General features: G+C 43.4%; 8 protein-coding genes and 1 pseudogene across 9 annotated transcripts in view; 7 read left to right on the plus strand and 2 right to left on the minus strand.

Moving 5' to 3' along the window:
- The first annotated feature begins 32,752 nt into the window (after positions 1-32,752).
- Positions 32,753-36,542, plus strand: LOC308161478 (kelch repeat and BTB domain-containing protein 4-like; annotated as a pseudogene). The gene is made up of 5 exons: positions 32,753-33,211; positions 33,455-33,596; positions 33,750-33,856; positions 33,997-34,482; positions 36,167-36,542. The product of its transcript is annotated as a kelch repeat and BTB domain-containing protein 4-like (transcript).
- A 22,783-nt stretch (positions 36,543-59,325) lies between these two features.
- LOC308174977 (protein FAM83H-like) lies at positions 59,326-65,460 on the plus strand (the record flags this gene model as incomplete). The annotated part of the gene is made up of 6 exons (XM_080550089.1): positions 59,326-59,793; positions 60,093-60,257; positions 60,794-60,918; positions 61,225-63,271; positions 65,021-65,320; positions 65,452-65,460. 6 exons carry the CDS (start codon positions 59,326-59,328, stop codon positions 65,458-65,460), a joined length of 3,114 nt encoding a protein of 1,037 aa, XP_080406215.1.
- Positions 65,461-69,423: 3,963 nt separating this feature from the next.
- On the plus strand, positions 69,424-72,705 carry LOC308174987 (androgen-dependent TFPI-regulating protein; the record flags this gene model as incomplete). The annotated part of the gene is made up of 6 exons (XM_080550100.1): positions 69,424-69,576; positions 69,917-70,042; positions 70,132-70,233; positions 70,623-70,738; positions 72,208-72,359; positions 72,620-72,705. The coding sequence occupies 6 exons, from the start codon at positions 69,424-69,426 to the stop codon at positions 72,703-72,705; spliced, it is 735 nt and encodes a 244-aa protein (XP_080406226.1).
- Positions 72,706-74,242: 1,537 nt separating this feature from the next.
- herc4 (HECT and RLD domain containing E3 ubiquitin protein ligase 4) lies at positions 74,243-92,097 on the plus strand. Its single transcript, XM_080546095.1, has 24 exons — positions 74,243-74,375; positions 76,086-76,353; positions 76,482-76,641; positions 78,478-78,554; positions 78,998-79,219; positions 79,323-79,414; positions 79,743-79,873; positions 83,283-83,443; positions 83,557-83,633; positions 83,839-83,963; positions 84,150-84,209; positions 84,468-84,579; positions 84,951-85,140; positions 85,257-85,429; positions 85,954-86,076; positions 86,343-86,441; positions 86,623-86,790; positions 86,913-87,056; positions 87,301-87,467; positions 88,107-88,173; positions 88,323-88,405; positions 89,677-89,860; positions 90,261-90,363; positions 90,852-92,097. Exons 2-24 carry the CDS (start codon positions 76,128-76,130, stop codon positions 91,058-91,060), a joined length of 3,153 nt encoding a protein of 1,050 aa, XP_080402221.1. The 5' UTR covers positions 74,243-74,375; positions 76,086-76,127; the 3' UTR covers positions 91,061-92,097.
- Positions 92,098-92,273: 176 nt separating this feature from the next.
- cox5b2 (cytochrome c oxidase subunit 5B2) lies at positions 92,274-93,921 on the minus strand. The gene is made up of 4 exons (XM_080546207.1): positions 93,789-93,921; positions 92,884-92,954; positions 92,647-92,746; positions 92,274-92,528 (listed from the first exon to the last, which is right to left on the minus strand). Exons 1-4 carry the CDS (start codon positions 93,886-93,888, stop codon positions 92,416-92,418), a joined length of 384 nt encoding a protein of 127 aa, XP_080402333.1. The 5' UTR covers positions 93,889-93,921; the 3' UTR covers positions 92,274-92,415.
- Positions 93,922-94,419: 498 nt separating this feature from the next.
- dnajc12 (DnaJ (Hsp40) homolog, subfamily C, member 12) lies at positions 94,420-96,969 on the minus strand. The gene is made up of 5 exons (XM_080531265.1): positions 96,868-96,969; positions 96,050-96,128; positions 95,500-95,639; positions 95,249-95,393; positions 94,420-94,945 (listed from the first exon to the last, which is right to left on the minus strand). The coding sequence occupies exons 1-5, from the start codon at positions 96,949-96,951 to the stop codon at positions 94,863-94,865; spliced, it is 531 nt and encodes a 176-aa protein (XP_080387391.1). The 5' UTR covers positions 96,952-96,969; the 3' UTR covers positions 94,420-94,862.
- An 8,187-nt stretch (positions 96,970-105,156) lies between these two features.
- On the plus strand, positions 105,157-117,934 carry sirt1 (sirtuin 1; the record flags this gene model as incomplete). Its single annotated transcript, XM_080550110.1, has 9 exons — positions 105,157-105,556; positions 106,500-106,622; positions 115,043-115,281; positions 115,624-115,776; positions 115,908-116,055; positions 116,135-116,214; positions 116,381-116,564; positions 116,661-117,197; positions 117,582-117,934. 9 exons carry the CDS (start codon positions 105,157-105,159, stop codon positions 117,932-117,934), a joined length of 2,217 nt encoding a protein of 738 aa, XP_080406236.1.
- A 2,802-nt stretch (positions 117,935-120,736) lies between these two features.
- Positions 120,737-125,649, plus strand: cacul1 (CDK2 associated cullin domain 1). Its single transcript, XM_080536587.1, has 8 exons — positions 120,737-121,092; positions 121,361-121,487; positions 122,194-122,296; positions 122,402-122,497; positions 123,753-123,855; positions 124,016-124,105; positions 124,445-124,583; positions 124,986-125,649. The coding sequence occupies exons 1-8, from the start codon at positions 120,807-120,809 to the stop codon at positions 125,050-125,052; spliced, it is 1,011 nt and encodes a 336-aa protein (XP_080392713.1). The 5' UTR covers positions 120,737-120,806; the 3' UTR covers positions 125,053-125,649.
- Positions 125,650-133,024: 7,375 nt separating this feature from the next.
- The window catches only part of mypn (myopalladin), a gene marked incomplete at both ends in the record, with an annotated part of 20,191 nt that continues 9,036 nt past the window's right edge, over positions 133,025-144,179 (plus strand). Inside the window, 11 exons of the mRNA XM_080550123.1 lie at positions 133,025-133,351; positions 133,850-134,511; positions 137,307-137,482; positions 137,668-137,719; positions 138,190-138,670; positions 138,899-138,976; positions 139,414-139,555; positions 139,999-140,022; positions 140,625-140,741; positions 140,846-141,710; positions 143,060-144,179. The exon at positions 143,060-144,179 is cut by the window's right edge and continues 119 nt beyond it. Coding sequence (XP_080406249.1) covers positions 133,025-133,351; positions 133,850-134,511; positions 137,307-137,482; positions 137,668-137,719; positions 138,190-138,670; positions 138,899-138,976; positions 139,414-139,555; positions 139,999-140,022; positions 140,625-140,741; positions 140,846-141,710; positions 143,060-144,179 — 4,044 coding nt within the window. The remainder of the gene's footprint in view (positions 133,352-133,849; positions 134,512-137,306; positions 137,483-137,667; positions 137,720-138,189; positions 138,671-138,898; positions 138,977-139,413; positions 139,556-139,998; positions 140,023-140,624; positions 140,742-140,845; positions 141,711-143,059) is intronic.

A 144,179-nucleotide genomic window follows, 5' to 3' on the forward strand; every position in this document is an offset into this window, starting at 1 on the left:
TACCAGTCATTGTTTGTGTTGTGAATCAGTGAATCCAAATGATTACCTTCTTTAAGCTAAACACCAACTAATTCTTCACTCTCTGAATGAACACAGATGACCAAGGCGAAGCTTGACATCACGGGTCGAAAGATTGTCCAACTGGTCGCCGACACGGTCATAGAGGTCCTCCTCCCGACTCTACAGCGGGTCATAGAGCTGAGTGAGGCCAGGGATGCTGCAGTCTCTCAGAGTGGGTCAGAGCTCTCCTCCACCACCTCTCTGGAGGAAGGAGAGGCCCAGTCCCCGTCTGCGAGGTATGCTATAATCACAGCCACGCCTCTACGTAATGACTACTATGATCATAACATGATGATCATTTTTACTTTGTTTTGTTTTAGAACCAAATGTTTGTTGCACAGTCAAAGTGTTGGACTTTATCAATGCTGATAATACAATTATTTTTTGGGTGATGAAATGTTTTGACCATAGACAAAATACCAACAATAATCAGAATAACAAGTAACAACGTACTGTCAAAGGTCAAATCTCTCTCCACTACATCAGAATCTGATGTGAGCCACCAATGTGATAACTCTTATGCTTTTATCCCCCAGGGATTGATAAAGTTGAATTCGATTGAATTTAATGTCATATTTGTCTTTATTTTGAAGTTCCCAGACTTTGCAGCAATGTGTGTCCGGAGGATCACCTCCCCTGGATGATCCACTCCAGGTCCACTTTGGGATCACAGAGGACACCGTCCTCCAATCACTGGGCTCTATCTCCTCTGGCCCATTTGATTTGACCAGACCTGTGGTGAGAGACGTCCTGAAGCAGGTGAACTCGGACGTCTCCTTGATAATCTCCTTATCAAGGTCAGATAAGTCCAACCTGATAGTCTGCGACAGGGACACCACCATGTCCGCGGCTAGGAGGATGTTGCACGTGGTGTGCACCAAGCTCCGGGAGTTGGGGATCACCAAACCAGTGGTGCCAAAGGTCAAGGTCACGGCCTCTAAGACCGACCTGGGGTCAGTGGCGGCAGACGTCATGACTGCCATCGTTGAGACGGTGGAGTCCTGCAGCACTGCTGATCAGGGGGCAGCTGACATGCTCAGACAGTTGGCAGAGAAGATCAGCACGATCAGCTCTGTCTCTGATGAGGACGGATCCTCTGCTGGAGCACCGCATAGACGCGTGTCCTCCTCTTGCAGTGTGGGACACCTCAGGAGTGTGAAGAGTGAGGAGTTTCACTCCGAAGCCACCAAGGCCGTGAGTGCAATTCTGTGCCGGAATAGCATTATATCTATAGATATAACCACGGAGGAGGCCTCAGACATTGTTGATGAGTTTGTGGCAGACATGAGGTCTATCACTCACTCAGCTGGGTCTGGTGCTTCAAAGGAGGAGTCTCTGCCTGTTGCCCTGACCCTAGTTCAGAGGCTTCAGAGAAGGCTGGGAGCGTTCTTCGCACGGCTGTTGTCTTTTAAAGGCACAAGCCAGAAGAGCAAACTGCCCTCAGACCAGGATAGATTCATCCATGGATCTACTCTGGTAAAAGCGGGGTCTTCTCACAGTGAGCCTCTGTTTCCATCCACCTCACTGGTTGGAGTAGAGCTGCATAGATGTCGGAGTGAATGCTCTCTACCGATGCTGGCTCAGCAGAGCCCTACGGTGAGCCAGCTCAAACTCGACCGCACGACCAAAGAGGTTCTGAGCGAGATTCTCCTCTTTTATAAGACAGAAGACGAGAGGACAGCCTCCGCTGGACCAACGGCATCTGATGAATCCCTCGCTGCCTGCGAGTATGTGGAGGACGTGTTAACATGGTTAACGGAGTACTCCTCCTCCTCATCCTCCTCATCAGAGAGGTTGTGCGTGTCTCCAAAGGCAGTCGTGAGCGAACTGTCCAAGGAGGACTTTCAGAGTCAAGCCACTGAGAAAGTGAGGGATGTTCTCTTGAGATCAGAGAGATGCTCCCTCAGTTCTTCCCACCACTCTGGGCTGTCACCTGCCAGTGCTGACTCGTCAGCATTAGACCTCGTCGGCATGGTTGTGAACAGTGTGAAGAGCCTGTTCCAGGACGAGGAGTCCTCAGCTGGTCCCAGTGTGCTGCCCACACACACTGAGGCCTCTGAGGTGTCCGAGGCTAGTGGGCTTAGTGCTAGTGATGGTGTGTCGGAGCTGAGACTGTGGTCTACAGCGCAGACCATCTTCAGAGATCTGAAGAGGAAGCTGAAGGAGTTCTTCACTCGGCGTGAGATGGATGCCTCTGAGCAGAGTGCATCGATGGCTAAGGCTAGAGACAGCATTAGCCAGATCCTGGTCGCCATTCAGGGTGACATGGTGGTAAAGTCAAGGGAAATGGAGACCTCAGTGGAGCTACAGCAATGGCACAGTGCTGTAGGATCTCTACTGGAGAATGTAGAGAGGGTGTGTAGTGAGGGTAGTCTCACATGTCAGCCTCCCACAGAGCTTCCAGCAGAAAGCAGTTTCCCCGTCGTCAGAAGCGCGACCTCTGACGAGTCTGTGCCGGAGGATTCCGTCGTCAGTGACTCCAAACAGCCGATGGCCGACGTGGTGCAAGTCCTGATGGACCACCTGGACCCGACGGCTCTTCAAGAGGTCACCTCTCCCGGAGCTGACCTCACCAGACGGGAGGAGCTTCTGTCCCAGGGGGGGATCCGCACCCTGACCAACGCCCTTGTGGACAGACTCCAGGGGCTGATGATACTCCACAGTAGTCTGCCAGTGGACGTTGGGACCAGTGTGTCGGACAGTGTTCTGTCCAAACGGACACCGGCAGAGACGCGTGCGACGGTGTGCTCTGAGGTGCTCTACGCCTTTGCCGAGGAGTCTGTGAAGCGTTTGCTTCTTCCCGTGATCGTCCCTCCCTCATCATGGAGCATGGAGGTGGGAGGAGCTTCCAACAGCAACGCCCCGACCAGAGTCTCCAGCCACAAGAGCCTGCTGTCTACCAGCTCTTCGGAGATCTACAACGAGACAGTGGATCTGTTCTCCAGTGCCCTGGTCAACCAGGTGATGGCCCTATCAGTGGGATCCGACACCTCCACAGCCTCGGTCACACAGCCTCAGAGGGATGCTAGTGGGAAGAAGAAGAAAGGAAAATTCAGGAAATTCCTTTCAATGGTGATGCGCAAGGTAAAACAGAAATATACAGTGAATTTATAAGAGATAAGTCTTACCAGTTTATCATAAAACAGCAGACAATCTATGCATTGGAATAATGGGGTTTTAAGAGATATGTTCTGTCATTGATTCTTCTTCTGTAATAACTGATATAGTGCAAGAGGACCAACCGGGTAGGTGTCCAGGCTCCAGCCCCAGGACAGGAGGACATCAAGGTAGGTCTCCAGCCTCCAGCTCCAAGACAGGAGGATATGAAGGTAAGTGTCCCGCCTCCAGCCCCAGGACAGGAGGGCATTGAGGTTGCCCACGACGATGGACACAGCAGAGGTAAGTCAACATGTAGAACACATCGACCAAGGACATACTAACCATACTAATGAAGTATTCTATTCTGTAGCTATAGGCCTGGTGAAGCTCATATGAACTCTCTCTCCTCTCTCTAGCGGCCAGCCCAGTGACAGCTGTGACGACGCCTTGTGAGGGGAGCGGAGCTTCAAAGCCCAAGAAGCGTTCCGTCCTCCAGTGGATTCTCAAATCTGTGCGGAGCCTTGGCTGCTGCTGTCCACGCAGACAGTCTCCGTCCAACGAGACCCAGTAACCGTCTTCACGACGATGGACACAGCAGAGGTAAGTCAACATATAGAACACAGAGACCAAGGACATACGAACTAAACTAATGACGTATTCTATTCTGTAGCGATAGGCCTGGTGAAGCTCATATGAACTCTCTCTCCTGTCTCTAGTGCCCGGCACAGTGGCGGCTGTGACGACGCCTCCAGAGGATGCATCAAAACTTAAAAATTAAATAATTTGGATTCCATTCCTTTTGCTTGTGCATTTTTCATATCTTATGAACTTGTTATGCTGAAGATTGTGTAACTAGATAAGTGGTCTTAACAATATCATAGCTAGAAGCAACTGCGATTACAGCAACAAATATAGTAGCTAAGCATGTTTACAGCCATGCCTGAGGCAATATCCCAATAGAAATGTAATCATAATAAGAATCATATACAAGAATCATATACAAGAATCATAACAAGAATCATATACAAGACATATAAGGAATCATTAGAAATATACATGAGCTAGAAATGGTAGGCCTACTGAAGAAAGATGGTCATACATTCTCCCTCCCTCCCTGATACTAAACAACAGGGATGTGCCAGGGATGCTGCGAACAGGGATGTGCCAGGGATGCTGCGAAGCTAAACAAACTGGTGAAGAAGGCCAGCTCTGTGGTGGGGACCGGGCTGGACAGCCTAGAGGTGGTGGCAGAACAGAGGATGGGGAAAAAACTGGCGGCCATGCTGGCCAATCCCTCCCACCCGATGTACTGCGAGCTGGCGGGGATGAGGAGCAAGTTCAGCCACAGATTTGTTCTCCCCCGTCAAAGTACAAAAAGATTTGGACAGTCCTTTGTTCCAGCTGCACTCCGACTCTACAACCAGGCCCTGCAGGGTGGGGGAGACCTGGAGCTGGAACTTTGGAACTTGGAACTTTTTACTTATTGAGCCTGCACTGTTTTATCTATCTATTTATTGAATGTTTTCTGTCTGCCCTAACTAAGCTGTTTGACAACAAAATGTCCCCATTGGGGACAATAAAGGTTTTCATCATCATCAAAGTAATTACTATTAAAGTGATTATTACTATAAATGTATTAACTTTAACTTCATGAAGCAGTTTAATTGGAGTTGTGTTAGCCACATAAAGAAAATACATATCTAAAACTGAATTATGAAGGTTACTATGGGATTAGGTTAGAGAGAGGGAAGGAATGAGGATTGTGTTAGTTACAAGCAATATCCCCCTACCTGGTCGTACCCTTAAATGTCCACTAGATGGCAGGCATGTATCAGCATAAATCAGGGGTCTCCAACCTTTTTTCATCTGAGAGCTACTTTGAAAAAAATATAAGTGGCCGAGAGCTACTCATCTTATTACTTACTGTCATGTCTATGATTGCCACAAGTTCTTTCTATAATAAAGCGTGCTCGAGTGAAGACCTGAAGTTCGATGTGTCGTCCCCAGTTATTAACTATTGATTAGATTCTGCAAGGTCTAGTAGAGATTCAACATTGGCGACGAGGAGAAACATGTATTTGTAATTACAAGAATCAAGTTTAGCTAGTTAGTTTATATAGTTTATCTATATTTCATGTTAGTCAATGTGTATGTAGTTCATTGCACATTTGTTACATTACATGTACAATGTGAAACAAGAGAAGGATACTGTTCCAGGATGCAATTCTAAGCAAAGGAACATCAGAGTATCTGCGTAGGAAGCTTTTGGAAGAGGGTCGTGGATTGACATTAGCAGTCTCAATGGAAATAGCTGCTCGTTGTGAGAGCATCGAGGAGCAAATGGCGGACATGTCATGCACAACGACCAGAGCTACTTCGGAGACTGTTAACCGAGTTGATCACAATGAAAAAAAGGGATGGCAAAACTGGAACGAGAAAGGTAAACCGAACAGAGACAATAGAAGTGATGGAAAGTGTTACAGATGTGGAAATTCTGATCACATTGGCCGAGATCCAAAATGCCCCGCACGCGGTGTGACATGCCACAAGTGTCAGGGTAAAGACCATTTTGCAAAGGTGTGCCGCACTAAAGGCGAGAAAGTGAAACAGAAAGTTAACAATGTAGAAGAAGAGGAAGACTTTGCATTTGCCAAATCACATGTCAGAGAGACTAGATTTCTGTGTGGGGGGAGTGAATATGAAAATGCTCATTGACTCTGGCGCAACAATCAATGTGATGGGAGAAAATGTGTGGGAAAATGTGAAAGCAGAACACATTAAGTGTCATTCCTATGTCCCTAAGACAGAGAGGAAATTGTATTGTTCCAGTGAACCGTTAACTGTCAAGGGTGCATTTACATGTAATGTGTCAATAGGAAACAAAACTGAACATGCAGAATTCATTGTAATCAGGGGGAAAGGTGAACCACTGCTGGGAAAAGACACAGCGATGAGACTGGGCGTCCTGAGAATAGGTGCCGACGTTGCTGCTGTCACAGAGACAAAGCAAACACTCCAACAACAATACCCTGAAGTGTTCAGTGGAGTCGGGAAACTAAAAACAAGACAAGTTAGTCTACACATTAACCCAGACGTTAAACCAGTAGCCCAGCCACTCAGGCGAATTCCATTTCACCTCCGGGGGGCAGTAGAGTCCAGAATAAAAGAATTGGAGAATTTAGACATTATTGAACCAGTGAATGGGCCCACCCCGTGGGTGAATCCGGTCGTAATTGTCCCAAAACCTGGAAACGATGTCCGACTCTGCCTGGATATGAGACGGGCCAACGAAGCCATAGTGAGGGAACGCTTCCCAATCCCCACTGTGGATGAGCTACTCCAAGGGATGAATGGCTCGACCATATTCAGCAAGTTAGACTTGAAATGGGGCTACCACCAACTCGAACTGACTCCTGAATCGCGTGAGATCACCACGTTCGCTGTGCACAACGGCGTGTACAGGTACAAAAGACTGTTGTTCGGTGTGTCATCTGCTAGCGAGCAATACCAGCACGAGATAGCCAATACCTTGGCTGGAATTGAAGGGGTTGAAAACATATCCGATGACGTGATCATACATGCACGTGACCAAGCCATGCACGACAAACGACTGCCACGGATGTCAGATAGTGGCTAGACCTGACCCACCTGAACCGCTGAGACCCACACCGCTACCTGATGGACCCTGGCGGGATGTCGCCATTGACCTACTGGGGCCTCTCCCGTCCAACCACTCCATTTTAGTGGTAGTAGACTATTTCAGCCAGTATTATGAATATGACGTCATGACCGCGTCCACATCAGAAAAGGTCATAGACAGTCTGGAGTCAATATTCAGTCGACATGGACTGCCAGTCACAATCAAGACTGACAATGGACCCCAGTTCAGATCTGAACAATTTAGACTGTACTGTGAGGAAAACGGCATCACACACATCAAAACCACACCGAAATACGCTCAGGCCAACGGAGAAATTGAGCGTCAGAACGCGTCACTGATGAAGAGGATTCGGATTGCTCAATCAGAGGGACTGGATTGGAATTTTTTTTTTTTTTTGACAATCTACAGGAGCATCGTCCATCCATCCACAGGTAAAAGCCCTGCCGAACTGCTTTTCAACCGAAAGATGAGAGGAAAGCTACCGGAACTGATTGAAGTGAACACAGATCAGGAAGTGTGTGACCGTGACGCTGAGCAGAAGGCAAAGAGTAAGCTGTATGCTGATACACGCAGAGGAGCACAGCAGTCAGAGGTCAGTGTCGGTGACACTGTTCTCCTGAAACAGGACAAAACTGACAAGTTCTCTACCACATTCAACGCGACACCACACAAGATCATCAGTAGGGCCGGAAACAAAGTGGTAGTGGAATCGCCAACAGGAGCACGGTATTCGAGGAACACCACCTTTGTTAAGAGATACGAAGGAAAAGGACTGAAACAAGGGACATTCCAAGAAGAGGAGGACACACAGGAAACTGAGGACACAGAAATCAGAGAGGCAACAGAAGAACACACACACGCCACTGATAATCAGAGTCCACAAGCCGAACATAACTATGACACACAAATACAGACAGGCGTGCCAGACAGGCCGCAAAGGATCAAGCGAACACCCAGTAGACTGTCTGACTATGTTTTGAAGTGAAGAGGATTCTCAATGTGTAAAAAAAAAAAAAAAAAGAGAGAGTTGTACAATGTTTTGATTTCTGATTTGAAAATACTGTAATGATACACTGATTTTGAATTTACAGGAAATAATTTGGAAAATACAGTGATTTATAATAATAAGAAAAAAATGTTACCTGATGTTATACCAGCTGACCATTAAGAAGTGTCAAAGGATATTTTGATAATTACTGAAATATGATTTAGAATGCAATTTAGCTACATTAAGGTTAGTATAATCATCAGCTGTGTTTGTTGGTTAGTAAGAGTTTAATGCCAAGAAAAGGGGGGATGTCATGTCTATGATTGCCACGCCCCTGAGGCGAGTTCATTCTATAATAAAGCGTGCTCGAGTGAAGACCTGAAGTTCGACGTGTCGTCCCCAGTTATTAACTATTGATTAGATTCTGCAAGGTCTAGTAGAGATTCAACACTTACCTTCATTCGGGTAATAGACATGCCAATAGTCCCGCCGCTCATGTTGGGCCCCACCCCCACAGCCCAGCAGTCCAATCACAAGGGCCTGCAGTGGTCCAGAGCCACGCCCACCCTCCCACACCAATGGCCTCAACTCAGGGCCAGCAGTTCCAGCGACTGAAGGTTGAAGATGCGCTGTCCTATCTGAACCAGGTGAAGCTCCAGTTTGGGAACCAGCCCCAAGTTTATAACGACTTCCTTGACATCCTGAAGGAGTTCAAGTCTCAGAGCATCGACACTCCTGGAGTGATCAGCCGGGTGTCCCAGCTCTTCAAGGGTCACCCCGACCACATCATGGGCTTCAACACCTTCCTGCCGCCGGGCTACAAGATCGAGGTCCAGACCAACGACCTGGTCAACGTGACCACGCCAGGTCAGATCCATTACATCACCCCCCACGGCATCTCGGTCCAGAACATCCCTCCGACAGGCCCGCCCAGCCAGCCGGTGCCCCACCACCCGGCCGTGCCCGCTGCCCCCCCCGCCACCACGGCGGCCCCCCCTCTGCCCACCCAGCCCACACCAGCCAAGACCAGCAAGAGAGTGGAGGTGGCTCCTCTGGTCCCCGTGTCTCTGCTTCCTACTGAGCCCCTGGAGAAGCAGAAGCTGCCTCTCATCAGGTTTGTGAACTCAGAGCGGGGTAGTTTGAACCCGGTCCATTGGACGGTGACAGATGTGGTGGGGTACTTCACAGCGGCCGGCTTCCCAGAGCAGGCCCTGGCCTTCAGGACCCAGGAGATAGACGGGAAGTCCCTCCTCCTGATGCAGCGTAATGACGTGTTGACTGGCCTGTCAATCAGGCTTGGCCCCGCCCTCAAGATCTACGAGCGCCACATCAAGGTCCTGCAGAGAACCCACTTTGACCACGACGACTGTGTGTGTCAGGCACTAAAATGAGGGACCACATCTCCCCTGTCCTCATCTCCCTTCACTGGCTCCCAGTAAATCAAAATCAAATTCAAATCAAATTTTATTTGTATAGCGCATTTCTTACAAGATGCAACTCAATGCGCTTCACACAATGAAAATGTTCAGTCAATCAGTCAATCAATCAATCAATACTGACAGAGCCGCGAGCAGGCAAAAGTAAAAAACCTGTATACTATGTAGCCAGGAAAAATTCCCTTGCAGCCCTCTACCAATAGAGCGACTACTAGCCAGTTTGCTTACCAGTACCCAGCGGTCCCCCAGGGGAGGCCAGGACCACCGGCACAAAGCAAGCAAGCAAGGGCAAAAACCTGTACACCATGTAAAGAAGAGAGTGAAGTTCAAGATCTGCACCTTTGTCTACAAAGCTCTCAACAGTCTCGCCCCACCCTACATCAAGGACCTCCTGGACCTGTCTTCCACCTCAAGGCCCAGGCTCAGGTCCGACGCCCAACTCAGCCTGAGGGTCCCCCGCACCAACCTCAAGAAGAAGAGAACACGCACAGGAGAGAAACCAAACACATGCGCCCAGTGTGGGAAGAGTTTTAGTGAAGCAAGACACCTGAAGAAGCATCAGAGAACACACACAGGAGACAATCCATACCACTGGTTGTTATTGGAATGATAGTGTTTCTAAGGACATTTTGTCAATGTTGTTTGTTATTTGTTCATATTGTTATAAAACATGTTGTTTTGTACCTGAGTGCATTCACCTTAAGAACAAACTCTTGATTTAATGCTTGTTTGGACAATAACTTGGTTACTTTCTTTATTTTTTTGTTTTGTTATCTTGATTTGGCATAATGTCCACGGTGACATGCTTTTTTGGTTGTCATTTCGGCAACATTTTTGTTTGCACTTTGCAAAGTATTTTACATACATCCAGGAGAACCTTTGTGGTAAAGAACAACAATTATTTTGTTTGTTGTTGTCCCCTAGGAGTCTATTTCCCTGCCGTATAATAAAGCCAATCCTGGCTCTCTTTCTCCATTAGTGTTGAGTGTTGTCTGACTCAAACATTGCTAAATCTCTCTCTGTCTCTTCAGGCTGGTTGGTTGGGTGATGTTGAAGTTGTTTGGGTCTGAGTTCTGCAGTGTTCAGGTTAACCTCAACCACCTGGCTGCCCTGCGCAGAGCCTCACAGCAGGTACGCACACACACGCACACACACACCTCCTCACATGTACATGCCTGCATGCTGTTGACCTTGACAATGATGAGAGTCATTGATTTAATATGCATGCGCATGTCTTTCTTTGTTCCACAGAACACTTCCCTGGTGTATGTGTGTGTACATCAAAGCGTTGTGGACTACGCTCTTATCCCCCTGGCTCTCTTCTGTAACAACCTGAGAGTCCCCTACAGATACGCAACACCTGGCTACGGTATACATACACACACACACGCACACACACCAAGCCCGGATTATCCATATATTGCATCGGGTGAATGCCCTGGGGCACCAGCCAATGGGGGGGCACCACAAAAAAAAAAAAAAAAAAATGTTGGGCACATTTTTAAAATATAGGCTATATTTACTGGAAGACATCCACACAGGTACAAAACTAACGGTTATATTTAGGCTATCATGATAAAAAAGATAAATAATTGCGAGTGCCCCCCCCCAGTCACAGACAAGTGCCCCCCCCCCCCCAATCACAGACAGGTGCGCGAATCAGCGCGATGACGCAGTGACGCCCGGCCAAACTATCACCTAAGAAATCAAAATGGACAGGCGACAACTGAGTGGCTCTGCCAAGCGAAAAATTAAGAAAGGCAAAGACTCCAGACATACGGCCGCTCTTAAAAATGTCCCAACAATTGGGATTTTTTTTATTTCACCTAGGCCTAAAATGAGCACTGAAGTTAACAGTGGGGGGGGGGCAGCAGAGCGAGCGAGGGAGCGAACATAGAGAACAACGACGAGAACAACGACGAGAGCGGTGAAGCTAATGCTAACTGCCCAGCAGACGATTCTACAGCTCAGGCAGACGTGAGCCATGGCGCTGAGAACAGTCAGGTGCATGAGAGCGAGGATGACGGAGACGACGAGGTGGATCCTGGAAATATTGCCGAAGATCAGCAGCCGCTGGTGGATTTTAACATCTCAACAGACCCGGAACTATGGGGAGACATCACGGAGCATGTGAGGGAAATGGCCATTTCTAAAGGCCCGGTGTCCTTCCAGAATAGGGCCCGCAAATACCCAGCATCTGTGCGGGACATTGGTCTTGGAGGACAAACGCGGTCACTCACCAATGATTTATTGCATTGTCGCCTCCCAAACAAGCAGATAAGCAGTAGAGACTGGTTAATTTACTCACCATCAGCAGGTATGGTTTACTGCTTTGCCTGTAAACTGCGATCTGAGTCACAGCATAATGCTTTAACGTCTGGGTTCTGTGACTGGAAACATCCTGAGCGAATTTCGGACCACGAGAAGAGTGCAAACCATAGGCACAACATGCTGGCTTTACTGCGCAGATCGAGGAATGTGGGCACGGTGGATGCTTCGGGGGGGGCACACATCAAGTCTGGTCACCCTAGGGCACCCTAGGGGGTTAATCCGGGCCTGGCGGGAACACATTAGGTCTTTCCCTGTCGTTGAGTCCCATTACTGTCGTGCCCGCACCCAGAAGCAGTATCTTGAGGCAACTCTTAACACTAGGAAAGCCGTGAGGTGTCGTAGAGCACCAGTGAGTACAAAAAAAAATCTACCTTTGCACTCGATCAAATGTCAGGACCCTCCTTTCATGACTTTTCCTAGATATGTGCGTTCTACCACCCAGCATCTTTACATTTTCAAAATCGAGTTAGTATAAAGCGATTTTGCAGTATTTCTGTGTGTGTCTGTGTATTTGCCTTGGGATTCGGCTGCCATCTTTTTCTCCAAGGCTGCAATTCTCTTTTATATCAGCAGAGGTAGCAAGGGGACACACACTGTGCTCAACCTTCAGGCTTCAGTGCTGAATTAGATACAGTATAAGACTGATAAGTATGTAACATAATGTGTTTATATATAGGCTATATATAGCAATAGGGATACATAAGATATGTATATGTACAGACAGTTATGAAAATTATAAACTGTACAGTATGTCTCCCAATCCCTTCAGATTTGTTGGAGCTGAGTTTTTTTTTTCATGCAATAGTGATGAGATATTATGATGTGTAGCCTATGTACAGTTATGAATGATACACTGCACCAGTGGCGCCGGAATCCTGTACGCACTGCGTACAATTTTTTTTAAAGGATTTTTTTTTTCTGTAATAAACGTGCTTAATAATTATATGTATTTTGTGTTGTGTTGAACTGGGTATATTTGCAACAGTGTTGCGGAAAATGAAGATTTCTGCCGAATGCTGCTAACACTGGAACCATGTTATGAAACACCAGTAGCAATCACGAGTTGTTCAACTGGTAGTGCAGCATTGTTTTTGTCCATCTTGATGGGTCTGACGTCTTGGAGCACCGGTAGCTAGGAAGTTGGTTACTAGGGAAGGTACACGCCTACCTAGTCTCCTCGTCCTGATTGGTCAGCTGTCAGAAAGGTCAAGTGTGAACACCCCCTAATAAACTCTTTCACGTTGCGTTCCGCCAATCACTCATTAGTTTGTTGTTTGTAAACATAAAGGCCAATGATTGGTGCTTACGTCACTGTCATTTGATTTGACTTGTCACTCATTTCTGGCGCAAAAAATATTTTCAACTAGCTCAACTAGCTTCCTAATTAGCTGTCTAGTGTCTGATTTGATGTGAAAATGTCCAAAAGACAGTTGAGCCTTCTTCAGGCATTTGGGAGAGGGAAGAAAATAAAAATATGCGAAGAGAACACCAGCGAAGGCGCCAGCAGCAGTCAGCTACATGGTGACGAGCCCCCTACGGTAGCTAGCTGTGTAGCTAGGCCGAGCCCCGAGGACACACAGCAGCAGAGGTATGAGGTTGTATGTGCTGGCTCTGAAGATGACATTGGCTGTGTCATTGGTGAACTGAAAACGACATCAGACTCTGTAAAACTGAAAATGTTACAGACGAGATTCAAGCCTCCCAGAGGTTGGATACCCCCAAGTAGGGTAATATGTGGGAAGCAACGGAAAATACCGGAGGAGTTTTTTGATGAGAGCATTTACCCCACTCTGCATTACAGTAAAAGCGTTGATGGCGTTTTTTGTGTAGCTTGCATGCTTTTCTCATCAGGAGACATGATTCTGAGAACGAAGCCACTTACTGACTGGAGTAATGCAAAGAAAATAGTTTCAAGACACTTGTCAACTCCAGCTCACATTAGTGCCCAACTGCGAGCAGGTGAATTTGTTGATGTTGCTTCGGGAAAGAGCCAGTCTATCTATTCCAAATTAGATCGCTCACACCAACAAGCAGTAGAGCGCAATAAACATGGACTGAAAGATTCATCGATCAGACTGCGGCTGAGAAGAGGACCGAAGTGAAGTCAGAATTCCCATAAACGTGTGTTCATCATCCCCGTGTCAGAAATGAACGGTCAAGCCGATATGGAGGTGGATTACAAGAGGAAATACAAAAACCTTAAACGCAAATTGAAATTTCTGGTTTATGTGAGTATTCTAATGTTGTCTCAATCCCTAGTTAAGGACCGCTACCACAACACAAATAGTTAATAGTATTGAATTTGTGTTCTCTTGTCTGTTCAGGACCAGGAATGTTTTCATGAAGAACTTGGAAGATCTCAGAGAAAGCAGCAGTCTAGTCATCGATCTAATTGCTGTTTGCGGACAGCAAAATATACCCATTCGAGGCCACACTGATGAGCGAAGTAATTTCCAGGCGCTTCTGAAATACCGTGCTGAAGGAGATGAGAATCTGAAAGAATATTTCGAAAATGCACCAAGTAACGCAAAGTACTTTAGTCATCATATCCAGAACGAGTTGATTGAACTATGTGGGAAACAGATTCAAGCCAAAATTCTCAACAAATGCAGGGATGCCAAGTGGTTCACCTTATTGGCTGATGAGACTGCTGATATAAGCAACGTTGAACAAGTAGCTCTCGTAGTAAGATACGTGGACTGTTTTGATTGCAGCTACTCTGTGCGAGAGGATTTTTTGGGATTTTTTTCTACTGCTGACACAACAGGCGAGACCTTGACCCAACTTCTGTTAAACCGATTAAGAGAACTGGATCTGGATCCTGCTCGTATGGTTGGACAGGGGTATGACGGCGCTGGGAATGTCAGTGGGAAGGTGCGAGGCGTTCAGGCGCGCATCAGAGTACAGTACCCTGCTGCCGTCTATGTGCACTGTAGAAATCATGCGCTAAACCTAGCGATTGTGCACTCAACGAAAATCCCTGTGGTCCGCAATACTCTGCAAACAAGTCGAGAGATAGTAACCTTCATCACAGCCTCCCCAAAGCGCTTACAGTGCTTACTGAGCAACAGTAGCAGCAAAAAACGCCTCCAAAAGTTCTCTGATACCCGCTGGTCTCAGCATGATATGTGTCTGTCTACTATAATCGAAAACTACGAGGACGTGTTAACCACACTGGCTGAGCTGAAAACAGACACTGACGCCAAATGCAGCTCCACAGCATCCTCCCTCACTCGGGCCATGGAGACCTTTGAATTCATCGTCTGTCTAATCATTACTCAGGAGCTTCTTCACTGCCTGACACCGCTGAGTAATGGCTTACAGAATCCAAAATGCGAGCTACCTATGGCCGCTCAAATGGCCACGGATCTTGTGAGTGTGCTTGAGCACAAAAGAGATGACTCCACATACAGCGATATATGGGAAAAAAACATGCTCTCTGGCTGCGATTGTTGATGTTGTCCCTTCACTGCCTCGCATCGCCAAAAGACAAGCCCACAGGTCTAACACACCTGCAGAAAACCCACAAGAGTACTGGAAAAGAACCATTTTCTTTCCGTTCATCGACCACCTGACCACAGAGGTGAGAGACAGAGTATGCCTTGCACTGCCACGTCTTTAAGCCCAGTACCTTCTACCCGACAAATTGCCACTGTTGACGGACAGTTTATGGAGGGAGATCAAGGAGGAGTATGGTGCACTGATGCCCAGTGTTGACACTGCAGATATGGAGCTTAATCTGTGGAGGGAGCGCAACAGGCCGCATGATACACCTGTCACCAGTGACATCCTCCAAGTTCTGAGACTAACCGCAGACTTCTACCCCAACCTGCATACTGTCATGAAGGTTCTCCTAACAATGCCCGTGTCCACTGCCAGTGCGGAGCGTTCATTCAGCTGTTTACGTCGCTTGAAGACATATCTCCGGAACAGCATGACAGACAAGAGACTGAGTGGACTTGCCCTTATGAATATACATCATGACATTCCTATTGATGCAGAGGCCATTCTGCTGGAGTTTGATGCAACGGGGAGGCGCAGACTTCACTTCAAATAGGTAGGAACATTTTATGATTTTATTGCCAGCCGGTTTGGTTTGGTCTTGCTTTTATTGTTAAGTGGTGCAGCGGCTTCTGTCTGGGCTAGCCTATATTGTCACATATCTGGTCGTTGAAACGTGTATGCTGCTGTGTGTGTTGTAGGCCTAAAGTGAGTGCAAAACTCTCGTTTCGGTGCTAGCCTATGTATTGGTGCGCTGTCACAGTGTCACCAAATAGGCCCTTTGTTTCCCCCATGTGTTAGGTGCGCATGCGCTGTCACCTGGGCTGTTTTCATCTGTGTTTCGAGGTCGTCACGGCATAATGGGAACGCCCACCTGTAACTGATAACAACAGCCTGAGTCCACCACTGCACACACACACCACCACCAGAGCGCCTATGTGCTCTATCTATTATTTACGTCCATCAGAGAATTGTGCCTTACGTGTCAAAGTCTTTCTGGGCCCCCACCACTAGTAATAATAGTATAATGTATGTTCCATAATGTATTATAGGGGTATGTATTATTATATCTGTTAGAAGAACATCACAGTGATTCATCGGCCGCCCCCTTTGTGATTCAAATGAATAATCCTACGTACATAAAACACAAGAATTCACCCCTCAACCATCTAAGAGGAGGAGGAGGTAGAGGGATTGGGGTATTAATGTGCTAATCCTAGTCTGCTAGTTGTGCTACTACTGTGTTACTACAGTAGTATCAAGATAGATAGTTGAGTTCAGACAAATCCCTACAAAGAGACTAGGTGTTCATTGTTCAATGTTCTATGAATGTTGTTGTCTGAATATAGTTGTAACCTTCTGCACTTGTAACTATGTACTTTTCACTCAAAGCAATAAATGGTTTTCTTTCAAAGAAGGTAGTAGCTGTGTGACAGTGTGATTGATTCTATCAATTCCACCCAGGATACTGTGACTGAAAACAAATCTTTCTTCCGCTGCCTGCCAGTTATTTTATCAGGTTTTTACCAAGTAATTAGTTGTTTGACAAAATGCTGGATAGTTGCTGTGCAATCGGGTGCACTAACCGACGAGGAGACGACACTGGTTTGGGCTTCTACAGAATTCCGTCAGAAAAAGAAAAACTCAGAGGAGAAGATTAAGCTCAAGTAAACACTGATGATTTTAATTATTTACTTAGCCACTTTACTCGATTATACTGAGCCAATTATCACTATTGCACTATTGTCATTGTTCATATTGTATTCCACCCCTGTACATTGTACCGCACATTTCAAATCTTTTATCTAGTATTTGTTGTATATATAGTTATTTTCTAATCTTGTGTCTGTACATATTATATTGGATTGACTGTACATATAATCCATGTCTGTACATATATTGGATTGACAATAAAGTTGACTTTGACTAGCTATTCAATTTTTAGTCATTATCTTTGCATAATCGTTCTGACATGGTTTGTTGTTGTGGACGCTACCAGCTTGGAGTTGGTTGTGTAGGTCCTTTAGCTAGCTAGCTAACATTAGCATTATTGACCCATCCAGATCTAACAGATAACTGTCTGTACTTTTGGACGCTTTCATCCTGGCGGCAGTGTGAGGGGAAGGATTCTCCACAAGATATATGTAGACATCACCGAACTGCAGCTCTGGCAGCGACTTCGCTGTTTTTACTGATTGAAATACTGCGGCGGGTGCTCTATATGGATCGCAAGTGCCCAAAATGTGTAGTTTGTTCACATATCTTTGTTTTTCTTCTTTTGAGAGGTGATCTAAATAATTGTTGCTTGAAACAGGTGGTTAATGACAGGTCAGTGCTGCAGTTCTACGGAGTTTCCACTATGTTTTGGCCGCCAGGGCTCTGTGCCAGTCACGTGACTGAAAACTATGAATAGGTGATACAATCATCCAACCTATGTATATTGTAGGCTAGTCTGCGCTATTTTTACGTTTCTGTGCGTACCATGAAATCGAATCCTGCCCGCGCCACTGCACTGCACAGTATGTACCTATCAAGCTGTGTGGTATTACATAGGTACCGCAGCAAAGTAGTTCATCAAAGAATATTATATAACAAACGGATATTTATAATATTGTATATAATGTCTTTTTTGTATATCACTGTAGACCACGTTGTAGTAGTAGCCAATTGCAGAGTGTATTAATTATTTTGTTTGTTTGAATCCTCACTGTGTTCATGTTGTGCAGTGAACAAACAATTGTTGGGTGAATAAACTGTCTCTTGCCGTGAAATGTGTACATCAAATAAAATGATGTCGGCGATGATTATGCCTGTAATCATCAACGATATAACGAACGGATATTTCTGAGTGGGGCAGTCCCAGATATAGTGAAGACAGACAGGAAAGTAAGGAGAAGAAGGGAGAGAGTATTGACAATTGATAATAAGATATTGATAATGTATTTCGCTGTCGACCAAAATCGTTTGAAATTACGTGCTTGTGCATTGAATGACACTATGTACAGCGCTGTCAATTTTCAAATAATGCTATAGGCTATATATATGAATGTTCAGTTGTGATATGAAGTAGCCAACAATTCTCATGTCGACCTGTGTCGGCAATGATAATAATAGGCTACAACAAGGTTGTACATAGATATAAGCAGATTCATATTTGGATAGTTGATTTTGGCACCATTGTATAGTAGCCAATTGCGGAGTCGCAGTTGCTCATTTCTGTCTGATGATGCATCGGTAACGTTAGCTACCTTAGCTAGCTAGCACCTGGTGGTAACGTTAGCTACCTTAGCTAGCTAGCACCTGGTGGTAACGTTAGCTACCGTAGCTGGCTAGCACCTGGTGGTAACGTTAGCTACCGTAGCTAGCTAGCACCTGGTGGTAATGTTAGCTACCTTAGTTAGCTAGCACCTGGTGGTAACATTAGCTACCGTAGCTAGCTAGCACCTGGTGGTAACGTTAGCTACCTTAGCTAGCTAGCACCTGGTGGTAACGTTAGCTACTGTAGCTAGCACCTGGTGGTAACGTTAGCTACCTTAGCTAGCTAGCACCTGGTGGTAACATTAGCTACCTTAGCTAGCTAGCACCTGGTGGTAACGTTAGCTACCGTAGCTAGCTAGCACCTGGTGGTAACATTAGCTACCGTAGCTAGCTAGCACCGGGTGGTAACATTAGCTACCGTAGCTGGCTAGCACCTGGTGGTAACATTAGCTACCTTAGTTAGCTAGCACCTGGTGGTAACGTTAGCTACCGTAGCTAGCTAGCACCTGGTGGTAACGTCAGCTACCGTAGCTAGCTAGCACCTGGTGGTAACGTTAGCTACCGTAGCTAGCTAGCACCTGGTGGTAACGTTAGCTACCGTAGCTAGCTAGCACCTGGTGGTAACGTTAGCTACCGTAGCTAGCTAGCACCTGGTGGTAACGTTAGTGTAAGAGTCTCTAGGCACAGAGGGAGGTCGACACAAAGGAACAGCTGTACAAACGTGTTTGTTAACGTACAGCACGGCTCAGCACCGTCACTGACGGGCTAACACACACACACACTGCACCGTCACTGACGGGCTAACACACACACACACACACTGCACCGTCACTGACGGGCTAACACACACACACACACACACACACACTGCACCGTCACTGACGGGCTAACACACACACACTGCACCGTCACTGACGGGCTGAGCGAGACGTTCAAAATAATCAAGAATAAATACTAAGTGCAGCGCGCGGCCGTCACTGCCGCTCAAACTTTCCATACAGTGTGTGTGTGTGTGTTGTGGTCGCTCGTATCTGTGGACTGTCTAGCCACCCGCACAGTTGATGTCAGCACCAGCAAGAAGCGACCAAAGGTTTTTGAATGACGACAATGCCGTGTGTACGTTTTATATAGGCGGAGGGTCCCGTCCCTCGTGACACAAGCGTCGCCTTGGCCAGCCAATGGGCTGGCGCAGTGTAATTCAGTTTCTGATGAGGTCACGCAGGGGGCGTTCCCCATAGTGAGATACGAAACGAATACGGTACTATGAAAGAGAACTGAAGGCACTACAACTAGAAATCAGACAGTAACTCGTTTTTTTCTACAATGCTGAATGCTGCTGTTTAAATTGTTTTAACTTGAAACCAGTTGGTCACTGAGTAGTGAGTAACAGTGAGTACTGTTTTTGTTGCTTGAATAAAGGCTGGCAGTCTTTAATAAGTATTAAAAAGTATTATCACGATTTTATGAGGTCTTGAATTTTGTATTTTTCTGAATTAGACTCTGTCCAGAGTTTGAGTCCTAAAAACTTTTAGTAAAAGTTCGTGAATGTATTAGTTTTATTAAAAAACTAAGATGAACGGGAAATTCTGTTGTATGATAGTGGTCTAGTCTATTGCAAACTAAAGCTGTTAAGTTAAAGGTGTCACTGATGTAAACGGTTACAGCTCGAAGTGGCGGTGAGGTCTGGAAAAATATTGACAAGGTCTTTAAAAAGTCTTAGAAAGGTATTGAAATTAACCTCAAGATTCCTGTATATACCCTGACAACCCTTATGTGTCTAAAGTAAGTCCCAAAGCCACTCTGACATGACACTATGACACAGTCGGTTTTATTTTCAAAAACAAATCTGTCAGCTCAAGTGTGGGAAAATGGAAATGAAGAAGAAGTTGTTCCTCTCACCATTCTAAACATAATTCTTGTGGTCGTTTGAGGAAGAAATTGTTTTATGTTAGGGTTAGGGCTATCTAGGATTGGTACATACATTTTTAGGACTTTATATAGCCATTGATTCTGAAAATAATACCTCTAAAGATCAGTGTTGGTTGAAACACTGGGAAACGTATGTCTTCTCTTGTGTCCCTGCTCAGGTGAAGGAGCTGGGAGCCGTGGTGTACAACTGCAGCTGCTTGGCTGAAGACCTGGGGAAGATCTTCGAGGCCTACTGGTATCTGGGCCAGAGTGACGTCATCAGTATCCCCTCCCCCTGGCCCAGCAGCTACTCCACCGCCTACAACAAGGACACGCCCATGCAGCTGCCACTCAACGGCACGGCCTCCAGCGTCTATCTATCTGTAAGACCTGAGGGAATGGATCTATCACGAAGCCACGCACCAGAATAGAAATTGTCCAATCATATCACAGCAAAAGTCACAACAGGCAGAAAACTCGGACAGACAACTCGCTAATATCTTCAAAAAACATGTCTATTACTTGCTGTGGTCAATCAGAAATTTGCCAACTCCCGCCATTGTAAGTCATTGAATGTCATTCAGTCACGGTCGGTCAGTCAGTCAATGCCAGTGAAGCGTTGTTTGTTTGTCCGAGTTTTCAAAGGGGGCGTGGCTTAGCGATAGGTCCATTCTGTGATTTAATATTATGATATTATTAATATAAGTGTATTTACTATAGTATGTCTCCCCAACGCTATGTGTGGGGATAGTTCTTGCAAAGAAATGTTGCTGCTGCTGATAATGTCTGTGTCGTGTAGTGTCGTGAACTATCCCTTTAAAACTACCCACATGCTAACAACAATATCCTGCCTCCCCAGAGCTCCCCACCATCCTTCTGTGCCGCGGGGAGGACCGAAGACCTTCAGTCCATCCTGAGTGTCATGGAGGACGCACCGCAGTTAGTCTTCATTGCTGTCATGAACTATCTCCCCACCACAGAGTTCTCACACCCCAAACGGTCAGTCAGCCTCCTAGGGAACTTCACTGCCACTTTAAGTTCAGGGAGACTGGGGAATTAGCCCTTATGCAGCCATCTAAAGTCAGTTTTGCTTACCGTTTTGCTTACGAAGTTACATTCTAGAGAGCCTCCGCTCTTGAGCCAAAAAGGGAAATAATGCCCCAAAATAATCTCGTTGCTCACCAAGAGGCATTCCTCCCAATGCCCATGAACTCATTAACAGCTTCTTTTTGCAGTAAGTAAGTTTGCAGGCCTCAGAATCAGGAATGTTTAGTCTAATAAAGCCAAAATTAATAGATTGATATAAATATAAAAATGTGTGACAAACAATTGCCTAGTAGTATTGTTCAATGATAAGTGTTCCTGGAGGTAAAGTTGAAGTTTTGGAGAGGCAAAGCTGATGGAGAGTATTATTCTAGCTCATTAGTCTTACTCTAGCTCATTGGTCAGATGGCTCTACCTACCAGCATGTCTTGTAAAAAGGCTCCTAGAGCGTTTGTCTGTTATGGAATGAATAAAGCCCCATCTCTGGGCCCTAACCCTGTGGGTCTGGCGCCCTCTGCAGGTACTGGGCCGACATTGACACTCAGCTGAGGCGAGTGGCATATGAGAAGCGTGTGCGCGTGCGTCTGCTGATCAGCTGCTGGGCCAGCACACAGCCTATCATGTTGCCCTTCCTGCGCTCCCTGGCCTCGGTCCAGGAACCCAAGAGAAGGCTGGACATCCAGGTGGTGAGTAGGCCTAGACTTAAGAGTTGCTTTCTTATTTTGTCACTTTACTGTACGTTAGTTTTTAGACATAATCCTCATGTTGATGATTCATCGACATTGTTTTGTTTATGTTGTTAATAAGCTACGTCCAGAAAGGATGGAGGTGTTTGGGTGTTGAACAGTGTCTTCTTTAGGTTGTAAGCAGAGATGTATGTGTTGGTTGCTTGGTTGAGAGTATGACACGTTTAGGCACAATATGGGCAAGTCATTGGGCACAGGATGTCACATTTAAAAAGAGCTTATGGTACCATTTCTGCTTCTCTATTTTCCAGAAAATCTTCGTTGTGCCAGCCAATCCCAAGCAAAAGGAAATACCCTTCGCCAGAGTTAACCACAACAAGTACATGGTGACAGACAAGGTTGCCTACATAGGTAATACACCTCTCTCCTAGACTCAACAGTAGTGAGATATATCAACATTAGTGAGATCAAAGTCATCCTTAAGTCATCCTTAGGAAGCATTGTGAATCATTGTTAGACCACTGATTCACTCTCTCAAAAACAGGGTTAAGGTCAATGTAATCAAGTGATTTGAGTTCACAATTCCAATATTTGAAAAAACGTCATTTTTTCCAATTTATTGAGAGTTCACTGAAAATGAATGCCCTTTTAGCAATCATTGATTTAAAAAAAAAAAAAAAAAAACTTCCTGAATCAACTGCATTGAAATTCAACTGTCCCCAACCCTATCTGAAATAAAAACCTGTTTGCTCAGATATCATTTGAAGCATCACCCATTGTATCTCTAGGCATAGCTGTTGAGGGTATTTTATGTGTCGACTTTACACAAATAGGACATTTTCATTTCATTTTTCATTTTACGCAGATTCTTTATTGAAATCCAGTGTAACAGATCCCATCTATCAGCTCTAAGGCATCTTGTTTCCTTGTGTTCTCAAGGTACCTCTAACTGGTCTGGTCTTGTGTTCTCAAGGTACCTCTAACTGGTCTGGTCTTGTGTTCTCAAGGTACCTCTAACTGGTCTGGGGACTACTTTGTGACCACTGCCGGGTCGGGGTGTAAAAAACTTTGAAGCTCAATATCTCTGAACTACCCTAAACGGAGATAGAACCTTATAATTCTAAGCTCACGAGATGTCACCTGCAATCTGTACAAGGATAAAATACCTTGTGGGAGAGCTAAGGTAAAATCCTTCAACACAAAAATTTAATAAGGCACTAGAAGTTGGGATGAGATTTTATCCCCCTACTATTTCTGTCCACTCATTGGGAAGGGGGAGGAAAATTCATATGAAAGGGACAGTAAAGAAAATAAAGGAAAGAGTTGGAAAAAACTAAAGAATCAATAATGGTAGTTTAGGAAGTAAAGAAACCAAGGAAATAAAATAACACATAATACATCCAATCACAAGCAGTGTTGCCAACTTGTCGACTTTGTCGCTAGATCTGGCGACTTTCCATACACCCTTAACTAGTCAAAAGCGACCAGCTACTTTTTCTAGTCATTTGGAGAATTACTGTAGTATGAAGTATCTAACATATCCCATCACAATGATTTTTGTACAGTTCAGTATAATATTTGTAGATATGTTTTTGTTTAAATAATATTCACTCAGTCTTTTAGTTTCACACTCAAAAATCCCTCAAATGGTTCACTGTCTCAGTCAGTCTCTCGCACCCTCTCAGTCAGCTTAGCTAGCTATCATAGCTCAGCTCATTAACCACAATGGCTTGTGAATACGTAAATAGTTCGTTTGTAAACCTGGTCAGCCTATTTTTAATTAATTTAGCCTTTCAGAATTGCATATTGTGCAAATTAGTTGATTACATCATCTAGCTCAGTGGTTCTCAACCTTTTTTGGGCCAGCGCCCCCCTGTCCATTATCCAGGTCTCTTACCGCCCCCCATCAAAAAAATACTTCCCTGAATATGAATGTTGACTAATATTCTGTGTTATATCATTTAAAAAGCATGTCACTGAATGCCAAATAATAGATTTGATTTAACTGGGCAGTTGGAATATCATTATCATTAGTTTACCAGAGAGCAGAAAGGCCATGTGAATGTGAATAAAAATGCTGTTTATGAGTGTTAAACAAACTCAGACAACATCAGAGAATACAAACAGACTGTTTTATGATGCTAATATTTATAAATTTTTGATTAGACTTTGTTAACAAAGTTCCAAAGTTCAGAGCACTGCGCTCTGGGACCGCTCAGAGATGGGTGCTTTGTCTGAAAAGACGGTTTGCCCGAGCGAACTGACCGTTCGTGAATTTACGAACGTACCTGTAATAACACTGCTGACAGCTGATCAATCACAAGTAGACAGAGTAGTGGTTTCCTATAGCAACAAAAGACGCTGACAGCTGTTCGGAGTGCTTATGTGTTCGTTTCCAGGGCATCACATGAGGAGCAACATATCACTAAAAAGCGATCGTATATTTTAGTTTGTAAACGTTAAGACGAACACATCGCAATGCTAACCTCAGAATGGCACTAGGGATAACATCCACAACAACACTTAACAGTAATACATTTATGTAATATACTGTGATGAACCTGCGAGGGGAGGGGACATTCGTAGCTGATTTCTCCAGGTTAGATTATTGGTAGGCTAAGCGACAGAGAACTTTCCGGACTGGTTTATTACAATACGATCGCTTTTTTGAGATAGGTTGTTCCTGCTGTGATGTTCTGGTATGGTGGTATGGTATTAGCATTCATTTTAACTAAATTAAATAAGCTGTATTGAAAGGAAGCGAATGAAGCGAACGCATAAGCGCAGAGGGTAGTGTGTACACGCGGGGAGGGAGTATTTGGCATGACAGGCTTACGTCACCGGCAGGGACATGGACTCAGTATCAAAACTAACATAATAAATATTCTCTCTCGCTTATAGCCAACAATTACAATGAGCCTACAAACTGAAACACATGTCACTCAAGCATAGCCTACAAGGAAAACACTCATAGAAATTAAACAAGACCGTAAATTAAACAACACCTTATCGCAGTTAGATGAGCAACACAAATTAAATAGCCTATTCCTCATAAATCTTCGCCAACTGGCTAAATCCAAAGACAATCAACTATTTACAGTTATATAGCCTATTCCACTCCTATCCGTGTTCATTTGCGGGTGCTATGCAAGAAAAGGATGGCAAGGGTTGAAACATGACATTACAGATGGGATGAACCGGGGTTCTTTCTATCGTAGACTAGCATAGTATTGCAATTTCTGCACTGTACATGAACTGTCAAGATTCTTCTACAATGCAGCTTACCCAGACACATTGGAAACTATCAAAAGCTCTGCCTTTGCTAGCTGAGTTTTTAGCTTCATCTTCTTGTTGACACTCTCACTTTTAAAAAAATGTGGGCGCTGCGCTACGTGTGTCTGCATCACAGAGCCCGGCCAAGTTCAGAACACCTCTGGGAGCGCTCAGAGATGGGTGCTCTGACTGAAAAGACGGTTTGTCCGAGCGAAATGACCGTTCGTGCATTTACGAACGTACCCGTAATAACACTGCTGACAGCTGTTTTTCATGAGAAAAATACTTAATGCGCGAACGCCCCCCAAGAACACCTCAACGCCCCCCTTTTTAAAATATCTGTTCCAGCGCCCCCCGATGTTGTCTGGACGCCCCCGTTGAGAAACGATGATCTAGCTACTTTTGGGAGAGCCAACAGCTACTTCCATTACAGAGGAGTTGGCAACGCTGATCACAAGACAAATTGAGGAAGGGGTAAGGGATCTATTCTAATTAGGATAGAAACCCACAAGCTCATGAGGGAAAAAGAGTTGGTAGCAGTCTGACATGGAGCAGTAGCGTAGGCAGAAATTTACTTTAGGGTGGGCCAGCTTTTTTTATTTTTATGTTTCAGTTCATCTTCATGGTCCTACTCTTGTTTGCATCCATCAAACACGTTTCCAATGCGATGTATATCAGAGGACACCCCGCACACATTGATTTACAGTTGATCAAGTACAGTAGCCTACATCAGTGTGCAAGCACACTAATGAAAAGGTGCTGGTGGAGAGAGCGCTGGAGCAGTGTTGCCAACTTGATGAATACATCTTCTAGCTACTTTTGGGAGAGCCAACAGCTACTTCCATCACAGAGGAATTGGCAACTCTGACCTGGAGACTGGAGCCTCTTTTAAGCAATCACCAGGAGGCAGCGCCAGCTGCCCCTAATCTGCCTGATTGGGCTCCAGCTCCGCCCACCAGGTAGCCTACCTGGTGGAAACAAATGTAGGCCTGGTAGAATTAAACAGATCCGGCTCTTTTGTCGACTGCACCAAGAAAGAGGAGAGAAGTTCTCTAATGCACACTTGGTATATTTATTGAAAATTACACATAGAGTACAGAGATCAGCTGGACCTAACTCTCTCAGGAAGCAAGGTTGTTCACTTCAGATTTTACATGATATTATATACGTTTAGGAAGCACAGAGTCCTTCCCCCTTTTGGCCACTATGATGTAATACCTAATGGCCTTGATTATAATGAGCTATAACTATGAATTGAATGTTGTCTTGTGTTTGACGTGAGAGCTAAGAAAGGAGTATTCTGCTGCACCTGGTTTGAAGGCCAAACAGAACAGTCCCAGACAGAAAGTAACTCCCTAATGCCTTCTAATTGGTCTTGTGTAGGGTACCATACTGATAACGTGCCTATTAAAACAGGAAAACTGGTAAGATATCTAACTAACTGGTGCTAGGAGAAATGAACAATAAAACCTTTGAAAAATATGAATGAATGAATGAAAAAACCTTTATTGTCCCCAATGGGGAAATTTTGTTGTCAAACAGCTTAGTTAGGGCAGACAGAAAACATTCAATAAATAAATAGATAAAACAGTGCAGGCTCAATAAGTGCAAGATAAAATGCTCAAGTGCATGTAGTCCAAGTAGCAGTCTTAACGGCCTCTCAGCTCCAGGTCTCCCCCACCCTGCAGGGCCTGGTTGTAGAGTCGGAGTGCAGCTGGAACAAAGGACTGTCCAAATCTTTTTGTACTTTGACGGGGGAGAACAAATATATATATAAATATATATATAACAAAAATATATATCCTAACAGGCCAGACAGGGCCAGAAGGCCGTCACACAAGCATAACAAAAAAATCGCTAGTATGCTACCAAGCTAGCTAACGTTACAACATCATTTCGAGGCTGACTTGTGCATGACAGTCCCACATTTTGACATTATTTCCATGTCGCATTTCCCCCCCTTTGATGGCATATGACACCCGGAATTTAGCTCAAGTCGTTGCACTTGTTACCGCCAGTGTTGCCACCTTGGCGACTTTGTCGCTATATCTGGCGACTTTCCAGACCCCCGTGGCGACTTAATTAGTGTGTGTGTGTGTGGGGGGGGGGGGGGTTGGATTTGAGGTTCGTCCCTACCCAACCTCGAGGCGTTCCGCAGTGCTGTAGCTACACTCGAATCCAGATCTCATAATATTTTCTAGATCATTGGAAGATATGTAGTATTCAAAATACATTGCGGTCTGTCAGTTTATCAAAATCTGTGTCCAAACAATTTGAGTTGTTGATTTTAAAGGTTAATCTATCTAAAAATGTTTATCTCACTGTTGCTGGCTGTTATAGACCACCTTCTGCCCCTGCCTGCTCCCTGACAGCTCTCAGTGAATTAATTGCCCCTCATACTTCCTCTGAGTTTGTGCTGTTAGGTGACCTTAACTGGGATATGCTTAATCCTCCCCATTCTGTACAACTCCAGCTGGACGCTTTAAATCTCTCCCAGATTGTACAGACTCCTACCAGATTCAACACTACATCTATGGGAAACGGCACACTCATTGATGCCATTCTCACCAATACGCCGGCCAAGTATAACCCTGCGGTTTTTTGCCGAGACCTTAGTGACCATTGCTGCATTGCTTGTGTATGCAAAGACTCCACTGCCAAACGGCCACCGTTGGTCTTGTATAAACGGTTGCTTAAAAACTTTAATGAGCAGGCCTTCTTGCATGACCTGGCACTTGTAGACTGGTACAGAATGAATCTCATCCCCACTGTTGAGGATGCATGGTCCCTTTTCAAAAGTACTTTTTCCACCATTTTGAATAGACATGCCCCCTTTAAAAAATTCAGAACTAAGAATCGCTACAGCCCCTGGTTTTGCACCGAACTGTCTGAGCTGATCCGGCAAAAACACCTGCTATGGCGTAAAGCAAAGGCCTCCAAAAACACCTCTGACTGGCAATCCTTCAGGGAGCTAAGGAACAAATGCACCCAGTCGATCAGGAAAACAAAAGTTTTGGAAGACTGTCAAAACCATGGAAAATAAAAACACATCCTCTCAACTACCCACGGCAATCAAATCTGAGGACATTGTCATCTCAGATAAAGCCTCCATGGTGGACTGTTTTAACAAGCACTTTGTTAGGGCTGGTCATGCTTTTGCAACTGCTACACCCACTCCTACTCCCACTGTCAACCATGCTGCCTCAACCCCTAGCACTGGTCCCCCCCCAAGCACTCCGTGCTTCTCCTTCCAGCCAGTAGAGGAGAGTGAGGTGCTTAGGGAGTTGCTTAAACTGGACCCTTATAAATCAGCTGGGCTGGATAATCTGGACCCTTTCTATCTGAAATTAGCAGCTCACATTGTCTCAGCCCCCATCACCTGTCTGTTCAACCTCTCCCTGCAAACCTCAGAATTCCCCATGGACTGGAAATCTGCTGCTGTCATCCCACTCTTCAAGGGAGGTGACAAGTTAGACCTAAACTGTTACAGGCCTATATCCATCCTACCCTGCCTCTCCAAAGTCTTAGAGAAACTGGTCAACAATCAGCTCACCCACCATCTGGAGTCCTATAGTATCTTCAGCACTACACAATCCGGCTTTAGATCTGGCTACGGTTGTGTCTCTGCAACACTTAGGGCCAGTTTCACAGACAAGACTTAAGCCTAATCCTGGACTAAAAAGCATCTTCAATGGAGATTTTACATTGAAAGTGTGATTTAGTCCAGGACTAGGCTTAAGCCTTGTCTGTGAAACCGGCCCTTAAAGTGCTAAACGACATCATATGCGCCTTTGACTCCAAGCACTACTGTGTAGCTGTATTTATTGACCTGGCTAAGGCCTTTGACTCCGTGGACCACTGCATCCTGCTTGACAGACTCAAGGATGTTGGACTCGCAGAGGAATGCCTGGCATGGTTTAACACCTACTTCTCTGGTCGTGTGCAGTCTGTGAGAGCTGAAGGCCTGCTGTCTGACCCAATGTCCCTGTCCATGGGTGTCCCCCAGGGCTCCATTCTGGGTCCAACACTATTTAATATTTTTTATAAATAACATTGCTCACACGGCTGGAAACTCTTACATCCATCTGTACGCTGACAACACCATTCTTTACACGTCTGGCCCCTCTCTGAACACCGCCCTGACCGATCTCCAACACAGCTTTAATAGCATCCAATATGCCTTCTCCAACCTCCATCTTCTCCTAAACACAGATAAAACTAAATGCATGATCTTCAATCGGACCCTACCCCAAGCCTCCTGTCCCCCAAAAATCACCTCACTGGATGGGTCAGTACTAGAATTTGTCAACACGTACAAATATCTAGGTATCTGGCTTGATAGTTCACTCTCCTTCCAAACCCACATCAATAACCTACTCACTAAAGTCAGAACAAGAATTGGTTTCCTGTACCGCAACAAAGCCTCCTTCACCCACTCTGCAAAACACACTCTGGTAAAAATGACCATCACCAGTTTGCACCCCTGGGGGCACAACTTCTACCTCTACTCTACTCTGTGCCACCTAATGTCGGCCATCTTGTTCCGTCTCTCTCTCTCTCTCTCTCTCTCTCTCTCTCTCTCTCTCTCTCTCTCTCTCTCTCTCTCTCTCTCTCTCTCTCTCTCTCTCTCTCTCTCTCTCTCTCTCTCTCTCTCTCTCTCTCTCTCTCTCTCTCTCTCTCTCTCTCTCTCTCTCTCTCTCTCTCTCTCTCTCTCTCTCTCTCTCTCTCTCTCTCTCTCTCTCTCTCTCTCTCTCTCTCTCTCGCCCATGCTGACCCCCTCCGACCAGCTGGTCATCGCCAACATCGACCAGAGCGACTTCGCCGGTTTCTCCTTCATCAACCACCAGTTCATCCACCCCTCCCTCCACAGTGTGGTATGAGGAGATCGTGAAGAGGAGAGAAGGATAGAGAGGGAAAGAGAGGGAGGGAGGGATGGAGAGAGAGAGAGAGACATTTGGACTGGGACACTAACAACCTACCAGAGAGAACATCCTAACCCCAGCGTTCCACTGTCGAAAGAGACTGCTCTACAATATCTTTGTTATGTTCTACGAACTCTATCACGTTCTAAGAACTCTACCACGTTCTACGAACTACCATGTTCTAAGAACTCTACCATCAGCAACATTCTGTAAACTAGTAGTCAACAATCTCTAAACATTCTCTAGAATATGCTTGTGTGACTTGGGGGGGTGGGGAGGTGGGGTGTGTTTGATGTGGGGATCGCAGAATCACAGTTCCTTTGATATGACTAGGAGACCCACTGCTGTACAGTGAGACCAGTACTGAAGTAGGAACTGAATTGCACTGTTCCTTGGGGAGGAGGACCCCTTTTAATCGTAACCCACTGCCTTCTCCTTCTCAACCCTCCATAGAACCCAACAGCCACTTCCTGTCCGTGCCCCCCCCAACCCCCCCAACCCCGACCTTATTTTGCTATCCCATGATTCACCTGGATCACGCTCCAGAAACGAGACAGAACTCCTCCTCCAGTCGCGATGTGATGAGCTGCAATGCATGCTGGGATGAACCACGTCCACCTGTCCACCTGTCCCATGCCCCCCGCCTTCCTCTCCCTGCCTACTGTACTGCCATTTCTAAACTGCTACACACATATATTATATTTATATACTGAAAATAGTTGGTCTACTGTTACAACAGCGCCAAATAAGTGGAACAAAATATTTTATTACATATATGTATCAATAGTATATAGTCAATCATCTACAGGCCTAACACTGTCAGGCTACTTTTCTTTATTAATATCCTAAATTGATACTGCACTTTGACTTCACTTTCTGCTCCATACAGATACTTTATTGTCAGGTTCACATTCAAATAAAATATATTTGTTATATATTTGTTAAGTTTTTATCTGCATAGTCTATTATTGGATGCTACTGAATAAACCAAACAGAATAGGAAACAGAATGGAAATGCATATATATTTTAAAGAATTGGATAGACATAGCTCTCAACTCGGCCAGGGGAAGCGGATGCTACTAGGGGCACCTAAAGTTCGGTCCGGGCCTGTTGAGAGGGTGTCCCACATTGTCCCACACAAACATACTCCTTGTCCCACATTTGGTTTGTTGGGACCTGGTCACCCTAGACTGGTGTCCAGCAAGGGATTGCTGCTATCACAGTAGAAGGCACAGGTGAGCTGTTGTACCAGTATGGGAACAATGAAGCAAACCCATGACATAGCATCCTGTAAATGTAGAGAAGACTGTAGAGAACAGTGAGTCCGCTATTACAGACTAAAATACCAAGGTTGTAATTACATGATTTTAATATACTGTAATCGGTTGTGAACAAAAGTGGGCCGGTCTGAGGCATGAAACTCCAGAGCTGAAAATGAGTCCCACTCCGACCCTGTAAGAGTGTATCCTCTTTATATTTAGGGATCTATTTAGGGATCTTGAAAAACCCATTCTTAGCCAGGTAGAGAAAGTGTATGTATGCAACCACTAGGTGTCACTCGGGTGCAGGCAATTAAATTGTCAGTGTGTCTAAAGAGGATTATCGAAGATGTGACAGCAGACGTGTCGTTTGGACCAATCACGATGCAGAACGCAGTCTCTCCGGCAACCTTTCAGTTGTCTCCTGGTCACGCGCACAGCAGGATGCAAGCATAAATGTTTTGATTTAATTTGGCTCAAGATTAACTCCATATAAGGATGCAAGCTGCCATTAAATTCAACAACAGAAGGTGAGCTTCCCCGCAACTCGACGGTTGGACCTCGCGTTTAGTGTGAATAAAGTGAGTAAAAGGAGCAAACTAATAATATATATATATAATATAAACTAATAAGCCATGAATTCATACTTTGTTTGATGCCCGTCGAAGGGGAGAACCACCCGATGACCCGTGTAGTCGGTGAAAGAAGGATTTGATCACACTGTCTTGACGGGGTCGTGTTTATTTCGATACATAGTGAATACTTCTCTGTCCAGAGCAAAGTGAATACTTCTCTGCCCAGAGCTGAACAGACGAGGATGCTCTCCGTCTAGCGTCCTGTTACTGTAGCCTGTAGGGCTCAGAGCAGAGACAGAGAGCTCATTATTACATTGCTAGCTAACTTCAACACAATGACTTCATGAATTTCATAATGTGCTTTTGTTTTCTGCATGCAACTGTTTGGCCTGTTACAGTGATAGGCTAGCTGTCATCATTCTGGCGATGGCCACCCACTGTGACCACGTATACATTTCAAAACAACTCTATTATTAGCTAGCTAGAGACATGTTTATCTTACTAAAGGCCCTTGCACACCAATGCGTTTTTTTCGGATGACGGATTAAAAAATATGCATGCGAAAATGCACACATTGGTGTGCAAAGACCTTAACACGTTAGCTGCTTGCATCATTCTGAATGATCCTACATTCTGGAAAGTTCTGCTGCTTGCCTTTTTTTCTTCCGTAAACCCTCAATGTTTCAATAACATCTAATCTCTGTCTGTTGTGTTCATGCATTATCCTCAGATCGCTAACCTACAGATGAGATGGAGTCCAGTGAGGATGGGCTCAGTGTGGGGGGCTCAGTGGGAGATGAGAACTACTTCATGGGATATACCTTTACCGATCGCTCCCACTCCAGCCGGGTGGTGAAGAGCATCATGGACCTTTGCCTAGAGGACAGACTGTTTGCTGATGTCAACATCACAGTGGATGGCAAGGAGTTCAACCTGCATCGCCTGGTGCTCTCAGCCCAGAGCAGCGTCTTCCGCTCTATGTTCACCTCCAATCTGAAGGAGGCACACAACCGCTGCATTGTACTCAAGGATGTCAGTGCATCAGTCTTCCAGTTGCTAGTCGACTACATTTATCATGGAACCATCAAACTGAGGGTGGAAGACCTCCAGGACACGTATGAAATGTCAGACATGTACCACTTAACTGCCCTATTTGAGGAATGCTCACGCTTCCTCTCACGCACAGTGGAGGTCAAGAATTGCCTGCAGGTGATTGGCTGGTAGCGATAGTTTACACATCGTGTCATACAACAAATCATTGCATTTGAATGAATGAGTTTACCATTATGCTCTATGCCTTTTCATGTAATTAACATAATTAACCTAGATGTGAAATCTGTCAAAGTGTGTTACCCTATCACCTGTCTGCCGTCTTGTTGTGGTATACATCCATCAGCAGTGCAGCTTGTGGTGTTCAGTTATTCAGTTGATCACTCTTTCCTCCCTCTCCAGGTGATGTGGCTGGCAGACAGACACAGTGACCAGGAGCTGTACACTGCTGCTAAGCATTGTGCTAAAATCCATCTGGTTCAGCTGCATCAGACTGAAGAATTCCTCAACCTGCCCCTCTGCCTGCTCTTGGACATTTTAAAAGGTTTGTGTTCATTCATCCAATAGGCTTCTCCTCCCACCTCAGCTGCATGCATACCAACAGTGTGTTCTATATGTCGACTGCTTGTCTTAATACTTGTGATCCAGCAGAGTCATGCTGTGATGTGTTCAGAAGTATTTACTTTGCTTGTTGCAGATGGCGTCCCGACCTCTCAGAACCCAACCGTGTCCATTCAGTCCTGGATAAATCACAACAGGGTGGAGAGAGAGGAATTCGCTAGTGTTCTTCAGGAGAGCCTAAAGGTAAATTCTATATGTTTTTTAAGTAAACACACAGCTGGCCTTCTTCCTTTGTGGTACCATAGATTAAAGAGATGTTCAGTAGTATTTCCATTTAGTGATTATTTTCTTTTGTCTCTAAATCCTCTCCCCTGGGCCAATAGGAAATTGGTGAAAATGTCCACATCTACCTGATAGGGAAGGAAGAGACACGCACACACTCACTGGCTGTGTCACTCCACTGCGATGAGGATGATGCCATCAGTGTGAGTGGCCAGAACAGCTTGGGTCCTCAGATCACTGCAGCCTGTAAGCATGGAGGGGACCTGTACGTGGTTGGTGGCTCCATCCGCCGTCGCATGTGGAAGTGCAACATGCATACCATGGACTGGGAGCGCTGTGCCTCGCTGCCCAGAGACCGCCTTCATCACACCATGGTGTCAGTGTCCAACCAGGATACCATCTACTCCTTAGGGGGCAAAACCCTGCCGGACACACTGTCCAACGCTGTCACATACTACACTGTCAAGGACAACATGTGGACAGTGACCAGCCAACTGGACACGGCTGTGTCTGGGGCGGCAGGGGTTAACCTGGGAGGGACCATCTATCTGCTGGGAGGGGAGGAAAATGACATGGACTTCTTCACTGTGACGGCTATGAGTAGCCTGGTTGTCTGTGTCTGTGTGTTTGTGTGTATGTCTCTTTAACAGCCATAGGAGATAAGTCCAGTCAAGGGGATCCACCCCCCCCCCCCGTGATAATTGCCAATCAACTCCAGCCGATCAACTCCAGCCGATCAACTCCAGCCGATCAACTCCAGCCGATCAACTCCAAACCAGCCAATCATCAGAGGCCACATCAGTTAAAAGACACTGAAATGAAAGCAGCAGGAGCTGTGCGATTCTCTCACACAGTTCCCACCATTCTTTTGTTGTACTCCATTGTTCGTTTGATACTTTGTTTGTTTGATACTTGTTAGTTGATACTTGTTAGTTTATACCTTGTGTTAGAAACCTTTTAGTAATTATTGTTTAAAGAACCATCCTCGGGATGAGTTTATTGTTTATTTTTGTTTGAAGCATTTGTTGTAACTCCAGTTCTGTTTTATCGATACCAATAAGACTGTTAATTTGTCTTGGCCTGTAATAAATATCCTTATTACATAACACCAGTAATACTTTGTTACTTCTTCTTCTCCCTAGCGAACATAGAACGTAACAAGTGGGGGCTCGTCCGTTCTGGTCAGGAAGTCTGATAAGCACTCGTACACCCGCTTGTAATCGTAGGCAGGCTGGTGGAGGAGCTGGCAGACCCTGCACTCCGAGGGGCTGCTGGCGTTGTGGCAGTGGAAGGAGCAGAGGGAGAGGGGGGCGCCCCTCATAAAGCACTCGTACTCCACCGTTAGGTCCTCCCCCAACTTCAGCAGCAGAGACTCTGCCAGACGGAGGTCAGCGTCTATATCCAGGAGGTCAAAGTTGAAGACCTGCAGGTATCCCAGCACCACCTTGTCTCTGCGGCTGCTCCAGTACACACTCCTCTTGTGGGCGTTACAGTGGCACAGCCCCGCCTTCGTCCACACAGAACACTCCAAAGCTACTTTATCACAGATGTAGCAGAAGCACTGGGAACAGAACATGTGGTTACTGCCCACTGGGCCTCCGGTCTCACTGTCTGTAGCAATTAAGGGGTGTGTGCAGCAGTCATATCGTGCGTGGGGCAGCACCTCGGCTTTCTGACAGTATATGACCACCAGGTCATCTTCATCCGACAGACTCAGATCTGACACCGCTGTGTTAGCTTGGTTCTTTTGTTCTTCCACGATGAAGAGCGAGTCGTTGTTGTCAACCGAGCCGTCTTCGTCGTCACTGCTTAAAATGATCACGATGTCCTGACAGTCCTGCTGCATCGTCCCAGCTACGACCTAACCCTAACCCTAACACGGAGGCGTTCAGTCTAGTAACTTAACTACAACAACTATACAAGTTGTGCTAACAGCTCACATTTATTACGGCAAGAGTCAGAAATGTATGGCTACATAAAACTAGCTCTAAAAGTAGGTACCTCCTACCTGTAAACCACAGCTAGCACAGTCGGCTAGCAACAGCTGTTCTGGAAACTAGCTAGCTAGCAGTTATTGTCAAGCGTGACAGCGTCCTAGTTGTGACCATTATTACTATTATAAACCTCTACAAGTACATTTTATCTGTGTACATAGTTGGTAATGAACAGTTTATTAACCTCTACGAATTACATAACATGTCTTGCTAACCGAACTCACTGCCTCTCGTTTCGCACCCAGTGACTTTTTCGCTGTTTGCTCTACCAAAACTCAAACCCTCCCGCCTCATCCAGTGCTTTGACACAGCCACTCAGAAGTGCCAGATGAAGCCCTACATGCTGCCGTTTGCTGGCTGCATGCACGCTACGGCCCACATGGCCCTGATCTTTGTAGTGGCTGAGGGGGACTCCCTAGTGTGCTTACAACCCTCTGCTGGAAAGCTTCACGCGCCTGCGCTTCCCTGAGGTGTGGAGCTGTGTGCCCTCTCTCTGGAAGGTGGCCAGCTGCAATGGCTGCATATACGTCTTCAGGGACAAGTGCAAAAAGGGCGATGCTAACACGCTAAAGTTCAACCCTGCCACCTCTGTCGTCACTGTCATCAGGGGGATAAAAATTCCCCTCACAAACTGGCAGTTCATATTGGCCTGAACATTTCACTCATTGTTGCTGATTTCCATATTTCCCCAAACAGATATATTTTTTTTTTTTGGGGTTAATATTTTTATTGAGTTTCACAGAGACATGTACACAACAGGACATAACAACAACAACTAGTATCCGTGGGGGAGGTTATTGTCCCATTAATAGTAGAAAACTAGTTTTGCACTTTGTTATGCAGTACATTGTCCATAAACAATAACAGAAAATGTTCTTTCTCTTTTTTTTTTTTTTTAACAAACTAACAAACAAAAAACAAAGACAAACAAAACAAAACAAAAACAAAAAAACAGGGGGGGAGGAGGCCATGTCACATATCAGAAATAAACAGAAAAGAAAATGACACAACAAATGCCATAATATATGGGGGGATCACCCCCATCGGAGACAGCATCCATGTCTTACAGTCCTAAACACAGCGGCAGCACAACACCAGCACAGTAAATCATATTGTGACCCATACATTGTAGATCTGTTACACATTAGTCTTGTGTACTTTCTTGAGTGTAATCCACCAAACCTTTCATTACAATGGCAGCCAGTCTGGTACCAATATAATCTAAGAACGGAGACCAAATCTTATAGAATGTCTTTATCTTACACTTAGACCTATATGTCAGATATTCCATAGGAATCATATCAAAAATGACCTTGTGCCATCCAGCTATTGTAGGCGGTTTGCAGTCTATCCATTTCAGTAATATATTTTTCCTTGCACAAAAAGTGAGGATACACAGAAGTCTTTTGGAATGCATACTTTTAAGTTGTTTGTCTGGCAACCCAAACAATAGACACATGGGGTCCTTATCCAATGTAACATCTAGAATTAGATGAATTTTATCCACTATACCTTTCCAGTAATCATCTATATATCTACAAGTCCAAACGCAATGAACAAAGCTCCCAACCTCGGTAATACACTTTGTACACATTTCCGATTTGTTATGATCCATTTTATGTCTAAGTTGGGGAGTAATCTGCAAACGTTGTACTAGTCTAAATTGCGTTTCCTTCGTCCTATTACAGATTGAGATGTCGTTTGCCGATTGCCATATTAGTGACCAAGTTGCTTCATCAGTATTAATGTTCAGGTCATTATTCCAGTCTTTGGGCGTAAATGCAGGTTTGCCTTTATCATATTTCGAAAGTGCTCTATACCCAACCCCCAGAATGCCTCTCGTCTTTCCAGCAGAGACTATCTCCTCCAGCGGAGAGGGTTGGTGACAGAGGCCAGTGTCTTTTTGGCTATTTAAAAAACTTCGTATCTGAAGGTATCTGAAAAACTCATTTCGTGGTAGGTCATATTTCTTACATAATTGGTCAAATGAAAGTAGTATTTCCGTATCATATAAATGTCCGATAGTAACCATCCCTTTGCTGTCCCACCGCTTGAAACCCCTATCCGTGGCACCAGGGGAGAAGTCTATGTTGCCCCAAACTGGCGAGAGGGAGGATAGTTGACCCTCTAGACCTTCTAGTTTTCTTATGTTCCGCCAAGCTTTAATAGTTGCGTTTATAATCATATTGTCACCAATAAAAGTTTTACTCTTTTTTTGATCTGAAGTAAACAAAAGACCCCTTAATGGCCGATTGACCTGGGAGGATTCCAGGTCAAGCCAAACAGAGTCGCTGTCATTCTGAATCCAATCAGAAATGTAGCGTAACTGTGAGGCCAGTTGGTAAAGCCTGACATCAGGAACCGATAGACCACCTCTTTCCTGTGGCTTCATAAGTCTAGCCAGACTCATACGAGGTTTTTTCCCTCTCCAGATAAAAGTACTAAGCCTACTATTTATTTCTTTAATCACTTTTCTAGAAAATATAATCGGCAACATCTGAAATACATAGAGAAGTTTAGGGAGAATATTCATTTTAATTAGTGAGATCCTACCCAACATAGATAGTGGCAAGGAAATCCATCTTTCAAGATCATCATATATACGCTTCAGCAGGGGTGTAAAATTAGCTTTATATAATTGCTGGATCAGTGGGGTTATCACTATTCCCAGATATGTGAAGCCCTGCACTGCCCATCTAAATGGGCAAGATACTGGGGGGGGAATATCACGGAGATCACCCAAAGGAAGAGCCTCTGATTTAGAGAAATTAATTTTGTAGCCCGAAAATTCACTAAAGCAACTGATCAAATCAACAACTGCAGGTATTGAGACCTCAGGTTTAGTAAGAAACAGTAGTACGTCGTCGGCATACAAGGACATTTTATGAGTCTTGTCCCCAGCTGATATACCTGAAATAGAAGGGGAGTGTCTAATAGCTTCCGCCAAGGGTTCGATGGCAATCGCAAATAATAGGGGGGACAAAGGGCAAATTATTACATGAGTTTCTGCCAGTAATAAATCCTGTTTGGTCCTTATTTATAATGGAGGGCAGGACTGTTTCTAGACGCAAAGCGAGGATCTTGGAAAGCAATTTAAGGTCAGTATTCAGTAAGCTTATAGGCCTGAAGGAGGCGCAGTCGTCATCAGCCTTCCCCTTTTTAAGAATAAGACTGATATTGGCTTCTGTTAGTGACCTGGGAAGGAAGCCATTCTCCATTGAGTGGTGATACATATTAAGCAAGGGTTGTATAAGTAATGATTTGAATTCTTTATAAAATTCACAACCCAGTCCATCAGGGCCTGGTGCTTTGCCTGATTGTAGGGAACCCAGAGCTTCCCTGATCTCCTGTTCTGTTGTTGGTTTATTAAGCGTTTCCTTCTGTAGATCTGTACATTTGGGTCCATTCAAGTTAGAAAAGAAAAGCTCAGAGAACCTCTGACTACACACGGGTTGCTCACTTTTATATAGCTGACTATAACATTTCTCAAACGCCTTGTTGATATTCTCTGCTTCTGTTCTCCTTTTACCATCAGCATCCTTAATGGCCGAAATACATTGGGAATCAGCTTTCTTACTTACCAATCTAGCCAGGTATTTACTTGGTTTGTTGCCAAATTCGTAAAGCTTCTGTCTAGCAAATCTGATGGACTGTTCTGCTTTATGAGTGAGTAAAGAGTTTAGTGAAGCCTTGACAGCCGACATTGTTTTTAAATTAGTCTCAGAAGGGCTTGTAACATAGGATTTGTCTGCTTCTGATAATTGACTCTCCAGCTCCCTTTGACACTCACGAGCTTTACGTCGTTTACTACTCACATATGATATTATTAGGCCTCTACAGTAAGCCTTACTTGTTTCCCAGAGGGTTGATGGAGAAATGTCAGGTGTATTGTTGATTTCATAAAATATCTTAAATTCAGATGTATAATATGAGATACATTTAGGGTCACTAAGCAAGGAAGAGTTAAATCTCCACATCCTGGTAGGGGGAGAACCCCCTTCGTGGAGGAGCTGGAGGAATATGGGACTATGGTCTGAAATTGTGATATTTCCAATAGAACAAGAGGTTATCAGATTTAATTTAGTCTTGGGAATAAAGAAATAGTCTATCCTCGAACTACTCTTATGGACACTTGAAAAAAATGAAAAGTCCTTCTCTCCTGGGTGTGTGACTCTCCATAATGTCAAGGTAACCCAACTCCTCGCATAGCTCTATTATAGCCCTGGCCCTTTTGGTAGGAGGACGTATTTCTGATGGTGATTTATCCATTTGGGGGTCCAACAAACAATTAAAGTCCCCTCCTATTATCGACTGTTCACATTCTATATCAGCAAACTCAGTAAACGCCTTTGTGATTAACTCTGTTGGATGATTGGGAGGGTAGTATATATTCATTATAGAAATACGCTCACCAAATAACAGACCTTTTACCATAACATAGCGTCCACCTTCATCTCTGATACACTTTTCCACCTTAAATGGTAACGATTTATGGATTAAGATACACACGCCTCTGCTATTAGATGTGAAAGATGAAAAAAAGACCTGTCCCACCCATTCACGTTTAAGTTTAATATGTTCTATATCTTTGAGATGAGTTTCTTGTAATAGTGCAATTTGCACTCTGTGATGACGATAAAGTTGAATCTAATCTAATCTAATTGTAAATGCTCTTTACACAGAACTGCCCTAAAACAAACAAAGTACAAGTCAGTGTGGTGAGTGAGGTGTGTGTGTGAGGCTACACAAGAAGTGGAGTAGAGGCTTGTAGGGACACATCAGTAGGGTTAGTTAAAGTCCCACTCATTCTGCATAATGGGTGACATTGTTATAAGATAGGGTTAGCAATGGGGCAATCATATTTTCATATGCAAAACACTGGCATTGATCCTATGACATGTGAATGAAGTGCTCAAAGGAGGATGACATGATTATGATGATCTTTGTCCCATAATGTGATGCTAAGCTACATCATGTGTTTAAGTCTCCTTAGGATGAATGTTATATTACAATGAATGTTATTACAATGAATGTTATTACAATGAATGTTATGTTATTACAATGAATGTTATTCAGAAATGCCAACAATTCACAATGTTTCCTACCAGGTCTCACGTTCATTGTCCCATCTTTGCGGCTGCACCACAGGGCATGGTCGCCCCTCTGGAGGATATAATGATCTTTGGCTTGAAACAGCTCCATGTTGGGATGTAAAGCATGTAAATATGAACCAGTCCAAACCGGGCGGGTCGCTAACTAACTAGGATTTAATGTCTCTAGCTAGACAACTAGCTGTACTCGTTGACGTTGGCCTTGGTTGTTCCACCAAGTCTAATTGTAATATCCAGGCATATTATTATATAGTATAGTAATATGATATAATAGTGGATCCAAAGGACTTTGCAGTCCAGAAGATGTAGCTACTCCATCCCGAAGACATGATGTCGCTGCAGAAGAGGCAGAGGGTGAAACTAGTGAAAATGTCGTTGTTGTTAATTCATCTCCAGTTTGATTAAACTAGTGAAAATGTCGTTGTTAATTCATCTCCAGACAGACTATCAATTTCCTGCAGAAACATTGACACGTGACTTCCACAATTCGTCCATCCAATGAAAATGTAGTGTTTGAAGCAGGGTTGCCAAATGGGATTGACAATTTTCCAGCCTAACCACAGTCTAAAAAACAGCTACGGTAAATCCACCAATAACCAGCGGCCCAAAACCTGGTAACCCGCCCCATCTGGCAACCCTGATTTGAGGGAGCCATATCACCCGGAAGCTTTCCAATCCCGGAAATCTGAAGCCACAACCCTCTATCCCTGTACAAATAGTTTAGAAATCTGTGAAATATGTATTTATGTATTTTTTTAAATGATCCATCTTAGGAGTTTAGTAACCGGCGAAGAGCTCTCATGAACTACATTTCCCTTGAGGCCGAGCCGCTCCAGTGCTGAATCTTGTTTGATTGATTGATTGAAAACTTTATTAGAAGATTTGCAGGAGTAGGTACATGAAAGTACATATTACATACAAGGTCAACTAACAGGATAAAAACCCAAGAAAGCCACTGGCTTATTTCAATTGGAGTCCTTGATTCTCAATTCATCATGGGCCTCTCTCTAAAATGTTTAATCATTGCCAACATATTAAATTGTGATCAGCTGCATATGTCGAGCAATTAGCTGCATACATCTAGCTGTACAGGGGTGAAAGCCCAGGAAACAAGCAGTTATTCTGGATAGACTGATAACTGTGGATATGTAAATATCCACATAACAGCTACACCCTGTGGAGGTGTAAAACAGTGACGCCTAGCGGCAGAAACTGAGGTGACATGTTCAACACTTGAGGTGACATGTTCAAAATTACGAATATAACTCAACACTGGACTCTTTTAATCACGAAATGATTCGATTTGTACTCTTTCTAATTTACTATCAATTTATTACAATCAATTTATTACAACTGCATGGTTATTTTAGACCTAAATCCTATTCATTCATGTTTTTAAAAGTATCACATCAGGATTCAGTGACATGTCTGACAGGAACCCCTGATCCAGGACGTCCAAAGCCTGACCCCAGGACTGTTCCTCGGGCCCAATCCACCAAGTACAGCGGGCTCGGCAGAACAACCGCCAGGCGTCATCTTTTTCTTTGGGGTAATACACCTTGTCGTTTAAAAAAAAAACGGAATGGTTAAAAGTTAAACCCTTAATATGTAATAACCAACGTGATACAAGACAGTCATAAATAAAGTATTTATTTAAAATATATATTTTTAAATATTTTTCATTTAAAAAATAATAATCATTTTCTTCGGCGGGCCACATGAAGATGGTCTACAGGCCTCTGATTGGCCGCCACTGTGTGCAATGTATTATGACGTAATCGCGCGCAATGTATTATGACGTAATAAACGCCACTATAAAACCACGGTGCGGCGTCTTGTCGTCAGTCATGTGGTCGATGTCAACTTGGATGACATCTTACATCGCAGATCGCACGTTGTATTGTTAAAAACAACGAGCAGATTGAGAGTATGGACCAAGAAAAAGTAAGGATACCTATTATAGTATATATAATAAGAATAAGAATAATAAGAATAAGAATAAGAATAACTTTATTTGTATAGCGCTTTTCCTGCAAACGTTGCAGCTCAAAGTGCTCCAATCATTATAATCTTAATTGAATTATTTAGTCATTTAAAGGCAATATTAAAAAGATGGGTTTTTAGTCTTGACTTGAACATATTTGCTGAGGTTGCATGCCTAATGTAAACTGGCAGTAGGCTACATTCATACATGTGGGTGCATAAAATGAGAACGCAGCCACACCAAATCTCTTCTTTTGTACATGTGGTACACAGAGAAAACCAGCGTCAGAAGACCTGAGAGCTCAGTATATAGACTGTGAAGAGCAGTATATTTTTATTATATATTTAGATTTTCAGTCAGACAGTTTTTCATCCTTTCAATCCGTTTTTTATGTGAAGCTACTTTTTGTGTCTGAAGCTACTTTGACTTCACGTAACAAGTTGACCAGAATGTGACGATCTGAACTCTGTTGTGTTGCAGGTGAAGAGTAGGAGCACAAAGAAGAGCGCCAAGACTGATGCAGGTGAGAGTTTTCTGTTGACTTCTCCCTGTAGAGTCCCTATGTTGAAGACTTGGTTTGATGAGAAGAAAAAATGTCTTTCATTCCTATTAAACATCCAATCACAGACAATGATAATGACTTGAACATCATTCCAATATCCACATGCTAACATTCATTATGAATGCATGGCCATACATATCATTTTGAATGCAAGGCTGGGAAATGGCTCCATCATGGTATGCTAGTGTGAATATTGTAAACACAACCATTGATTGTCTTAATGTACTACAGACTATATTTCATAGCTGGCAATAAAACCCCAGAATCCTCTCTGTTTGGTTCTTTTAGCTCCTTCTGTGATGTCCTCTGCTTCCGGAACGAAGTGTGAGGACAGAGGAGCAGTAATCAAGCTGCTGGCGGAGGAAGGCGTGGCTGGTGCCCTGATCAACACAGATCAGGACTCCTTCCCCATCCTGATGAAGTTCATGAAGGGTCTCACTGATGAGTCAGTATTATGCGCTCTACTGTATCTATGCTCCCTATGTTTCTATACACACCCAATATTTTGCACCCTGCGCATAAACAGTACAACAAGTGTGAGCCAAGACCAAAACAACTGAAAATGTTGACTTGTTTCTTCACCAGGCAGTGGACGGTGATCCATGACGGCATGACAGACCCTGTAAGTGTATTTGATGTGTGTGACTTTAGAGTTAGCAGGCATACCATACCAGTCATTGTTTGTGTTGTGAATCAGTGAATCCAAATGATTACCTTCTTTAAGCTAAACACCAACTAATTCTTCACTCTCTGAATGAACACAGATGACCAAGGCGAAGCTTGACATCACGGGTCGAAAGATTGTCCAACTGGTCGCCGACACGGTCATAGAGGTCCTCCTCCCGACTCTACAGCGGGTCATAGAGCTGAGTGAGGCCAGGGATGCTGCAGTCTCTCAGAGTGGGTCAGAGCTCTCCTCCACCACCTCTCTGGAGGAAGGAGAGGCCCAGTCCCCGTCTGCGAGGTATGCTATAATCACAGCCACGCCTCTACGTAATGACTACTATGATCATAACATGATGATCATTTTTACTTTGTTTTGTTTTAGAACCAAATGTTTGTTGCACAGTCAAAGTGTTGGACTTTATCAATGCTGATAATACAATTATTTTTTTGGTGATGAAATGTTTTGACCATAGACAAAATACCAACAATAATCAGAATAACAAGTAACAACGTACTGTCGAAGGTCAAATCTCTCTCCACTACATCAGAATCTGATGTGAGCCACCAATGTGATAACTCTTATGCTTTTATCCCCCAGGGATTGATAAAGTTGAATTCGATTGAATTTAATGTCATATTTGTCTTTATTTTGAAGTTCCCAGACTTTGCAGCAATGTGTGTCCGGAGGATCACCTCCCCTGGATGATCCACTCCAGGTCCACTTTGGGATCACAGAGGACACCGTCCTCCAATCACTGGGCTCTATCTCCTCTGGCCCATTTGATTTGACCAGACCTGTGGTGAGAGACGTCCTGAAGCAGGTGAACTCGGACGTCTCCTTGATAATCTCCTTATCAAGGTCAGATAAGTCCAACCTGATAGTCTGCGACAGGGACACCACCATGTCCGCGGCTAGGAGGATGTTGCACGTGGTGTGCACCAAGCTCCGGGAGTTGGGGATCACCAAACCAGTGGTGCCAAAGGTCAAGGTCACGGCCTCTAAGACCGACCTGGGGTCAGTGGCGGCAGACGTCATGACTGCCATCGTTGAGACGGTGGAGTCCTGCAGCACTGCTGATCAGGGGGCAGCTGACATGCTCAGACAGTTGGCAGAGAAGATCAGCACGATCAGCTCTGTCTCTGATGAGGACGGATCCTCTGCTGGAGCACCGCATAGACGCGTGTCCTCCTCTTGCAGTGTGGGACACCTCAGGAGTGTGAAGAGTGAGGAGTTTCACTCCGAAGCCACCAAGGCCGTGAGTGCAATTCTGTGCCGGAATAGCATTATATCTATAGATATAACCATGGAGGAGGCCTCAGACATTGTTGATGAGTTTGTGGCAGACATGAGGTCTATCACTCACTCAGCTGGGTCTGGTGCTTCAAAGGAGGAGTCTCTGCCTGTTGCCCTGACCCTAGTTCAGAGGCTTCAGAGAAGGCTGGGAGCGTTCTTCGCGCGGCTGTTGTCTTTTAAAGGCACAAGCCAGAAGAGCAAACTGCCCTCAGACCAGGATAGATTCATCCATGGATCTACTCTGGTAAAAGCGGGGTCTTCTCACAGTGAGCCTCTGTTTCCATCCACCTCACTGGTTGGAGTAGAGCTGCATAGATGTCAGAGTGAATGCTCTCTACCGATGCTGGCTCCATCCACCTCAGTGGTTGGAGTAGAGCTGCATAGATGTCAGAGTGAATGCTCTCTACCGATGCTGGCTCCATCCACCTCACTGGTTGGAGTAGAGCTGCATAGATGTCAGAGTGAATGCTCTCTACCGATGCTGGCTCAGCAGAGCCCTCCGGTGAGCCAGCTCAAACTCGTCCGCACGACCAAAGAGGTTCTGAGCGAGATTCTCCTCTTTTATAAGACAGAAGACGAGAGGACAGCCTCCGCTGGACCAACGGCATCTGTTGAATCCCTCGCTGCCTGCGAGTTTGTGGAGGACGTGTTAACATGGTTAACGGAGTACTCCTCCTCCTCCTCCTCCTCCTCATCAGAGAGGTTGTGCGTGTCTCCAAAGGCAGTCGTGAGCGAACTGTCCAAGGAGGACTTTCAGAGTCAAGCCACTGAGAAAGTGAGGGATGTTCTCTTGAGATCAGAGAGATGCTCCCTCAGTTCTTCCCACCACTCTGGGCTGTCACCTGCCAGTGCTGACTCGTCAGCATTAGACCTCGTCGGCATGGTTGTGAACAGTGTGAAGAGCCTGTTCCAGGACGAGGAGTCCTCAGCTGGTCCCAGTGTGCTGCCCACACACACTGAGGCCTCTGAGGTGTCCGAGGCTAGTGGGCTTAGTGCTAGTGATGGTGTGTCGGAGCTGAGACTGTGGTCTACAGCGCAGACCATCTTCAGAGATCTGAAGAGGAAGCTGAAGGAGTTCTTCACTCGGCGTGAGATGGATGCCTCTGAGCAGAGTGCATCGATGGCTAAGGCTAGAGACAGCATTAGCCAGATCCTGGTCGCCATTCAGGGTGACATGGTGGTAAAGTCAGAAATGGAGACCTCAGTGGAGCTACAGCAATGGCACAGTGCTGTAGGATCTCTGCTGGAGAATGTAGAGAGGGTGTGTAGTGAGGGTAGTCTCACATGTCAGCCTCCCACAGAGCTTCCAGCAGAAAGCAGTTTCCCCGTCGTCAGAAGCGCGACCTCTGACGAGTCTGTGCCGGAGGATTCCGTCGTCAGTGACTCCAAACAGCCGATGGCCGACGTGGTGCAAGTCCTGATGGACCACCTGGACCCGACGGCTCTTCAAGAGGTCACCTCTCCCGGAGCTGACCTCACCAGACGGGAGGAGCTTCTGTCCCAGGGGGGGATCCGCACCCTGACCAACGCCCTTGTGGACAGACTCCAGGGGCTGATGTTACTCCACAGTAGTCTGCCAGTGGACGTTGGGACCAGTGTGTCGGACAGTGTTCTGTCCAAACGGACACCGGCAGAGACGCGTGCGACGGTGTGCTCTGAGGTGCTCTACGCCTTTGCCGAGGAGTCGGTGAAGCGTTTGCTTCTTCCCGTGATCGTCCCTCCCTCATCATGGAGCATGGAGGTGGGAGGAGCTTCCAACAGCAACGCCCCGACCAGAGTCTCCAGCCACAAGAGCCTGCTGTCCACCAGCTCTTCGGAGATCTACAACGAGACAGTGGATCTGTTCTCCAGTGCCCTGGTCAACCAGGTGATGGCCCTATCAGTGGGATCCAACACCTCCACAGCCTCGGTCACACAGCCTCAGAGGGATGCTAGTGGGAAGAAGAAGAAAGGAAAATTCAGGAAATTCCTTTCAATGGTGATGCGCAAGGTAAAACAGAAATATACAGTGAATTTATAAGAGATAAGTCTTACCAGTTTATCATAAAACAGCAGACAATCTATGCATTGGAATAATGGGGTTTTAAGAGATATGTTCTGTCATTGATTCTTCTTCTGTAACAACTGATATAGTGCAAGAGGACCAACCGGGTAGGTGTCCAGGCTCCAGCCCCAGGACAGGAGGACATCAAGGTAGGTCTCCAGCCTCCAGCTCCAAGACAGGAGGATATGAAGGTAAGTGTCCCGCCTCCAGCCCCAGGACAGGAGGGCATTGAGGTTGCCCACGACGATGGACACAGCAGAGGTAAGTCAACATGTAGAACACATCGACCAAGGACATACTAACCATACTAATGAAGTATTCTATTCTGTAGCTATAGGCCTGGTGAAGCTCATATGAACTTTCTCTCCTCTCTCTAGCGGCCAGCCCAGTGACAGCTGTGACGACGCCTTGTGAGGGGAGCGGAGCTTCAAAGCCCAAGAAGCGTCCCCTCCTCCAGTGGATTCTCAAATCTGTGAGGAGCCTTGGCTGCTGCTGTCCACGCAGACAGTCTCCGTCCAACGAGACCCAGTAACCGTCTTCACGACGATGGACACAGCAGAGGTAAGTCAACATATAGAACACAGAGACCAAGGACATACGAACTAAACTAATGACGTATTCTATTCTGTAGCGATAGGCCTGGTGAAGCTCATATGAACTCTCTCTCCTGTCTCTAGTGCCCGGCACAGTGGCGGCTGTGACGACGCCTCCAGAGGATGCATCAAAACTTAAAAATTAAATAATTTGGATTCAATTCCTTTTGCTTGTGCATTTTTCATATCTTATGAACTTGTTATGCTGAAGATTGTGTAACTAGATAAGTGGTCTTAACAATATCATAGCTAGAAGCAACTGCGATTACAGCAACAAATATAGTAGCTAAGCATGTTTACAGCCATGCCTGAGGCAATATCCCAATAGAAATGTAATCATAATAAGAATCATATACAAGAATCATATACAAGAATCATAACAAGAATCATATACAAGACATATAAGGAATCATTAGAAATATACATGAGCTAGAAATGGTAGGCCTACTGAAGAAAGATGGTCATACATTCTCCCTCCCTCCCTGATACTAAACAACAAAGTATGAATGAATGAATGGACTTTATTGTCATTGCTACAGTACAGGTACCAAACAACGAAATTTAGGAGGAGTGGCTCCCCTGGTGTTAGGAAAGGGGAAAAAAATAAACTTTTTAAAAAAATCACAAGAAGGGAAGGAGCTGGTTTACATAAATAAAGGCTATGTACACTATCCACTGTACTATACTGTACAGATAGACGACTAGGGTTGTCATATTGCACAATATAATTATTTCACATTTGTTTAAAGTGTCACAGTTTGCAGGCTTGAAATGTACATGTTTGTGCCTCAGCACTACACCTGATTTTTTCAGGCCAGCAGCTGCCATCAATCCGTCCAGACTGTCCAGCGGCCAGAACTTAGGTCTTTGCTGTGTTCAGGGCCTGGACGGCCCTGTGGTAGAAGCTGTTCTTCAGTCTGTTTGTCCTTGCGGCCAGGGTCCTGAACCGCCTTTTCGAGGGCAGCCTGGTAAAGTGTACGTACCCAGGGTGGGTCGGGTCCCTGGAGATCTTGGAGGCCTTCCTGAGACAGCGTGTGTTGTACAGCTCTTCCAGAGAGGGGAGGGGGGCGCCGGTGATCTTCTGTGCTGTTCTCACGACTCTCTGTAGCGCATTTCTCTCCGCTGTTGTGCAGCTGGAGAACCAGTTGCAGATGCCGTAGGTGAGGATGCTCTCCACTGCGCCGCGGTAGAAGGTCACCAGTATCTCCTGCTTGCTGTGTTCCTTCCTGAGGACTCTCAGGGTGTATAGCCGCTGTTGTGCCCTCTTGATGGTGTCTTTTGTGTTGTCCTTCCAGGTCAGGTCATCCCGCATGTGCATCCCCAGGAATCGGAGGGTTGAGACTCTCTCCACGCTCTCTCCGTCGATGAGCAGGGGCTGGATCTCAGACTTTTTCCTCCTGAAGTCTACGATGATTTCCTGGGTCTTTCACTTGTTCAGCAGCAGGTTGTTAACCTTGCACAGCTTGCTCAGTTGCTCTACCTCATCCCTGTACGCCGCCTCGTCCCCCCCCGAGATGCATCCCACCACGGTGGTGTCGTCTGCAAACTTTACGATGGAGCTGCTGGGGTGGACAGGGGTGAAGTCGTAGGTGTAGAGGTTGTAGAGGATGGGGCTTAGCACGCAGCCCTGGGGGGACCCAGTGCTGAGTCTGAGGGCTGTGGAGGTGTGGGGGCCCACCCGCACCCTCTGGGGGCGGTCGGTCAGGAAGTCCTTGATCCACGCACATATAGAGTGTGATAGACCCAGGTCTAGTAGTTTGGTCACTAGCCTGTCTGGAAGGATGGTGTTGAAGGCGGAGCTGAAGTCCACGAAGAGCAGTCTCGCGTAGCTGTTTCCCCTCTCCAGGTGGGATAGAGTGGCGTGGAGAGTCGTCGCGATGGCGTCCTCTGTGGACCTGTGGGCTCTGTAGGCGAACTGGTATGGATCCAGGTTGGGCGGGAGGCGTGTGAGTATGTGGGCCCGGACTAGTTTCTCGAAGCACTTCATGATGATTGGTGTGAGTGCCACCGGGCGGTAGTCGTTTAGGCAGCTCACCGTGCTTTTCTTCGGGACTGGGATGATAGTTGAGGTTTTCAGGCAGGGTGGGATGGTGGCCTGGGACAGGGACTGGTTGAAGATGTTGGTGAAAACCCCGGCCAGCTGGTCGGCGCAGTCCCTCAGCACCCGTCCCAGGACGCCATCCGATCCCGAGGCTTTCCTGGGGTCCACCGCCTTCAGTACGCGTCTCACTTCATGCTCTGTGAGGGTGAGGCTGCTGAGAGCTGGAGAGAGTGGTGTTTGTGTTGTGGTTACCTCCGTTCGCCCCTCGTCGAACCGGGCGTAGAAGGTGTTCAGCTTTCCCGCCAGCAGGGGGTCGTCCTCTGCGGCTGTGAGCCTGTTGGCTCTGAAGTTTGTCATCTGCTGAACCCCCTGCCACATCCGCCTGGAGTCGTTGCTCAGGAGGCATTCCTCAATCTTCTCTCTGTGGTCTGCCTTGGCCGCTTTGATTCCGCGCTTTAGGTTATGGTCATTTGACCCCCAAGGCGGTAGTAGGTAAAAAAGGTAGGTATGTAGGTAAAAAAGGCACGGTTGTTCTAGTGTTAAAAACACACAAAACCAATGTCCAAAAATACAGACACACACACACACACCTGCTCTGGAGTGCCACCATCATCTGCATGGATCCTCGAGTCTGCCCCGAACTGCAGTAGGGTCTGCACTGCCTGAAGATGACCCCCAAACGCAGCTCTGTAGAGCGGTGTCCGTCCAAATGCACCCTGTTTAAAAAACAACAACAACACTGCCTGACACATTTTCACACTTTGGTGGTTGGGGGGCACTCCTTTCCTGACAAAGGGGTTAATATTTCTTGTTGATGGGATGGCAACTTCTCTCACCTGTGTGTTGATGTCAGCCCCTCTCTCCACCAATAGGGTGATGACCTCTGGCTGACCCCCAGCTGCTGCTTCTGACACAGCCGTGTTGCCGTGGGCGTCGGAGATGTTGATCATGCGGAGCTGGTTGAGCAGGCGCTGGCGCTTGCCTGCCTCATCAGACCCGAGGCCACGCTTTGTGTCCCTGTCAGAGACCTGAGTAGAACAATCATCTCTGGAATTCACCACACCCTCAGGTTCACCAAAGGCAGAGTCTATTAGCACTCTATTAGCACTCTAACCCTAACCCTAACCCACTCTGAGATTCTTTTGAATTAAAAGTGCAATACAAATTAAATATATTATTATTATTATTATTATTATTATTCTATCCAAACCACAATCATTTACACAATAGAAAGATATACTGTATATATGTATATATATATATATATATATATATATATATATATATATATATATATCATGGTGATGTACTAATCAATCAGTGGCCATTATTCATAACAAATACATGTGCTTTATGACTTGGTGAATCTGTCAATGAATATCTTCGGCCCCTTTCCACATAGAGGCTGTATTTCAGTCTTACCTCCTTCATAACAGCTAAGACCACCTCTGCCTCTCCATCGAATGCTGCTTCCAGAAGTCGTGTCCGCATAAGCTGCTCCTCCTTCTTCCGTTGTCTCTCTTCCTCTTCCTTCTTCCTTTCGCGCTCCGCCTCTTCCTGTTCTCTGAGCACTAGTGCCACAAAGGCCTACACGCCACAATTCAACAAAGGGCACATGGACATGGATGTTATAGGAAACAATAAAGGCATATTTGGCAATCACTAGCTAGCAGACATGAATATTAACTGACAGATGCACAACAGTTATTCAAGAGCTCTTTTGTTTAAAGTATGTTTCACATGATCCTTTTTTTTATTTATTTTTTTTGGAAGGGAGTTAAGTGGCCTTGCGGTTAGAGTTTACGCCCTGAGATTGGGAGGTTGAGTTTGATCCCCGGCCGAGTCATACCAAAGACAATAAAAATGGTACCCGATGCCTCCTTGCTTAGCACTCAGCATAAAGGGTTGGATTGGGGAACAGACCCTGCGACATGCCAGCATCATGTTCAGGGGTTGTACGGAAACAGGAGATAGGCTCCTGCCCTATGGGCCATTAGGCTCGAGAACCATCGGTTCTCAAGGCTACTTACTTTAAGTTTAAATTAGGACTGTCAACGTTAACGCGTTAACGCATGTGATTAATCTGGAAACGCGATAAAGACAAATTAACGCATTATTAATCACGTGACCAGGGTTGCCAGATGGGATTGACAATCTACAGCCTAACCAGTCTATAACCGTTAAATCCAGTAGCCCATTCGGCAGTAACCCACCCCATAAATACAAATATTGATTCTCGTCTCTTTAGTATTACAGTACATACTGTATCAGCAGCTGACCTCTTTCTCCAAGCGCTCCATCAGATCCTCATAGTTCTGTTTTTCCTTCTGTCTCCTGGCCCGTTCTCGCCTGGCCAGCAGCCATCTCACGGCACGCTGGATGGTCACTGCAGCTCGCTCCTCTTGACTGGGCTCCACATCTACTATAGCAATACAGATACAGTATACTGCTGAACACTTTATTAGGAACACTACACTAGGACTGGGTAGGGCCGCCCTTTGCTCTCAAAACAACCTCAATTCTTTGTGGTATTGTTTCCACAAGATATTGACTTCTGGTCCATGATGACATGATTGCATCACACAATTCTTGCAGACTTTTCAGGTTCTACCACATCCCAAAGGTGTTCTATTGGATTCAAATCCGGTGACTGGGAAGGCCACTGATGAAGAACACTGAAGTCTTGTGACATGGTGCATGTGACATGGTGCATGATCATACTGGAAGTATCCATTAGAAGATGGGTACATTGGGGCCATGAAGGGATACACATGGTCAGCAACAATACTCAAATAGGCTGTAGCATTCAAGCGATGATTGATTGGGCTTCACAAGCCCAAAGTGTGCCAAGAAAACCAGCTTGGACTGTTTTTAGGGCATTTCTGCTTTGTATCGGGATAGAGACCGTAGAGATTGACAGGAAGGATTGGTGAGAGAGAGGAGGGATGACATGCAGAATAGGTCGATGATTAGAATCGAACCAGAGACCCTGTGATTACATGGCATGTGCTATGCCATCCAGGCGCCTCACCAGCTTGGATTGTTGACAGATGAGATGTTCCTAATAAATTGATACATTTATTGAATATAAATAATTTGAACCTGTACACCTTCTCATTCATGCAATTATCTTATCAGCCAATCGTGCGGCAGCAGCACAATGCATCAAATCCTGCAGTTACGGGCCAGCAGCTTCAGGCAATGATTACACCGATCATCAGAATAGGGAAAAAATGTCATTGATTTTGATGGTGGCATGATTGTTGGTGCTATAAGGGCTGGTTTGCGTATTTCTAAAACTGCCGTTTTCTAAAACTGTCTCTAGTAAGTAAGTAAGTAAAATTTATTTCTATAGCACCTATCCCAGACCAGGGGTCACAAAGTGCTTTCCAAAATACAAGAACATAATAAAACAGCAAAAGTCATAGCAGGTTAAAATAGGCAAACGTAAATAAGTAACAAACAACAAGTGTACAACAATGTCAACAGGACACAGAAAGACAGGCTTTTGAGGTTAGCCAAAAGCCTGTCTATACAGGACAGTCTTTAGCTGTTTTTTAAAAGCCTCGAGCCCCGAGACCGCTGATCTAAGATCCAAGGGAAGAGCATTCCAAAGCTTAGGAGCTTTTACTCAGAACGGTACAAGAAAGAAAAAACATCGAGTGAGCGGTAGTTCTGTGGACGGAACCTCCTTGTTGATGAGAGGTCAACAGAGAACGGCCAGACTGGTTCAAGCTGAAAGGCTACGCTAACTATAGCTCCTGTGAAAACTATACACAATCGCCTCAGTGTAAACACATATAAACTTTTCATACTGCCAAATATTTGTTTGCCCAGGGTGACCTCACCTTGACTACAACAGCCCATTCATTGTTACTAAGCCATGTTATCAAATACCGTATCAATTACACACTGCACATGTTTATAATACTGATAACCTGATTTGTTGCATTCATCTTCGTAAAAGTGGATTGAATTAGTTTTAAATTAATTCGCAAAAGCAATACAACTGGGTAGAGCATACTGGCATAATAGTTCATCTGTTAACTAGGGGGAGAGGCAGCAATTGTAAACTGTGAATCCTGCTCTATGGTATGTAGTGAGCCAACTATTATTGTTTAGAGAGACTTACTGCTCCTTGGTATGTTGTCAGCCAACTACTATCACTTAGAGAGACTTACTGCCCCTCTGTGTTCCTTAGGTGGTGCCCAGAGGAAACAATGAGGGATTGTTTTCAAGCCTGAAGCCTAAAGTTGCATCATTCTCCCTCCCGGTTTACCTATTGCTACGAAGAGTAACCGAAAGTTGTGTAATGTGAGCTAAGCAATGTATCCATTCATACAAACTCACAAAAGGCCAGTTACGTAATTTCACTGATCATGGCAGGTATGAGAGCAGGACCGAGCCTTCACAAGCAGAGCTGAACATGTCAGAGGAATGGGTGTGTTTGAAACATTGTGGTTGAAAACATGTTTCTAAAAAGGTAAAACAAATCTGACAAGATAGCCTGATTGACTGATTAGATAAGATGGTAAACTATGTGAGGATGTTTATGTTGTATGCTTATAACAAGATTAGACCATATCTCACCCATACTGTCTCAGACACATATTTACATGCAATCATTCTCTCAACAATATCATACTGGAGGAAAAGGAAATCATACATGCACCAATAGCAAGACTATTATAGAGCCTACACGATTCATGGCAACCTTCCCCCATGGACTCACCACCGCACTGCACTTTCACACCCCCTTTCACAATCCCTTACTTTTCTAAACTGCACGAACAATCTATTCATGAATGAATGAATGAATGAATGAATGAATGAATGGTCTTTATTGTCATTGCTATAGTACAGGTACCAAACAACGAAATTTGGGAGGGGTGGCTCCCCTGGTGCTAGGAAAGAAAAGAAAAAAAACTAAAAAAACAAGAAGGGAAAGGAGCTGGTTTACATAAATAAAGGCTATGTACACTATCCACTATACTATACTGTACAGATTAAATCTCTCTTTCAGATCTCAAACAAAACAATAACTCCCGTCCAACACTTACAGCTCTACTTCCAAGACAAAATACAAGACAAGAAAGCATCACTAGGTCAATTACACTTCTCCCAGTCCCAGCCTACAGAAACAACTATGGTCAGAGATAATTTTTTCACACATACACCAACATCTGGAATGACATCCCATATTACAATAGACAAACAAACTCTATTGCACATTTCAAACAGGCTTACAGTATAAACACCATCTGATAGAAGGATACACCTGCAACCACTAATCCAACTCAACACTGTCTTACTCACTCCCCTTTGTCCTCTCCTTTTAATGCTGTGTAGCTGTTTAACTGTTCTCCCTTTGTCTTCCCTGTGTGATTGTTCTCTATTGTACCTTCTGTATTGTTTCTGTGTTTCTGTCCTGTATGCTGCAGAACAGGAACCTGCTGCAAACCAGTTTGAACTGAGTCAGGCCAGTCTAACTGGAATGAATGAATGAATGGTCTTTATTGTCATTGCTACAGTACAGGTACCAAACAACGACATTTAGGAGGGGTGGCTCCCCTGGTGTTAGGAAAGAAAAAAAAAAAACTTTAAAAAAAAATCACAAGAAGGGAAGGAGCTGGTTTACATAAATAAAGGCTATGTACACAATCCACTATACTATACTGTACAGATAGACGACTAGGGTTGTCATATTGCACAATAGTGTTATTGCACATTTATTTAAAGTGTCGCAGTTTGCAGGCTTGAAATGTACATATTTGTGCCTCAGCACTACACCTGATTTTTTCAGTCCAGCAGCTGCCATCAATCTGTCCAGACTGTCCAGGGCCCAGAACCTAGGTCTTTGCTGTGTTCAGGGCCTGGACGGCCCTGTGGTAGATCTGTACATCTGTAATGTTACAATGTTAAACTTTTTCCTGTATAATAATGAATTAAAAAATTAAAGGATGATGAGTGAGTGACAGAGAGCAAAGGCCCCATTTGGTAATATGTATTTGAATGAAATACTATCATAAAATGTCCACTACTAGTGGATGGGTATGAGTCGTTGATTAATTGATTTGTCTGCAAATTAAGTCGATGACTGGTTATGATATCTTTACTTCACATGCTATTGCAAAGTTGCCACCTCATGTATTTTTTTGAGACGCCTCATCTAATTTACTGTGTCAACTGTAACTGTTATGTTAATGCGCATATAATGTACCTTTTATGGAAGATTAGTTATCCTAACAGATGTCATAATGCTTTGGCTTTACGTTGGCTACTGACATTAACTGTAAAGTCAACATTTCGCTGTTTCCAATGAATGCAAAACGACATTATTGTTACTTGATATTCAGTGATATGTAGATGTTATGACAGTGTCATATGACAGTTATGTTTATAACAATATTATGCTATTAGACATAATGTTAAAATACAAAGAAGAAACTACTTTTCTTTGTTGGTTGGACAGTCTTGGCAGCAGGGGTGTTGCCTCCCTTCTCAGCAGGTTGGCCTTTGCCACCCTGGGCCACACCAGTGCTGATCTGTCTGCGCTGTGGGGATGCTGCACCTGTCCACACCCTGGGCCACACCAGGGCTCTGTCTGCGCTGTGGGGATGCTGCACCTGTCCACAGAGACACACAAGACACACATGCAAACATCTTTAGCAACAGCTGGTAATTTCTAAGCTGTGTGACAACAGTTTTTAAGGTACACAAAACATATAGAGATGTGAGGATTCCTACAATGTGAAGGAGATAGAGCTGTCTGAAGCCGGGCATGCTTTTCTCAAGCGACTCCTGATCTCATGCTACGAACACACACACACACACACACACACACACACACACACACACACACACACACACACACACACAAGTGGGTAGTTTCTAACAAATCCAATGCCAATGGCAGGACACTTAATGTAGCCTACTGGTTAGGGCAGGTGGATGTAATTCCTACGCAGGGACTAACCTGCCTTTGGAGATTGTGCTGTTACCCCCAATGGTGCCTTAGCTCCAGTTCTTCCTTTGCTTTTAGTGTTGCGGGAAGAACTCATATTTATTTTTAAATGTGTATTTGTCAAACAAAGACAGCTAGGCTTAGCAAGAAGACAGTTGGATAATTGACTGTGAGGCTGAAACGTTACTAGCCATTTAACTGACAAGCTTATAACAGTGTGTCGTAAATGTTTCAAACAATGATAGCCACATTAGATACATTCACTCCAGCGAACAGCTGTTGTTGCAAGACACATTCATGTTCCTTGGAAGTAGCAGATTAACTGTTTCAGTCTTGACACTTCCTGGACGCTTGCCTGTAACCATAGTAACACCAGACACAGAGGGCAACATCTGGTAACTAATATAAGGAAAGTTGGCAAGCCCACAATTAGGGGAAACGGTCATCAAATAAAATAAGGTTAATTTATACAGGGTATCCGCGGTGTCTTGAAAAGTATTTTAAAAGTCTTATCACGATTTTATGAGGTCTTGAATTTTGTAGGTATTTTTCTGAATTAGACTCTGTCCAAAGAGTTTGAGTCCTAAAAACTTTTAGTAAAAGTTCGTGAATTTATTAGTTTTATTTAAAAAACAAAGATGAACCGGAGACTGTGTTTTGTATGATAGTGGTCTAGTCTATTGCGAACTAAAACTGTTAAGTTAAAGGTGACGTCACTGATGTAAACGGTTACAGCTCCAAGTGGCGGTGAGGTCTGGAAAAATATTGACAAGGTCTTTAAAAAGTCTTAGAAAGGTATTGAAATTAACCTCAAGATTCCTGTATATAGGCCTACCCTGTTATATCCAAGCAGATGATTGTTGAGACCAAACGTTTATTCAGTAGGCCTAGTAGTCTATCTATCACAAGGTTTCACCTCTGCAAAGACACGGGGGGACAGTGACGTCATACCAGCCCAAACTAGGCTTGGAGTTGGATGCCAAAAACACTGCTGGTGTTTTGCTGTTTGAGGGCTGAGGGAAAGGAACTCGAGGTATTTGTAGTTGCGGTTGTGTTGAGGCGGGTCCAAACCTTTCATGGAAGTTAGTTGTCCTCCTATCTCCGTCCCGCATTCTCCCCACATGACTCAAGCACGAAAATAAAAAAAAATCTGCTTTTTTTTCCTAGCGGGGCGTTCGTAAAATTGCTCCGAGAGAGCCGGAGAGCACACTGCGTTCGACCTCATAAAGCGACCGAGTAATTTGATTGGACAAGAGACGTTCCACGAGTGCTAATCAGATTTCCATAGCGTATTTACGAACGCAACCTTGGTTATGTAGCAATAAAGCCACGCAGTAAGGCTACGTTACTCTGGGTTTGAGGGTCTGTCCAGGAATACCGACAACTTTCAGAAAGAGGTCTGGAAGTAACGATTTACTACAACAAAAAACATGTTAAAAACGGGCCGGATTAAACTTTAAGAAGGTTAACAGTTGACGTAAGGTACGGTTCTCTAACTTTTCTAGGAACATATGGATGGTTGGAACTTTTTTATTTTCTTGTTGGATAATTGTGTTTTTCGACATTTTATTCATTTGTTCATTGTTTTCGTTTCGTTTATTGGTCATATTCGGATATCATGCAACCAAAAATAAATAGCTATACTTTTGTATTTATTTTGCCGAGCTCACTTGGATATTTGTTAGTCTGATCGAAATAGTGTGTTATACTTTGCATTTCTATGTAATTATGGGCTCTTGTGTATTTTCTGTGTGTTTCATATGCAATATATTTAAAGAAATGTATTTTTAATGGTGGATTAGACTGTTTAGACAAGATGACTGTTTAGAGAAGTTCTAGCCACACCCTTTCCTCTTTGCCTGACTCTTTTGGGGGTTTTGGGCAATGGGTGACACATCATGGGCACACGTTATGAAATGTTCATACATAGTTAAAGTATAATACATATCATACATAGTTGCAATATAAGTTGTAATAAGTAGCCTACTCACAATGATTGATACTGTCTGCTGCTACTGTGTAATCTACATATTATTTAGTTTCCATCTCTCCTCATGATCTGTTAAATTCTCCCATTGTATAATAGCCACATCTTGGATACTTTATTATTATCATACAAGAGACATTTATGGTGTTTTTGACTGATTGTTGTATGCCCTCTCTCCTCAGATATCAGTATGGCGCACCGCTCACAGTGCTCTTCAGCCGGGGATAACCCCCTGGACCCCAACTACTTGCCTCACCATTACCGTGAGGAGTACCGGCTGGCCATCGATGCACTTGTCGAGGACGACTCCGGGGGCTACTATGAGTTTCTCCAGAGTGCAGATGTGGTGGATTTCCTATCCGGACAGGAGATCGACTACATAAAACACAAAGTACAGGATCCACTGTCACATCAGAGCACTCAGCCTGAGGTGCAGCAGCAGCAGCAGTGTCTGGGGTCTGGGGATGATGACGTCTGCTCCTCAGACACATACTGGCCCGTCCACTCTGACCTGGACGCACCGGGCCTTGACCTTGGCTGGCCCGAACCGCATTGCTTCATCGGCCCCACGGAGATCACCACGCTGGTCAACCCTCCAGAGCCTGATATGCCCAGTATCAAGGAGCAGGCTCGCCGGCTCATTAAGAACGCTCAACAAGTAAGTCTCTCACATTGTCTCTTAGGAGCTTTTACCGTACTCACACAGTTTCCTAATTATTCTGTTATTAGACAATGTGGTGTAACAACAAAGGATGCAAGTTCTAACTCTGTGATGATTGATGTCAGCCCATTTATTTTATCAGTGAGAGTCTTTGTATTGCACATTATGTGTGTATTAAACGTCTCAAATAATCGTCTATTAAGGCTTTGTAACTTCTGAAAGGGATGTAATAAACATGATGTTAGACAGTATCATGTATTGTGTCTGAGAGTGTACTCTGTGTCCCTCCTCTGCAGTTGATAGCTGTGGTCATGGACATGTTTACAGATGTTGACATATTTGCTGATATCCTGGATGCTGCCATGCGAAATGTTGTGGTCTATATCCTTCTTGATGAACAAAATGTACATCACTTCATCAACATGGTCTCCAACTGCCGCGTCAATCTGGAGAGCATTCAAGTGAGTATATCCTATTGATTAATTATATTGTATTGGGCTTGAATTTTCATGTACACTAATATTTTATAATACTAATAACTAATATTATTATTATTTAAGGGTTAGGGTTAGTGTCATTTTGATGTTATTTCATGTGCACATTTCCTCTGGAAGTTAATGTTCTGAAAGTTCTTATTCTGATTTGTGTGATGTAATAATTACAATTTGGTGCTTTGCTGCCATCTAGAGAAATGGGCTGACAGTTTGAGATGTGGATTTTATTTATTTTATCACTACTCTTTGGTACATTGCTGCCATCTAGAGAAATGTGATGAATACGGTTTGAGGTGTGGAGTTTCAGGAACTTTGGTACACTTTGTGCATAATATGTCTGCAGAGGAATGAATTTCAGTAATTTTCCCTTAGATCTGTAGGTTATGGAAATGTGATATTTGAGATTTGTTTTAATTCAATGAACTCCCCTTTTGTATTTTCCATATTTTCCTAATTCTGTTTTGGAGAACAGGCTAACATCCAGAATTATGATTATCTTGCAGTCAATGCGTGTCAGAACAGTGTCTGGCTTGACCTATTACTGTCGTTCTGGGAAGTCCTTCAAGGGTCAGATGAAGGACCGCTTCTTGTTGACAGACTGCAGGGCAGTGCTGAGTGGAAACTATAGGTGAGGCTTAAATCCAAAAAGGCGGTACAAGCCATTCCAAGAAGTACTTATAAGCCATTTTTCACAGCCTATAATTGTGATTAACTTGATTAAAAATGTTAATCGATTGACAGCACAAACACAAATCACTCAACTCCATGCAATTGCCACATTACTCTGCAATATGTTAATACACTGTTGTTACAGGGGTAATTCCAGCATTACTATACAGGTATAGGGTCAAATTAATGCATTGTACTGCATTATAGTGAAATGTTAAAACATGTTTGTCATTATAGTAACATTTTAAAACATGTCTGTCTGCAGCTTCATGTGGTCTTTTGAGAAGATTCACCGTTGTATAGCTCATCTATTCCTCGGACAGCTTGTGAGTACCTTTGACGAGGAGTTCCGGATCCTGTTTGCCCAGTCTCAACCTTTGATAATTGAAAATGCCCTTGCTCCGACGCCAGACTTCAGCAGTCTATCTGACAGGCAATACAGCACTGATAGGACACCATCGTTCAGGGATCCCAGGAAGTTCTTGCCCCTCCAGAGCTCTTGCCCTGAGGAATGGACCAGACAGTCTTTTGAGGAGAATGTGGATATGGATCGGAAAAGGGTGCCACTCAGGAGGCATGAGGCCATCCACAGGTCTCTAGAACAGGACAACGTAGAGACGTACGGCAACAAATACTCTACTCAGCAATTAAGAAGGGATCCATGTTTCAAGGAGCAGGGTTACCCTATGGTGCCCTCCAACGTGACAGGGATGGCTGTCTTTAAAAGGCATAATTATGCAGAAGACATTCGTGGCAGACCCTCTGCTTATCAGTTCATGCAGCATCAAGCCAAGCAAAACGTTGAAGGTTTAGGTATCAAAGGGAGGCAGTTACAGAGGGAACAGCATCACTATCAGCGGACCGAGACAGAGCCGGATAATGGTGGCTATGAAAAGTTCAGGGGCCAAGGGTACCCTCCGACGGATCAGTACTCTGAGCCCGTGTACCCACCAGACATGGAGCAACTAGACAGCTATGACCCAGTACTTCATTACTTGTCATCAACCGATGCTGTAGAAATGGAACATGGCTCAGACAAATTAATATCTCCAGGAGAGGGTCAATTGGGTCGGTCTCGTCCAAAACGGAGTTTGAGTGTTGGCCAGCCATACTATGGCCCACCTGACCAAGAGTTTCTTATGGGGTCCAGTGTGGTCTGTAAGACACAGGAGGACCCCGATGTAAAGCAGGGTCTGCGAGACTGGAGGATCAGTTCATACCTCAGTGCCTTTGATGATGCTGGAGAGGAGGACTTGCAGCTGCCACCTCCCATTGGACACGACCCATTTGAAGAGCCTCTAAACCATATGCAGGTCAAGTCCTTAGATCCAATGCCATCAAATTCCAGGCTTAGTGCCATAGAGCTCCCCAGAATCCCAGTGCCAAGGAAGGATCAACACCCATGTTACATCAAGCCCAACCCCTCAGAACACACTCCTTCAGAGTCGTCGTCATCAACCACTGAAGGTGACAAAATAAAGGACTTCTATGTAAAAGAGCCCAAAGAGATCAGTATTACAAGGGAGGAGTCATTCCGTAGGAAACACATTCCTACAATTCCGAGAAGCTCAAGGTTAAGATCCTCGCTAATCTTTAGCTCACAACTAGAAAATATCTCACAGGAATTGAAAAATACCCCTGGCCAACCTGACGAGCAAACTGCCAATGAGGAAGACGACCAGTCCAAATTATCCATAGTCTCTCAGATACTGGGAAAACAGAGATCCGTTACTAGAAAACCGTTTGACTGGAGCAGCTATATAAAGTCATCTGACACAGCTGATAACTTGACTACAGAGTCTTCCAAATGTGACGATGCAGGTGGTACGGAATTGCCTGAAGATCCTCCAGTGGATAAAGCGATGATTTCCACAGGAAAGGAACAATCTAACAATTTTCAAGTAGAGCAAACCAAAACTATACAATCAGTACCAAATCAACCCAAACCTTTGTTGAGCAATACATCCTATGTAGATATGAGTGATCCAGACAGTAGGTTCATGTTCTTTAAGGAGTTAGCTGCCAAACGAAAAGCTGCTAAGACTGCAGAGTCTGAGAGCAGTGCTGAAAAGGCTCCCATGAAACCAGGTTTTCCACTGCCTTCATTTGACTTGAAAACTAAGGCCACAGTCACAGAGGTACCACATAACCAGGAAGATACCTCCATCATAAAGGCATCTACGTCAAAGGAGGCTTCCTTAGGAACACCAGAAACCTCCCAAGTTCCACCGGAGATTGAGGACGAGGGGCCTCCTGGAGACTCAACTGATGCTGAGAAGATTGCGTACAAGAATAACCTACGAGAGTCTAGAGCAAGAGAGTCAAGTGAATTTCTTAAACCCTCAAAAAAGCCCACCACCTCCAATGTCACCTCAAAGGACTCTGATTTATCGGCTACCTCAAAGGAATTCAGTTCACATAAGACCACCACAAATAATCCTGCTTCAACAAAATATAGCTCAACCGAGTTGACTCCATCTCCAAACGAATCAATATCATTAAACACTGCTACAAAGGAACTGAGTCCATCTCATCCACTGAGCCCGACAGGAGCTTTCTTATCATGTCCCACACAGAGGGGTTCCTGCTCAACTAATTCTACCACAAGAGAAATCAGTAGTGATCATTCAAAGGAGCTAAGCGCATCCCGTACTCCCACCATAAAGGATTCCAGTTCATCTAATCCCACCTCAAAGGAGCAATTATCATCCTCTAAACCTGTAACATTCGAATCCAACATCCAACCTCTGAGCCCCCCCTCCCCTCCTACCATTCCAACAGAAACTAGCCCCTCCCCTCCAGAAACTAGCCCCTCCCCTCCAGAAACTAGCCCCTCCCCTCCAGAAACTAGCCCCTCCCCTCCAGAAACTAGCCCCTCCCCTCCAGAAACTAGCCCCTCCCCTCCAGAAACTAGCCCCTCCCCTCTTACCATTCCAACAGAAACTAGCCCCTCCCCTCCAGAAACTAGCCCCTCCCCTCCTACCATCCCAACAGAAACTAGCCCCTCCCCTCCTACCATCCCAACAGAAACTAGCCCCTCCCCTCCAGAAACTAGCCCCTCCCCTCTTACCATCCCAACAGAAACTAGCCCCTCCCCTCCTACTAGTCCAACAGAAACTAGCCCCTCCCCTCCTACTAGTCCAACAGAAACTAGCCCCTCCCCTCCTACCATCCCAACAGAAACTAGCCCCTCCCCTCCTACCATCCCAACAGAAACTAGCCCCTCCCCTCCTACTAGTCCAACAGAAACTAGCCCCTCCGCTCCTACTAGTCCAACAGAAACTAGCCCCTCCCCTCCTACTAGTCCAACAGAAACTAGCCCCTCCCCTCTTACCATTCCAACAGAAACTAGCCCCTCCCCTCTTACTAGTCCAACAGAAACTAGCCCCTCCCCTCCAACCAGTCCAACAGAAACTAGCCCCTCCCCTCCTAACAGTCCAACAGAAACTAGCCCCTCCCCTCCTACTAGTCCAACAGAAACTAGCCCCTCCCCTCCTACTAGTCCAACAGAAACTAGCCCCTCCCCTCCTACTAGTCCAACAGAAACTAGCCCCTCCCGTCCTACTAGTCCAACAGAAACTAGCCCCTCCTCTCCTACTAGTCCATCAGAAACTAGCCCCTTCCCTCCCTCAACTGAATCTAGTTCCTCACTTAATAAGACCCTGAGTGAATCCAGCTCCTTTCCTAACCCCAACCCAACAGAATCAAGTGCATCTCCCAATCTCACACCGATACTAACTGGTTCACTTGAGCCTACCCCAATGGAATCTAGTCCTTATCCTTATCCTTCCCCAGCCTCAGAGTCATCCATTCTTGTGGAAAATAGTAAAGAGGGTAAATCAATTGAGCTTAACAAGGAACAAGAATCTGGAAGTTCTCTCGCCTCAAAAGATCAGAAGAAAAAAGGAGATGCTGTGACTATGAAAACTGTTAATGAAACTACTCCTGAAGAATTACTCCGCTGTGGATCACAGACTACTGATGAGACAAAGGTGAATAAGAATACTGTGACACCGGAGAGCACATCAGATCAAGTCAATCCCATGTTACTCCCGGCAAAGCATGCAAAAGTAAGCCAGTCTACCGCTAATGTACTCTCAAGCAGCAACCTCAGGGATGACACAAAGATCCTTTTGGAGCAGATTTCAGCCAACAGTCATAATAGGACAGAGCTCGCCAAGGAATCTGCTGTTACTGATGACGCGAAAAAGGATGAGGCTGACAGGGATGTGAGGGGGGAAGGGAGGACACCAATTCGACGACACAGTACAAGCCGGCCCAGAACCAATCAGGAGCGGGACAAGCTGCTTCAGAGGATGGAGACGATGCGGAAGGAGAGGAAAGTCTACAGCCGCTTTGAGGTAAAGTATATTACTATTACTATATTACTACTTATTTATAGGTAAATGGTAATACACATTTTTTTTTAAATTGTTTGCCTCCTTCATGTCAGCTCATGTCTTCCTTTTGTAATTCTGTTTTTATTTGATAGGCGCCTTAACCATGGACTTAACCGAAGGCCAGGTTTGAGTCGCTGTTATTCCAGGCTTATTATTTTGTGTTTTGTGCAATAGTGTTGGGATGAGGATATATTGAAAACCACTCCGATCAGCTCCAAAATGTACACCATATTATGCAAGAGACATTTAAAAACGGTTGTGTCATCAACTTTGTATCTTTGTTATATACATTAATCTTCCTTAAGTAGTCTTATTAGTGACCGTATGGGTCAAGTGCAATTTAATAATTGTTAGGCTGTGTGGGTTGCTTAAATCTGATCTGGTCGAGGGTCTGTATAATGTACCAACTGCCATTTTACGTCCTCTACACATCCTAGTACACAGACAAGTACCATTAAAGAGAATGTGAGAAGGGTTTGATCTGAGAATTACATTTGATGACCTAGGCTACAATAGCCTGAAAACCACCATTCTAATTGAGGATAGTAGCTTCTAATTGACATATATGTATGATTAATCATGTATTTTTGCACAACAAAATGTACTATTGTGATTTTAATTCTGTGGATTATTATGCCCCAGTTTGGTCGTATAATGAAGGAGAAACATAAACATACTGTGATATCTATATATTTAATCACTGCACAAGTTTGATAGCTTAGCGACTTACTGAATAAATATCTCCTCTGTTTCAGTTAAAAATAGTTTGTTGGTTTAATATTTGCATGGATTGTTAATTCCTTCATTCCTAATGTCTAAAAAATGTTGTTGTTGTTGTTATTGTTTGTCCAATCCACTACCTATGTGCTGATGTATTTGATGCTTTTTATTTTTATTTTTAGGCAGTCCCACTCTTATGTTTTTCTTCATTGGATAGAGACAGTAGAAAGAGACAGAAAAGTAAGGAGGAGAGGACATGTCAGCCGGGCATGGGCTGGATTCAAACCCATGCCGACACGGGCATACTACATACCAGGCCATGACTGACTCAATGTATATCGAACTGTAAAAGATTAAGTTTTAGATTCGTAACTGGATGAACTAGTTTTATGGCTCCAATGGTGCAGTACTATTTCCATGGATTGTTATGTGACAGGTCAAATGGCATTGAATTTCATCATTTAGCATGTCACGAGTTGTGCTCTGCAGCCTAGTTTCTATGGCTTGCATAAGCCGTCCTTACTAACTCCAACAATAACTGCCTTATTGAAAGTACTAGCGGTGCTTGGCACCCACTGACTTACAGTACAGTATATACTGACTTGAGCCGCTGAAACAAAGTCAGCTACTGTGTATAGTCTGTCTCTCTTATATTTCTTGTCTATTATGCTGACTAGATGTTCTGTACAGTATGTTCTTAACCAAATAAAGTGTTAAAATGAAAAAAGTATAGTTTTTTAGAAAGAGCTACTGTATGTTTCATGATGGAAGCAAGGACAAACCTCCCACGAAGATTAGGTGACAGGATTCATATATATCAATCAGCAAAGTCTGTAGGGGCACCTGACTGTAGCTGTTACGGATCCGATAGAAACCCAAGCGCAGACACAGACCAGAGACAGTTCAAAGTAAAGAACCCCCCCGGGGTGTCTTTATTTAAAGGGTTAGGGTTAGACAGATAGGATGGTCGTTAGGCAAGCGGGGGGGTCAGGCAGGAGACGTAGTCGGCAGGCAGGCGGGGGTCAGGCCGGTAGGGCAGTCAGGCAGGGGAGTAGTTAGGAGGACTGGTAGGGCAGGCAGGCAGGGGGGCAGGTAGGGCAGGTAGGTAGGTCAGGCAGGCAGGAGGGCAGGTAGGGCAGGTAGGTAGGTAGGTAGGTAGCGGGACTGGTAGGGCAGGCGGGCAGGCAGGTAGGGCAGGAGGGCAGGCGGGACTGGTAGGGCAGGCAGGCAGGCAGGGTCAGGTCAGAGTTTGTAAACAGACTGTGTTAATGTTTCTCATATTTCCCAAGACAATGATTTTTGCTCTTGATTTGTACTTTAATTCACTTTCCACAAACGCCTCTTGATTTTCATTCATAAAATACATATGATTAAATGGTAAATTATTTGTGAGTAAATGCTCGAAAACATTTAAACAAACATGATATGTGAATAAAATCTATTCAAAGTTATTTTAACATTAAAACATTGCATTGAGTTAGAACTATCTGCATGTGTGGATCACATTACCGTCTGTGGATCTCTTTACATTTGTTTACAGAATTGTATTACTAACTTCCTGCTTGTACAAGGACAACGGTCCACAAATGCAGGGCGTACTGCTGTTTGATGACGTCATGCCTTGTTTTGTTGTTAGCCATTGCTAACATGACATAACATAATCCATAAACTATGTCAGGTATTTGTCAGGTTATTAAGAGCATGGTTTCACGTGAGTCTACACAGGGGAAAAGGTAGACTGTGCTGAAGTAGAGGGGTTTCAACTTTCTATTTATTTCTGTATCTATTTAGTTCTGAGGGTTTATTCTTTCAACGCGAAAGTTTGGCTGAAACCTTTTCAGATTCAGATTCAGATTCAGATAACGTTTATTGCCATTATGCTTGACACATATAGGAATTTGTTTTGGCATTTACAGAAGGTGCATTTATGCTTTTTTCACATATAGGCTACATTAACAAAACAAGTACAAATACAAATGCAAAAACAGGCAAAAACAGGACAACACAGGACAGACAGTGCATGGATAGTGCTGTATATAAAGTGCAGTGCAGAGTTATTTCAGGTCCAGTGCATGTTCAGTCCTGGGCAGGCTTGGAGGCGGGGGGGAGGGGGAAGCCAGAGTCATTTAGCAGCCTGGCGGCTGAGGGGAAGAAACTGAGCCTGTGGCGGGCCTTTGGCAGCCGCAACCTTCTTCCAGAGGGAAGCAGGGTGAGGAGGCCGTGGCCGGGGTGGAAGGGGTCGGCCATGATCTTCCTTGCCCTCCTCAGAGCCCTGGTGTCAACCAGCTGGAAAGCAACTACACTACTTACTATAAGCGCCCCTACATTCAGTGGCATTGTTTCAGTTAAAGACAGTTTGGACGGAGGGTTCCTCTACCAGGAACATTTTGGACGGAGGGTTCCTCTCCCAGGAACAGTTTCTTCCCCATGGCAGTGGGCCTCACAAACAAGCCCCCTGCCCCTCATTGACTCTGGGACTCCCCCCCCCCCCCACCCACCCCCCTCCTGTCACACACACACACACACACACACACACACAACTGACAATGTAATCTATATTAGTTTTACTTATTGTCCTATTGCCCCTTTCTGCCGTTGTCTTTTCAACTGTTTAGCTTATATAGTGTTGTTTATTACGTTGTTGCTGTTCTTTTTATTATACTGTTGTTTGTATCTTCATGTCTTATGCACCAACCACACCAAGTCAATTTCCTGTATATGCAAATATACGTGGCAATAAAAACAATTCTGATTCTGATGATGGCTTCATAAATGTCCTCTCCTCTAGTGTGGCCATGGAGTGGGGTCAGGCCCAGTAAGCCTTCACAGAATTCCCCCTTGACCTTGCTGAAATAGGCCTATCTGGCGAAGACACATATATCTGGGCTTTGTCAGTGCTGTCTATTGACTCATCCACAGGGACCTTGTGATTATATGGTATGCACATGAGTGTCGTAAGCCACTAAGCGTCATATTGAGGACCTGTTTGTTGAAATATGTGATTGTTTTTCCTGATTGTGCTTTAAAATGTTGTATGTGTGGGAAACATTTAAATAAAGGTTAAATACAATATTGCTTTGATGTGTGTGTGAGAGTGTGTGTGTGTGTGTGTGTGTGTGTGTGTGTGAGAGAGAGAGAGAGAGAGAGAGAGATTAATTTACAATCACATGCAAGTTGATTGGTTGTGAAAGAGCAAATCCTATATGTTACCAGAAACAGTGGGCCCTTGTCTGGGTGCTTTTGTAACCCAACTGGTTGATAAGCCCATGCTGGGTCACTCTAATCTCTTAAACAAGGACCTTTCCTTGGCAGAACTTCATTGTCCACATTTTCTTCAGTTCACCATGATTGCAGCGCTGAGAATAGTTTACCATATCACAGCTTTCAGCTGGTATGCATTTGTCATTCAATCGCTCGCTGCTAAGGATGAAAAGGAGCTACCATCTGAGATCGTTGTTTATGGTGGACCCTGGAAATTCCTTACTTTCTTGAATCTGGTGAAAGTTTTAGATTTTTTTTTTAATTATTAGGGTTTGAAGTTTGCTAATTGGTGTATTCATCTATACATGTTTGCGGACACTCTTTCATTGGATTGTGATTTGATTTGAAAAAGAATACATAGCAGTATAAAGCCATCATTCAGATTCAACCTGTTTACTTAGTCACAAACTTCCAAATGTCCAATTATGAAGTTCATAAGAGGTCATTTGATTATTGATGACAAAGGTAGCAAAAATCAAATGAATGGTCTTTATTGTCATTGCTATAGTACAGGTACCAAACAACGAAATTTGGGGTAAATGAGGGTAAACAATACTCTGTGTTTGCATACTTCAGATATTGCAGATGGTGTTCTTTGGACTAGCTACTGTGAATGACCTTCAGCCTGGAAAAAAATCAGCAAAGGGTCTTGACAGGTGTAAAGACCTCATTTTCTCTGTCCTCGCCTTTCCTGTAGGCACGGTGAGACAGCAATACATTGTGAACGTTTATTACTCTCATCATAAAATAGAAGCTTTCTCTTACAATCAATCTTTTCTCCATTTGATCAGTATGTGGTGCTGCTGTTTTGGGTGATCTTTGCCTATGACAGGCAGCTCGTCTACCCAGCCTCACTAGATGCTTTCTTTCCTCCCTGGATGAACCATGCTATGGTCAGTACACTATTGGGTAGTTGGGGTAGTGGTGGTCTACTCTAGTGGATAGTGAGTTGGACTTGTGATCGGAAGGTTGTGAGTTCAAATCCCACCTGAAACCACACCACTACTAGTGTGCCCTTGAGTAAGGCACTTAGCCCTCAGTTACTCCAGGGGGAATGTCCCTGTAATTCCTAATTGTAAATCGCTTTGGATTAAAAGCGTCTGCTAAATGGCAAAATTAAATTAAATTAAAATTAAATGACAACAATAGTCATAGGAGTTGCATAAAGCACATACGAATGTGATTATTATGTGTTCTGTCATTATTATTCTATACAGACAGACAACAGCATAATGGAAGATGTCACTGCAATGCATACTTACATCTAAAGTGTTCTTTGTAGCACTCCTTTGTCCTGCCTATCTTACTTGGGGAGATCCTGCTTCAGCCCCACATCTACCCAAAGACCAAAGACGGCCTGGCTACATTAGGAGTCGTAGGCGTGTCTTACTTGAGCTGGTACGTAAGGTCATTTTGTCAGTCAGATAAAAGTGATTTATGTGTGTCTAACAGTGGCGAGCGGTGCATTTCACACCTAGGCCTTCAGTGATGTCCAACACATTCCTACCTGAATTATTCTACCTCTTAATACCATTGTTATGACGCCATGGCTCTAGAAACTAGACAGAAACACAGTATAACCGGGCGTTGCATCACCTTAACATTAACACCTTAACAGTCAGACAAGTACAACAGAGTTATATTAATATTTCCGAAGCATTTTTAATCAATAAATCCGCATTTACAATGAAGAGTGTTAAACTAACATCTTTAAGATCGCTACATTACCCACGTCTGTCATCTCGTCCACCATAATAGCGACAAAGGGTGCCTTTTTAATCTCCATTTTGATCTCTTCTCCCATCACTTCAGCAATAGCAAAAATCAGGTCGTTTTGTATTTTGCCTGACGTCCCAGTAAACACTTTGTTTGTGGACAGGTGGTAATGTAAATCTGGGTTGTTTTCAGCAAGAAACGAAAGAAGCTCAACGTAGTTTCCTCTGTTTGTGGACTCGGCGCTTTCATTGTGTCCCCTAAATGAAAGTTATTGTTTACCCAAAAACAGGACACAATCGATCAGTATTATCGATCAGTCAACGAAAGCTTTCGTTGTGGAGCTCCGTTTCCCTGCGCACCCCAAAGGTGTTCAAAAGTTTCACATCTACCGGCATAGTTACGCATCTCAATAGTGAATATCAATAGTGTGTATCAATAGTGCGTATCCAATCAAAAGACATGCTGGGTGCTGACATCATTGAGCCTTACAGCAGGCGCCGTTGTTGCTTTTGCTCGCCAACTCGAAATCTACGTAGGTTTCCACTAGGTACGCCACAGGTTTCTCGTTCAACGTTAAGTTACAGGTCGTATTCGCGGCACCGTGTATTGTGCAGGCGGGCAGATTTTGGAGCCCCCTAGCAACACATTTTGATTGGATAAAAGCTCTAACATAAAGGCCAGCCCTCCAAATCTCAATCGGAGACTGGAAGCAGCGCAACCAAGAGGAAAGCTATGAAATGAAGAGAATAGACTATGGGGAATCATTAATACATATTTGTGGAAAAAATATATTAAAATAAAATGTATATTCTGATGATGTTTAGGCCAGCAGAGAAGGCCTTGCTGGCCCTGACGGCACACCACTGGTGTCTAACACTAACATGTTATTACGTTAAGTACATCCTTACACCAGGGGGGGGTGGGTATTCCATCAACATAGCTAAAAGAAAATCCAGGCTTCTTTGACAAGGCTGGATTTTCCTTTAGCGACGTTGATGGAATACTCCAGGTCTTATTCATATTACCAATAACAATAAACCATTCTTCCAATTGGACAAATTTAGCAACCAATTGATCATGATGTTGTTGCATGCTGTATACTTTTGTCTAACGTACATATACTTCATCCTCTCCTCAAACTTGTTCTGTAGGGTGCTATGGATCTACCTGTTTGCTGGTATATGGGTGTATCCTGTGCTTGGGCTCTTTAGCACCCCAGGTCTGGTTGTGTTCTTCCTCCTCAACATGTCTGTTGTAACACTCATCTACCTGCTGGGACGAACCCTAAACAACTGCATCTGGGGTGAGTGGCTTCAGTAGGTCAGACCAGTGCAGCCAGATGCATACATATCATGCAAATGTGTAATATTCCTCCCTCCCTCTCTCTCTCTCTCTCTCTCTCTCTCTCTCTCTCTCTCTCTCTCTCTCTCTCTCTCTCTCTCTCTCTCTCTCTCTCTCTCTCTCTCTCTCTCTCTCTCTCTCTCCCTCTCTCTCTCTCAGGTAAAAACAAGATGATCACTAAAAGGAAGTGAAACTCAACTATTTTTCCTCTTTGATACCCAGTGGACCTGCTGTTTGTTGTTTTTGTGTTGTTCATGTTAAGAAGAGATTCCATCTCCTGGAAGAAGTACCATAAGTTAGTCACATAAGGTAGTGACATCAAACCATATCTGACAAGTTTCTGAATTGTGGAAAAACAGTGATATGATACTCAGCCAAAGTATTTTTCTGCATTATGACTGTACACATGTAATACAAATATGACTATTAGTAGGAGAAATGGAACAGGTTTCTCGAAAGCTTAGCTAAAGTATTACTTTTGTCTTTTGAAAACCTAGGCATGCATTGATTTTACAATTGTTACTCTCTCACAGCTTTGTGGGTCGATTATCAGGAGAAATTAAGTATTAGCTGTGAAGCTTAGGAAACTGAACCCAGGTCAATCAGGTTATTATTGTGTAAGTCCTAATATTGTATGTAAGTCCAAAATGTTGTTGCCTGGCTGAACCTGATTAAACTTGGGACTTGCTTGAGACTTGAAGGTTAAGATTTGAGACTTGCACATGTGTATGGATAGAGATCTGTGCCACTAGAATCTGAATCTGAATTACTGACTTTGAATTTGAATTGCTCAATTTGAATTAAAAAAATTACGTTGAATATTTTTTTTTTACTTTGAATCACATAATTTGAATTTGTATTGTTTAACTTGATTGAGTTTTTCAATTCAGTTATTCAAGTTAAACAATACAAATTCAAATTATGTGATTCAAAGTCTTTTTTTTTATTCAACGTCATTTTTTAAATTCAAATTGAGCAATTCAAATTCAAAGTTCGTAATTCAGATTCAGATTCTAGTGGCACATATCTCATGTGCCACTGGTCCTTAAGGAAGAGCAATCGAGCGCTGATTGACCTAACTCCTTTTCGGCCAATCAGCACCCTCCATTACCCGTATCCAAGGAAGTTTAAACAATGCACCCACTCCCGCCACTTTTCGGCCAATCAGCACCCTTCATGAACGTACTCCCGCCAGTACAGAACGCACGCCCGCCAGTACAGAACCCACTCCCGCCAGTAAAGCTGAGTGGATAGTTCGTCATCATGGAGGGAAGGACACCAAACACGGTAAATATCAACTGGTTACCGTGTATTTTACCGGCCTTTTGACCGTTATAACGTTACACAAGTGGTAGTACTACCGTAGCTGTTGGCTAGATGTGATTAACATGTTAGAACTGTAATGGCAGCTAGTTGGCTAATGCGTGAGCTTACTAGAGCTACAGCTAGCTAGCGGCATGTATTGTGGATTTCACCACATTTTTTAATTCAAGTCATTTTTTAAATTCAAATTGAGCAATTCAAATTCAAAGTCAGTCATTCAGATTCAGATTCTAGTGGCACAGAGAGATCTCTGTCCATACATGTGTGACCATAACTCCCCCCTCTGGTAGGCAGTAGGCTCTCTATGCAGTACATACTCATTGAGTATGCAGTATGCTAGCTCGTGTGCCATTTCGAACACGGCCATGATGTTGTTTTTCCACATTAAACTACAAACGGGACCAGTAGTAGCTGAGTACATCCTGTGACGTCTACTGTGTCGTCACATCCGGGACATACACACTGAGAAATGCATCTAGAACATTACAGCAGGTTCAGGAGGTGTCCTCATGTGTGTTTATGATGACAGTGGCCGCCTCCTCCTTCTCCCGGGGACTTCTCATCTCAAACACACCCTTTCATTAAAAGTGTCGTCGTCGAACATTTGTTAATACAACAACATCAACATTTCTGACCTGCATTTGATTATCAACAGGTAAGCTGGGTCCATCCACATGCTGTGTGTGTGTGTGGCACATTCATGTAGCTGGTTAGCAGCTGCCAGGGTTGGGCTGGTCAGAGAGAAACAAACGCGTCTAGCAAATCCTTCAAGTTTCAGCTTTAATCAGCTAATCTGACTGTTGTTTTATTGATGACCAGTCAAGGATTAACATGCATACTGCGAGCGAAACGCTGGACATTATTATAATAGGGTGTTATAGGGGATAGCAGGGCTCAGTTGGATAGCAACGCTAGCTGTCTCTTGCTCGGAGGTGTTGTGGAAATAACCGTTTTTATGGCTGTGTTCGTAAATCTGCTCTGAGAGCGCCGGAGCGCACACTGGATACGACGTCATAAAAGAACCAAGTACTCTGATTGGACAAGAGCCGTTCCATTAGTGCTGATCAGATTTCCCAGAGCGAGTTTACGAACGCAGCCATAGTTGAAGAAGGCGTAGCTGGTTGGTAAGTGTGTGTTACATTGAGTGCATGAGCTGAAAACTAGAAAGCTAGTACCTATAAGAAAGCTTAGCCATTTAAGGAAAAGGATCAACTTTAAAAACATTTCTTACAATTGACATATCCTGTAAACCGTATTGTTGGGAGCTTGAATCTTGATGTATTCCTTTTAAATGAATGGACCGTTGCTGGAGAAAGTGAATTATTCTGGGATTCATAATGGGGCTACATTAGGTAATTTTTAATAGGCTAAATAAGAATAAATGTTATTTATGAGTGCCTTTCAAGGTTCTCAAGGACAAGGTTCTTACAAAACCACATCTCAAAACATTATAAAAATCAACAAAGCAAAGTCAGATAAAACAGCAAACAAAAAGACAGGTCAAACCTGATAAGCCATTGTGAAAGGTGTGTTTTAAGACTTTTAAAGTGGAGAGAGTGTCAATATTTTTTAGCTAAAGTATCTTGGTACTCTTGCGACTTAATAGAACATGAGTGCCCATTAAATGTTTCGGCATCACTTCTCCAGGCTTTGACAATATCCACCTAGGCCTACTCTCAGTCATCGGGGATTTTCTCTGGCACCACAAAATATCCAAAGGGCTTCTTTAATATCTTCACAGATGAATTTAATAATCGTCATCATTACCCAATGCCACGATGGAAAACTCAAAACATGTCACAACATGGTTGTGTGCAGCAGAGAAACCAGAGGCCATAACTGTAAACCAAGAAGTAGAAATGCACCTGCAATCCGGCAATCCGGAGTGCCATGTTTGGAGTTTTTCCACTGTGGCTTCCATGTGATGACGGGTATAAAGTTAATCTGTAGGCCTATGGATGATAAAGAAGCCCTTTGGATATTTCATGCTGCTGGAGAAAATATCAGATGATGGAGAGTACGTCATGGATATTTTCAAAGCTAGTATAAGTGATGTCTGAACAGGTAAGGGGACTGATGCTGAATTAACTCGCAAGCCAATACCACCACACTCCATCTCATTAAATGAAATAGTGTTGCATACTCTGGAATACAATGTGATGTTGTGTTACAGTTTATACTCAGTGTTTCCCCACAGGATTTTGTGAGACTGTGGTAGGGGGACCTCGAACCCTCCCAAAGATTGCCTCCCTCACGTATAAAATGTGTTTTGCTTGTGTGTAAAAATATTTCCGGTACGTTTATGAGACTATGGCGTGACAGGTAATTAATGAGAAACACTGATATACTAATTTATTATTCACAGGGACTGCAATCCTGTTCAACCTGGCCAAGGGGGCCGTCGGCAATGCTGTGTTGGGGCAATGCTTCCTTTGGTCAGCTAGGTCTAGGTGGCATCGACGAGGAGATTGTGGTTGAGCCTGGGAAATGTGAATTCTTTCATGGGAAGAAGGTGGTTGACGTGGGGTGTGGCCGAAGGCACACCACGTTTCTGCTCGCAGACGGGGCGGTGTACACCTGTGGCTGCAATGACCTAGGGCAACTGGGACACGAGAAGTCTCGTAAGAAACCAGGTAAGTGCAACATGCTCCCTTGACATTAATCAGCATTTGTGTGTCAGGCTTTATTTGTAGCATACACACAGCCTATCAGCTGACAGTGATATAGTAAGTCATTGTATTATGTCTGGTTATTCCCTTAGAGCAGGTTGCGGCACTAGATGCTCAGAACATTGTGGCCGTGTCTTGTGGAGAGGCCCATACACTCGCCCTGAATGACAAAGGACAAGTGTTTGCATGGGGCTTGTCCTCGGACGGACAGCTGGGCCTTACCAACACTGAAGAAAGTGTCCGTGTGCCCAGGTAAATCCATCAAGAATAACTACAATTCTTTGAAGAATAATAGAGCATTTACATGAGATGCAGGCAGTACACACTTTTACTGTACGGCAACAGGTATAGGTCTTCAGTGACTTTACTCTCAAGAAGAACCAACGCATCCATAATGTGTGTGTGTGTTTTTTTTTCTTTTTTGTAAGAAAAGTGGTTACTACCGTATTTTCCGCACTATAAGGCGCACCGGATTATAAGGCGCACCTTCAATGAATGGCCTATTTTAGAATTGTTTTCATATACAAGGCGCACCGGATTATAAGGCGCACCGGATTATAAAGCGCATAGAATAGAAAATACTGCAGTCAAACGTTTGACTGGGGTTGCGTTACGCCCAAGCTCCACCTACTGCGTTGCGTCACCTCTCCATCGGTGTTGTGTCAACTTCCCGTTGTCCATGCTCCACCTGAGCGTTGTCACCGTCAACGTTCTACCTGCTCCACTGTCAAAAATATATATTTTTCCACCTCAAGTATCAGCCGTTCGTCATCCATTTTTGCAACAAGCGTCAAGGACCTGCGGTGATTCACAGCTGACTCGCGTGAATAGCAATTCGCAATAGCTGCGACCACGAGATATAGAGTAGTTAGCTACAAGCATTTTCAATCTGGTATTATCTCTATTAGTGGATTAACCGCTGTGGTGATTTAACAGCTGATAAAAATACATCAAGTAGACTACAAACAGAGCAAAACAATAAAACAACACCAGAAAACAACCAATAGGCTATACAATTATAACCAACAACCAATATGTGACAGCTCCTGGTGAAATGTGCAACGTAATTTTTCAGTTTTGTGACTCTGAACGCAGCCACAGCTACGAACACTGCTAACAAAACACATCGCTACGAAGGTCTAAACTGTATTTTAATAACATGACAACATACTGGGAGAACATCGACATGCTAAAAACACATAACTACACATAACTAGATGAACACACAGTTCTTGCTTTTGAACACGAGCTAAAACGAAAGTATGTTTACAAATCAACCCTCCCTTACCGGTAGCCTCCGGCAAACGAGAATAATGAATCCAATACACAAATGATAAGTGTTTAGTGATCGTTAAACTGTTGTTTATTATATCGAGTGGGTACTTTAAAACTTCAAGTTGAAAGCACCAAGAATCTCACTTTGTTCCCTCGGAAACTCTGTTTAGTCTTCTTTACTTGGGGTCTTGTGGTGTGGGACTGTGAGTAAGCACAACACCGGTGTTTACTGATTACCGTAATGCTGCAAGCGGTGTGAGTGTCCGAATTGAACAGTTGGGTGAGTACGGCATCCATTCAGAGCACATGATAGCATAACAATAGCATAGCATTCGCGGAGATTCCAAGATGGCGGCCGTCGTTTACTGATTACCGTAATGCTGCAAGCGGTGCGGCTTTGTAGTTTACCAGTCGTACTGAAACATTTTATTATTATGAAAAAAAAAAAAATGGTCATGTAATTTTTACATTTTGATCCATATATAAGGCGCACCGGATTATAAGGCGCACTGCCGTTTTTTTTTTTTTGGGGGACTTTTAAGTGCGCCTTATAGTGCGGAAAATACGGTAAGTATTTGTAATCATTATTTCCGCTTGCCTAAGCCTGCCATTGAAGATGCAGGCTCTGCTGGTGTGTGCATTTTTTAGTGGCAGTTCATCTCGTGATTCGTTCTTTGGTATACATGTTCTAAATTCAATGCTTAAGCCCTTGCTCTGTGTACAATATGGTGCTTTTTTTTAAAAAAAAGAAAAAGGCTTCTAGCCTGAACACTAACACTCTTTTTTTCACCCTGCTTTCCCCCCTAACATCAGAAACATCAAGAGTTTATCAGATATACAAATCGCTCAGGTAGCCTGTGGATATCGACACTCCCATGCCCTCTCTAGAGGTAAGGGATTGAACAGTTAAGTTATGTAGACATACATATTATTTACATATACTTTAAAAATTGTTTTCTAATAATTGTATAGGGCTTTCGGGCTTTCTGCCCGGCTGCTCCCAGGCTGTGGAATGCTCTCCCTGACCACCTAAGCCAGGGCACCACAGTCTGTGGATGCTTTTAAACAAGGCCTTAAAACCTACCTTTTTAATAGAGCCTTTTATTAGCCTTTTTTTAATTGAAAATGTTTATTGTTTTATTTGTTTATCTTTTTCTTGTTTTTAATCTGTAGCACTGAGATTTCTTTATGTAAAGTGCATTAGAAATAAAATGTATTATTATAATTATTATAATTATTATTATTATATGGGGTGTGTTCCTGGATACGTTTTTAGCACTTAGACCAGTTGTCCAGTCGATAATAACTACTTCAAGTGTGTTTCTATGTTAAGGTGGTCAAATCTATTCCTGGGGACAAAATCGATTTGGACAACTGGGGCTGGGAATCGTTGGCCAAGGCGTCTCCACCCCCCAAGTCATTCAGTCTTTACAGGGGATTCCCTTTGCCCAGATATCTGCAGGGGGTGCTCACAGCTTTGCCCTCACACTCTCGGGGGCGGTGTTTGGCTGGGGGCGCAACAAGTTCGGTCAACTGGGCCTTAATGACAACAATGGTAAGGGCCGACCAAACAGTTTTACCACCCAAGATCTGGATTGTAAAGAGTTATAGAGAGCTAGAGTAGTATTTATTTTTTGATTGAAACAACTCTCTTTCAGATCGTTATTTCCCAGCCCTGCTGAAGTCCCTCAGGTCACAGAGAGTCATTTACATCTGCTGTGGCGAAGACCACACAGCAGCACTAACCAAGGTAAATTCATTCTTACGCTGACGTTCATACTCTGAAAAATGCTTTTCACCTCTTTGAAGTTAGATTCATCGATGACATTGCCACAAGTAGAGGGGTAGACTTCAGAGCGACTTCAGATACAAACAAACAAACAAACAAGACATTTCACTCATTTGCAATGACATAGTATAGGCATATACATGCACATGAGCCCAGGAATACGGCCTGACAAATAAAGGTTGGCGAGTGAAATACCTTGCTTTGTTTTGTTCTTGCCCGGCCACTACTTGTCCAAATCTACCTTTTTAAAGAATGTTTTTGTTTGGTTTCCGGGGGACGTGGCTTGTAGGAAGGAGGTGTGTTTACATTCGGAGCAGGAGGGTACGGACAGCTCGGACACAACACCACAAACCACGAGATCAACCCCAGGAAGGTGTTTGAGCTCATGGGGAACGCGGTCACACAGATAGCCTGTGGAAGGTACGTCTCACGTTATGTTTGTGCACACTGATGAAATCTCACCTTTCAAGGCTGTTTATCTCTCCCAGAGTGACACTGAGAAGCTGTAGGAAAAGAATCTGAAACCAGTCTTTGGACTCAGACTTTTGGAATGGACTTTATTTGTCATTGCTACAGTACAGGTACCAAACAACGAAATTTAGGAGGGGTGGCTCCCCCTGGTGTTTAGGAAAGGAAAAAGAAAACACATTTTAGAAAAAAGCATAGATGCATAAAATCACAAGAAGGTAAGGAGCTGGTTTACATCAATAGAGGCTATGTACACTATCCACTATACTATACTGTACAGATAGTCAACTAGGGTTGTCATATTGCACAAAAAGTATTTTTTCACATTATTTTAAAGTGTCACAGTTTGCAGGCTTGAAAATGTACATGTTTGTGCCTCAGCACTAGCTGCCATACAATCCGTCCAGACTGTCCTGGGCCCAGAACTTTTCTGTGTTCAGGGCCTTGACGGCCCTGTGGTAGAAGCTGTTCTTCAGTCTGTTTGTCTTAGCGGCCGGGGTCCTGTACCTCCTGTTCGAGGGCAGCTTGACAAAGTGTTCGTGCCCAGGGTGGGTCGGGTCCTTGGAGATCTTGGAGGCCCTCCTGAGACAGCGTGTTTTGTACAGCTCCTCCAGAGAGGGGAGGGGGGCGCCGGTGATCCTCTGTGCTGTTCTCACGACTCTCTGTAGCTCGTTTCTCTCCGCTGTTGTGCAGCTGTGGAACCAGTTGGAGATGCCGAAGGTGAGGATGCTCTCCACTGCGCCGTGGTAGAAGGCCACCAGTATCTCCTGCTTGTTGTGTTGTTTCCTGAGGCATCTCAGGGTGTATAGCCGCTGTTGTGCCCTCTTGATGGTGCCTTTAGTGTTGTCCTTCCAGGCCAGGTCATCCCGCATGTTGTGTCCCAGGAATCGGAGGGTTGAGACTATCTCCACGCTCTCTCCGTCGATGAGCAGGGGCTGGATCTCTGACTTTTTCCTCCTGAAGTCTACGATGAATTCCTGGGTCTTTGACTTGTTTAGCAGCAGGTTGTTAACCTTGCACAGCTTGCTCAATTGCTCTACCTCATCCCTGTACGCCGCCTCGTCCCCCCCCCAGATACATCCCACCACGGTGGTGTCGTCTGCAAACTTTACGATGTAGTTGCTGGGGTGGATGGGGGTGAAGTCGTGGGTGTAGAGGTTGTAGAGGATGGGGCTTAGCACGCAGCCCTGGGGTGACCCAGTGCTGAGGCTGAGGGCTGTGGAGGTGTGGGGGCCCACCCGCACCCTCTGGGGGCGGTCGGTCAGGTAGTCCTTGATCCACGCACATATAGAGTGTGATAGACCCAGGTCTAGTAGTTTGGTCACTAGCCTGTCTGGAAGGATGGTGTTAAAGGCGGAGCTGAAGTCCACGAAGAGCAGTCTCGCGTAGCTGTTTCCCCTCTCCAGGTGGGATAGAGTGGCGTGGAGAGTCGTCGCTATGGCGTCCTCTGTGGACCTGTGGGCTCTGTAGGCGAACTGGTATGGATCCAGGTTGGGCGGGAGGCGTGTGAGTATGTGGGCCCGGACTAGTTTCTCGAAGCACTTCATGATGATTGGTGTGAGTGCCACCGGGCGGTAGTCGTTTAGGCAGCTCACCGTGCTTTTCTTCGGGACTGGGATGATAGTTGAGGTTTTCAGGCAGGGTGGGACGGTGGCCTGGGACAGGGACTGGTTAAAGATGTTGGTGAAAACCCCGGCCAGCTGGTCGGCGCAGTCTCTCAGCACCCGTCCCAGGACGCCATCCGGCCCCAAGGCTTTCCTGGGGTCCACCGCCTTCAGTACGTGTCTCACCTCGTGCTCTGTGAGGGTGAGGCTGCTGAGAGCTGGAGAGAGTGGTGTCTGTGTTGTGGTTACTAGGGATGGACGGTTTTTCGGTTAAACCGAAAACCGGGGTTTATAAAAAATAGAAACGGTTTTTTATCAAAACCGTCTGAAACCGGATTTTTTTTTTTTTTTCCCTATGTTGTTCAAAGAATAAAACTGGAACATGTCACATGTTTGTCGTGTGTGAAAATAACAATGATACAGTCTGAATCTGCCGCGCAATGAGTGAGAGGTTTGGTCAGTTGTGAAGAATAACTGAGGATTAATATCTAATTGGGATTATATTTAAGGGTAACGAATCACTCTATGGGAAAGATAGTTGCCTTCAGTTATTGGTAGATAGGAAAGGTTTTTTTACAATTAGTCGCTTACATTTAATAAGATCATTTTCGCTGCTCTCTGTAAAGCGCATTGGGTCACTTTTGTGAGAAATGCGCTATAGAAATAAAATGTGATTTGATTTGATATCAATCAATCAATCAATCAAACTTTATTTATGTTCTATAGCACAAATCATGCATTGAATGTAACTCCAAGTGCAGTATTTACTAAACCACAATATAATAAAACAAGAGCTATACGGATCAAGAGTGTTTGTGCACAGCACCACTGTGTGTGAAGGCGCTACTGAAAGTGATGACAGAACGCATGTCTCAGAAGATACGCGGTCACTTAGTGACGCAAAGATAGTTCTGTATTTATCTCTATCTGTATTAGTACATTTATTTTGAAAGCTCTATTTTGACAGCTCTACCATGGGCACTTTTATTTTGATGGGGCATTCTTTGTTGATTGACTTACGACAGTTCAGGACGAGTCAGTCTCGCGGCATGTGGTTTTTATGAAAAGCTTTATGTATGTTCACTGCATAATTCTAAGTCTAATATTTCAGTGATTATTGAGCAGTATTCAAATATTTCAATACATTGAGCAGCAGCTGAAACTTTGTCTAAGAACCAAGATATTGAGAAAGCAGTTCATTCAATGAAGACGCTGTTCCAAGAGATGATCTTCCGTGCAGATCTACCCTGGATCAGCGGAGCTGGTGTGTTAAGTGTTCATGTGTTTTCATGTATGGTGTAGCTTACAAAAGTCTGCCTTTCCACTTATATTTGTGAAACTAAGTAGCCTAAATGTGTTGCGACTGTGCTTACGGTGTTTTAATGGTGTTCGACATGAGTGTATTGTAGCAGTAGGGCTCAATTATTTGAAATTGTCGCTCTCTTTTTTTTTTTTTTTTTTTTTTTTTTTTTTTTGGTCGTTTTTCGGTTAACCGGAAAACCGCGGTTTTAGTCTTTGACGGTTTTTCGGTTTCAATAATTGGAAACCGTCCATCCCTAGTGGTTACCTCCGTTCGCCCCTCGTCGAACGGAGACCTCGTTTTCCATTGTATTGTAACATTACTCTAATATCACAGTTAAAGAGTGATCAGATTTTCTTTCTTTTTTATCTTAGACAATGCTGGTCCATACAGCCTTGAAATTATGTAAACACAACTATGTCATAGTTTCCCTTTGTGTCTGCTTCATCCTTTAAAGGCAGCACACTTTGGCTTTCATCCCTTCCTCTGGAAAGATGGATGCATTTGGACTCGGAGGTAACGGGCAGCTTGGCACGCGCTCCACATGCAACAGGAAGAGCCCTGCCCCTGTTAAAGGCCCCTGGGTGGCCTACAATGGCCCGACGCCCACAGACACAGGTTAGCATGGGTTCCCTCAGATGGATCAGGCAAGATAAAGCCAGGGTCATGATCCCAGCATTTGTTTTAATTTGAGTAATGATTTCTTTGATTACCAAGACCTTGTTTTCCAGACATGCAACAGGGCTGCTGTGTTAAGAGGATCTATGCTGGAGGAGACCAGAGCTTCGCCCACTATCACACCCCCCAGGTCAGTTTTACATGCTTTCATCTTGCTTTTTTAGGCTCATCAAATGTAAGATAATTAGAAAATGGTCATCAGGAAAGTTGTGTAGACATTCACGTCTAGGTCAACATCTGCTTTTTACTTTGCATACTTTTACATTAACTTGACAGTCGGATGCTTAATTTTGGGATTCATACGCAGCATTGAAAACTATGATTTATTCTCCCAGAACCCCCTGGTCCCGGATGATGTCAGAGTACCGGACCCTCGCAGACACATTTGCACCTTAACTGCTGATCTCACTCAGAGATGGCTAACCCATGCACAAGGAAGACTCCCACCAGAGATTTCCAAGTAAGATCCTCCCTTCTCAAAACATATTCTTCAATGATTACCACTATGGATGGATAATGTTCATGGATATCATGTGGCATTCTTCCCCATGATTGTGTAAATTACCTTCATGATTGATTGATTGATTGAAAGTTAACCTGCCTTCTGGGTAGTTTACTAATTGTTTTTATTTTATATTTCTTGTAGTGAGATTGATCTTGTGTTCTCCTCAGCAAGTTGTCTCAATGGAAGCTTTTTAGCGGGAAGGTAATCTGATGTTGTCATTATACTTGTCAAAGCTGTTAAAATGCTTGAAATGTTTTGTATTTTAGTGATACTTCAATCCATTTTTCATACTATGATATTCTAATCTTGTGGATGTTACTGTAGATGGTTTGGCCAAGCATTTCAGTGAAATTCATTGTATTTGGACTACTTTACTTTGCTAGTTTTTTTATGAATCAAAGAACATTTTATGTTTTATGTCCATAGTGAAAAAACACTTGACATGTCTGTTTTGTGTAGCCATCCAGATCACTACAACACAAGCAGTAAATGCTCTGGGGTGAATATGAACACAGCTCGCCTCCTGTTTCACAGAGTTGTACAACATGATTATCCAGAGATTGCACAGCAGGTGAGAGTTAAAAACTGAGGATCAGTTGATGTATGATTTGGGGTATCTATCGGCATATCATTTCATCCTAGGGATTTCACAAACAAGGCTTACGACTAATCCTAGACTAAAAAGCATCTTCAATGGAGATTTTACATTGCAAGTGTGATTTAGTCCAGGACTAGCCTTAAGCCTTGTCTGTGAGACATGGCCTTAGATGTTTTATCATTGTTTGGTTGCTATGACATTCTTCAGAATGGTCCAAATGATGAGGTCAGTGTTCTAGGTTGTCTGTATAACTTTGATAACAGTCATAACAGTCAATAGATTAACTATGTTTATGGTGCTTGCTTTCCATTCGTCCTTATCTGTTTCCTCGTCTGTTATGTGAGATTGCCGCCAGTCTGGAGAAGAATCTGATTCCCAGACTAAGCCCCTCCCCTCCTGATATCGAGGCCCTGAGACTCTACCTCACGCTGCCAGAGTGTCCGCTCTTCAGCGACCCAAACACTTACATGACTCTCGCCATCCCCTTTGCCAAAGCACTCATCAGTCTGAAAGGAACTCCACTGAAGGTGCTTGGTGAGTAACATACTCAATGAACATAGTGAAGCATAAACCTGCAGAGATGAAACCTGTATTTAATCTCTGCAGCAAAAACACGTCTCACAATTTTCTTTTGGACTGTCCTTATTTAGGTAATTGGTGGTCTAGGTTTGAGCCCCCAGTCTTCCAGAGACTAGTGGAACTGTATAAGGAGGTAGTAGTCTACCTGCTAAGGTTGCACAAGTTGGGCATCCCCCACTCGGAGCAGAGGGTCTTCACGTGTTTTCTGGACACGTCGTTCAAGCTCCTGGAGATCCTGCATGCTGTGAGTGCTCCGATCAACCCACATTGCAATCTCTCTCACGTTGTATCTCCAATATATAGTCAGAGACATTCATATGTGACACCAGCCAGTGTTTTCATCAACCAGTTTCATCAACCAAGTAATTTTTCAGTTTCAGTTAGTTTTACATATTCTGAAACTACAGATTGTAAGCTTTCAAATGATGTGTTATACAATGAAATCAGAAAACAATTGAAGACGACACGCGTATTTGAATGTTGGTACACCTCAAACACAGAATGGGAGAAAAGTGACTAATGAAACCGCAGCAACAAACAGCTAGCGGCTAACAATGGCACATCAAACTTCAAGTTGCGTGTTATAAAAAAAATTAATATATATTGTTGTCACAATAACTTTCACTTACATTTTCGAGCCTTTCGAGTCTGCGAGTGGTTTAGCCCTAGACTGGCTTGCGTCACATTATGGTTTAGTTAATTTAATCTGGTGCTATTACAGATAGACAACGTTGGAGGTTTAACAACGTTGCATTCGTGTCCTCCTAGGTGAATGAAAGAACGGGTCACATCATACAGTACGACAAATTCTATATTCACGAGTTGGACGACCTCATAGACATCAGAAACGACTACATCACATGGATCCAACAGCATATTATGTACTCCACGGTGAGTCGTGTAGTATTGGTATTGTTTTGTTTATAAATGCAGTCTTTTGTTCTCATCTTCCTGTTATTTTGTATCTCATCTTCCCACCATTGTTATTTCTATAGAATCCATGAATACACAATGTCATTGAAATCTCATGGAACCCAGCTCCATCTAAATATGGCCCCATAAACCGTCAATGAAATGATCCACTACCACACAGCTTCAATGATATTAGCACAGTTGACTGACTGTACCGTGCGTATTTCATTTGTTGTGTTCCTCAGGCCCATGATGGGGCGGTCACCCTGTGTACGTACCCCTTTGTCTTTGACGCCCAGGCAAAGACCACCCTTCTTCAGACCGATGCAGTCCTACAGATGCAGGTATGAATCAATGGCTGTCATTTTAATTGTTTCACTTCTGTTCAATTAATTAATAAAAAATGTGATTGTATACTATTTATTTCACAACATTTTCCATATTAATTGATATGTTATATCTTTGAAGCTACACCAACCATCCATGAATGCTGCTCTCTCTTCCCCCCCCTTGTGGTTTCATAAGATGGCAGTGGACCAGGCTCAGCGGCAGAACTTCAGCTCTATGTTCATGCCCGTGGTGGAGTCTGTGAACCCCTGCCTCATCCTCATTGTCCGAAGGGAAAATATTGTTGGGGACACCATGGAGGTCCTCAGGAAGTCCAAGAATGTTGACTACAAGAAGCCTCTGAAGGTTTGCTTTTTTATCCCCTCTGTTATGACACGTGTTGGTCAGATTAGATGTCGAGAAGGGAGTAATGCCCTGGATGTACTGTACATACACTGGAGCTGGTGTTTGTGTTTTTACCCACGCAGGTGATCTTCGTTGGAGAGGAAGCAGTTGATGCAGGGGGTGTAAGAAAGGAATTCTTCCTTCTGATCATGAGAGAGCTCCTGGACCCCAAATATGGGATGTTTCGATACTATGAGGAATCCAGGCTGATCTGGTTTGCAAACAAGGTACGTGCAACAAAACCAGAATCAAGTTTAGTGGGTAAGAAAAGATGATTGTTACAGATGGGTGCCAACGTGGAGAGCACAGTCCACCCATTATGTCCCTCTTATTTGGGCCCTTCAGTGTTGAGAAATAAATAAATAAATCACTGCAGGCCAAAGTTTGGAGGGAAGATGTCAGACAAGAACTACGGCGGAAGTTCTCCTGGTTGAATTTCTTACAATCTGTACTCACCTTTGTTCCTTTCAGACCTTTGAGGATATTGACTTGTTCCACCTCATCGGGGTCATCTGTGGACTGGCCATCTACAACCTGACCATCATTGAGCTCCACTTTCCAGTGGCCCTTTACAAGAAGCTCCTGAAGAGGAACCCTACGCTGGAGGATTTAAAGGAGCTGATGCCTGATGTGGGAAGGTCAGCTCAGTGGTCAATCACCTCAGTTTTCCTCCTGCTGCAGTGCTTATGTGAATGCACTTATTACATGTGTGTTCTAATTGGTTCTAATTGGCTTTGGTCCTCATATTAGCAACCAATCAAAATGTTCTGACTTTTCTTTTGAAACACGGAACTACGTTTCAACATTGTTGAGAATCACAACACAAACTCGCTAGTCAAGCCAAAATACTGCAACGCAATGGATTGGGGTGAGTAATCCCCACGGCTAACTATAACACTACTTTACATGTTAGCAGGCTCACAAAACAAGCTGTGTTAGTCGACTAGCGACATGTCATTGATTTCCAACAACGCGGAAATGTGGTCACCTTTTTCAAAAGAAAAGTCTAATCATTACATCGGATCCTGATATGAGGACCAAAGCATTAGAACGCGTCACATTTATGGTCCAACGAAAACCATAAACCATTGTATCTGTCATTGTAACATTGCTATTGCCACCTTGATGGTTATGGAGGTGTATTGATAAAAAGCTGGAGAAATAGGAAGCTAAATGTAAAAGCACTAAAACGGCCTTGTCTAGAACATTTCAATGTGCCTTTTAATTATATACTCTGCTGTATAGTATGTCATGTTTGCCCTGTTCTCCTAATTCAGGAATCTGCAGCAGCTCCTGGACTATTCAGAAGATGATGTTGAAGACATGTTCTGTTTGAACTTCACAGTAAGTTTAGATAAGCAAAAACTACAAAGTTTACACGAGTCAAAAAACATGACTCACTTTGAGGCTGCAATGCATTTCTGAGTCTCTCAAGCTTACTTATGAATGTTGTCCTGCCCAGATGTAAAGGTTCTATGTCCACAATATTTCAGATCACAGAGGAGAATTTTGGTGCTACTGAGGTGTTGGAACTGGTTCCAAACGGTATGGATATTTGCGTTGACAACTCAAACAGGTACTTTTCTAAACTGTCGCCCCTTAAATGTTGAACTTCATCATACAGTAAAACCATGACCCCAAGCATGCTGCCATAGCAACTGGGAGTTTTTCGAGGCCAAAAAGTGATTTCTTGATCGGATTTTAGGCAAAAGACATCAAAACAAACAACTAGAGAAGGCAGTAGGTCATGGCAGAGCGTCACCAGAGAGAGAAAATATTCCTTCTTCTAGCATGTCGACTGCCAATGGCTCCAGGCCTGAGCCTAGATTACTTTTTCCTGCTGTGACTGGTGAATAGATGATTCACTTACTTAGTCAAATGTATGTGTTGTAAGTCGCTGTGGATAAAGGCGTCTGCTAAATGCCAAAAATGTTATGCAATATAAGAATATAATCCAGTACTTAGTGGGGTTAATGTGTCGCAGACTTCAGGCAGTTATTGCATGCAAAGGATTGTCAACAGAATACTAAACATGAGTACTTTATATGGACATTATATGATTTTTACCAATACTTTTGGAGCCCTGAAATAGGGGGAGTAGGTTTACAAAATGTTGTACTAAATGGTGAACCTTATTAGGAAAAACAACACCATTGCATTAAATCTGAGAATCTCTACTTTGACCCCATAGTAGCCTGATTTCAAATCCATACATTGGAGTACAGAGCTAAAAGAAACCCGGCTTACAACCTGGCTTTAAAATGTAATAGATTAGAGAACTGTTGTACAGAGAATACCCCATAATGTAAAAGGAAAATATATATTTTTATAAATGTTTACAAATTAATAAAAAAAATAAAAGCTGAAATGTATTGAGTCAATACGTATTCAATATTCAAATGCAAAGATGTCTTCAATAAGTCACTCAGTAAGTTGAATTGAGTCCATCTGAGTGTAAGGATGATCGTTCATGTGATTTCGGAATAAAGATTTTTTTGTATTTGATTTGCATAGGAATCAATTACACAGGTTTGATCAGGCTGGCATTACAAATTGAGCAAATGGAGAGGAACAAAACTGCTCAGGAATGCCACCCTGAGGCCTGGGGAGACTTACACATATCTATAGTTGAATGGCTGAGAGGAAAAAGCCTGTTGATGGGACATCCTCGCATTGGTCTATATAACCGAGTGGAAATATTATCGATAATAATTATGATCCGGACTCAGTTGAACTTATTGAGTAACTTGTTGAATTCGTTTTTGTTATTCATTTGTGAACATTTTCACTTTGAAATAACTGGATTTTGTGTAGATTGGTATTGATAATGTTTTGCTTTTATCTCAGGCAGGAGTTTGTCAATGCCTACGTGGAATACACCTTCAACAGGTCAGTGGCCCCGCTTTTTGAATCCTTCTTTGTGGGGTTCCATAAAGTGTGTGGTGGCAAAGTTCTGGAGCTGTTCCAGCCTAATGAGTTGCAGGCCATGGTCATTGGTAACACCAACTATGACTGGAAGGAACTCGAAAAGGTATGACGGTCACTATTTTCATTCATGTTTATCAATTAGATAGATACAGTATGATATGATCACTTTTTTTTTAAATGCCGGTCGAGAGAGGACGCTGGCGTTGCTTGTTCGCCGCTTCTCCGCCCGAAATCTAGGTGTAATTGCAGTATCCAGAGTAGATTGTCCTACAAAGACACCTAGATTTACATTTAGTAATCTAAAAATGTATTAGACCCCTATACTCTCTCTTATCTATTTTTTTGTTTCTTTTTATTTTACTACTCGATCTTTTCCGTTTGTAAAGCGTCTTTGAGTATCTAGAAAAGTGCTATATAAGTCTAATGTATTATTATTATTATTATTATTATTACTACTACATTTTCAGCGGTACAGTAATGGCTCTTGTGTGATCTTCCACCAGAGCACAGAGTATAAAGGGGAGTACTGGGCTGAGCATCCCACCATCAGGTTCTTCTGGGGGGTGTTCCACGATCTCTCTTTGGAAAAGAAGAAGCTGTTTCTCTGTAAGTGTCTCCCTGTGAACTATTACCGTAGACTAGTAAACTATTCCTGGACAAATCGTTCCGGCAGTGGCTACAGACTTGTGGTGTACTCTGTAAGCTTTTGTATGTTGTATGTATACGTTGAGGTAATGCATGTTATTTTGTATGTATACATTGAGGGTAATGCTAATGCATGTTATTTTGTATGTATACGTTGAGGTAATGCATGTTATTTTGTATGTATACATTGAGGTAATGCATGTTATTTTGTATGTATACGTTGAGGTAATGCATGTTATTTTGTATGTATACGTTGAGGTAATGCATGTTATTTTGTATGTATACATTGAGGTAATGCATGTTATTTTGTATGTATACATTGAGGTAATGCATGTTATTTTGTATGTATACATTGAGGGTAATGCATGTTATTTTGTATGTATACATTGAGGGTAATGCATGTTATTTTGTATGTATACATTGAGGGTAATGCGTGTTGTTATCTTCAGTGTTCCTCACAGGAAGCGATCGCATTCCCATCCTGGGCATGAAAAACCTGAAGCTTGTGATTCAGCCCACAGGAGGTGGGGAGCACTACCTGCCCGTTGCACACACCTGCTTCAACTTGCTGGACCTGCCCAAGTACAGCAGTCGTGAGACACTCTGTGACAAGCTTCTCCAGGCCATAGATCACAATCAAGGTTTCAACCTTGCCTAACAGAAATGCACACAGAAAATGCCTATTGATCCACAAGTAGACTATTTATGGTGATCACATGCACACGTTTGCCTCGCTAACTCTGACCTGAATCCTGCTTTGAGACTACAGCACTGTCTTTGGCGTGAAAACGAACTAACTCAACATCATTTGCAGGCAGCCAATAGGTCTACAAGACGAAAGGATTGATTTTGGGATTCATAAAAACCCTGAAAGAAACGTGTTTTGAGGTTTGATATTTCAGCAGTACTTCCTTTTCACACCATCACAGTATTTAACATCTAGCTGATTTCAAGTTTAATTCACATTGTTTGATATTTCTCCTGTTGATATACTTTTACTCATGTTTGGAGATTTCAAGTTTAATTCACATTGTTTGATATTTCTCCTGTTGATATACTTTTACTCATGTTTGGATATAAACTAGTGCAAAGAAGCCAAAGTACTGGTACTTTCAATCTTTGAGCTCAGATGGTTAGTTCATGATTGACATGACTCTAATACCATGATGAATGTGTATGAAAGTTAGATGTTGAGTGGATTTTCTTAGCTGTAAGCCTTAAACTAGCCACAAACAATAATAATAAAAAATTACAGCCATATTGTGTGTATGACCAAATATTGAGGAAATTATATAGTCACTTTTATTTTTATCACTGTCTGTATTTATTATTTAGCTTGAATTTATACTGCTGAAAATGTAGACTTCATTTATAATGCTGATTCACACAAAGATATTGTTTTGCTAAATGCTAATTGTCTACCCTTAGCTTTTTGGCACTTTGTAATCAATTTGGTAATAGAAATACACTTTCCTAAGAGAACACTTAACTGTACAGAAATGTTTTATAACACTTAATGAAACAACCTTTGCCTTGTTTGAAAACAAATAACCCACTGAGTTGCAAGTAAATATCTCAAAGGTAACAACAACTGCTTTGCAATGAAGATAGTTGTCTAATATTGACTGAAATGCAATGTTTGTGCCTTCAACCTCTAATGATGACAAGCTAAGCTACCAAGCAGGGTTGGGGTCAATTTTATTTCAACTGGACCAATTCAGAAAGTATTTTCAATTAACAATTAAAATATGGAGAAATCTGAACTGTAATTCCATTTCCTGAAATGAAATTCAACTGACCCCAACTCTGCTAACAAGGCAGAGTTTTAAAACTGGGAATTAGAAAAATGATCAATTCAATAAAAACTGTATTTTACGGTATTTAATGATAGAAACTGTATATGTTCAGTTGAAATGCACACATTGTTCAGGGTAGGTGTCATGTGAATCAAGGGGGTGGTGCTTGCACACTTGTCCTGGTCCAGTGGCAAGGAGCTGGGTGCCAGCAGGAGGTTCAGTGGGGCAGCTCATGGTGGATCAGCTGGTAGTGAGACCCACATTCGGGACAGCGCTGAGCCTTCCCCTCGTGAAGCCAGAACCACACGATGGCTGTGTTGTCCTCTTCACCTGTGGTACAAGGGGAGATATATGCACTGTTACATAAGTGGTAGAGAATTAATTTCAGTCATGAATTTACATACAAATTAAAGGACTTGGAAATATTGAATTTCAGTTTGGCACTTACACAGACAACCAACCAGCCTTTTGTCACTAATGCCAGGGACAATGTGAGGGTCTTCTTTGGTCCCGGCGTACTCTTTGGGTTTCAGAATGCTGTAATAGTCCTGTAATACAAAAATAAAAAGAAGTTGAGTTGTAGCGGAGGAGAGGTGATTTGGAATCACGCTTGAATGTCATTTGAATTTTGAAAATGAATCAAATGCCACATTGACCAGATAATAATGTATGTCATGTGTATTACCTTTCCCTGCTTAAGTCCCTGCAGAGCGCGTCGCTCCAGTCCAGTGGCCTGTTCCTCATCAGTGGGGATCCCTGAGAAGACCATACACTATTTGAAAAAACTAGAATTTCAGCTTTAAAGCAACAACACACACACAAACAGTCGTCTATTATTAATAAAGATAATAATAATAACCTTTATTTGTATAGCACTTTTCCTGCAAATGTTGCAGCTCAAAGTGATTTAACATATCCACACAGCATAAAGACAATAGAACAATATAATCAAAACACACAATAGCAATAATATAAACTACATAATAAAACAAGAATAAACCATACAATCCAAGGGGCATAGAACAAAGATTAACTAAATAATATTGTACTGTATTAGTTATTGAGTCAACCTCCACGTCCTTACCAGGCCAATCACTTCATGCCCTACATGTTTGATGTTAAAATAAAGCCTGCATGAGACCAACGAACCTCTTGCCAAAAAAGGTGGGTCTATCAAGCGGCCGTACAAGGGTTGAAATCCAAATGACCTTGATAAATTAACACATTTGGTGTTCATATTATATTCTATTAAGTACACAAGGACACTTTCGAACAATTATTTTGGCGACTGGAGTGGAGACGTATTTATTTCCATTTTAAACGTGTGCGTCCTGACAGCTAATGTCAGACTGCACCTGTCAACGCTATAATAATAACGTGTTTGATGAGTTCGCCTTGTGTGACCCTATGCTTTGAGTAGGCTACAGTTATAGATAAAACAATGTTTTATGTGAATGTCAACTGATATCTATAGATATATTTTAAAAAGGACTATTTGGAACTTTAGATTGATCGATTCCATGTATTATACGATATATCATATATAATTGACCATGCAATAAAAATAAATAAAATAAAAATAACACTCACCTTTCAGAGTACCCATTGAGCGTTGCAGTGGTCTTGCCACAACATTGTGTGTCCTAAATTGCAAGGTTGTACAAGCCCGAAGAAAGATTCTGCCTGCCATGACGGACTCACTTTCCTTTACTGCGTGTGACCTGAAACCACCTGCCGTACCGAGATGACCCCATCATATCATTACACTATTTTGATTGACGCAGCCGACGGTCCAATCACAACATCAAATACTGAAATAAAATAATGAGTTGACCAATGAAATGATGGTGCGTCAAGCGAATCGGTGCGCACCTCGAGTTTTCTTAAAGTTTATTTGTGTAGCACAGTTCATACAACAGGGGAAATTCAAAGTGCTTTACATATAGCATTAAAAAATACACCAAAAAGTATTATTTATTGTAACAGTTATTTTGTTATTTCCATACACTTTAGATTGCCTAATTGACGTATTCAAATTATAAAATGTTTATTTGTTGATGATATATTGTTATGTCTGTAATCTTATAACTTACAAATTGTGATAAGTCAATTAATTACCATCATGATTATACATCAATTAAATTCTTAGAATGCAAAGTTGACATGTAAGTAAGCCATCATCAATTAAGCTTTGCCTTTGATACCTCTTAAAACCACGATCTAGAAAAGGGGGAACATTATGTAACACAGGAACACATATTGACACAACACCTGATTAGAATCAGCATATTAGGCACATACTATTCATTATAGTTATGAGAACACTATCCAAGGCAACTTGCTGACAACCTATACAACATCCAAACAAGGCAACAGGACTAGTAAAAACAGAGCAACAATACAGTACTAAATACCATTCTAATTATGACTGTATCTTTCGGAGTAGGCTGAATTTCTGAAGGTCTCTGGAATGGCTTAATATTTTTTTTTTTAATAAATACATTTGTTAGTTTTTCTCATGTTAAATAAAGATGTTAAACGGAAATAGGTGTTATTAGTTATACCTGATAACATTTATATACACAGATTGAGAACTACAATATTAAGGCTGAAATTACAGTTAGAATTCGGGTATACAGTACAAGGAGACTGACAAAGCTCCGTTTAGATTTCATAATTTCTGAATTTCTGCAGAAGACTGGATGGCGAGTCAGTAGCCCAGCGAAATCGGTGATGGCAATAGTCACCTGGATATTGGAGACATGAAAAGTGTTCACTAGGGTTCATAATGTTAACACACCATTTGAAACAATTCAAATTGGATATACAGTGCCCTGCGTAAGTAATTTCTAATTCTTCTTTTGGCTCTATACTCAATTAAGTTAGCTAATTCAAGTGGCAGCTATACGTACATGCCCAAACCATAACACCCCTTCCACCATGTTTCACAGATGAGGTGATATGTTGTATATAATACATATAGCCTATGCGTTGTATTTTCAGTGGTTAACATTGGAGTGGTTTAATGAAAATGTTCTAAAAATGCTCACTTGAAGATGGCAGTGCATCTGGTGAAGGCTTCTCTGACATCACCCGCTCACAGCCAGTGTCTCTGTCTTGAGAGCTAACCGGTGATGCTGCATTTGGGCCTTCTAGCATGGGCTCCTTTTTTGTCCTCACAGCCCAATGCATCGACTGAAAACATAATTACCCAAAGGATAGAATCAACTGTACCTGTATGATACATACATTTTTTTGTTTCAGCATTTCAGTATTCTCGTAGGTATGCCGTTATACGTACAGTTTTTACAGAGTCACCGAGGGCTTTCCAGTCATGGAATGGTATGGTAAGTCCACTCCGTCTCCAATTGTCATATTTCTTTCTGCTGATTTCATCGCACAGAACTTCTTTGGCTTCTAGCAACTTTTGAAAGTCTTCCACTGAAACAAAAAGTGACAACATGAGGAAATATAATTTAATGTTGCTCTCATGGAATGCCATTTCTTGAGCAATACAGATAATAATAATAATAATAATAATAATAATATATTGGTTTTATATAGCGCCTTTCACAGAACTCAAGGACACTTTACAAATGTTACTGAAAAACAGTCAGACAGACAAAACTGAAAACAGAGACAGCAACAAAACTAAACTCGGGGCCAAAGGCCTTGGTGAACAGATGGGTTTTGAGGGCTGATTTGAAGGTGTCCAAGCATTGTGGATCGCAGTGGGGAGAGAGTACCAAAGGGTGGGTGCTGCCACACTGAAGGCTCTGTCCCCGAAGGTGATCGTTACCTGGTGGGACCAACAGTACACAAGTGATCTTCACACAGTTATGATCCATTACCTGCCCTTGGATTGTCAGGCTGCTTGTCGGGATGACATGCCAATGCTCTTATCCTGTATTCATTGGCAATCTGTTCAGCCTTAAAAAAAAAAAAGAAGACAAAAAAGGAGAACATGTATTTAACATATAGCAGCCACTGCAATGTTTCCCCTACCACTGAATAGTCTGTTTCCCCTGAATAAAAGTTGGTTAGGGTTGACCTGGGTGAGGGTCTAGCCCTAACTCAGCCCTAACCCAGCCCTAACCCCTAACTCAGCCCTAACCCAGCCCTAACCCAGGCCTAACCCAGCCCTAACCCAGGCCTAACCCAGGCCTAACCCAGGCCATAAGATGATAGAGAAGACTGGAGTTAAGAGAACCGATGTGGTGCTGGAGGAGTGAACTTGATTTCTGCTGAATGACTTGCTTGACATTTGCTTTACAATTAGCTCGAGAAAAGTGGCTACACCTATAATTATAGGAGTCTGAGTCAAACCATTAAAAAGATACGATTCGTAGTAACGTTAGTAATGCTGTCTGCTTAAGTGTTAACTTATCTACGTATTTTTCTACAACGAGTTTATAAACAGTATACGTTTATCAAATAGTGGTGCGTTCGTCAATTCGCTCTGGGAGCGCCGGAGCGCACACTGGGTTCAACGTCACAAGGGGACCAAGTGATTTAATTGGACAAAAGGCATTCCATGAGTGCTGATCAGATTTCTAGAGCGTATTTACGAACGCACCCGTAGCTAACGCTAGCTTGTAGTAGCTACACACGACTTAGTACCAGAAATAGTCCAATCGTAGCCAAACTCTCCCTGCAGACCTCTTCTTACCGAGGATAGTTCATCACATCCGAGTAACCCGTAATAATCCTCCAAGTCCTCTGGTTTACAGTGTATAATAATGCCCTCCATCATCAGTAGTCTGGGTTCAGATCTGTCACACCAGGGGGGTATTCCATCAACGTCGCTAAAGGAAAATCCTGGCTTACTTTTGATAACTTCTCGCGAGACTTATCAGAATATGCCTGGATATTTTTAGGAACTCTCGCGAGACTTGTCAGACTAAACCTGGATTTTCTTTTAGCGATGTTGATGGAATACCCCCAGCTCCTAGTAGGGATGTGTGTAGTGTGCAGCCTGGTCACAATAATATAATATAATATATTAATATAAATCAACGAACTTTATTTTTTAAAAGCATTACAAACAAAAGTGATTGCTATTATTTATGATACATCCTATACAGACAACGACCTATGTGTCCTGGGCGTTTTTACTAACGGGTGTTTCTGAATATATCTATATAAGTTAAGAAATAAATGGTGTGCATTAACGTAACACCTTTATTTATTTCAACACTGCAAATAACTTAATCACATTTTATTTTTTCCAGTGATGTTAAATGTACAAAACATGGAAAACTGTATACGCCACACATGACATATTTGTTTTGGTTGACGTCATTGACATTGCCGTGTATTCTTATTGATTATGAATCAAAGAACAGTTAGTTTAAGATAATTTAATTAGTTACAGGCAGGTTTATACATTACATCTGTTCCCCGTGGATCCTGGGCTGCAAGAGAGCGCTCTGCCTCTGTCTCTCCCCCTTCCCTTTCAGAGGGGAGGGGCCAGCGTGTGTGTGTGTCTTTGCCCAACCCCCAGGTCTCTGATAGCTGGTCCAGGGGCCATCTGTTAATGATCAGTGTGTGTGTGTGTATGTGTGTGTGTTTAAAATATACTACATATTCATACATAGATCATACATACTACAGAAATATACGACACATCCCCCCTCGGACCACCCAGAGGGTGTTCCGAAACTAAACTACCATAAAACAAAAACAAAAACACAAAACCCCACAAACTAACTCAAAAAAAAAAAAAAATTTTTTTTTTTTAAAATAAAATTAAAAATTAAAAAATAAACAACAACAGACAGAAAAACTACACCAACACACAACACAAGAAGCACAATAACACAGACCAACCCAGGACCAGTATCAGGAACCAAAGATATCATAAACAAAAAATAGAAAACAACCAATAATAAAAAGAATTTTGAAAATAACAATCACAATTAAACTAAACACAGTTTATCATGCACAAATCAATACAGAAACTTCCAACGACCGATGTTTTCTTTGTCCTTGAAGCGTCGGGGTCAGAGGTTACTAGCACTTGTACCCAGTTGGAGAACAGCCTTTACCGCTGTCTCAGATTGATAACACTTCCATAGTCAGGAGCTTTCCATTTTCGTTGCGCTAGGAACAGAACCTCTCTCCTAGCTTTGTATAACCACCACCTCACTTCTCAACTGACCTCAATCACACGATATAGAAACAAACAAACAATACACAAATAATGACATTCAGTTATCATAACACATAATTTTCCAACAGTAAGCATAGGACAAAGGGAATGCATTAATGCATAGATCTTCACCTCAGGTGAGGACTAGTCTTCTGAAAAGTTCATTAACGTGGACTGAGTGACTGATTTTCCAAAAACAGTCAATGAGGCCCTGTCTCCTAAGAAAGTCAAAAATCATGTCTGCTATAATAGGTGCTCCTGTCTTAGCAAAATAAGTTTCCCATGCCCCTAAGACCGTTTCCAGCCATGCTATCATCTGCTGTCCATTCCCGTCGTTCCCTTTGATCTGCTGCTTCACTACCCTATTCATAGTCTTTAATCTTTTCCTAACTGGTCGTCGTCCGTCAGTGTCATTGAGGTTAAGGCAGCCGCCTGGTCCCCTCCCACGCTGATCAAGGTCTGGGGAGTCGCCCTCAGCATCATCTGAAGCATGGTGCAGGCACTCGCCAGCATCCCCAGTAGCACAGGTGTCCAGGCTTTGGACACCCCCAGGCTGGACCTCCAGACTGTCAACACTCTCTGCTTCGTTGGTTTCTGGTTCATTGGCATCTGGACAGCTTTCCGCTGTCCCCTCGGTTTCAGGCACTGCCGGTAATGTCACTGGCTGTAACACTGGCATTGCCACTGGCTCTGGCAACACCACAGCATCTCCTCGTAGCTCCTCCTTCTCAGGTTCTCTGGGGACCTCGGCACCTGTTGGCACAACATCCTGCCTACTCTGTACATCCACCCCCCTGTCCACCACCCGTGGCCCTATTGGGGTAGGGATATGCCCAGACACCACTGGTGTACCCACTCTGATGTTGTTTCTCCAACAGACCCCACATTGACCTAAAGCATGGTCAATCTGTTCCATCAAATATGGACTCCAAAACCCATATTTCTTGGTGATCTTGCGTCTCACCTCCCCCCTAGCCACATGTGCTAATCCATGAGCTTCCTGTATTAACATGCCTAATAAATCTGAGGGTGCTACAACCAACCCCTCATGATTCCTCCATAGACCTGTGTCATCCTGACTTGCCCCCCTTGCTAGCCAAACGCTCTTGTCTAACGTAGTTACTCTACTCTGTAACATCAATAAATCCTCAAGTGTGACCATGCCCTGTAATTGCTTTTCATGTGTGACCAGAAGACCTTTACCTGCCTTGTCTGCTCCTGTAATGGCTTTGGCTGCATCCTCTGCAGCCCTGTTACCTTGTGTGACATGTGATGAGTCAGACCTGTGTGTGGCACACTTCACTATAGCTAATTCCTTTGGCTTCATCATGGCTTGTAACAGCTTCATGATCTGTGCGTGATGCTGTATAGGCGTACCATCAGTTCTCTTAAAACCCCGCCCCCTCCATACAGCTCCATTAAAATGACAAACATTATGTGCATAGGCAGAGTCGGTGTACACTGTCACTCTCCGTCCGGTTCCCAAGTTGCATGCTTCTGTGAGGGCAATCAATTCAGCCAACTGAGCCGAGCAAGGCTGAGGAACTGCCTCAGCCTGTTCTACAATAAACTTTGAATTTTGTGCTTTAACTAAGGAATACCCAGCGCACAAAGTTTCTCCTACCCCGTAACAAGACCCATCAACCCAATATTCTATATCAGCTCCCTTTAAAGGCAAAGCTTGTAGGTCTGTTCTATGCTTAATCACTCTGGCTGTCGATGGAACCTGAGCACCGGATGGCACCGTCACCTGACAGTCGTCAGGTGTGCATTTTACTGTACAGTTCAATTGGCATAGAGCATCTCTCCCTAGCAGCCCTGTTGGCGTGTGTTCTGACACAAGTGTTGACAGAGTTGCTCTCTGTCCCTTGTACTCTAAGTCTACAAGCTCAGTTGTAGGAATCAGCTGTTTAATTCCCTCAAATCCGATTGTCTTCACATATTCTCTAGACATAGGGAGGTGCGTGGCGCCTTCAGGCTTCTGTGTCACCACCAGCTGGCACCTCCCACTCGGATCTTCCGGGCACCCCTATAGGCCAGCTGCTGGGCCTCCGTAAGGGTTCATCACTCCTGGAGCAGGTGTAGTAGGGGGCCAACATCCTCCTCCTTGGCTCCCCCCTGCGCCCCCCTGGGGCCTGTTGCAGCAGGCACAGGCTAGATGTCCATTCTGGTCGCATTGGCATGGGTCTAGCATCTCCTTCCCTGCTGCTGTCCATCCCCCTGGTGGTGGTCCTTGGCCAGGCTGTGTGTACATCTGGTATGGAACCGCTTGCACCCCTGGTGGCCCTTGTGGGTATGGATACCCCCCTTGTGGCCCCTGTGGGTAGGACTGGTAAGTAGCAGGATACCCCCCTTGTGGCCCCTGTGAGTAGGACTGGTAAGTAGCAGTCTGCACTCCAGGTGGCTGTTGCTGTGGGGCTAAAGCCTGCACTCCCTCTATGTTCCTCTCGCTTTCAGTCAATTGCAAATGAGTCAATATTCTGAGGGATTCTTCGTCTCGTGCCTTCTGTATCTGAATGTTCTTTCGATATAACTCCACGTGATGAGCTACGTGGTCTATATAAACAGCTTTGTTCATGTGTCGTAGCCCCACCACTTCTGCTAGCTTATCCTTAACTGGGGTAGGAAGCCCTTCTTGTATTTTTTCCCTGATTATGGATTTTTCTAAGGGGTTATCTTCAGCGTCTTTCCCTGTCACACTTCTCCATTGAGAGTGCATACGGGCAATATAACCCCTAGGATTCTCATCCCCCCCCAGTGGCTTCACAATGATATTGTCTGGGTGAATGTGAGTAGGGTAGGTCTCTCTGATTGCTTTCCACAGCCTGCCTCTGTTTGCTGCGAAGAGCTCTGGATCATAAACTGATGTATTGATATATCTATGAAGTCCTGCCTTCATCAATATTTCCTGCATTGTATCCAATCCTGCAATAAAAGCTAAGAGTCTTTTCAGGTCTCCCATCGCGGCCTGCGTTCCTATCAGTATCACGTCGACCTGTCGCGTCCACGAATGTCCTCCCTCTTGAAGAACTGGGAGTTTCTCGATCACTTCAGACAAATCTGTATGATGCCACGGATGATATTCCATCTTGTTACCCCGAATCAGCACTGGACAGTTCTTTAATGTATTTGATGACATTCGGTGACAATCTCCCTCTTTCTCCGGGCGTCTTCTCCCACCTTTCCTTTCGGCTGTGGCTATCATCTTCCTGCCCTGCGCGTTGTAGCCTCCATCTGCATTGTCGTCATCACTTGAGTCTGCACTGCCATCTTCGCTGTCATCTTCCTCGTCACTCCTGTCGTCCCCTTTTCCCCTTGGCTCCTTCTTCTTCTTCTGGGAATGATCCTCCAGTGCCTTAGCATATGGAGGGGGACTGGGGGCAGGACACTGAGCTATTTTCTGTCCCTCTACCTTAAATAGATCTAAAATAGCTAACTCTAACTTGCGTTTCTCTGATCTAATCTTTCCTCTTTGATGTGCTTTGTGCCCATTGATAAGTATTTCCAATGTTGCAATTAATTGTAAATTAATGCTGCCCTCTTTCGGCCACGGCTGTTCAATGTATGCCCAACGGCTATTCCATTTCGTTGACATTTTGCTAATTTCCCTAACAAGAGGATTCATTTTTTCCACTACAGCCATAGGGGATAACGTAGCCAACATTCCACGATGTTCACTAATATCTTTTAACAGCTTCGTGGAATTCGACCCCATTCTACTTGGCTCAATATGCTGACAATATTCTATATTAGATAAGGTGTACGCTTCTTACAACCCACCTTATTTTGTCTTGTTTGCTAAACAAATGCTAGTCCAATATAACTGTATTAACCATCCCCACAAAAACCCTGCAACTTCAGAATAACAGACTTGCCTCTTGTGTATGTCAGTGCAGTATTAACTTAAATCTAATCTCTGTGTAAGTACTTTATACTTAAATGTGTTTCCTAATTGTTTATGAATGTATCTTAATTACTCATTCAATACTAATTACAGTTCTGGTCAACACAATTATTAAATCACAAAAGCTGGTCACACCTAAGTATTCACTGACCCACAAAAACCCTTTTACTGCTTAATTATCAATACAAACTATTCTGCTATTCTTAATCAAAAACTGTGGAAATGACCTAACTAAAATAAAAGATGTAAATTACAAATATTAATTATAACCTGTAAAGAAATCGACTTGTTATTTGGAAAAGAATGAATGATTAATTATTAATTACACACTTAAAGAAATCGACTTGTCATTTGGAAGGAATAAAATGATTAATTATTCATTACAATCTGTAAGGAAATCGACTTGTTATTTGAAAGGAACAAAATGATCAATTCTCAATTACAATCATTTATAACCATCTATTTATTAATGTATCGGACTGTTTCATCGACCTCAGCTGTATCTCCCTGAGGATTTAGTGTTTTAAAATGTATTGTCGTATTTCGACCAGCAGATGGAGCTGTGCTCCGGCTAACGCGCATCGATTGCGCATGCGCCAACTCTTAGCCAAGGCTATGAATGTTTTAACCGTAACTCTAAACTATTTAAAACACCCCGAGATCAATTCACTATATCTCTATCTTTTCTCTATCAATACTAGTCTATTTGTATGGTTTTATCGCTATCTTTAAGAGATGAGCACTGAAATCCATCAAACTCAGGCTCCCCTCTAAAGGAATGTTCCACTGTGTGTCTGCGCTTTTTGCAAAGCAGAAAGAGGGAAGGGCTTTATTGTTCTTGAAAGCCCACGGCCGTATTGGGGCCTGCTTAAAACAATCTCTTTAAACGATTACTTTTCACGACACAGCAACATCTTTCAATCCAGTTAAACCACTATTTATCTCATTCAAATATTCTACGTTCACGCTTCCCTCACAAAGATGGCCTCTGTGCGTGTCCTTCCCCAAGGACAAAGAAAAATGGCGTCTAAGAATGGACTCTCTGACACACTGCAAATGGCGTCACGTTTCCCTCATAAAAATGGCGTCTAAATGCAAATGGCGTCTAAACTCCGCTGAAAGTACACTGCAACACCCTCATAAAAATGGCGTCTAAGAATAGACAAAAGAGCCTCACATGTTCTCCACTGCTACAATATAAAACAGACTACCCAGTCCTCCAACACATAAACACAACCTCACCGAATTTTACACAAACACACACGATATTCCAATACCGTACAAACAAATCACATAACACTATATTTTACAAAAAACGGGCTTCCAAGTCCGGCTCTCACCACCCACCCATCAGATTATGATTATGAAAAGTTTGCTTCTATTCCAACAAGATTACCGTTACACAGATTCTTTTGACTATAACTTATCTGAGATTTACAGTTTATTTTAAACACACCAATCGACTAGAGAGAGATTTCTGCAGAAAATCTACCTTTTTCGTCGAATTGAAGAGTCCGCACAATACTGTAAATTAAGTTATATTAAACTCCGTCGCTTGCTCGCCATTTACTGCCGTGTATTCTTATTGATTATGAATCAAAGAACAGTTAGTTTAAGATAATTTAATTAGTTACAGGCAGGTTTATACATTACATCTGTTCCCCGTGGATCCTGGGCTGCAAGAGAGCGCTCTGCCTCTGTCTCTCCCCCTTCCCTTTCAGAGGGGAGGGGCCAGCGTGTGTGTGTGTCTTTGCCCAACCCCCAGGTCTCTGATAGCTGGTCCAGGGGCCATCTGTTAATGATCAGTGTGTGTGTGTGTATGTGTGTGTGTTTAAAATATACTACATATTCATACATAGATCATACATACTACAGAAATATACGACAACATGCAGAGATGGCGTCTGTGCAACAAATTTGAGCTGCGTTCGTAAATTTGCTCTGGAAATCTGATCAGCACTCATGGAACGCCTCTTGTCCAATCAAATTACCTGGTTCCTTTATGACGTCGACCCAGTGTGCGCTCCGGCGCTCTCAGAGCAAATTTACGAACGCAGCCGAAACTGCTGGTGGAGAGCGAAGCGCAGGGAATCACACGCAGGGTTGCCAGGTGGGGTGGGTTACCGCCGAATGGGCTACTTTTGATCACACTCGGCTGGATAAATATCATTTAGGGGGTATCAAAATGTAAGTGCCTGAAAGTTACAAAATGCGTGAAGTAAAAACACACACCCTAGAAGCTACATACAACGTGCAGTTTTTAATTGTTTTTTATTTTACAAAAATCATTGGCAACAGACATACAGTTTAGGGGGCAGGAGATGGGCATCTGTCCAACGGGTTTTCTGACAATCTAGGTTTTGGGCTGGTGGTTTTTGGTGGATTCGGCGGTTTTTTAGACTGTGGTTTAGGCTGGAAATTGTCAGTCCCATCTCGTGAGCTTAGAATGATAAGGTTCTATCTCCGTTTAGAATGATAAGGTTCTATCTCCGTTTAGAATGATAAGGTTCTATCTCCGTTTAGAATGATAAGGTTCTATCTCCGTTTAGGGCAGTTCAGAGATATTGAGCGTCAAAGTTTTTACATTCCATTATGTTCTGTGAGATGGAACCTTTGTATTTTATTAATTACTAACTCAAAAATGTCAACATTTAAAAAAATAACACCACACAGGCATTAATACACACCTAATGGATCAGATTATGTAAAAAAACTCAAATTTGACAAAAATGGAGATCCTAGAACCTTATAATTCTAACGTCACGATCTGGCAACCCTGATCACATGCGCCATTTAAATCACCCAGCTGTTCACCACCGCGGAAGGATCTCTCCCAGCGCACAGCGGAAGGATCTCTCCCAGCGGAAGGATCTCTCCCAGCGCACCGCGGCTGCAGGCTGAAGATGGCGGACGGGGAGAACATCCTTGTCGGAGCAGCCAGCTCGAGTATGGAAGAACCGTTCTCGAAAAAGGCCAAAACCATGAGCAGTATGGCCATAGAAGAATGTGGGTTTAAAAATAAAATCGTCCAGTCGGAGCAAGTCGCCCCGGGGTCCGGGGAGAGTTGGGCGGCCGGGGAGAGTCTCTCTGCGCGGCCGGAGAGGGAGGAGGGTGAGCCGGGGAGGGAGGTGGAGCAGGAGCCGGTGATGGCCTCGGTGATGGCGCTGGAGCAGGCCCGAGCAGAGGCAGGGGCAGGCGGCGACAATGATGGACTGCGAGTTGCGGTGGAGCCTCACGGAGGAAGTCTGGTTGAACCGGACAAAGCAGCGCCCTTCTGTGGCCCAGCGGTGGAGCCTGATGCAGGTAGGCGCTGTGGACGACAACTTTTACTACCTGAAGTACCCTAGACGTAGAAGTTTTTTGGCGGACTCGCAGCGTTTCCATGTCTGGCTGTCTGGATGGTTCAATGATCCATGGATAACTATAATAACTCATACATACCCAGCCATCACCTTGTCTTGAGTGAGATGTCTTAATTAACCAAAATAAGACATTTTGTCGGTCAAGATGTCTTAAGACCTAACCTGAAGACATGCACTCATGCACTCACTTAAGACCATATTATTTTCTGTGTCTTGAAGAAGTACTATAACTATTAACTGCTCTAGCTACACTTTTCTGAATGCAAATGCAAAGCTCAAGACTCCAAAACCACCTGGCACATGCATGTGTCTAAACTGAAGTTGAAGTTTGAAACAAGAAGAGTTCACTCTTTGTTGATCTGATTATAAAAGTTACATGAACTTTTTTTTTTCTTTCCACCACCAACAAATTAATTATGCTTCGGCCAAGTTTGCGGGACAGGGAGGGCTGAATATGAAACGCGATGGCATTATTATATTGCATGTTGGGAAATAAACATTTAACCATTTTGCTTTAGCTAGATGAAGTTAGTCGGATTGACATACTTGATCAATCATCAAGGAGTTGCTATCATTGTGTCTAAACTCTGTCCTCATGTTGCAGGGTGTCTTGGGTCTAACTCTGTCCTCTTATTGCAGGGTGTCTTGGGTCTAACTCTGTCCTCATGTTGCAGGGTGTCTTGGTCTAACTCTGTCCTCTTGTTGCAGGGTGTCTTGGTCTAAACTCTGTCCTCATGTTGCAGGGTGTCTTGGTCTAACTCTGTCCTCATGTTGCAGGGTGTCTTGGGTCTAACTCTGTCCTCTTATTGCAGGGTGTCTTGGGTCTAACTCTGTCCTCATATTGCAGGGTGTCTTCTTGGTCTAACTCTGTCCTCTTATTGCAGGGTGTCTTGGTCAGGTTGAGGAGCTGCATCCCAATGGATTCGCCGCCCCTGACTGTGTCAATGAGGATGATGACAGATCCTCACATGCAAGCTCCAGTGACTGGACACCCCAACCACAGATAGGTAGGTGATGGCAAAGTTGTCCGCATGGAATCCTCGCTCCATACAAACTGAAAGAGTTTCACCTCTGATTTTATCTATACAAATAACATCACAAAAGCTATACCATGTTATAAGTGTATCACTACTAATATGTGAGTGATTAATTCATTCAACCATAATTGTAGCTGGATAATTCAACTCCATGGCACTTGCCACAGTTTAACGGCCCTCTCGACTCACCCGTCACACTTGAACTTTGATCAAGTTTTTACTCCAGATACACCTAGCATTACGTTCCCACTTTACAGTAAACATGTCTGTCCATGTATGACATTTATCTGTATCTTCTTTCAATTCTTAACAAACATTTGCGATGTGTGTGTGGGGGTGGTTTATGACATCTCAAACTGCCGCCATCTAGTGATGACAATAACGTGAAGGTTTCAGTCTTGGTGAGTGCCGTCATATTGGGCCGGTTTCACAGACAAGGCTTAAGCCTAATCCTAGACTAAAAAACATCTTCAATGGAGATTTTACATTGAAAGTGTGATTTAGTCCAGGACTAGGCTTAAGCCTTGTCTCTGAAACCGGCCCATTATGTTCTACTATCGAGAAAAAGTGTGCCCTGGTCAAATGGTCTGGCTGTAGAGTAGACCGCAGCTTGTCAAACCCAGCCACTTGCTGCAAACCACACCTCCTTATGGCAGGCCACACCTCCTCGGAGCAGACCACGCCTCCTTATGCTACAAGTTTTACTTTGCCTGGTATGGGTCATTTTAAAAAGTTCCAAAAAATTTGCATATAGACCAAAAAATATTGAACTGGGCATTACGACCTGCAGTGTAAATGCAGCCTAAGACAAACGGTTCAAAAGTTACATGATGTCAAAGTTGAGAAATTCAACGTGTTGCTATAGCGCCCCCTTCTGGAATTTTGGCATCAAAGTTGTTGTGAGGGTGTGGACTGGGGTCCTCTACGTGCCTGACGAAAAGCAAAAGGGCCGGTGCCTTGAATGGTAGCTTGTCGCCATCGGTGTGTGAATGGGTGAATGAGAGGCCGTTGTAAAGCATTTTGGAATAAGGCGCTATATAAGTCAGTCCATTTACCATTATTTGTGGGAGTCATGGCCATTTTTCATGAAAACTGTGTGGGCTTGCACCCTAATTAAAATGGAACACTGACCTGAATCAGCTGCTAAAAGTAGATCGTTTGTGACTAAGTAGAACAGTTTCAGTGCTATGACAGGCAAAAATCAGATTGGAACTTCAAATAAATCCTTTCTGTTCACATAGCTTGTCAGTTGACAGCCGTCTATAGACAACCTTCTTTAAAACTTTGGATAAAGAGTTTAGAAATGGGTCTATAATATTTGAAAACTGATGGGACCTGTTTTGTATATTTTTGTGTTCTTTTAGCAGTGCTTGAGCGCTTCGGTATGCACTTGTGTACAGCTATTAGGGATGGACGGTTTCCAATTATTGAAACCGAAAAACCGTCAAAGACTAAAACCGCGGTTTTCCGGTTAACCGAAAAAAGACCGAAAAACGAAAAAAAAAAAAAAAAAAGAGCGACAATTTCAAATAATTGAGCCCTACTGCTACAATACACTCATGTCGAACACCATTAAAACACCGTAAGCACAGTCGCAACACATTTAGGCTACTTAGTTTCACAAATATAAGTGGAAAGGCAGACTTTTGTAAGCTACACCATACATGAAAACACATGAACACTTAACACACCAGCTCCGCTGATCCAGGATGCACGCCTGCACGGAAGATCATCTCTTGGAACAGCGTCTTCATTGAATGAACTGCTTTCTCAATATCTTGGTTCTTAGACAAAGTTTCAGCTGCTGCTCAATGTATTTAAATATTTGAATACTGCTCAATAATCACTGAAATATTAGACTTAGAATTATGCAGTGAACATACTTAAAGCTTTTCATAAAAACCACATGCCGCGAGACTGACTCGTCCTGAACTGTCGTAAGTCAATCAACAAAGAATGCCCCATCAAAATAAAAGTGCCCATGGTAGAGCTGTCAAAATAGAGCTTTCAAAATAAATGTACTAATACAGATAGAGATAAATACAGAACTACCTTTGCGTCACTAAGTGACCGCGTATCTTCTGAGACATGCGTTCTGTCATCACTTTCAGTAGCGCCTTCACACACAGTGGTGCTGTGCACAAACACTCTTGATCCGTATAGCTCTTGTTTTATTATATTGTGGTTTAGTAAATACTGCACTTGGAGTTACATTCAATGCATGATTTGTGCTATAGAACATAAATAAAGTTTGATTGATTGATTGATATCAAATCAAATCACATTTTATTTCTATAGCGCATTTCTCACAAAAGTGACCCAATGCGCTTTACAGAGAGCAGCGAAAATGATCTTATTAAATGTAAGCGAGTAATTGTAAAAAAAAACTTTCCTATCTACCAATAACTGAAGGCAACTATCTTTCCCATAGAGTGATTCGTTACCCTTAAATATAATCCCAATTAGATATTAATCCTCAGTTATTCTTCACAACTGACCAAACCTCTCACTCATTGCGCGGCAGATTCAGACTGTATCATTGTTATTTTCACACACGACAAACATGTGACATGTTCCAGTTTTATTCTTTGAACAACATAGGAAAAAAAAATAAAAAATAAATATCCGGTTTCAGACGGTTTTGATGAAAAACCGTTTCTATTTTTATAAACCCCGGTTTTCGGTTTAACCGAAAAACCGTCCATCCCTAACAGCTATCTGGATGTAATCCTCCATGGCTGTGACTATTAAAACATTTTGCAGAGCTCATCTAATAGCCCTCCCCAGTCTGGTCAGAGTGTCCAGTGGTGAGGTCGGTGGCGTAGCGGGAAAACGAACAGCTCAAAAGTGCAAATAACTAGCTAGAACAATTTTAGTAACTGTCGCATTTGCTAACTAGCAGACTGAACACACCAGTCAAAGTGATATTTTATTGAGGAGACGTGTTGTTAAGGAGACGTCTGCAAGGAGTAGTCCTCCAGTTCTGCACACCTACCACCCAAGTGGCGCCTCCTCGTCCCACAGCGTTGCACAGCCAGCACCAGAGCTGATCGGAACACTCACGCAGTGAAGGTTCCAGATCACGTCGGTTCATTGCAAAGGCAAGTGATGACATGCGTGTGACATCGGAAACCGTTTCCTATTGGAAACCGCACTTCCCGTACCCCATTAAAACCTCACGGCGTGAGATTCTATGCCAGCTCAACTATCTTGACCCCAATAACCTGACCCCACAACCATTAAATATGAATACATATATAATTAATTAATTAGAAATAATAAAATAAAATAAAAAAATCTAATGTGCTCAAAAGTACAAAGGGATTATATTACAACAATGTGAGTTAAAAAAAATATTGAAATATAAAAAACGCATATTAAAATGTGTCAGCGTATGCCTACGGCAGGCAACACCTGCTGTCCTCAACAGTTTGGAGTAACAAAAATAACGCTAATCAAGGTGAGCACAATCAGCGCATGCGTTTCCTCACCTTGATTAGCTTGTCCTGCTTACTTCTTACTGCTAGGGGCAGTCGGGCAGAACCGACAAGGCCAGCCCGCACCTTTTTTTGATAGTAGAAGATCATGATATGGGATGTCCCGATCCCATTTTTTCACTACCTTTTCACTATCTGCGATACCGATACCGATCCGATATTAGTATTTATTGTTTTACTCCTGAATAATAACAAATACTTCCCCAGTATAGTCCACAACAACAGTTGGCTATTAAAGACTGCCAGCCTTTATTCAAGCAACAGAAACAATACTCTGCAGTACTCAGTGACCAACTGGTTAAAACTATTTAAACAGCAGCATTCAGCATTGTAGAAAAAAAAAAGAGTTACTGTCTGATTTCTAGTTTTAGTGCCTTCAGGTTTGTATTCTATTTATCTTCTCTTACAAATGGCAAATCAATTATAGGACCCTTTTTAAAAGTGTAGCCCGCTGGTGAGACCAGAAACCAGTCGCAGGCAGAATCGAAGGAGTGTCAACAATATCTGGTTTTCGTTTTTTGTACCCAGTCCATATAATATAAAACAGTTTAACCATCACTAAATACTTTTTAATCTGTGGATTGGATTAATACTAAATAATCTGTGGATTGGATTAACTGTTCTCGTTTGTCGGAGGCTACCAGTAAGTGATAATAATGGCTTGTAAACATACTCTCGTTTTAGGACGTGTTCAAAAGCAAGGACTGTGTGTTCATCTGTTTAAGATGGGAGTGGAGGTGAGGGAGCTGATGAACTGGGGCTGGGCTCCCAGAGAGGCAGCGCTAAACTGAAAACAGACGCGCAAACGGATGCATTCAGAATGTAGTTATGTGTTTTTAGCATGTCCATGTTCTCTCAGTATGTTGTGATGATCTAAAAACGCAGTTAGACGTTCCTAGCGATGTACCACTGTTAGCTGTTAGCCGCTAGCAGCGTTTGTTGTTGTGGTTTGGTCAGTCACTTTTCTCCTGTCGCATTCCCATTCGGTGCACCAACATTCAAATACTCGTGTCGTCTTGAATTTCTTTCCGATTTCAATGTCTGACGCATCATTTGAAAGCTTACCATCTGTAGTTTCAGACTATGTAAATAACCGAAAAATTACTTAAGCAAATGGTTTATGATTTCACCAGCTAGCATCATGACATTGTCAGACTCATTACACACAGGTAGCAGTGTTTCCTCCAGGATTTTTCACATTGGTGGCGGGGGGTAATAAAACGCGCACGTGCGCTCAAAACAAAGACGTAATTTCACTTTACCCACGCAATACCCACTTAAACATGTGTGAGGATACGTAACGGCGTTTTGTGACAGAACTTTCACTTTCATTCATAAAATTCACCCCGTCTGTGTTACGAAGCACTTGACTTTTGGACCATTGGGACTGACTATAGCGTCATATACCATCAAAAGGGGGGAGATGCGACATGAAATATGTCAAAATGCAGCACTATCATGCACAGATCAGCCTTATAACCTTATAACATGTAATGTTAGATATAACGTTAGACAGGGAGCGCAGATGTATTTTAATGAACGATATGAGGCTGGGAGGGAAAAATCACAGTATACCCACTAGACTACACCACTGAAGTAGGCCTACATGAGAGTACACGCACAAAACCGGCTAACGTTACTCATTAACTGTTTACACAAGTAAAATCACAGTGTGACAGTCAGATGGAGCATTCGGTAAACAACCAACAGCAAGGTAATGCTATCAGTTGAGTTAAAGAAAACCAACTCTTACCTTTGATGACACCAACATGAGACCTGCTTACCCGTACCTCCGCCGTTCTGTTCGTGATGATTTGAGAGGCAATAGATTATTTTTGCACCGCGCATATTGCCCTGTAATTAGACCACGCGACCACAGCTCCGTTGTGTCTCTTATTGTCCAAATGTTCCCTGAATTTTAGCTGCATGTTTTTCCAGCATGGAAATCCGTTGTCAATAAAAATTCGACTCCCCTTCTTTCCCCCTGCCAATACTGTGTCGTTTGTGACATTTACCAATGTTTATGCTATCAATAGTTCGAAGCTAGCGTTAGATGCGAGGCTGCTCGGGAACATTATTTGTTTCACAAAATAGCCTGATTTAGTTGACCATGAACATCAGAGACTAGACTACATTACGAATGTTCATTTAAAATACTCTATACTGAGCACTGGTATAAGAACATGAACCAGAGAACAGCAGTAAATGCAATAACCCACAGTCGTCGCTGATGATGTTGCATTTTCGATTAGGATACGGGATTAAAGGGACCGGCGACGGGCGAAGAGAGAAATCCGTTTACCGGCTTTTTACACGCACATGAGTTGTTGTAAGACACATAAATGTTTCATTTCCACGGCAAAACAAACAATACACAACGAGGGTTTAGTACTACCACCGCATGATACAGCTGCATGTCATAAACTCGTGTAGAACAGCTGGGGAGTCTGAATATGTTTTCAACAAGGCAACAACTCTGCTTCTCACTCCATTGAGCTACGACTGCTAAGCTAACTAGCTAGATGAGTGTAAGGTTGAGTTCGTAAAGTCGCTCTGAGAGCGCTGGAGCGCACACTGGGCCCGACGTCATAGAGAAACCGAGTCATTTGATTGGACGAGAGGCATTCCACGAGTGCTGATCGGATTTCCTGAGTGAATTTACGAACACAGCCAGTTTTGAAAGCGCGTCGCCTCGCGCCGCGCGCCTGTTGAGAGATTCAGTCTCGATTGCAGTGCGAACACAAACGACGAGGTTAATTGCAACATTGTGGCAATGGTGGCGGAGGAAATTCTTTGGTGGCGGCCCGCCACGAATAAATGCATATAGAGGAAACACTGGGTAGTCAACTGTCATGCTCGTGACCACTGACTACTACTGTTGTCATCACGTGAGTGACACGCCGGATCGCGCACGCGGATCGCAGCCTATTTTTTTCTGGTGCGATCTGCGATCCAGCATTCAGGACCAATATCGCAGCGATATCCGATATCAATATCGGATCGGGACATCCCTAATCATGATATGACAGCACTGACCCCGACTCAACTTTCACGTTGTTGTTGTTTTCGTGACCACCTTGAAGATGGTGGCAGTTGGAAAATACAATTACCCGCCCACCATGTAGCAAAATGTTTGTTCTCAAAAATGGTGACATTTAAAAGAAGATACAGATGAACATGATGCATGGTTACTGTACAGTGGAAACTAAATACTGGGATGTATTCAAGTACCTGGAGTAAAACCTGATCACCGTTCAACTGTGATGGGTGGGTTGAGAAGGTTGTCCAAGTCTGTGGCGAGTGCTGTAGGGGTGTAACGGATCACGGATAATCCGTGATCCGTACGGATCGCCCCCCACGGTTCGGCACGCATGTGTACCGCGGATCAATTGCAAAATGTAACCAAGTAATAATATTACTTAATATTAGTTAATATCCCTTGTAAATCACAATGTAGAGTTGCCATGAAAAGATAGACGCGACAGTTGCGTGCTTTCTTTTACTCTAAAGCGCAATGATAGGTTGATAATGGGGGGAAAAATCCAGAACAACAAGGCTGCGTTCGTAAATTCGCTCTGGAATCTGATCAGCATTCATGGAACGCCTCTTGTCCAATCAAATTACTTGGTCCCTTTATGACGTCGGACCCAGTGTGCTCTCCGGCGCTCTCAGAGCAAATTTACGAACGCAGCCCAAGTGTTTCATGGCGAGTGCTGCTAATGTTGGCGACAGAGAAGAACTCGAAATGCCTCCCTCGTCATTTAAATCCCATGTATGGGAACACTTTGGCTTCTCTGTCAATTATAACAATGACGGACAGTGTCATTGGAAGTGTGGTTGATAAAAAAGTTACGGTGTTTAAGCGTTGTGCAACGAGCATGGCCACACATTTGACGGGAGTGTTGACGGGAGGCACGAAAAAGGCAGCTTGATAACTTATGGCTGATAATGTAGCCAATTTTTTCATACCATGTTTAAAGTAAGGTTTCACTTTATTATATAGTTAAAAGTAGCAGAAAACATGTTTATTTGTCTGCTTTAAAGAGCCCAGTCATTCACTGCTGCAAACAGGTGCCTCCTCCCTCTCTCCTACTGCATCATTTAAGTTGAATGAATGAATGAATGAATGGTCCTTATTGTCATTAATATAGTACAGGTACCATACAACGACATTTGTGAGGGGGGGCTCCCCTGGTGTTAGGAAAAAAATACTAAAAACAAGAAGGGAAAAGAGCTGGTTTACATAAATAAAGGCTATATACACTATACACTATACTATACAAATAAAACACTGTGCTGTACTCTATGCTATGCTATAAATATCCTAACATTTCCTATCTCTGAACCTTATGTGCACAAGGGTTGTCATATTGCACATAGTATTATTGCACATTCACACATTGAATGTGTGTTTCTGTTTAATATGTAGCCTAATGTTTGAGTGTAGAATATGTTATGTATGTATACACACACATATATATATATACCAGTTTTGACATCTTGAATGTTGTTGGGTTTTACACAGTAAAAGTGGTGTTTTTACAGAATTCGAGGAAAAAGCTTTTTATTTTTATTTGTATGTTTTGTGTTGATCCGAAAAATGATCCGATCCGTGACTCAAAAACCGTGACACGATCCGATCCGTGACTTAGGTGATCCGTTACACCCCTAGAGTGCTGTGAAGTTGGATAATCCAGTTTACCATAACTGATCTTTTGTACTAATGTCATTCGCACAATTCAAGCCATAGTATTGTCAAATAGTTACATTGTTATATGCAGTCCAGGTAATAACAGATTATATTGTATTGTATAGACTTCGTGATACAAATATATTGCTTTGTGTGTTTTCTAAGTGTGTGCTTATGGTGTTTTTTTTATTTTTTATAATTAGGTTCCTACAGTTTTATTCAGCAACACATCATGAGAGAGACTGACCCGAGAACAATACTTAAAGACCTGCTTCCCGAGACCGTGCTTCCACCGGACCTGGACGACATGACTCTGTGGCAGATCATCATCAACATCTCAGAACCACCTAAAAGAAAGAAGCGCAAAGACATAAACACCCTGGAGGATGTGGTCAGGATACTCCATGAAAGCAAAAAGATCCTTGTGCTAACTGGAGCTGGGGTATGTACACTATATGGACATTGCTAGAAACCTGTTCTGTATCTTCTGTCTAGCTGTCAAATTGACCGTCAAATAAAGGTCTGCGCATGAAGGATGCTCACAACAATGTTCTTGAGCTGTGTTTATTACACAGCTAATATTGGTGCAATGATTTCGCATGATGATCTGGAGTTTTAAAGTTAGTTAGCCGCCATAGGCTCAGGCTCCATTTCAATGGGCCCGGTTGGGTCAAGCTTGAATAATCAGGCCTGTTTAAAGCTCTATTGCCTCATCAAATAGAGTTTCAATTAATGTGTTTCACTGTTGCAAAATTATGATTGAAGATTTGTCTTTTTTTCCCAGGTGTCTGTTTCTTGCGGAATACCCGACTTCCGGTCCAGAGATGGTATTTATGCACGGCTGGCCATAGACTTCCCTGATCTTCCAGACCCTCAAGCGATGTTCGATATAGAATACTTCAGAAGAGACCCACGGCCCTTTTTTAAGTTTGCTAAGGTTTGTGGACTGAATACATTGTCTGTACATCATACATACATATTGAGAAATCATTGAAAATAAATGTCCTACTTCACCAGGGTTTTTAGCATGGAGAAGGTAAAAATGTGGTTTGAATTTCTTTGTTGCAGGAAATCTACCCTGGACAGTTCCAACCTTCGCCGTGTCACAAGTTCATATCTATGCTGGACAAGCAGAAAAAGCTACTACGCAACTACACTCAGAACATCGACACTCTAGAACAAGTGGCCGGCGTACAGAGGATCATCCAGTGTCACGGTGAATAAGACATCAAAAACCAAACCTTTTATTTGGTTAGTCGGTCCAAAATTCTGACACGTCGTTGTGTGTATTTCAGGCTCTTTTGCAACAGCATCCTGCCTCGTCTGTAAGCACAAGGTTGACTGTGAGGCCGTGAGGGAAGATATCTTTAATCAGGTATTTGCAAATGCGGTTGCCATTTGATACTTATCAGGATGAAATGCAATGTACTTTTTTTTTCTCTTTTACTATATTTACATTAGTTATTCAGTCTTCTGAATTCCCATTGTTTCCTGATTTCCTAATTTTATGGAATACAACAAATCTTCTCTCCCTCTTCCAGGTTGTCCCTCACTGTCCACAGTGTCTAGAGATCCCTCTAGCGATCATGAAGCCAGATATTGTATTCTTCGGAGAAAACCTTCCAGAATTGTTTCACAGAGCAATGAAGCAGGATAAGGATGAAGTGGACCTCCTTATTGTCATTGGGTCTTCACTAAAAGTGCGACCAGTAGCACTTATCCCAAGTAAGTTTGTGCAAGTGATCATACAAGTGATTGTTTTATTAAGTCTTGGAAGTAGAGCCGTCCGTGTGTAACAGACGACTTCTTGTTTTCATCCAGGCTCCATTCCGCATGAAGTGCCTCAAGTTCTGATTAACCGCGAGCAGCTGCCTCACCTCAACTTTGACGTTGAGCTGCTTGGCGACTGTGACGTCATCATCAACGAGCTCTGCCACCGGTTGGGCGGAGACTTCGAGCAACTGTGCTACAACTCCTTAAGACTCAGTGAGATCACAGAGAAGCCCCCTCGGTTACCCTCTCCCACAGACCAACCACCTTGTGAGGCCTTGTCTACTCACAGTAAGCCAATAGAGGAACAGAAGCACCATCACGCACACTCATCAATCAAGGCCTTGGAGGAGACAGGAACTCAGATTGTCGCCGACACTAATGAAGTTGACGGGGCGCCGCCCCCCGAGCCCTGTCAAACTGCTCAGAGTCCCAATGAAGAGAGAACTGAGTGTTCAGAATCACAAATAGCGGAAACTCAGAGAGAAGAGGCCGTGAAATTTAATGACCAAAACGTCAATGTTGAAGTTCGCAAACGTTGCTGGATGAGTCGAGTCAGTCGAAGTCCAATCAGCAAACGCCTTGAGAGTAAGATTTTAAATCACACTTCACACAGAGTTCATAACAAGGTGAAATTAATTGAAGGCTTCTGTAAAGATTTAATATTTAAAATAAAACCGTAGATCTTGTAGCTCGGGCATGGTTTTATATATGCAACCAGCAAGGCATGTTTCCCAGATGGATCCTTATAACATGTCAAAAACAAATATGATTGTTTGACTAGAACTAGTATTGTGAAGCCAATATTAAATAATACTTGTGTACGTACATGAGTGGAAATATAATAAACTGGGTTTGTGATGGGGTATCTTTTTATGACACGGCCTGCCAACAAAAAGCCATGTCAGGTTATGAAACTGAACTCAAAATTGTTTGCCTTTTTTTCTCTCTCCCCCCCCCCCCCCCCTCCAGCTTGTCAATACCTATTTCAATCACCAAATCACTACATCTTTCACGGGGCAGAGGTGTACTCCAACTCTGAGGATGAGACGTCCAGCTCCTGTGGAAGCGAGAGCGATGACTCCTGCTGCAGTGCTGACGGTATAGAAGAGGAGGAGGAGGAGGAGGAGGAGGAGGAGATGGAGATGGAGGAGGAGGAGGAGGAGGAGGAGGACAGTGAGGCTGAGGAGCCTTGCACAGCGTCTGAGGAGGGAGAGGGCCGCTCTAGAGACACACTGCCACACGAGGAGGCCAGCGAGGCCACTTCAAGTGTGCAGACGACAGACAATACAGCAGAAAATGTCCAGAATACCACACACCTTTAAAAAAAAAAAAAACTAGTTGTCTTTATTATATCTTGTTTTGTATATTTTTGTCCCCACAACCCCCCCCCTCTTCATTTGTCATAAAGTCGAGATTGTGTGAAACACACTTTTGCGTGCATGTGTAGAAAATGTCCCCACCCCACACACCCAAATATAGATTTTCCATTGAATCTTCAAAAAGCTTTGTCAAGTCAGTCAATGGCATTCTTTTCCTTATATTTGGCAGCTACTTTTTATGGTCAAGCTTGTATTATTTTTGTACTTTGTAACATGTAAGACAAAGAGTAGGTGACGGTCTTCCAAATGAAATTGAAAAAGTTACATTGTGTTCAAACATAAAGCCTTATAACTCTTCAATAAGCTTTCATTGGAGCGTACAGCACTGTTTTCTTCTTTTGAAATTGTGGTGTGTTTGTTACTTTTGAAAGCTGGTTAGAGTGTGACTGATTTCAGCAGGCTAATCTCTCTAGAGCTCTACTGTCCTGGGAAACTGCTGGACGTCTGTTTAGATTCAGCAGACCTGTTGAGTGTTTGATGACAAATCTGGTTTGAGCCAAATTGCATCTCAAACCATTTTTGTAACTTAATAGAGATATAGATCTAGATTATAACTAGATATCAGAATGAGACATTCTGAACACTAATTTACATTACAAAGTTGAACCAAGCTTAGCTGTACTGGGCTGGCCTGGTAATACATACAGTGCCTTTGGAAAGTATTCAGACCCCTTCATGTTTTCCACATTTCATTGTGTTATAGACTCCATTTAAAATGTATTAATTAAATTAAATTAAAATAATTCGCCATCAATCCACACACAATACCCCAGATTGACAAAGTGAAAACGTGTTTTTTGTCCATCAAGTCCATCTTAATGCAAGGATAATCGTTCATGTAATTTTGGAATTAATATATTTGGTTTTATAGGGTCTATAAGAAGGGTCCATAGGAATCAATTACACACTGTGTGGATCAGGTTGTCGTTATAAATTGAGAAAATGGAGAGGAACAAAACTGCTCAGGAATGTGACCCTGAGGCCTGGGGAGACTTACACAAATCTACAAAGTTGAATGGCTGAGAAGAAAAAGCACAGTCACTCTACAAAATTGGTCTATAACCAAGTGACCAAAAATAATCCCTTAATGGAAAAATAATCTCATATCCATAATTGTGCAAAAATGTGATACAGCAAAGCAAGTGGCTGGAAATGTGTTTATTTGGTTTCACTACAAAGCATTAAACTAGTGCCAATCCAGCACATGCAATGCAGTTTCTGCACCATCTCTCGTGTGAAGAAGAGTGGTAGCTGCATCAAGTTATGGGTATATTTGTCACTGGCAGAGACTGAGGAGTTTGTCAGGATCAAGAGAAAACTATAACATTTGCTGAGTTGGTAGTGACATCCTAATCTACACAGTGTAATTGATTCCTATGCAAATCAGAGACCCTATAAAAACATTCATTCCAAAATGAAATTAACTACTATCCTTGAATTAAGATGGAATCAATTCAACTTATTCAGTGATTTGTTGATGACGACATTCTTGCATTTTAGCTAATGTTAAGAGTGTCATAGCAAAGCGTCTGAATACGTACGTAGGCTACATGAGGTATTTCTGTATTTCAATTTGAATCAATTTACAGACATTTCAAAAACACTTGTTTTTGCTTTGGCATTCTGGGTTGATTGATGGCAAATTATTTTTTAATTAAATCCATTTTAAATTGAGTTTATACTTACAACAAAATGTGGAAAAAGTGAAGGGGCTGAATACTTTCCAAAGGCACAGCAAGTTGTGTAAAGCCCCTTATTGTTACAATGTTCTGTCTCCCATGAGATCAGCATTGAATGAAAAACATGCCTTTTCTACCTTGCATTATGCATCCATTACTTATATGTTAGTTGTATGGATACATGATGTTCCGATGTGAAATGCAAGTTCAGTTCACTGTAGGTAAGTGTCAGTGCTGATCAGATGATGTGGGGGGCATAGGTGTGTTTTAAACAGTGATGTAGGTAAGTGTCTGCTGATCAGATGATGTGGGGGGGGGCAGAGGTGTGTTTTAAACAGTGATGTAGGTAAGTGTCTGCTAATCAGATGATGTGGGGGGGGCATAGGTGTGTTTTAAACAGTGACTGGTAGAACATGGATTGAATGAGGATTGTCTGTTAGGGCTTTCACACCGGCAAAGAACCGTGCCGGTTGAATGAATGAATGAATGAAAGCTTTATTTCGAACATGTGAAAAAAGAAATAGTTATAACAACAAAAAACAAAACAAAACAAAAACAAGAAAAAAACAAAACACTATTAACTTTACATGTCCGAAAAGGAGTAGGAAGAAGCATAAGCTTATTTAATCCTACCCCTTCTCCAATACTCAGAGATTACTAATTAATAATCTGCAGTTAACTTCAATGTTAATATACTATTTTAAAAATTAAATCAAATGTATTTAAGTATTTACATATTTACCAACGATAGAAAACAGATAATGTAAATAAACAAATAATATGTGAAAACAACTGGTGACTATCAAAGCCCTTCTTCCTCCTCGTACCTGGTTCTACGATAGGAAGTGAACGAAGCTCCAATCATTTGACAAAATAGGGGTTAGGGGGTTCAGTCTTCTTCTGTAGTTCGTTTGACAAACAAATGATCTGATTATACAAAAAACTACATTGCCCCTATGCCCCCTTTGAGACTGATACTGACTTACGTCAACCACTGTCGCGAAGTCAGTGTCGCAAAACAGCTGATTCGAAGCCAACAGCTGATCAGAATCCAGAAGGACTGGGTTTGTTTTTGTTTTGTTTTCACATTTATAAACACTTTCTTTCTATCGAAAACAACTTGTAACACTGTATTGATGGAGGACATGGAGGAAGATGGTTTAGAGGTGAATGATGATGATCACAATCATAATAACTACCGTGACAGCAGTGGGCAGCATGGACCCACCCAGCCCTCATATGCACCTCAGCCCTCACCTGTCTACCTCTCCTTACCTGGCACACCTGTGCTGGGTACACAGGACAAGGGAACCCACGTGGTAAAGGTGTGTTCAAAGGTCGTGGATCCAGAGACTGACAACACTGCTCCTTCAGCTCCTCTTGCAGCAGGGTCATTTGCTCTGAACTCATCCTCAAAGTTTCGTAAGTTTTTAGAGAAATGTAAGGTGGCTAAAGCTTGTTGCTATGTTATTTTCACATGGAAGATAGTCTTTAGTTGGGGTTAGTCACATCAGGTGACTAGATTATAGCAATTGCTGTTCCTCCTCCTTTGTTTGATCTGCCCACCTCAGTGGAGTAAACCTCCTACAAGGGTTGGACCTTTGACTTGGAGGAATCATTATTGTCAGTGTCATATGTCACATGGTTGCATGATGATAACTAACTATGTCTTCTTTTTATCATTGTTCAGTAATTAACGCAATGACCGAAGAGGACTATAGACACACATACTGGCCAAACCTGGAGAAAGCCATTGAACACCTGCTGAAACAAAACCCTGTGGACTACATCTCCATATCATATGAACAGACGTATAGGTGAGACTTCAATGGTTGTGGTTAAGAGTGCTGCCTACCCTGAGATGGTCACGGTTGGTTGAATGGTTGGATCCCCCCCGGGCCCCAGCTGAGTCATATCAAAGATGGGGCTGATGCCTCTCAGCTTGGCCCTCAGCATGAAGGAGATGGATTAGGGGGTAAGGTGACTGTGACATACTGGCATCAAGTCCAGGTTTGGTACTTGGTACATCAAGCTGCCTCACGCTACAGAAACAGGAGATAGGCTTCTGCTCTATGGGCCATTTGGGCTTGTCTGTTTCAGGGCACAGGGCTACTTTCAGAGATAGGAAATGTTAGGATAGGTATAGCATAGCATAGAGTACAGCACAGTGTTTTATTTGTATAGTATAGTATAGTGGATAGTGTACATAGCCTTTATTTATGTAAACCAGCTCTTTTCCCTTCTTGTTTTTAGTTTTTTTTTCCTAACACCAGGGGAGCCCCCCCTCCCAAATTTCGTTGTATGGTACCTGTACTATATCAATGACAATAAAGACCATTCATTCATTCATTCATAGTTGATGTATACAGGGAAAGGAGTGTAAGAATAAATTGATTGAGAGAGTTGTATTTGTTTGTAGCTGTATTACAAAATGATGCATGACTCTTACTTCCTTGAATATTGTGTTGTTACTTGTGATGCCGTAGGATCTAAATGGTTTGTTTTGCTTTTTTACAATTTCAGTTACGTGTACAAATGTGTCTGTCAGCAACACTCAGAGCTGCTCTACAAAGACTTGATGTTGAAGATAACTACCTATCTACAGCAGATATCCTCTGATTTACAAGTAAGAACAAACTAGGTCCATCCATCAATAAGTTCACAGTAATTAATCAAAATACCTGTTAAGTATGATACCTAAACTACTAAATCATTTGATTTCTTTTATCAGACCAGTGCACCTGAGAATTTCGTTGAGAATTTTGACCATGCCCTGACCCGATATACTGCTGCCCTTCAATGCATAGTTCCTGTATTCGTCTACATGGTATGTATTCGTGTGAAGAGATCCATATGCTTATGATTAGAACTCTGAAATGATTAACGTTTTGTGTGGGCAGCTGATCTGCTCAGGCCTTGGACACATCACATTTAGTTGTGTCACAACTAACTTTGTTTCTAAAGGTGTTAAGTCTGTCACTGATCGACACAAAATACTGCATAATGTCAAAGAAAAATTATGCTTTAGAAATGTTTACAAATGAATAAAAATGTAACGCTGAAATGTCTTGAGTTGATAACCCTAACCCTTTAGTAAGTAAGTAAGTAACGTTTATTTATATAGCACCTATCACAGACCAGCGGTCACAAGCTCAAGTGCTTTACATAGGCTATAAAAACATAATTAAAGAGCAAAAGTAATAGCAGGTTAAAAGAAATAGGTTAACAAGTGAAAATAAAAACAAGAAACCAATAACAAGTGTACAACAAATAATATCAGGACACAGAAAGACAGGCTTCTTTTGGGGTTAGCCAAAAGCCTGTCTCTACAGGACAGTCTTGAGCTGTTTTTTAAATACTTCGACCGAGACCGCTGAAGTTCTAAGTTCCTTTGCTATGCCACTCCTAAAATATCTTCAAGTCACTCAATAAATTCAATTGAGTCCATGAAGTTCATGTGGTTTTGCAATCTTTGTTAGTCAGTAAGTTGTCTTTCCGCTCTATTGCCTATCATGGCATATTGTGGCATATTATTTATTAGATATACGGTACTTTACAAATCAAAATCAAGTCAATGTTTATTCATCATTCACAGGATACAGATGGTATCGGCACAGTGAAATGCTTGAACGAGCAACCTCTCAACCATGCAGTGTCCTCTGAGTATAATAACATAGCACAACAGCCAATAAGGCACAGTAAAGTAATAAAGACAGTAAAGTACTAAATACAATCAATAATAATTAGTCAATATAAGTGTAGCAATAGGGTGGAACATAGACAGATACATATTATAAATATAGCAGCAATGAAAGTGATAATATGTGAGTCTGTATGCATGTGTATGTGATGTGTCTGTGCTGAGGTTCCTCTTAATACAAAGGTGAGAGATATGAACAGTTTTGGTGTCAATTCATTCCTTTATCTTGAAAAATGCTATGACGCTAACATTGATGTCTCTTTCCTGCCTTTCATTGTTAGATATGGAATACATTTGCCATAAAACACCCTACTCGCATCCCTACAATAGATTTGTTATCTTTACAATCAGTTAGTTTTTCTTCTCCATTCTATGTTTTCAGAGTAAGTTCTACATTGAAACAAAGCTTAACAGAGACCTGAGAGATGATCTTATGAAGCTATTCACGCACCATGTTGCAGAAAAACACGTGAAAACATTGCTACGTGAGTATAGTGGTATACCTTCGTAGCTCTTTGAAGCATTGAAATCAAAACGATTCTCTTTTTTTTCAAAAAAGTCTTTGTCATGACATAAGGCTTGTGAATCTTGCAAAGTTGTGCTGTTGATATTCTGGTTCTGTGTTTTCACATTTTTCTCTCTCAGCTCTTCTCATCGAAGCCCATTCCATGTCTTTTCAAGTCAGACCTTCAACCATGGCTAGTGTGGTTAAAGGCCTTTATAGTCTCCAGCCAGGTAAGCCATGGCATTTTGTCTGCTGCTCATGTTTCTTTTTTGTGATCATTTTTAAAATTATTATTAACATTTTATCACAAATCAAACACGATACAAACAATAGCAACAAATACAACACAAAACAGCAGAGAAAAAAAACGTGAAAAGTGCTTTCATAGTACAAGCTGCTTCCGAGAATGACATCCACGTAACAACGTCCATGTAGAAGTATTGGCTCAGCCACTGTAGTGCCAGTCAGTTCAGTTCAAATGACGAAGACGGGTCATTTTAATTGGCCACCAAGTTGGTTTGGGTCGTGCAATTAAGTGTCTGTTAATCGCTGTTTTCTGTCTGTTTCAGAGTGGGCACAGTTAGCCCCAGATCTCTTCTCTAGATTCATTCCCCAAATGAACCCCCCGGCACTGGAGTCTCAGCTCTCTGACTATGCAGCTTATGACCAGAAGCTACAGATGGAACTATCCAAAAACGGCTTTCCCAGGTGAGATTTCTGAGGTTGACCGAATCTGTATGTACTGTATGTACAGTCATGTGATCTGTTGGCACATAATTATGTTTATCAACATGTTAAGTTGACTGTCACGTGGCAGAGATGAAGCAATATTGGCGGAAGAACAGAATTAACCAGCATCCTAAAATCAAATATGATCGAGTACTATATATTATTATTAATATGTATTTTTCATGTTATTCAATATGTGCTATATTACTATGATAGTGGTTCAACTTTTACAACAGCACACATTCTAGCCCATGCTTAAACCAATCCAATGCTTTTAGATGCACGAGTGAGTGGGAGTCGAGGAGGGCATGCACTGGGAGGAAGGATAGAGAATGGGACTGAAGCCCAGGTTTCTGATCAAAGGGTCCTTTTGTTTTGCAGAGGTGACCAATCTCGCAAGAGGGCCAGTGAGGAGATCGCTGTGATCACTTGTGATCTCCCGCCTTGAAAACCCCCCAGAAAACGTAAAAAAACAACACTTTTTTTTGTAATTTCCCCGATTCCCGACTCGTTTCCCCTTTCACCACCACCCTGTCACATGGGTTCTCTTTTTTCTACCAAGCCCCGACTGGTGTTGAAGCCATCATATTAATCACACGCTAATTTGGTGCTCTGGCTTGCTGGTGTGGTGTATCATTTGTGCCACAGATTCTGTGGGGGAGGGAGAGAGGGGTAAGGACCCGGGCGTTCCACAGAGTCGTCGTGCACAGCTTTCTTTAGCCCTATTGGCACAGGGCTAGTATTATCTGGGGACCTCTGGTCATTTGTAATAATTGCTGGGGTTGTCTGCGTTCTTAATCCCATGCGAATCGGCCATGTCTGTTATTTGGGATTTCTTCACCCCTTTTTTCTGCCACGTGTTCGAGAACTATGGAGCCCTGGAGTGGCCACAGAGAGGAAAAGGAAAGAAAACAAGGCCACCCCGACTACATTGAACGGGCGAATGGAGGCTTTTTAAAATGATTATTAAACCGCGTGTCTCTTCGCACGTCCAATCATGTTCATCTTCTTAGCAGCCATTGCGCTTGTTGTTCATAAAGCGGATGTTACACAGAGCCATCATGTCATCACATCCAGGGGATAATGTCAGTAAATCTGAGTTAAACACAGACTTGGCTTATCCCGTGCGAATGCGCCACACGAAACACAAACGTGGGGGGGGGGTAGTTTCTAAATTATAAGAGGTCCCCAGATAATACTAGTCCCGTGCGAATAGGGCTTTGGCCTTCTCTGAAAAGCACAGTGCATTTATCATGATGCTGTCAGTATTTGGTATTTATCACTGAGATGCTACAGTATGTATGTGTTCAAATGGATCTATTTGTGTTTCCTTCATTAAAGTGTGCCTTCAGCTTTGCTTTGTTGGGATTTTCAAGTTATTACCACTAACAGTAGGACATTAATTACAGGTTGACTACAGCAGTGCTAATCCTCATCTCTAAACTGCACCAGCCTGATCTCTGATTACTTAGATTATGACTAGGGATGGGAATCGACCAGAACCGGTTCTAATTGAGAACCGGTAACACATTTTTCGATACATCGGTATCAGTAACATCCGAGGGTATCGATTCTCTTATTGATGTCGGCATGTTTTGCATGTGCGCTGACAGTTGTCAGAGCGTCTGAACCATAGATATCAAGTCATGGCATCAAATGGCAGTCCGTATTAGTACGGGTGTAATATATTCTTGGCCACTGGTTGGTTTTGTGGCGCTATTCTGACTTTCAGTCCTTCACCAAGGGGAGAGCGTAATCTCCAAGGAATCAGGTCTGACAATTTTCTTGCATTCAGCCTGTTTTGTCTTCAAACCCATCACTGTAACATTCATCTACGTGTAACAAAACAGGTAATAATCCTGTTTATATATGGGATGAATTAACGTTCATTTAACGTACATTTTTCAATTTACTGTCAACATCACTAAAGTTAGCAACAGAAAGCTAGCTAACGTTAATATTAACACGATAGCGTAAAATTGTTGGCCGCCAGCTAAACGATGGTTGAGCGTTGAAACCAGAGCAGATTTCCAGAGTGTATTTACGAATGTATTTACGAATATGTGTTTATTATTAAGCTTCGTCTTTTGATGTGCTTGCTGCCTATAGCACAACCGTTGATGCTTGTCAACAGATGCTAACTGCATAAGAAGAAAACACTGACAGTTTTCAGCAGCCAGCTGCTCAAACTCATTTTATTTATGTTCAAATGTTATGTTCAGATATTATACACTGTGTTCAGAGACTCGAGATAATAAAACAGCTGCGTTTTGACGCTGAAAACATGTGTAGGCCTACTTTTTTTCCACAATTTATATGGAATCGATAATGGAATCGGTATCAATAACAACTTATCAATTCCCATCCCTAATTATGACTCTTGACAGCTGCTAGATTCTTCCCCCTCTGTTGTTGTACACATTGTGTACACAACATGTTGCTACATTTTCACTTTTGTGAAATACAAATGCACAAATGGGATCTAACTAGGGTTTAGTTAGACTCTTGGAGCTGAAAATTGAGTACAAATGTGTAGACTTTAATTTGATTAATTCTTTAAAAAATGTTTCACTTGTAAATCGACTATTACAACTTTTTAAAATGACTATATTGTTTTCTGCAACTTTTGCTCTTCACTATGTTGTTGAACCAGATTGTTTCCCGAGCATGCCAAAGATGATACACAGTTGCATTGTGAAATGATGGTATTGTTTTATAATACATTTCACCCATGTTGCTGCTGATCTTTTTTTTCATGAAGATGTGCAAGTTTGGTAATATGATAATGATGTACATGTGAATGAAGGTCAACTGATCAATGTGTTCTCTCAAGTTGCCCTGATGATGTTAACATTTTATCACAGCATGGTGACCAGTGTTATTGTCACAGAGCCATCTTTGTTACATGTGTAGGGTGAATGGAAATATTTAATACAGCTATTTGCACTGTTTAAAGTGTAATATGATGCTCACTTGCGACTTGATTGTGATTTATTGATTTCTTCTGGGGATGTCGGAGGTGGCTTACACATTGTCTTATGTACAGTTTTACATTGTTCTAATAAACAAATTCTGAAAATGACATTACCTGGCGTTACTGTGGGTTAGGGTGGCACACATGGGGCCTTGTGAGGGAGGAGTAACTACAACAGTAATAATAATGTATACTTTATTGGTTCCTGAGGGGGAATTATCTTTTAGATATGATGCCAGCAACCCTCCAGTCACCCGCTCAGATCCGTCTCCCTCCTGAGGCGGGGATTGAACCAGTGAATTATATATATATTTTTTTTTGATTTTATCCCTTTTTCACCCAATTTGGTATCCAATTGAACCCAACCTAGCATCCAATTATCCCCTGCCTATTGCGTAGGATCCGCCGCACGACCCCGTGGCCGGCAGCCCCAGAGGAGATCGCCAGGCAGACTAGCTGACTGGCTCCTCGAGCCCAGCACCGTTATTCCGGCACCGCTGTTGCGGGACGGATCCTTGTCCGGAAATAGTCCTATACCGTCCTCTGGAGCGGCCGCTCAATATGCCGCTCCCTGTGTGCCTCGGCCATATCCGGGTCTGGCGAGACCGGGATTCGATCCCAGTCCCCGGTGGGCAGCTTGCACTAGAGGCTAATGCTTAGACCGCTGCGCCACCGCGGGGCTACTTTATTGGTTCCTGAGGGGGCATTATCTTTTTGATATGATGCCAGCAACCCTCCAGTCACCCGCTCAGATCCGGCTCCCTCCTGAGGCGGGGATTGAACCAGTGACTTTCTGATAGCTGGCCGGACTCTCTAACCTGTAGGCTACCTGCTGCCCAATAAGCAGGAAACATTGAGCACAGTAGTTTCATTTCTCATGTAACACAGTGCTTTGATTAATAAAGGCTTTTCACACACAGGCATCCAAATCCACAGGTAAATGTAAAACCCTCAACACAAGACACTTAACACGCTAACTATTCTAGAGGTAACTTCCTGCATGTCCAGTTTGACCATAATATATGCCATTTAGCTGACGCTTTTATCCAAAGCGACCTCCATTGCAGTGAGTGCATACATTTTCAGTATATATGGTCCCAGTGGGAATCGAACCCACAACCTAAGAGTTGTCAGCGCCATGCCCTACCAACTGAAACTCAGCAGTATGCCCTTGTGTCTTGTTGAGACTTTGCAATCATGCCCACTTTTTAAAAATGTATTATATGAATATTAAGAAGAAGTCAGTGTTTACAATTCTACTGTTGGTATTTCCAGTCCAGGCCCCTTTTCAACTTAAGTCCCCTGAGTACACTCGTTTCTCACACTAGTAATCTGCTGTGGTAACATTAGTGTGTCTGAGGCTCAACAAGGGGCATCTAATTCTGTAGAGTGGTGGGTCTTTTGACAGACTATCGTAGGTGCTCTTACTGAAGGAGGAATCCCTTTACAGCTCATCCACCCCCTGTCCAATGAGGTGGGACGCCACCCAGACACATGGTTCAGTGCCACCCCAAAATAACTCGCGACTAGTGCGCTGACAAATGTTACTACTTTAACGGGTGACCGGTTGCCCTAGCTACTTGCCTCCATATTTCCCTGTAAACTCCAAGGTTAATTCTACAAGAGAGTAGGAAGCCTGGGAAGCTGCCTGTGGCCTTCATTTCCCAGGTGTCCACCTCCGGAGGACCGGGATCATAGGTGCGCTCCAAGGTTGTCAGCTCTGAACGGAGCCAGCTGGGTGTATTTGAAGGTAAAACACCCCCCCCCCCACCCTACCCTGTTACCTGTTGTTTATAATGCTATCCTTATTGATCGTCATTTGGGTTCATGCATCATCAACCACATAAGATTTATGTATACTCTGCAAGTGTCACAGGGACGTTACTTTATTGGGTGAGTATGAGCGTCTAATTTGTTTTTATTCTGGAAGAAAATTTGTGTTTGTCAGTTTGATTAATTCTGTCTTGAACCTGACTGACTTCATGTGCTGACTTCAGTCCATTTATTTCCAATCTGTTAGGGGTCTGACAACGTCAGTCAGTGTCCCCTTCAAATTGCAAATAAGTCTATTAAAAGTCACTAGATTTACTAGAACAGGTCTAGGTGATCAAATCCTTGTTAGTATAAATATAGCACACAGGCGATGCAGGCGGGGGGGGGGGAGAGGGGGGTTCTTGCTTTTCATGATTTTTTTCATGTAAACTGAGCCCTTACTATAATTAGATATGACTTAGGGGGCTTGGAGGCTGTTTGCAAAGGATTCATGTACACAACAGCTGCAGCTGCAGGTCTGTTGGAAGGGCATTGCTGCCTCTCTTAATTGCACTTATTTGAGTGTCAGTAGCATCTGTGTACCCTATCCTGTTTCTGGATTCAATACCAACCCATAGCTGGTTTCAAACAATCTGTTTAAAGGCTGTGCAGCACGATGGGGAGAATAACTGTTAAATGCACTGAGAGCAGTCAGTGTCATGTGAGATCCAAGCATGAAAGTAATATTTGTCTGGAGCCAAGAATAATGGGACAGTGAAGCATTTTCCTTCTTTTGCCTCCCACACTCCAAAGGTTTGATTTACAATTACTATGGGGCTAAAGTAACTTAGCATTCGTTTTTATTGGATTGTATTTGTATTCATATTGGTTTCACCCCTCAGAAATGACAACACTTGTTATGCATAGGCCCCCCCCCCCCCTATTGGGTACCCAAAAGTGATTTATCAAATGTCCAAATGAAGCATTCATGTTTATTATTTGGTTGACAATCCGTTGCATGCAATAACATGGGGCGGCTGTGGCGCAGGAGGTAGAGCCGGCGTCTTATGATCGCAAGGTTGGCAGATCGGCGGTTCGAGCCCCAGCAGGCCACATGTCGAAGTGTCCTTGGGCAAGACACTGAACCTCAAATTGCTCCCAATGAGTGGACTGGCGCCTTGCATGGTAGCTTCCCGCCATTGGTGTGTGAATGTGTGTGTGAATGAGAGGCCGTTGTAAAGCGCTTTGGAATAAGGCGCTATATAAGTGCAGTCCATTTACCATTTATCAAATGTCCAAATGAAGCATTCATGTTTATTATTTGGTTGACAATCCGTTGCATGCATTAACTGGCAGAAGTCTGCGACCTATTGATCCCACCAGATGCTGTCCGCCTTCTCTAGTGATGCTCTGTCTGGCCTGTACTGCAGACACCTTCAGTTGTCGTTTGTTTTGAGGATGTTTTGACATTTTTGTCTCCTCTTTCAGCAAATTTCATTCAGCAAATAAAATGTATTTTCAATAGGATGTTTCTGGAGATGGATGGATCAGTGACTGGTGAAAGAAAGAAAGGATGATGCTAGGGAGTTGAAAGGTTAGATAGATATAAGGTTGGAAAGATAGAAGGTTATATAGATAGTGTGTTATAATGTCATCGGTAGATAGATAGATAGATCGATCGATCGACCCATCCAAAATGGAGAAATATGGATAAACTACTTCTCCAATGTCTGAATGATGGGATGAATAAACAGCAAAAACGCATACAAGATAAACTACAAAGTTTAGAGTCAATCATAAATGACTACCAGAACCCACTAGACTCCCAAATGACACTAAAAGAAGTACAGGGGGGGAAAAAATCACTTGAAACCAAGAAGGCCTGTGGTGTTGACGGCATCCTAAATGAAATGATAAAATTCACAAATTCCAATTGGCTATATTAAAACTCTTCAACATTGTTCTTAGCTCTGGGATCTTCCCCAATATTTGGAACCAAGGACTGATAATGCCGCTCCACAAAAGTGGAGACAAATTTGACCCAAATAACTACTGTGGGATCTGTCAACAGCAACCTTGAATCCTCTGTATGATCTTCAACCACAGACTCCCATACTTCTTCACTGAAAACAATGTCCTAAGCAAATCCCAAATTGGCTTTTTACCAATGTGTCGTACAACAGACCATACCTTCACCCTCAGCAGCCTAATTGACAACCAAATAAACAAAAACAAAAGCAAACTATTCAACTGTTTTGTTGATTTTAAAAAATCTTCGATTTGATTTGGCACAAGGGTCTGCTATACAGACTGTTGAAAAATGGTGTTGGAGGAAAAAGCTATGACATCATAAACGCAATGTACACTAACAACAAGTGTGCTGTTAAGATTGGCAAAAACACACACAGACTTCTTTTCCCAAAGCCGGGGGGGTTAGACAGGGATGCAGCTTGAGTCCAACCCTCTTCAACATATATCAACATATATCAACAAATTGGCAAAGACATTAGAATAGTCTGCAGCACCTGGCATCCCCCTAGTAGACACAGGAGTCAAATGCCTACTGTTTGCTGATGACCTGGTGCTGCTGTCCCCAACCAAAGAAGGGCTACAACAGCACCTTGATCTTATGCCAAATTCTCCCAGACCTGGGGCCTTGACAGTGGATCTCACCAAGACAAAACCCCATTTGACTAAACCAAATTATAAGAAAACAAAAAGAAAGTTACCTGACACATTCAAAAGAATCCACCAAAAAACCAGAGCAACATGGATTGCTCTTTGGCCCTAAACAGAGAATACAAATGGCAGAATACCTGAGTACTGTGACCGATCCAAAAAGAAACGATTGACTATGTACAGATTCAGTGAGCACAGCCTCGACATCGAGAGGCCACCACAGGCAGATCTGGCAAGACAGACTGTGCACCCACTGCACACAAAATGAATACTGAATACGTATGTACATGAGGTATTTCTGTATTTCAATTTTAATACATTTACTGAAAAAAGTGGTTTTGCTTTGTCACTCTGGGGTATTGTGTGTGGTTTGACTGCAAATATTTTTTTATTTAATCTATTTTAAATTGAGGCTATAACACAACAAAATGTGGAAAAAGTGAACGGTTCTGAATTCTTTCCGAATGTACTGTATATATGTATGTACAGTATAATATACCGGTATATCACAGCTCTTTTTAATAATTTCTTCATTGAAGAATAAAGAATAAGAATGTGTTCAGCAGGCCTCCTTTTGTTTTTCTTCAAGAATCCTGAAAGTTCCATGACAGTTGCAGTAACACGGGAGCTCACAGAATGTTGGCCTGAATCAACATTCCACCATGTTAACTGGATGAGAGGTTTTGGAGGTACAGAAAACCTAATAGTTTAATAGGTATCAAATGAGTTGATATTTTTGAGATTCTGGCTCATTTTCCAGTTGAAATCACGGTAACAGCTTAAAAGGTATAAGATCGGCAGTGGTAGAAAAAATGGCATCTTTTGGTTCCCAGAGACCTCCATGTCCGCAGCCTCCTCTCAGATGTATTATTTGGAGACTATGCTGTGTTCATCACAGCATTATATTACATGCATTCATAACTATTCAATGTGTGGAAAGTAATTGTTTTATTGGAGTAACTGCCGGGGTTTTCTGCAAAAGTCACAATTGCTTCTTTTCTTTTTCATCCATAGCATGCAAGAGAACAACGTGGACCAACCTACATCATTGGCTCAGCTCTTGAGAGAGAGTTATTTGGCGGAAGCACGAGTGCATCAGAGACACAGCGAGATGAGCCGGTCAGACTCCTCCTCCTCGCAGCGGCTCGTCTACGGGCCTCTGAAAGGCAAGGCCGAGGACTCAGTAGGGCAGGAAGACCCTCCTCCTCAGTTCCCAGACCTCTCCGCCTTCCTCAGTCAAGAGGAACTGGACGAAAGTGTCAACCTGGCGTGCCAGGCCATCGGACATGATGATCGTCGCGAGGAGAGGACAGAGGCCAAGGCCCACGTTGTCCCCTCTGCCGTCCCCTCCGCCCAGCCAGGCCCCCCGGACAAAAAACAACTCCAACTGCCAACACACAACGCACCGTTCTTATCAGACAGACAGATCCACCAACCGTCAATTCAGCCAGACAGACAGACTCAGCCAGACAGACAGATTCAGCCAGACAGGCAGATTCAGCCAGACAGACAGATTCAGCCAGACAGACAGACTCAGCCAGACAGACAGATTCAGCCAGACAGACAGATTCAGCCAGACAGACAGATTCAGCCAGACAGACAGACTCAGCCAGACAGACAGATTCAGCCAGACAGACAGATTCAGCCAGACAGACAGATTCAGCCAGACAGACAGATTCAGCCAGACAGGCAGATTCAGCCAGACAGACAGATTCAGCCAGACAGACAGATTCAGCCAGACAGACAGATTCAGCCAGACAGACAGATTCAGCCAGACAGACAGACTCAGCCAGACAGACAGACTCAGCCAGACAGACAGATCCACCAACCGTCCATTCAGCCAGACAGACAGACTCAGCCAGACAGTCAGATCCGCCTACCGTCCATCCAGGCAGCCAGACAGTCTTTCCAGGACAACGCGATGAGGAACAATAGGACCTCCAGCGAGCCCCTTGAGGATTTCAAGAGGCCAGGGAGGAACACCCCTTACGGCCTGGAGAACCAGTCCAAGAAGGAGTTCCTCAACAAGGCGGCGGATTTCATTGAGGAGCTCTCCTCTCTCTTCAAGGCCAACAGCTCCAAAAGGATGCGGCCGCGGTCGTGCAAACCTCACAGGAGCAGACACCAGAACAAGGCCCAACACGACGGCACTGTTTTCTCCCTGAACACAGACGACAGGGAGCGGCCTGTTGCCCTCGATGTGGAGAGGCCTACCCCCACGCTCAGCTTTCAGTCTCAAGCGGACCCGGGGTTTGAGCATGAACCCGACTTCACCATGCAGGACTGCTGCGGGAACGCTGAGGAGCAGTACGGCCCAGGGGCCCTGGATGAGGAGATGGATGAAGTTGAGAGCCCTGCCCTGCCTGAGAGCATGTACCCCACAGCAGAGCCTATCTGCGAGCCCCCGCTCTTCATCCAGAAGCTGAAGAGCAGGGAGGTTCCCGAAGGCAGTAAGGTCCAGCTGGACTGCATCGTAAGAGGGCTTCCACTACCAGAAGTACGGTAAGGAAAAGCAAAAACACAACTAACTTAACCTCTACCCTGGTGCGAATCTGACCATGTATGTGTTTTTGGCGTATTTGTGAGTTATAAATAAGCAGTCAGTCTACTTATTGTGTTTAGCTGGCTAGATGATTTTAATGTCCCGTGCTGCCCCCTGGAGGTGGCTGCTGTCACTTGCAGTCTCTTTGAAACATCTCTATGTTTTCCTCGTTAAAAGTGTAATACCGTGAGAACTCCGCTGGTCCAGTCAGTCTGTAGTGCAGTGGCGGCCAACACGCGGCCCGTAGACGCCCGTAGATGTATATATATATTGATATATATTATTGATATATGACTAGGTCATGTGTCAAAGTCGAAGGGATTTGACAGAAATCTACGGACTCATTTAGAGAACGGACAGGAGGCTGGTGGAGAACAGCATTAGTAAGTGTACATTTGTAACGTGGTATAACTTTGTGCGCCAAATTGTAAAATTGTCACTTTAAAAATGAACTAATATATTACTGGTAATGGTGTTGGTGGTAGTAATGCGATGGAGTCATGCGTGCGTGGGAGGGGCCCAGAGCCACACACGAGTCACATGTGGCCCCGCATTTAACACCAAGTTGGCCCCCACTGCTGTAGTGAGTCAGTATGGTCAGATTACACTATAAGTAAGGATCTGGCTCCATCTGGAACATTTTTTTTTTTTAAAGGAATACACAGTATGAGAGAAGTAAAGGATTTGAGGGTGAGTGAATATGACATATTTAGCCTACAGTATGTTACATAAAGGTGACACCTGAAGTTTTGAATGTTGAGAAATGAGAATGTAGTTGACATGGTCAAACATGGCAACCAGTGTTCAACCAGAATAGTCATTCAACACAGTTTCAAATAGTTTGTCTTCTTTCATCTGTTTCTTTCTTAATTATCACATAATTTCATTGTTTGGTACCTCCCAAATGTCGTTGTTTGGTACCTGTACTATATCAATGACAATAAAGACCATTCATTCATTCATTCATACCTTACTTTAGAATTACCACTAGTTCATATAGATACAAACCAAGTCAAGTATTCATCAGCTATAGTAAGGCTCATTCTAAACTTTTTTTAAACAAATGTTAAAACATTTTAAACTGTAATTCTGGAAGTGTTAGGGCATCTATGATGTTACTACACCCATACTCTACTAGTGCCTTTAGAGAGATGGGAGGGAAACACAGAGTAGTACAACTAAGGGCCTATTGGTTATGAGTTATGACAAAGCTCTCTGCACGGGGAATGTCAAGACAAACGAGAGAGACAGCATGTTTGAGAGATGACAGCAAACAGCTCTGTGTGTGTGTGTGTGTGTGTGTGTGTGTGTGTGTGTGTGTGTGTGTGTGTGTGTGTTCGTGTGTGTGTGTGTTCGTGTATCCCGGGTTATGTCCGGAACATTAATCATATTGTGTGCATGCATTAAACTAACACTTGTCTTGAGCCACAAGAGTTTTTAAATGGAAATATAAAGTTATTTTTAAGTTATATCGACATAGCAAAGTGTTTTTGGACTGGATTGTGTGTGGAGCACCATACAGGTACATGCCTATACCCTAGTTTTAACACACAATGAGGGCTATTTGCTCTAGACATTAAGGTAAAGAAATGTCACAGGTTGAACAGTTGTGACTAAATTGTATTTTTGCTCAAACTGATAGAGAAACACAGGAGGTCAGAATAAGAGGGGGGGTTAAAAGCCACACTGAACAATGCTCTAACCCTAACTATTGAAATGTTCTTGTCACTTTAAGAATACCAGATTGACCCTAACCCTAACCTTAACCCTAACCCTAACCCTTGTAAAAGAAGTTTCCAAACGTTCTTGGTCACAGCAGTTTTGTCAGAGTATTTCTTACAGAAATATGAAGGTAGTACTTTGTATGGTAGTTCATGTATTGGTGTGGGTTTTGTTGGGTTATGATTTAGTGTTTCATAATATTGTTTTCATACATTTTTACGTGCATGTGTTTTTATGCTCTCTGTGCTTTATTCCTCTTGAAGTGTCACCAGTATTTGGTAAAGAGTGTGTCCATCTCAGCCTATCAAAATGTAGCATTGTGCTTTAGTTCGTAAGTTGTATTCCTATTCCCAGTCAGTGTATTAGGCCAGTTGGAGTACTAGGAGTTGGTGTGGTTCTGATTCATACCTCATGTTCTCTCACATACGCCATGTCTGCTCTGCATCATAACTTTAGGGTTTAGTAGCTTCAGGGAATAGTATTGACCGTATTCTTAGTCTTTTTATAGTATTGTGTAGCCTACGTGATTGGGAGACCCAGTCATAGCTATAGGCTCTGCTGGGCCCTGGTGGGGGGGCTCTCCTCTCTAGTGTTGGAGTGAAAATAGCCATGACAGGTGCAGCTGACTATGATGGGACGAGCCGTCTCCTCTACTACTCATACTTTCAATTTAGACCCTTACTCACTTAGTAATGACATGCTCTGCCAGATGGAACATAGGCAGTACATGCCAGTGATGTCGAATTTAAAGAAAGATATAGTATTTATTATCTTCAGAACATCAATCATTCTTCCCATGTGTGGCGAGTGCGTATGGTGGCATGGAAGGGTGGTGTGGCATCTAATTTTACACAGAAAGGCATAGCCAACCAGGACTGACCATTTCCCCCTGACCTGCATATAGCTTCATCACTAGCCAGACAAACTTATTGAGCAATATACTTGAGCTATTGACTGTCATAGAACTGGCGATACAAAACAAAATGCAGTATGTGATGACACTGAAATGAACGTTTGTCGTGTGTTTTTGCAGATGGTTCTGTGAGGGGAAGGAGTTGGAGAACTGTCCTGATGTCCAGGTCATCAATAACGGCGAGCTGCACTCTCTGATCATCGCTGAGGCGTTTGAGGAAGACACAGGACGCTACTCTTGTTTTGCTTCCAACTTCTACGGCACAGACTCAACATCTGCAGAAATCTACATTGAAGGTGAGTCATCGTGAGTTTTGACCTTTTTTCTCCATCAAGAGATAAGTACTGAATAAGAATTGTGAAACATAATATAGATATTGAATTCATTATATTGGTTCTTCTTGGTCCAGCAAGTTAATCATACAAAACTAAGACATTCTTAAGTGGTGAGTTGTATGTGACTCTATAATCTCATGTTGCAGGTGCCTCATCTACAGATTCTGAGGGTGAACAGCACGTTGAAGCTGTACCACAGTGAGTATCCTCAAAATGTAATTGGGAAAACAGGAATATTTGGAACACTTAAATAGGCATAGGAGATGCTTATCAGAGTGATTTGGGTAATCATGAATATGTAAACGTGAATAGAGTATCACTCTGAATGAGTGACATCATCATAATTGGTTCCCTTCAATTTATTAAATTGTATAAATAAACCCCAAAAATAATAAAATATGATAACATTTTTTAAATTATTATGATTATTTCAGGCAATAATACAAGGGAGTGGTAACAAACAATTAAACACAGGAGAGAAGTACAACATTCTATTATTTTGTGAAGTTTATTTCACTGCCTCATGATAAGATACTGCTTATGGGATGATTGTAATGTAATGTTAACACAGTAAAAACTATTACATGACATACATTACTATACATCACAGTAAATGATACGTCTGTATCTTGTAAAGATATATCTCGTCTCCCTTGTAAATCCTGCAGGCAGCAGGAGAAGAGCCCAGCTCAGCCAGCCCCATCTTTACGTCCGGCGGCCGGCGCCCCTGTGTCTGTGTGTGAGGAAGACCTCTCGTCCCTCCTCACCCCCGTCTGCACTGAGGAGCAGCAACAGGGAGTCACCTCACAGCCATCCAGCCAGGTCGTCGTTGAGTCTCTGCCAGCCCAGATAACAATGACTGTGCCTCCTGTCCCAGAAGTCTCAGTGGCACCACCCACCCAGGTGGAGTCTACCACTAGTCTGCTCCCCGGCCAGGGAGTGTTAGCACCTTTACCTGTCCAGCTTGTCTCTGCTCTGCCACCTGTGGACGCGGCATTTCCACCAGTTCAGGAGGTCTCGGCACCGCCACGTGCCCTGGTTACATCCCCGCCGTTGCCTGTGCAAACAGTCACAGCACTGCCTCTTACCCAGTTGGTGTCATCTACTCTGCCTATCCACGTGGCTCCCAGTCAGCCGTCTATGCCTGAGGTAATATCATCATCTGGTTATAATAACTCACAGACACTTGGAACAGAAGTTTTAAAGGATTACAGACACCTTGAAATACACCCTTTCTTCTGTTTTCTGTCTATATTCATGCAATGAATTGAGTATTTGACATTGTGTTCGTTTTACAGACTTTGACATTTATATATCACGTTTGAGTTTAAGTTTGGTTACTTTGTTGATGGTGTCTCGTTTTTTTTTCTTCTTCAGAGCCATCACGTTAACGCTGACAGCTATCCTCAAGGTTTGGACGGGAGACCTATAATGGCTGCCCCCGTGTTCACAAAGGTGCGTTCGTCCTGTCCACATCGTTGATGAATACAGGAGTAAGACTGACGATTACCCCTCTCCCCCTCCCATGTGTCCCCAGCACTACCTTAATTATACTTTATTCTATTTATTTATTTTGCTTCTTTTTTTATTACTACTCGATCTTTTCAGTTTGCAAAGCGTCTTTGAGTGTCTAGAAAAGCGCTATATACGTCTAATGTATTGTTATTATTATTATTATTATTATTATTATTATTATTGTTATTATTATTATTATTATTGTTATTATTATTATTATTATTATGATTACAGCAAAATCCATGATGAAAATATCACAAGTAGAACATTCACAAGATCACACTTGACGCATCATTTTAGTATTCAATGTTATTATCAATGATATTTATGTATGATGAACTCATGAGAGATTATGCACACACTGCTTGTCTCTTCAGAGTCTGCAAGACCTACTGGCATCGGAGGGCCAGCTGGTGGTGCTGGAGGGCCGTGTGAAGGGGGTGCCCTCCCCCAGGGTGGACTGGTACAGAGAGGGAACCGCCATAGAGGACTCCCCTGACTTCAGGATCCTGCAGAAAAGTAGGTCCTGGTCAGGCATAGTGTATCTTTTTATTTTATTATTGTTTATTTGGCAGGGACAGTGTACATCAAAGAATGCACCGGAATTAGCCAAGAAGGCTAGTTTTCATCCGTAGTCCCAGAACAGCTTAAAAGGAAAGACAGGCATTGGACATTACATTACATTGCATTACACATTACATTACATTGCATTACACATGGTTAGCATATTATTATTTTTTCACTACTCTCCCTGCTGTTTACGTCTATTCTCTCTCTCATACAGGTTCACCCAGTTCTCAGTTCTCACTGTTATGGAACACTTTTTGTAGTCATTACATGTTAGCATTATGAAAACACTAATTGTTGCTAACCCTAATTTGCATTATCAAGAGCATTCTTAAGTGAAATTGTAATCAGGCAGAGAATTAAATATATTGTTCTATTTCCTTCTTTTTGTTTAGAGCCTAGATCCATGGCTGAATCAGGTATGTTGTTTACAAAAGGCAAGACTGTCATCCATTAATAAAAGTGTATACACATTCTTTGAAATGGGACACATGAATGTATTTGGTTGTTTTGTGTGTGTGTGTGTGTGTGTGTGTGTGTGTGTGTGTGTGTGGGGGACTTATTTGTTCTATTATGTCACAATGTCCAAGCATAAGATAAGATGCTGATACAAGTAACACAAATACTAAATATGACTGGTTATCTTCATAAATAGACCTGTTATGTGATCACGTCCCTGAGATGTTTACAGAGTCTGGCTCAGCTTTTGCTTGGAGCAAAAGCCAACGCTGCTTTCCCCCGACTCTCAACCATATAAGGAAGCTTCACAACCTGTGTCAAACTCCTCTGGTCACAGAAGCGTTCAATGTGTCTGGGCCACAGTTGTGTAGCTGTGTTAAGCCAGTGAAAACAACTCCCATTGATATTTGACTGCTTCTTTATCTTAGAAATCATCTCACAGAATATAGTTATGCAGCAGACCCATTTTAGAATATAGAGGCTGTTTTCGTTACATCTGCCTATGATAGTGTCATGTCAAATACTTGGCAAGTTTATCGCTCTCATGTTGTGTCCTCTCTAGAGGAAATATGTACTTTGGTCATTGCTGAAGTCTTCCCAGAAGATTCTGGAACATTCACTTGTACTGCAAGCAACAAATATGGAACTGTGTCCAGTATCGCTGCACTGAGGGTGAAAGGTAATTGTCACTGTTTCACACGTTTAGATTTGACAAATGACCGTTTTTAAAAAAATATGTTGAATATATATATTAACACGTAGTTCATTTTTTAACCCGATTAGGCAATGACACCAACAGCAATCATGTGACAACTCTAAGTAGCTCAACTGTGTCCACCCAAGCTGCAGAGACCTCTTTGCCAGATCTCACAGTCCCAAGCCTGAGGCCTCAACCTGAGGCCCCGGTGACCAACAGTCTAAAGCCTCACTCCAGTACCATCCGCCTGGACCCCCTCAACTCCAGTACCATCCGCCTGGACCCCCTCAACTCCAGTACCTTACGGCTCGACCCTCTGAGTACCAGTACTCTCCGCCTGGATCCTCTGAGCTCCAGCATGCTGCGCCAGGATGCCCTCAGCGCCAGCCATCCCAGCCTGGACCCACTAGGCCTCAACAGCAGCCCTCGTCTAGGCCCTCGAAGCTCCAGCGCACCACGCCTTGACCCACATTACATGAGCACCATCCACCAAGACCACCTCCCTAGCTCCGGAGGGTACCAAGACCCTCAGAGCAGCGGCGAGGTGCCCTCACCTTTCAAGTCCCTCTCAAACCCAGTTTTAGTCGAGTCTCAAAGCTCCGGTCTCAAGACTCAAAACCATGACGATTCTAAACTCTTCCCGATGTCATCCGACCCTTCCGCTGGTGGGATAACTAAAGTGGAGGGGGCGATCACCTGTACCCCTCCGCTATCTGTACCCGCACCATCGGTGCCCCTCCCAGACCCCCCCACCTCCTGCCTCAAGCCTGGGGTTCTGGTGAACCACAACGGTTCTCGCTCCAGCTCTAGAGCGGGCCTTCGTGTGCACTTCAGACTGCCTGAGGATGAGGAGGATGAAGAGAGTGACGCATCCAGCGGCCAATCACCTGAAGATATGTCTCAGGCATTGGCCAATAAGGAACCGCCACCGGTATTTGCCAAGCCCAAACTGTGAGTATGTTCACATTTGTTCAAAAGGACAGGAAGTTTACAGTCTAAGGCTGTAGAAGGAGAGAATGTTGTTTAAGTAGGAAAAACTTTCCTTAATCGGAAAGTGACATCAGTCAACTATGTTGTGGACAGTTTGACGACAAACCCTTTCCTTCATCATGGTAATTCCCTGGATTTCTACCTATACTAATAATGATGAAATATGCTAGGTCATCAAGTCAATGAGTGGGATCAAGTCAATGAGTGGTATTAGTCTTTTGGTCCTTACTTTGAGATATAGCAGCAGAGAGTTTTGTTTTTAGAAAAGTAAACATTGGAGGGGGGAGTGTCCTTATCGAGCTCCCTGTCTCCCTGTCTCAGCTGCTGTATTCTAGTTTTCATTTAACTACTGACCTAACCATGTGGAATTTCTATCTACCCAAAAGGAAGGAAAACTATATCGTCATGTAAGTGCAATTATATGCATTTGCACATTCTAGAATCTTTACACATACAGTAGTTGTCATAGGGATAATTCTCTTTTCACCACAATGCTATAAAATGTTTTTTTGGGGGGGGGTTTAGGATGTAGGGATAAAACGTTATTTTCTTTTCATTTTAATTTGACTTAGCTTAAGTGACATTGGCTATATTGAATGAGAAGTGTATCTCAGTAATAGCTTCAACTGAAAGCCATGTCAAAGAAAGATAAAACATTTGGGTATAAAAGGTTGAGAGAGAAGAGAGAGGATGTTTTTTCCTTATCGTACCATGAAGGTTTTCCTAAACTGAACACTTACGGATGAATACATCACAGACATTCCCACATGCAGTTCATGGACAGTGCTGAGAGTTTTGAATGTTCCCTGTTGGCTGTCCTTAAAAGGGAAGACAATTACCCCAAGCCTTACCGTACTGCAAACGGGTATGTAGTGACGCTGTAGACATATTAAGGCTTTTGGATACATATCTGATGTTCAACTGTTTTATTACGCAAAGTTGTCTATTCAGCAGTGTTAGTGAATATCCTGATTCCTCCTCTCACCTTACTCCTCCTTTGAATTAATGAATGAATGAATGAATGAATGAATGAATCTTTATTTCGAACATGATTTAAAATAAAAAATAACAAATAACAAATAACTAATATGTAGAGTACAGTCCTATCAATTGTTTGAAAAGGAGTAGGAAGAAGTCTAAGCTTATCCTGTCCTACCCCTGTTTATACTTAACAATTATACTTACATTATATAATCCAATTAATTAATACATATATTTCAGTATCATCCGTTCTAATACTTTTTCATTCTTAATATTGATACAACACAAAATAAATAAATAAACATAATGTGTTTGACGTCGCTCCTCAGGGACCCGGTCCAGCTCCAGTTCCTCCATAACCAGGTCCTGCTGGAGCAGCAGCAGGAAGGAGACCCTCCGGGCCAACAGGAGGTGACAGCCTGGCCTGCCCGGACACACCACCACCACCACCAGCCCCCCCACCAGCCCCAGCCCGTGCTCTCACCCACACCCACCCCCACGCCCCCACACACCAGCCACCCGACACCCACATTAACCACGGCTTTACTAAACTCCACCCCTGTAGTGAGACTGAACTCTACTCCCGTGGTTAACACTCCACCTGCACCTCTGCCGCGCTCTACCCCGGCCCCCTCGCTGTACACTACCCCTGCACCTCCACTGAGCACTACCCCGGCACTCTCGCTGTACACTACCCCTGCACCTCCACTGAGCACTACCCCTGCCCCCCTTATGAGTACTCTGCCATCTCCTCCCCAGCTAAAGACTGCTCCTGCACCTGTTATGCCCCCCCCTTCACCTGCCCATCTGTTCAGCACAGCTCCCATACCCCACCTGAACACCACCTCTGCGCCTCTGTTTAGCATAGCACCCGTCACCCAACTGAACACCATCCATGCATCCCAACTCAACATAGCCCCTGCTGCATCCGTGCCGAAAACGTTACCTAGCGCTCCCCAATTGAATAAACCGTATGCACCTTATCTGAGTACAGCCCCTACTACGGCGTCACTTCGCTCTATCCCTGCGTCTCTGAACAACCATGCTCCCGCGTCATTTCAGAACACCTCCTCCCCCTCTCCCCTGCTGAGAACGACTCACGCCTCCCTAATGAACCTGGCCCCCTCGTCGCAAAGCTTCAACTACGCCAGGCCGAAGGAGTTCATCGTCGCCCAGGCTCTCTCTCCGGTTGCGAGTCCGTCCCCAACGGAGGTCCCCGTCCCCGTGCCCCAGGAGCTGGCCGCTGAGCCCCGCCCCTCCTCGGCGAACTCCTCCACAGCCAACCAGTTCTACCCCCAACCGCCCAGAGTGTTCCCGACCAGAGTCCTCAAGTCGCCCACCAGCCCGCAGTCCAACGTGTCCTCGCCCACCTTGTTCCCCCCCGCCTTCTTCAACTCTATGTTCGCTCTGCGGCCACAGTCGCCCCCTCAGGCTGCCTCCCCCACCTCC

The sequence above is a fragment of the Nansenia antarctica genome, assembly GCF_963989245.1.
Source record: "Nansenia antarctica genome assembly, chromosome: 1".
Taxonomy (NCBI): Eukaryota; Metazoa; Chordata; class Actinopteri; order Argentiniformes; family Microstomatidae; genus Nansenia; species Nansenia antarctica.

What these genes read in the sequence shown, in the direction of transcription:
- cacul1 (XM_080536587.1), top strand. Translation starts at nt 120,807, where the DNA reads ATGGAGGACATGGAGGAAGATGGTTTAGAGGTGAATGATGATGATCAC. An exon ending in AGATATCCTCTGATTTACAA is followed by an intron (nt 122,297 to 122,401) that starts GTAAGAACAAAC and finishes TTCTTTTATCAG; the next exon opens with ACCAGTGCACCTGAGAATTT. An exon ending in CCTTTATAGTCTCCAGCCAG is followed by an intron (nt 124,106 to 124,444) that starts GTAAGCCATGGC and finishes TGTCTGTTTCAG; the next exon opens with AGTGGGCACAGTTAGCCCCA.
- herc4 (XM_080546095.1), top strand. Translation starts at nt 76,128, where the DNA reads ATGCTGTGTTGGGGCAATGCTTCCTTTGGTCAGCTAGGTCTAGGTGGC. An exon ending in GGGCCTTAATGACAACAATG is followed by an intron (nt 79,220 to 79,322) that starts GTAAGGGCCGAC and finishes ACTCTCTTTCAG; the next exon opens with ATCGTTATTTCCCAGCCCTG. An exon ending in CTCCCACCAGAGATTTCCAA is followed by an intron (nt 83,964 to 84,149) that starts GTAAGATCCTCC and finishes TATTTCTTGTAG; the next exon opens with TGAGATTGATCTTGTGTTCT.
- cox5b2 (XM_080546207.1), bottom strand. Translation starts at nt 93,888, where the DNA reads ATGGCAGGCAGAATCTTTCTTCGGGCTTGTACAACCTTGCAATTTAGG. An exon ending in CTCAATGGGTACTCTGAAAG is followed by an intron (nt 92,955 to 93,788) that starts GTGAGTGTTATT and finishes TGGTCTTCTCAG; the next exon opens with GGATCCCCACTGATGAGGAA. An exon ending in AAGGCTGGTTGGTTGTCTGT is followed by an intron (nt 92,529 to 92,646) that starts GTAAGTGCCAAA and finishes CTTGTACCACAG; the next exon opens with GTGAAGAGGACAACACAGCC.
- dnajc12 (XM_080531265.1), bottom strand. Translation starts at nt 96,951, where the DNA reads ATGATGGAGGGCATTATTATACACTGTAAACCAGAGGACTTGGAGGAT. An exon ending in GATGTGATGAACTATCCTCG is followed by an intron (nt 96,129 to 96,867) that starts GTAAGAAGAGGT and finishes TTTTTTTTTAAG; the next exon opens with GCTGAACAGATTGCCAATGA. An exon ending in AGATGCACTGCCATCTTCAA is followed by an intron (nt 94,946 to 95,248) that starts GTGAGCATTTTT and finishes TCCAATATCCAG; the next exon opens with GTGACTATTGCCATCACCGA.